Source organism: Saccoglossus kowalevskii, chromosome 5 (assembly GCF_978046115.1).
Source record: "Saccoglossus kowalevskii chromosome 5, keSacKowa6.1, whole genome shotgun sequence".
NCBI classification, from domain to species: Eukaryota; Metazoa; Hemichordata; class Enteropneusta; family Harrimaniidae; genus Saccoglossus; species Saccoglossus kowalevskii.
The window spans coordinates 2552400-2674637 of NC_140645.1; the positions used below are offsets into that span (position 1 = coordinate 2552400).

The 122238-nt window shown below is 36.2% G+C and overlaps 2 protein-coding genes across 2 annotated transcripts; both read right to left on the bottom strand.

The window, feature by feature from the left end:
• Positions 1 to 15683: 15683 nt before the first annotated feature.
• On the bottom strand, positions 15684 to 103296 carry LOC102804512 (transmembrane protein 145-like). Its single transcript, XM_085499047.1, has 14 exons — positions 103152 to 103296; positions 102904 to 102978; positions 50856 to 50930; positions 47381 to 47608; positions 44990 to 45071; positions 34828 to 34899; positions 33057 to 33125; positions 31542 to 31701; positions 31056 to 31149; positions 28529 to 28701; positions 25371 to 25491; positions 24676 to 24735; positions 22012 to 22197; positions 15684 to 21140 (listed from the first exon to the last, which is right to left on the bottom strand). The coding sequence occupies exons 1-14, from the start codon at positions 103266 to 103268 to the stop codon at positions 21039 to 21041; spliced, it is 1614 nt and encodes a 537-aa protein (XP_085355173.1). The 5' UTR covers positions 103269 to 103296; the 3' UTR covers positions 15684 to 21038.
• Positions 103297 to 108470: 5174 nt separating this feature from the next.
• LOC102805657 (uncharacterized) lies at positions 108471 to 112742 on the bottom strand. The gene is made up of 2 exons (XM_006818948.2): positions 112695 to 112742; positions 108471 to 111676 (listed from the first exon to the last, which is right to left on the bottom strand). The coding sequence occupies exon 2, from the start codon at positions 111659 to 111661 to the stop codon at positions 109628 to 109630; it is 2034 nt and encodes a 677-aa protein (XP_006819011.1). The 5' UTR covers positions 111662 to 111676; positions 112695 to 112742; the 3' UTR covers positions 108471 to 109627.
• Between the last annotated feature and the right edge of the window lie 9496 nt (positions 112743 to 122238).

Here is a 122238-nt window from a genome sequence, read left to right on the forward strand (position 1 = left end):
TCTAGGAATAGACCGTGTTACTGCTATATGTGTCAGTATGTCATGTAGATATGTGTCTGGCAATGGACCGTGTTACTGCTATATGTGTCAGTATGTCATGTAGATACGTGTCTGGGAATGGACCGTGTTACTGCTATATGTGTCAGTATGTCATGTAGATATGTGTCTGGGAATAGACCGTGTTACTTCTGTATGTGTCAGTATGTCATGTAGATACGTATCTAGGAATAGACCGTGTAACTGCTATATGTGTCAGTATGTCATGTAGATACGTGTCTAGGAACAGACCGTGTTACTGCTATATGTGTCAGTATGTCATGTAGATACGTGTCTAGGAATAGACCGTGTTACTGCTATATGTGTCAGTATGTCATGTAGGAATAGGTGTAGGAATAGACCGTGTTACTGCTATATGTGTCAGCATGTCATGTAGATACGTATCTAGGAATAAACCGTGTTACTGCTATATGTGTCAGTATGTCATGTAGATACGTGTCTAGGAATAGACCGTGTTACTGCTATATGTGTCAGCATGTCATGTAGATACGTGTCTAGGAATAAACCGTGTTACTGCTATATGTGTCAGTATGTCATGTAGATACGTGTCTAGGAATAGACCGTGTTTCTGCTATATGTGTCAGTATGTCATGTAGATATGTGTCTAGGAATAGACCATGTTACTGCCATATGTGTCAGTATGTCATGTAGATATGTGTCTAGGAATAGACCGTGTTACTGCTATATGTGTCAGTATGTCATGTAGATACGTGTCGAGGAATAGACCATGTTACTGCTATATGTGTCAGTATGTCATGTAGATACGTGTCTAGGAATAAACCGTGTTACTGTTATATGTGTCAGTATGTCATGTAGAGCATGTCGAGGAATAGACCGTGTTACTGCTATATGTGTCAGTATGTCATGTAGATAAGTGTCTAGGAATAGACCGTGTTACTGCTATATGTGTCAGTATGTCATGTAGGAATAGGTCTAGGAATAGACCGAGTTACTGCTATATGTGTCAGTATGTCATGTAGATACGTGTCTGGCAATGGACCGTGTTACTGCTATATGTGTCAGTATGTCATGTAGATACGTGTCTGGGAATGGGTTTGTTACTGCTACATGTGTTAGTATGTCATGTAGATATGTAACTGGGAATGGACTGCGTTACTGCTATATGTGTCAGTATGTCATGTAGATACGTGTCTGGGAATGGACCGTGTTACTGCTATATGTGTCAGTATGTCATGTAGATACGTGTCTAGGAATAGTCCAAGTTATTGCTATATGTGTCAGTATGTCATGTAGATATGTGTCTGGGAATGGACCGTGTTACTGCTATATGTGTCAGTATGTCATGTAGATATGTGTCTGGGAATAGACCGTGTTACTTCTGTATGTGTCAGTATGTCATGTAGATACGTGTCTAGGAATAGACCGTGTAACTGATATATGTGTCTGTATGTCATGTAGATACATGTCTAGGAACAGACCGTGTTACTGCTATATGTGTCAGTATGTCATGTAGATACGTGTCTAGGAATGGACCGTGTTACTGTTATATGTGTCAGTATGTCTTGTAGATACGTGTCTGGGAATGGACCCTGTTACTGCTATATGTGTCAGTATGTCATGTAGATACGTGTCTGGGAATGGACCGTGTTACTTCTATATGTGTGAGTATGTCTTGTAGATACGTGTCTGGGAATAGACCCTGTTACTGTTATATGTGTCAGTATGTCATGTAGATACGTGTCAAGGAATAGACCGTGCTGCTGCTATATGTGTCAGTATGTCATGTAGATACGTGTCTGGCAATGGACCGTGTTACTGCTATATGTGTCAGTATGTCATGTAGATACGTGTCAGGGAATGGATGTGTTACTGCTATATGTGTTAGTATGTCATGTAGATATGTAACCGGGAATGGACCGTGTTACTGCTATATGTGTCAGTATGTCATGTAGATACGTGTCTGGGAATGGACCGTGTTATTGCTATATGTGTCAGTATGTCATGTAGATACGTGTCTAGGAATAGACCGTGTTACTGCTATATGTGTCAGTATGTCATGTAGGAATAGGTCTAAAAATAGACCGTGTTACTGCTATATGTGTCAGCATGTCATGTAGATACGTGTCTAGGAATAGACCGTGTTACTGCTATATGTGTCAGTATGTCATGTAGGTACGTGTCTAAGAATAGACCGTGTTACTGCTATATGTGTCAGTATGTCATGTAGATATGTGTCTGGGAATAGACCGTGTTACTTCTGAATGTGTCAGTATGTCATGTAGATACGTGTCTAGGAATAGACCATGTAACTGCAGTATGTGTCAGTATGTCATGTAGATACGTGTCTAGGAACAGACCGTGTTACTGCTATATGTGTCAGTATGTCATGTAGATACGTGTCTAGGAAGAGACCGTGTTCCTGCTATATGTGTCAGTATGTCATGTAGGAATAGGTCTAGAAATAGACCGTGTTACTGCTATATGTGTCAGTATGTCATGTAGATACGTATCTGGGAATGGACCGTGTTACTGCTATATGTGTCAGTATGTCATGTAGATACGTGTCTAGGAATAGTCCAAGTTACTGCTATATGTGTCAGTATGTCATGTAGATATGTGTCTGGGAATAGACAGTGTTACTTCTGTATGTGTCAGTATGTCATGTAGATACGTGTCTAGGAATAGACCGTGTAACTGATATATGTGTCTGTATGTCATGTAGATACATGTCTAGGAACAGACCGTGTTACTGCTATATGTGTCAGTATGTCATGTAGATACGTGTCTAGGAATAGACCGTGTTACTGCTATATGTGTCAGTATGTCATGTAGGAATAGGTCTAGGAATAGACTGTGTTACTGCTATATGTGTCAGTATGTCATGTAGATACGTGTCTAGGAATGGACCGTGTTACTGTTATATGTGTCAGTATGTCATGTAGATACGTGTCTGGGAATGGACCGTGTTACTTCTATATGTGTGAGTATGTCATGTAGATATGTAACTGGGAATGGACCGTGTTACTGCTATATGTGTCAGTATGTCATGTAGATACGTGTATGGGAATGGACCGTGTTATTGCTATATGTGTCAGTATGTCATGTAGATACGTGTCTAGGAATAGACCGTGTTACTGCTATATGTGTCAGTATGTCATGTAGGAATAGGTCTAAAAATAGACCGTGTTACTGCTATATGTGTCAGTATGTCATGTAGATACGTGTCTTGGAATAGACCGTGTTACTGCTATATGTGTCAGTATGTCATGTAGGAATAGGTCTAGGAATAGACTGTGTTACTGCTATAAGTGTCAGTATGTATGTCCTCGGCACGTATCTACATGACATACTGAAACATATAGCAGTAACACTATTCCTAGACACGTATCTACATGACATACTGACACATATAGCAGTAACATGGTCTATTCCTAGACACGTATCTACATGACATACTGACACATATAGCAGTAACACAGTCCATTCCCAGACATATATCTACATAACATACTGACACATATAGCAGTAACACGGTCTATTCCTAGACACGTATCTACATGACATACTGACACATATAGCAGTAACACGGTCTATTCATAGACGTGTACCTACATGACATACTGACACATATAGCAGTAACACGGTCCATTCTCAGACACGTATCTACATGACATACTGACACATATAGCAGTAACACGATCTATTCCTAGAAAAGTATCTACATGACATACTGACACATATAGCAGTAACACGGTCTATTCCTAAACACGTATCTACATGAAAGACTGACACATATAGCAGTAACACGGTCTATTCATAGACACGTATCTACATGACGTACTGACACAAATAGCAGTAACACAGTCTATTCCTAGACATGTATCTACATGACATACTGACACATATAGCAGTAACACGATCTATTCCTAGAAAAGTATCTACATGACATACTGACACATATAGCAGTAACACGGTCTATTCCTAAACACGTATCTACATGAAAGACTGACACATATAGCAGTAACACTGTCTATTCATAGACACGTATCTACATGACGTACTGACACAAATAGCAGTAACACAGTCTATTCCTAGACATGTATATACATGACATACTGACACATGTAGCAGTAACACAGTCCATTCCCAGACACGTATATACATAACATACTGACACATATAGCAGTAACATGGTCTATTCCAAGACACGTATCTACATGACATACTGACACATATAGCAGCAGTACGGTCTATTCCTTGACACGTATCTACATGACATACTGACACATATAGCAGTAACAGGGTCTATTCCCAGACACGTATCTACAAGACATACTGACACATATAGAAGTAACACGGTCCATTCCCAGACACGTATCTACATGACATACTGACACATATAGCAGTAACAGGGTCCATTCCCAGACACGTATCTACAAGACATACTGACACATATAGCAGTAACACAGTCTATTCCTAGACATGCATCTACATGACATACTGACACATATAGAAGTAACACGGTCTATTCCTAGACACGTATCTACATGACATACTGACACTTATAGCAGTAACACAGTCTATTCCTAGACCTATTCCTACATGACATACTGACACATATAGCAGTAACACGGTCTATTCCTAGACACGTATCTACATGACATACTGACACATATAGCAGTAACACGGTCTGTTCTTTGACACGTATCTACATGACATACTGACACATATATCAGTTACACGGTCTATTCCTATACACGTATCTACATGACATACTGACACATACAGAAGTAACACTGTCTATTCCCAGACACATATCTACATGACATACTGACACATATAGCAGTAACTTGGACTATTCCTAGACACGTATCTACATGACATACTGACACATATAGCAGTAACACGGTCCATTCCCAGACACGTATCTACATGACATACTGACACATATAGCAGTAACACGGTCCATTCCCAGTTACATATCTACATGACATACTAACACATATAGCAATAACACGGTCCATTCCCAGACACGTATCTACATAACATACTGACACATATAGCAGTAACACGGTCCATTCCCAGTTACATATCTACAAGACATACTAACACATATAGCAGTAACACATCCATTCCCAGACACGTATCTACATGACATACTGACACATATAGCAGTAACACGGTCCATTGCCAGACACGTATCTACATGACATACTGACACATATAGCAGCAGCACGGTCTATTCCTTGACACGTATCTACATGACATACTGACACATATAGCAGTAACAGGGTCTATTCCCAGACACGTATCTACAAGACATACTGACACATATAGAAGTAACACGGTCCATTGCCAGACACGTATCTACATGACATACTGACACATATAGCAGTAACAGGGTCCATTCCCAGACACGTATCTACATGACATACTGACACATATAGCAGTAACAGGGTCCATTCCCAGACACGTATCTACAAGACATACTGACACATATAGCAGTAACACGGTCCATTCCCAGACACGTATCTACATGACATACTGACGCATATAGCAGTAACACTGTCTATTCATAGACACGTATCTACATGACGTACTGACACAAATAGCAGTAACACAGTCTATTCCTAGACATGTATCTACATGACATACTGACACATGTAGCAGTAACACAGTCCATTCCCAGACACGTATATACATAACATACTGACACATATAGCAGTAACATGGTCTATTCCTAGACACGTATATACATAACATACTGACACATATAGCAGTAACATGGCCTATTCCTAGACACGTATATACAAGATATACTGACACATATAGCAGTAACACGGTCTATTCCAAGACACGTATCTACATGACATACTGACACATATAGCAGCAGCACGGTCTATTCCTTGACACGTATCTACATGACATACTGACACATATAGCAGTAACAGGGTCTATTCCCAGACACGTATCTACAAGACATACTGACACATATAGAAGTAACACGGTCCATTCCCAGACACGTATCTACATGACATACTGACACATATAGCAGTAACAGGGTCCATTCCCAGACACGTATCTACAAGACATACTGACACATATAGCAGTAACACAGTCTATTCCTAGACATGCATCTACATGACATACTGACACATATAGAAGTAACACGGTCTATTCCTAGACACGTATCTACATGACATACTGACACTTATAGCAGTAACACAGTCTATTCCTAGACCTATTCCTACATGACATACTGACACATATAGCAGTAACACGGTCTATTCCTAGACACGTATCTACATGACATACTGACACATATAGCAGTAACACAGTCTATTCCTAGACATGCATCTACATGACATACTGACACATATAGAAGTAACACGGTCTATTCCTAGACACGTATCTACATGACATACTGACACTTATAGCAGTAACACAGTCTATTCCTAGACCTATTCCTACATGACATACTGACACATATAGCAGTAACACGGTCTATTCCTAGACACGTATCTACATGACATACTGACACATATAGCAGTAACACGGTCTGTTCCTTGACACGTATCTACATGACATACTGACACATATATCAGTTACACGGTCTATTCCTAGACACGTATCTACATGACATACTGACACATACAGAAGTAACACTGTCTATTCCCAGACACATATCTACATGACATACTGACACATATAGCAGTAACTTGGACTATTCCTAGACACGTATCTACATGACATACTGACACATATAGCAGTAACACGGTCCATTCCCAGACACGTATCTACATGACATACTGACACATATAGCAGTAACACGGTCCATTCCCAGTTACATATCTACATGACATACTAACACATATAGCAATAACACGGTCCATTCCCAGACACGTATCTACATAACATACTGACACATATAGCAGTAACACGGTCCATTCCCAGTTACATATCTACAAGACATACTAACACATATAGCAGTAACACATCCATTCCCAGACACGTATCTACATGACATACTGACACGTATAGCAGTAACACGGTTCATTGCCAGACACGTATCTACATGACATACTGACACATATAGCAGCAGCACGGTCTATTCCTTGACACGTATCTACATGACATACTGACACATATAGCAGTAACAGGGTCTATTCCCCGACACGTATCTACAAGACATACTGACACATATAGAAGTAACACGGTCCATTGCCAGACACGTATCTACATGACATACTGACACATATAGCAGTAACAGGGTCCATTCCCAGACACGTATCTACATGACATACTGACACATATAGCAGTAACAGGGTCCATTCCCAGACACGTATCTACAAGACATACTGACACATATAGCAGTAACACGGTCCATTCCCAGACACGTATCTACATGACATACTGACGCATATAGCAGTAACACTGTCTATTCATAGACACGTATCTACATGACGTACTGACACAAATAGCAGTAACACAGTCTATTCCTAGACATGTATCTACATGACATACTGACACATGTAGCAGTAACACAGTCCATTCCCAGACACGTATATACATAACATACTGACACATATAGCAGTAACATGGTCTATTCCTAGACACGTATATACATAACATACTGACACATATAGCAGTAACATGGCCTATTCCTAGACACGTATATACAAGATATACTGACACATATAGCAGTAACACGGTCTATTCCAAGACACGTATCTACATGACATACTGACACATATAGCAGCAGCACGGTCTATTCCTTGACACGTATCTACATGACATACTGACACATATAGCAGTAACAGGGTCTATTCCCAGACACGTATCTACAAGACATACTGACACATATAGAAGTAACACGGTCCATTCCCAGACACGTATCTACATGACATACTGACACATATAGCAGTAACAGGGTCCATTCCCAGACACGTATCTACAAGACATACTGACACATATAGCAGTAACACAGTCTATTCCTAGACATGCATCTACATGACATACTGACACATATAGAAGTAACACGGTCTATTCCTAGACACGTATCTACATGACATACTGACACTTATAGCAGTAACACAGTCTATTCCTAGACCTATTCCTACATGACATACTGACACATATAGCAGTAACACGGTCTATTCCTAGACACGTATCTACATGACATACTGACACATATAGCAGTAACACGGTCTGTTCCTTGACACGTATCTACATGACATACTGACACATATATCAGTTACACGGTCTATTCCTAGACACGTATCTACATGACATACTGACACATACAGAAGTAACACTGTCTATTCCCAGACACATATCTACATGACATACTGACACATATAGCAGTAACTTGGACTATTCCTAGACACGTATCTACATGACATACTGACACATATAGCAGTAACACGGTCCATTCCCAGACACGTATCTACATGACATACTGACACATATAGCAGTAACACGGTCCATTCCCAGTTACATATCTACATGACATACTAACACATATAGCAATAACACGGTCCATTCCCAGACACGTATCTACATAACATACTGACACATATAGCAGTAACACGGTCCATTCCCAGTTACATATCTACAAGACATACTAACACATATAGCAGTAACACATCCATTCCCAGACACGTATCTACATGACATACTGACACATATAGCAGTAACACGGTCCATTGCCAGACACGTATCTACATGACATACTGACACATATAGCAGCAGCACGGTCTATTCCTTGACACGTATCTACATGACATACTGACACATATAGCAGTAACAGGGTCTATTCCCAGACACGTATCTACAAGACATACTGACACATATAGAAGTAACACGGTCCATTGCCAGACACGTATCTACATGACATACTGACACATATAGCAGTAACAGGGTCCATTCCCAGACACGTATCTACAAGACATACTGACACATATAGCAGTAACACGGTCCATTCCCAGACACGTATCTACATGACATACTGACACATATAGCAGTAACAGGGTCCATTCCCAGACACGTATCTACAAGACATACTGACACATATAGCAGTAACACGGTCCATTCCTAGACACGTATCTACATGACATACTGACACATATAGCAGTATGTATGTCAGTCTTTCATGTAGATACGTGTTTAGGAATAGACCGTGTTACTGCTATATGTGTCAGTATGTCATGTAGATACTTTTCTAGGAATAGATCGTGTTACTGCTATATGTGTCAGTATGTCATGTAGATACGTGTCTGGGAATGGACCGTGTTACTGCTATATGTGTCAGTATGTCATGTAGGTACATGTCTAGGAATAGACCGTGTTACTGCTATATGTGTCAGTATGTCATGTAGATACGTGTCTAGGAATAGACCGTGTTATTGCTATATGTGTCAGTATGTTATGTAGATATGTGTCTGGGAATGGACTGTGTTACTGCTATATGTGTCAGTATGTCATGTAGATACGTGTCTAGGAATAGACCATGTTACTGCTATATGTGTCACTATGTCATGTAGATACGTGTCTAGGAATAGTGTTATTGCTATATGTTTCAGTATGTCATGTAGATATGTGTCGAGGAATAGACCGTGTTACTGCTATATGTGTCAGTATGTCATGTAGATACGTGTCTCGGAATAGACTGTGTTACTGCTATATGTGTCAGTATGTCATGTAGATACGTGTCCAGGAATAGACTGTGTTACTGCTATATCTGTCAGTATGTCATGTATATACGTGTCTAGGAATAGACCGTGTTACTGATATATGTATCAGTGTGTCATGTAGATACGTGTCTAGGAATAGACCATGTTACTGCTATATGTGTCAGTATGTCATGTAGATACGTGTCTAGGAATAGACTGTGTTACTGCTACATGTGTCAGTATGTCATGTAGATACTTTTCTAGGAATAGATCGTGTTACTGCTATATGTGTCAGTATGTCATGTAGATACGTGTCTGGGAATGGACCGTGTTACTGCTATATGTGTCAGTATGTCATGTAGGTACATGTCTAGGAATAGACCATGTTACTGCTATATGTGTCAGTATGTCATGTAGATACTGCTATATGTGTCAGTATGTCATGTAGATATGTGTCTAGGAATAGACCGTGTTACTGCTATCATTTTTTTCATCCCATTATCTTCTTTCTTTCCTTTTCCTCCACAACTTGTCTGATAGAAATATTGTATTTCTACGGATGCAATAAATTTAATATTATTATATCAATGGTTTAACTAAGATTTCTTCTATGGCAATAGAATTGTAGACCGATGTAGCGGGCGTTTGCATAGGGTACGGGGCGATGAAACGTGCTTAGCATGCCGCACAGGAAATAAAGCTTACTTCGATGTATATGTCCACTCCCTTTTTAATCTCGTGTGTTTGCTTCAATGTAGTCTAGTTACTTTTGTTTAATTAGATGCTTTGAAAATGATGATCGTACGTGGGAAACCTCTTTTGTTAAGTTCCGCGTGGCTGAATCAGTATTTACTCTTGGCACAACCAGTGTATTTCCTTCATCTTCATAAATATTTATACATTTGAATGCAGTCAGCCATCCAACGAGAATACTGCGCAACGTTTCAATGTAGCTATGAAGTGTTTTACAGTAATCATTCCGTCGATTTCGCTAACTTGAAAAAAGTGGGAACTTCTAATTGTGACCGCCCTCCCCTTGTGACACGGGGGGGACGCTGCCAAAATATACGCATACTCGCCCTGTTGGCGTTCACTGCCACGTCACAGTGTAAACAATTAACTAACGACATACTACGTCGTCCTTTATTTAATATTATGAACGCAGTGATGCGCGAATTACATCATTTGATGTGTTTAGGGAGGTATCAACATAATGGTATGACTCATGTGGATGGAACATTGGCATACCGTGCATATTGGTGCCTTGTACGGGAATAGACGTTAATATATGTGTAGGTATGATGTTGATTTCTACACGCTAACTGAAGCAGAGTAATACGAGACATAATCTGTGCAATCAGTCTTTGATTGGACACTGTAATAAAAAATCTGACCTTTGAAGAACAATATCAATACTATCTGTTGCTTATAATTTGAAAATGTCGAAATACATTATATCAATATTCTACATTCCTGCGTTGCATTCCCCGCATTATCATCTTCTGCATCATACGGGCTATGATGGATTCTGAACAGTTCACGAGAAATCTTACCCAACAGAAAACTAAAAACTAATTTAGAATGGTTAAATTGGCTAAGATTGGTTAAATTGGTTAAAGAATGGTTAAATTGGTTAAAATAATCTTTAGTGATTACAACCTTAAACCTTCAGCTAGCTTCAGCGCTCCAATATTTCATGGTTTGTAATCAAAACACGTGATTTTATCATTTTTAACGGTGATCACAATAATCAGTGAGGGTCGTTCTGCATATAAATAATAGGTCGTAAGGAATACAATTTTAACTGAAGTCAATTGCCCGTAGTAATTTCAGCAAATTTGTCTCTAGTCAACTGTCAAACTGAAATGGAGAGAAAGTGCAAATTGGCGGTATTTCACGCAAAAGACGTTTATCCTTGCGAAGTATAAAAATAATTGCTGAAATTATTGGACACGACATCGGAATTAGACGTTTAAGCAGCACATTCACCACAAAGCGACTCAAAGAATTCAGTAGGGTTGCTAGATATCGTCTCTGATCGCGAGACTTCTATTCCTGGTATACTCGGTACGGTTGGATTCCAGCCTATGTATACTGCAGTGTAATTACAAATGGTCGTTTTATACATCCCCATTATTAAAATAAATCGTTATATATTTATTTGAATGAACTGGAATGTAAGTATTCTTCAGTGACACTAACACTGTTGTAGCACAGTGTACACCAATTATGTTTCGACTTTAGTGTGATTTAAGTCATTCCGAAGTGGGCGGAGGCGAATTGAGACAAAATGGATAACATCAAATATTTTAAAATAAGTGTGATTTATAAAACTTAGTATCACGCTGCTAAACATGCCGTGAACGGTGTTGAGAAGCAGTTGGCATAGTGACGGGAGTGTGATTACGATCATGGATGGAGCGGATGTTAGTTGATTTAACAACCTGCTGTAGTAATTAAAACGCAAAGATGAACTTAAAGTGTTTTTCTATTTCTTCGAGTTTGAGTATGCCATATAAGCAAGGACGGTTTAACATTTTGACTATTTTGTACTCTCTCGTTCGTCGGGAATTCTTCTGACTAAACCCTGTTTCCTCACTAGATAAAAGTTTCAGAACCAGTTGGACGCAGACAGTGACCCCGCACACAAGATGGCGCATGTTTCAACTAATCTGACGACATCTCGAATACAACTGATATTACAAAATGTGTTCATGCATAATACTACGTAATTCATCCACAGCACATTAATCGATATCGATGCCAATAATCGATAATTGTTATTCAAAATGTTAATTATTCACCAATTCCAAATACAAGCTCTGGATTCGATGTAAATAAAGGATGGTGGTCGTCACATAGCGTGTTACAATTTCATATACGTTGTGTACATAGCACGGGAGGCATGGATCGAACACGACGACCAGTGCTTTTCAAGGTGTCAACATTTACTAATAACGAATATATGAGAAGACAATGCTAACATTGTTTCCAGTATAACTGCAGTATTACGCAACCTTAAAATCGGGCATTGCTTGTCGTACGATTCACGACACTGGGCTGTACTTCGTTATTTCAAACTGATTTAGAAAAATAAATAGTAGTAAAATTAGAAATATGAAATGAACGAACTATTCCAGTAATGGATGGTAAACTTTCTGAATCTTTTGGTGCAGTTTTATCACCGTCACAAAGACCATTAGTCAGGTGATCACACAAAAACATAGTAATATTATATAATAAATACAAAATCGTTAATTTCAACATCAATTGGTGGGTAGTACTGCTGGTTGGGCGAAGTCTCTGAGAGCAGTCTTTGAGTAGGTTTCCATGATGGCTGATTACGATAGAGGTCGCCTTGTACATGTTTATTTCCAATATGACAAAGGATATTACTAGTATATCTTTCTCAAATGTTAATTACGTCCACAACAACCATTCCATTGATAGCTATGCTCCACCACTATGGTAACGCTAACCATAATTTCTCGCGACGGTCGAACCTAGAAGGGACCATATTCGCTTTAGACGGTGGAGGGCGCATTCAGACGCATACACGACCGGATGTTAACGAAACTGTGGTTTTGATATATAAAAAAAACATTCTATCTATCGATATTAAAACATTTTGATCTTAAAACCATTTTAAAAATATCGCGGATCCTGTATACCCATAATCTAGATTCCACGCCATTACACTCCCACGTGATCAGTACTTTGCATAGTTGCCATCAACCATTTTAGGCCAGTACGCCGCTTACGGTCAACAACCAAATTATTTCTTGATTGAACATGGGGGTTATAGTTCGGAATTACTAATACGTTGGTGGGGAGGACACCCTCTCTGGTTGTTGCTGGATGGCGGCGGCGTATAATAAATGCTAAAGACATTAAGATACATTGTTAGCGCCTACTTGGTGGGATTTGAGTAGATTTACTGCAGATCATATCTGTTCATAATAATAACGCAGTTCAAATTACGAACCCGTTCATATCCTATACCACAATTAATTCGTTAACAATACAATGCTAATGAAATGTTTATACAAATACCCCCAAAATGTGACTGGTTTGTAACAAAGACTCAGATACTCGGAAGACATATCCGAGATTATTGGATCACACAAAATATAGTCAACGCTGGCCCAAGAGACGTATTTAACAGTGGTGTGTGTATATGGAAGGGGGATAAAAATAACGTGGTTACCAATCAGGAAATAACTGATCATTAATATCAGTGAGTTAATTCAACTAGACACTGATTGATTTATAACATCTATAAAACAGTTTATGCCACTCACTGTAATACTATTTTTTATTTGTGAATATAAGTTGTCTTTTGTCACTACTCAATTGTAGGTACAATTTCCAAAGATACATATTGTATATTTTATTCATTCCTCAGATCAACAGGTAAAGAAGCCAGTTGAGGATCTAGAAACTCCGGCATGAAAGGAATATCACCCCTGTGTGAAATCTCCAGTGTTTGATCACGTGGTCTAGGCAGAACGTACTATTTGTATACTGTTATATGAGCAGTCGACTGAAGAACCAACAATTCCTGATGTGAGGTAAACAGTGTACCTCCAAATGTCTGCTTCGCGGTCGATTATACACGTACACGTAAGCAAACAAATTCAATTTCACAAAATTAGAAGCATTTTTTCCAACTGTCATATGATAAAAACGAACCAACAATCTTTGGATTTTGATTTTCACAAGAAACTTTATTTTGGTGTTCGACATTTTGTGATTATATAGATGGTACGCCTTTCCTCGTCAAAACGCGTCGATATGTGATAACTACGTCTATTGGCTGGTGAGGGGGATGCATCATTTATGCAAATTTTAGTGTATTTCCGTATAATACCACTCGGATTTCAAGTTTATCGAACACCACCCACAGCAAACTTGGTGCTTCGAGGGGTGCGTTGGGCGTTAGGGGATATTTAGGTCACAGTAAACTGCTTTTCAGTTGTAGGGCAGTGGTCTACGAGATGTGTGGAATACAAAAATGACCACGCCCCTCTTTTAGAAACCACGCCCAAATTGTAACTCGATGTTCAATTAACAGTTTACGGGAAATATACAACGGTAATTTTCGTAACTTGAACAATTCAGCATCTCCCGCCATTTACATAAATGCAAGAAAGTCTGAACCTTGTTTAATTTCGATAGTTCTGGAAATGAGAAATGTGGCGGATAAAAAAGCTAGACTATTTATTTTGTTTGGTGCTGCTAACAAAATTATGTTATTCCAAAATTATATCCATTTATTCAAGACAAAAAATGTTTTGCTTTTAATCGCGTATCAATTTGAAACATTTTATCTCACATTTTGTTTGCAAACGGGTAAAGCACGCCACATACGGTAGAATGGGGGAATGTTTGTATTCTGGTTCAGAGGATGTTTTGTTGATCCAACTTTAATGCATGTATTCAAAAGAATTATTTTATGAATGTAAAATGAGATACCAGTAAATAGTCTAATTTATGCAAATTAGATAATATGCATAGATTTCAAGTCTAAAGTAATCAGGTCTTTTTATTATATGTACTTTTTTGACCTTGTGTTCAACACAAGTTTGAATGAAATCTGTCCATGTATGATTTATGATTTTGAAACGAGAGAAATGCATGGTTTTGAAGAACGTTTAACACTGAAATGACTGCACTTCAGGCATCTTGAATTGGATCATGAAACATATTTATGTGTGAAGTTTGAATGAAATTGGCCAATGCACGGAGATGAAATCCTCCAAATAAATTTGACGATGTTCTTGGAAAAAGGACACATTATTTTAAATGATGTTTATACAACATGTGCAAATATGTCTACTGGTATGAGGCCAGAGTGCTTGTTACCATAATCCAGGTATGTTTTCTGAAGACATTTAACACAACTACAAATGTTTGAATCGCTCAGAATTTCCAAATTGGAAATATTTTGAACCAAGATTAATTGCAATTAATTCTTAGATGGCTACAAAACACTTGCAGGAATAAAATCTTTATTGTATTTGTGTGATGACCATTACATATTGATAACAATGCCATCTATCAGGAATGAGAAGATTACAGGAAACAAACACACAATTACTTGTGATGCATAGTCCAGTACACACACACCAGAGATGGTTCCTATATCTTTACATTTTGGATCAGACTGGCAATATTTCACAAGTCAGGGTAGGGGTAAATAATTCATTAAAATCATTAACCTTTTCAGCACCAGTTCCCTCATTTCATCACAAATTCACAAAATAGTCCTGTTTGTAGTCTGCACTTTTCTTCAGAAATTCAGACAAAAATAGCCAAATTTATTAGTAAAAACTGAAAATTGACTCAAATTTTGTCTGTTGGCTCCAAAATTAGGGTTCATTTCCAGAAATATTGAAGAATACAAGAAACAAGCAGCCTATCGGCTGAGATAGCTCCGCTGTTAGCAATGCACATTTCAATTAAAGAACTGAAGACATCATTAGAAAATGAACAATATGTATAGTATCAAAGCAATCGGATTTGCAGTTTTTAACAAGAAGTCGAAAATATCACTCTCTACCAAAAATATTCACAAAAATTAGAGAATTGAAGATATCATCACAAAATGAACAAATCTGAGAGAGGTCCACATGTAGTACCTATATATGTAATATCAAAGCAATCAGACTTGCGGTTTTTAACAAGAAGTCGAAAATATTACTTTTTACCAAAAATGACAAAAATATTCACCAAAATTAGAGAATTTAAGATATGATCATGAAATGAACAAATCTGAGAGAGGTCTACCCAAGGTACATATACACCAAATATCAAAGCATTCAGGCTTGTAGTTTTCAAGAAGAAGTCGAAAAAGTAAAACATTGACACGGACGACGGACGCCGGACAATCACTCATATGATAAGCTCCGCTCGACAAAGTCGACAGCGGAGCTAAAAAGTGCAGAAAAATTGTGGCAAGAAAGTGTGGTGGTGAAAATGTTAAAGCAATACTTGTATTCTACAGTTCCCTGATTGGCCCTTTACCCGCATTGCATGATGGTTCAAAACATAAACTATGATAAAGCATCTAATTTTCACAATTGTATACTAGTTTGTCTAAAATATGCAACAGGTTTTCAGATCTCTACAAAATATCCACAACCAATATGTAAACATTCATTGTTATGTAAGCCCCCTCACGTCACGGTAAGTACAATTCTGATGACAGTTAGAAATAAATTGAATACAGTATTGATACATGTAAACTATGGAAGTGTGAATACATTCAAGTCATCCTAATTTTAGAAACAAAATATCATTTTTAAAGACACAAGGAAGGCACTTAATATTCATTTGTGATCGACCTGAAATACAACAACTAAGTTGCCATTATGAACACAATGAATTATTTTCCAAAAGTTGATAAATATACAATAGGAATACAAAACAGTGACTCATTGGCTGTTATTTCGATTAAACAATGGAATCCATTGCACAAGCCAATCAAATTACACTCTATATCCCAACTTAATCAGGTGTGACATTCATTCTAACAGTGATAATCTCATGTGACCAATGACAGCCAATCACACTCATTCTAACAGTGATAATGTCATGTGATCAATGACAGCGAATCACACTCATTCTAACAGTGATAATCTCATGTGATCAATGATAGCCAATCACACTCATTCTAACAATGATAATCTCATATGATCAATGACAGCCAATCACACTCATTCTAACAGTGATAATCTCATATGATCAATGACAGCCAATTACACTCATTCTAACAGTAATAATCTCATGTGATCAATGACAGCCAATCACACTCATTCTAACAGTGATAATCTCATATGATCAATGACAGCCAATCACACTCATTCTAACAGTGATAATCTCATATGATCAATGACAGTCAATCACACTCATTCTAACAGTGATAATCTCATGTGATCAATGACAGCCAATCACACTCATTCTAACAGTGATAATCTCATGTGATCAATGACAGCCAATCACACTCATTCTAACAGTGATAATCTCATATGATCAATGACAGCCAATCACACTCATTCTAACAGTAATAATCTCATGTGATCAATGACAGCCAATCACACTCATTCTAACAGTAATAAACTCATATGATCAATGACAGTCAATCACACTCATTCTAACAGTGATAATCTCATATGATCAATGACAGCCAATCACACTCATTCTAACAGTGATAATCTCATATGATCAATGACAGCCAATCACACTCATTCTAACAGTAATAATCTCATGTGATCAATGACAGCCAATCACACTCATTCTGACAGTAATAATCTCATATGATCAATGACAGCCAATCACACTCATTCTAACAGTAATAATCTCATGTGATCAATGACAGCCAATCACACTCATTCTAACAGTGATAATCTCATGTGATCAATGACAGCCAATCACACTCATTCTAACAGTGATAATCTCATGTGATCAATGACAGCCAATCACACTCATTCTAACAGTGATAATCTCATGTGATCAATGATAGCCAATCACACTCATTCTAACAGTGATAATCTCATATGATCAATGACAGCCAATCACACTCATTCTAACAGTGATAATCTCATGTGACCAATGACAGCCAATCACACTCATTCTAACAGTGATAATCTCATATGATCAATGACAGCCAATCACACTCATTCTAACAGTAATAATCTCATATGAACAATGACAGCCAATCACACTCATTCTAACAGTGATAATCTCATATGATCAATGACAGCCAATCACACTCATTCTAACAGTGATAATTTCATGTGATCAATGATAGCCAATCACACTCATTCTAACAGTAATAATCTCATATGATCAATGACAGCCAATCACACTCATTCTAACAGTGATAATCTCATATGATCAATGACAGCCAATCACACTCATTCTAACAGTGATAATTTCATGTGATCAATGATAGCCAATCACACTCATTCTAACAGTAATAATCTCATATGATCAATGACAGCCAATCACACTCATTCTAACAATGATAATTGTAACCATTTGATTAAAACGTAGCGTAACTATTACAATCTTGTCTATTGAGAACCTTGATTAAATAACAAATGTATGGATGGACAAACTAAAGATATATTTTTTTTTTTGCAAGACAAAATCGAGTATGAAAGTCCGGAAACAATGCAATAATATACCGGTAGTATCTAAGCATTATATACTGTATTAATCTCAATGCACCTTATTCAAAATAAAGCATGAATATAAGCAAAATATAATACAAGCCAGACTTGACAATACTCATAACAAATTAGACTTTTACATTTATCTAATTAACAGATCTTGGAGAGCATACATGTATTTACTAAAATCTGATAATTGCCATAATATGCAGTATAAATATGTTCATTCTGTCTACTTATTTCTATGTCTATTGCTCAAGTTATTGTAGCCACAAGAAAACAACAATTTTACTGGTAAGTGAAATTTCATGAATGTCTTTAAAAATTTACATTTCACCATCCCCAAATTTGGCTACGATCACAAACTGGTTAATATAATATCCAAGTCTGAAAGAAACTAGATAACAACTGTTATTGTAACCACAAGAAAAAGTTTTACAACAGAGTTAACAATGACAACGAAGAAATTTTCCCCTCGTATAAATTGCCTGATGATAAGGCCAATACAAAATTTTTCCATGTAATTGAAAACAAAACTGACAAAATAAAATTATTTACATATATTTACATTCTATTTAGATATACATTATTTTTAAAATATTTCTATCACATCAAAAAAAAAAACATTTGTGGAAAACATGTGTTGCCTAGCAACAAGATACCAAGTGATTGACATGTTGTCTATATGAAATAAAATCGTCAACAAAGTTGGCTTTTTTGCAATAAGTTTCATATTACAGATATAATCATCACACTACAAAATTTCAATCAGACTAATTCAAAATTTCTGACATGTTTGCCAAAATTACAAACTGTTGCATTAGGTATATCTTCAATAAAATATACAAAACAATACATTTTGAGAGGGAAAGCAAATAAGCAATACAGCAACCAATCACAGTTTGTATAATAATAATCTTGTCATATGATACATTTTATATATAAATATTTTAATTTGACTACTGAATTTTTGGACACAAAGGTTTTCTTATTATATATTGAAACTAGATATAAAAATATTTTTCAAGACACAAACTACTGATAAAATTGCTCACAATAAATGCAATTTTACAGAATTAAAAAAATACTACAGAATTAGACCCAAACACTAAAGTTTGCAACATTGTTCCAATAAAACTAAATTTAGTGAGATTTGCAACATTGTTCCAATAAAAATAAATATTCATGAGTAGTTCATGAATACTTAAAGCGACAATAGCTGTAACTATCAATCTCTGATTTTTAATTTTAATAAAACATTTCCGTGCCATTAATGTCAATTTGTAATTACCAAAATGTGGACACTGGTAACATATCATATATGCTATACTGACATTGTACATTAAATCACTTGCAAACAAGAAAAAAGATGGCTGTGGGGGTTGCATCCCAGTTTACAGAGGGCGCCATTTATTGAAATCCAATTTTGTGAATCAAACCTCAATGATTATGGTAAAAGACTTGTGCCAAATATCAAAGACTCACTGACAGTCTTCCAGTGATGATTTTATGTGTCATTTCCCATCACAGTGTATGATCCCCATCACATGAATGATTTAAAAAAAATAACGACAAGTCAAATCGCATTTTATGTGACACTAGCCTTGTGTACATAACTTTGCCAATGCAATTGTGTCTAAAACAATATTTTGGTAAGATTTGGCCCTCTTTAAACAAAAAAATGTTGAAAATCACAGCTATTGCCAGTTTAATATTTTGAATTTTATTTGCTGCAAGATGCTATCATACATCTCATGCCAGTAAATTTCTAAGTCACCAATCTCACCATCACAAAAAGCATATAGAATTTTATTATGTAAATATCAGTGTGTCTGCAATATTTTATAAAATCTACTTTAAAATTTGTTATTTATAAACATTTTTGGCAAATTAACCCTGCATAATTATGTGATAATGAACTACAATTTGAATAATTTACAAATGACAGATTTAAAACAGAGTAAAATAGACAATAACACTTACTGAACTAAAAATAGAAGCTAGATATGATGGATGGATGGATGGACTTCAACACATTTGGACCTTACACCCCTATACCATAAATGGTTCATCCCACATTTTGGGGTGATAGATCCAGTAATTGTAAATAAGAGGAAGATTCATTTTCTCACTTGTCCAGCAAGAAATTCGTCATTATTAAAAACATTAAAATTTAAGCATCGGAGTTGGCTGACGTTGTCATCGATGTGGTAAATATATTAGGGTCAGTTTGGCGCTCAAGACCCTCATTATTATTCTTTTTTACAACATCACCCTGCAAAATAAAGAATATGTTAATTAATAAATAAGAATTACAAGCTTTTGAAACTTTGTATAAAAGAATGTTGAGACCATGTCGACAAACCATAAAGTATCATACTGTGGAGTACTATATTTTCCCTTGGAGTCTATTTTCACTGAAGGGGGAGACGAGATGTTGTCTATTTTCGTGAGACTTTGAAAATCTACAAATAAGGACTCGGTCTGGGGGGTTGTAGGAGCTAGACAGCCAATCAGTGATGACACAGAATTCTGTGCTATCAACATATTCATATAGTGATTCACCAGGTCTTTCTTGATTGCACTGGGAAGGGCATTCTGAGTGGCTGGATTACAGGCTACTGAAAAGGTGATTCAGTGAAAATAAAATCCAGTGAAAAAAACATTTTTCCTACACTTTACATTTAACTCATCAAAATACGAACATACCAGAGTAACAACATATTTTTTGTGAAATATCATTCCTTGTACCAGATAAAGCCCCCCCCCCCAAAAAGAAAAACAATTTTGCTCATCAAACTAATACTTTTGAATAAAAGCATTAAAAATTGATTTGGAGCAACAAAACATCCTCTGGAAATGAAAACAAACATTTCCACATTTCACTTTATCAGTACACAAAATCGCGAAAACAATCAGATACAGGTTTCAAATGGACACATGCAATAATGAAAAACAAAACAATGATAAAATTAATTTATAATATATTGCCAAATTTAATTTTCAAAAACTTAGATTTATTCTAGTTTATATTGGATACATTAAAAATAAAACATCTTAAATTAATTACATATCTTTGACACTAACCATTGATTTCATCTATTAGAATATTCAAATTTAAACAAACTAAGATTGTGTTTACTTACTGAAGTTCCATTAGGTGTTGTTGTTGTTGTAGTTCCTCCATTCATTGTATTGCCACTGACGGTAAAGAGTTCTGTAAAGTTAGTGTTTGCATAAGAACCAATAAAATTATTTGCACCATATGCACTGTGTGAAAAAGCATCAATGTCTTCAGAGACAGTACCATTTGGTGTTTCTATAGCGCCAATCTGCAAAAAAAATAACATAATACAAGTGAACGAACTGCAAGTTTTACCACATGACCATGGTGCATATCATTCACTCTATGATATTTCACACTAAACATGGTGATATGCACGACTTACGTCATTTGATAGATAGATAGAAAATTTTACATTACTAAATTGGTGTTTAAAAAGTAATAAAGTTAATAATGAATAACTAAAAAGGAAGTAAGCGAAAGTTGAGTAAATGAAAAATAAAACAAGCCATGCATGGCACAGTCCCCGTTAGTTATCAAATTTGAGATATATAGTTATGTTTATAGTAATATAGCTGGAATATAACCATGTCAGGAATATGATTTTTTTAACATTAAAATGATTGACATTTGTATCTGATCGTCAAACAAGTACTTGTCCATATTGAGAGATATTGCTCTGGAACAGCATTCAAAATCAGCCATTTTGAATACATGTATATATATATATATAACATGATGTATAACGAAAATATAAAATTTGAATATAATCAGTCAAAGTATTTATTTAAGAGATATGGCTCTAGAAGCCCAATCATTAAAACAAAATGGCCGCCAGTCAGCTATTTTGAATCCAATCTGAAAATAAAATGACATGCATCAGGAACCTGTAATGTCTAACGTGTGTTATAAGTTTGAACAAAATCCATCCATAAATGCAAGAAATGCTTGATATTCGAGGATTTTTTTAGCACAAAAATAGCACACTTTGAAAAAGATCATCAAACCAATATATCCGTATATCTGTGACATGATGTATAATGAATATTAAAAATTTGAACATAATCAGACAAAACAAGTCAGACATATGGGTCTGGAAACCCATTCATTAAAACAAAATGGCCGCCAGACAGCCATTTTGAATCTGATCTGAAAAATAAAATGACGTGCATCAGGAACCCGTAATGTCTAACGTATGTACCAAGTTTGAACCAAATCCATCCATAAATGCCAGAAATGCTTGATAATTGATGATTTTTAGTACAAAAATGACAACCATTTGGCCATTTTGAATAGGATCATCAAACTAATATATCTATGACATGATGTATAATGAATATTTAAAATTTGAACATAATCAGTCAAAACAATATATTGGAGATATGGCACGAGAACCACATTGGTTAATACAAAATGGCCGCCAGTCGACCATTTTGAATGTTATCTGAAAAACAAAATTATTTGCATCAAGGTCCCATAATGTCTAATGTATATACCAAGTTTGAGCAAAATCCATCTGTAAACAGTCGAGAAATGGTTGCTTTTTATGATTTTTTAGCACAAAAATGGCCGCCATTCGGCCATCTTGAATCAGATCGTAAAACAAAATGATGTGCATCAAGGTCCTATAATTTCCAACGTATATACAAGGTTTGAACAAAATCCATCTGTTAACAACCGAGAAATGCTCGATTTTGATGATTTTTAGCACAAAAATGGCCGCCATTCGGCCATCTTGAATCAGATCATGAAACAAATTGACGTGCATATGTATGATGTCATGTATGATGCATGTGTGAAGTTTAATTGTGATTGGTCCAGGCATTTCTAAGATACAGGTCTGGACGCACGCACAGACGCACGCACGCACAGAGGTCAAAACATAAGTCCCCGTTTTCGGACTGCGTCCGAACGGGGACTATTAAGTGTGACTGAGTGTAATCTTTTATTTGCTTATTTATAGTTTAAGTTCATACAGAGGGCTAGAATAGTGTACTGGTAATAAGTGTTGATTGTAATATATATTTAAACTGTTTTTCATAAAAGACGACGTCAAAAGATCGATGTTGGATAAAAAACCTAATTCCTTAATTTTTTTTCAACCCCCCCCCCCCCCACCCATCCACTGAAACTTAATTGATGACTACATTCACCATTAAATACAAATTGATAATCGGACAGTAGTATTGCATAGCAGTTGGTTGTCGGGTGGGTGTAAAAAGACTTTACAAATGCACCTCATTTGACACACATATTTACATTCAAACCAAACTATTTTCTCGTCTTAGATGTGTGTTTTTTTCATTTTCTGTTATTTCTGTCCATGATTAGATAGAAAAAAATGAACTACAAATACTCCAAGATTTTTTTAATTTATTGAAAAATAAAAGCAAATATTATAATAAGTTTTTTATCCGACATCGATCTTTTGACGTTGTCCCTGAGCATGCTTGACAATAAGCAGAGATAACCAAATCATGTGATAGTAGCATTTTTATAGCTGCCATATTTGACTTTCGATTTGAAAAATATTGCTAAAATTTCTGTCGATAAGCATAAGGTTGTAACTGGAATGTGCATTCACCAACACTCATAAACATGCATATGATTTTATGATCTATCACCTGATATCACTTATTTGTGGAGCTGTTTGATACTTGTGGAGTCATAGGCTGATAATACAGTCCATAATGTTACTCATATCAACAAAAATTTTATTTCCAAACTTATTTCACCGACTACTCACCTGTGATGTTCTGACATGATATGGAAAATTCTGATTGGCTGCTGCGGGTCTTGTAAGAATCTGCAGAAATAAAGAGAATTAGATAGATTTAGTCATATCGAGCGACATGCAATGAATAAACAGTGAAGGTGACCTGCACAGTGACAGGGTAACACTGAGACGTGTAGTTTGACAAAATGAAATGAAGAAAGACACAGACACTGATCGAGACATGCATTGTGACACTATGAAATTGGTTACACAGACATTGAGAAGCACTGAATGGCGAGACACACGGCAAGACACACAGACGGCGAGACAGTGTGATATGGTGAAATGAAGGAACACACAGACTGAGACACACGGACAGTGAGACACACGGACAGTGAGACACACGGACAGTGAGACACACGGACAGTGAGACACACGGACAGTGAGACACACAGACAGTGAGACACACGGACAGTGAGACACACGGACAGTGAGACACACGGACAGTGAGACACACGGACAGTGAGACACACAGACAGTGAGACACACGGACAGTGAGACACGGACAGTGAGACACACGGACAGTGAGACACACGGACAGTGAGACACACGGACAGTGAGACACACGGACAGTGAGACACACGGACAGTGAGACACACGGACAGTGAGACACACGGACAGTGAGACACACGGACAGTGAGACACACAGACAGTATGATACTTACCAAGAAGAAGGACATTGCTAGGAATGCTATAGTATGATCAATTGCATTGACAACTTTTTCTCTCATCCATTCATCAATTAAATAAGTAGACACCAAAACAACAATAGGAATAGCAAGGAACCTGTCAAAATAATCAAAGTTAAATCTACTCATGTAAGAACACTTATAATGTGAAAACATGGAATGAGCATAATACAAGGTTATTACGAGAATACCTCAAAGTATGCACAAAGATAGTACAGCGGGAGTATTGACCAACATGCAGCGGAGGTTGATTCAACGGTGTACTGTCTGAGTGCATACTTTGAGATATCTTTTTAACAACATTATTATTATACATCTTTTCCTTCCAAGGATACATCATGAGAAAGCCGAAATCCCAAATGTTTAGAGCAGAATCAGTATGGAGTCCGGTCAAACCCTGGTGGCTGCCATGTTTGTATTTTTATTAGCATGTTTAAGCACGTAATCATTCCATATTTGTAATTTGCATTTCCTAATATGGTAGGATGAAAACCTAGTGCAATACCACAAAATTAAGGCATGCTGAAACTTATGGCATTACGGTGACAGATGTATAATAATAATGTACTGTATTTACTCTTGCATGTACCGGTAAATCAACCGTTGTATATATTAACATATACTGAATCAGTAAAATAATATGACAGAACCTCACTACCTCACCATGAATTTTGTGGCATATGGAAGTTATTTTTACAAGTGATGTGGTGTATGACATGGGGATCCTATTTAACAGTACATTGTACAAGACATGGGGATCCTATTTAATAGTACATTGTACAAGACATGGGGATCCTATTTAATAGTACATTGTACAAGACATGGGGATCCTATTTTACAGTACATTGTACAAGACATGGGGATCCTATTTAATAGTACATTGTACAAGACATGGGGATCCTATTTAATAGTACATTGTACAAGACATGGGGATCCTATTTAATAGTACATTGTACAAGACATGGGGATCCTATTTAATAGTACATTGTACAAGACATGGGGATCCTATTTAATAGTACATTGTACAAGACATGGGGATCCTATTTAATAGTACATTGTACAAGACATGGGGATCCTATTTAATAGTACATTGTACAAGACATGGGGATCCTATTTTACAGTACATTGTACAAGACATGGGGATCCTATTTAACAGTACATTGTACAAGACATGGGGATCCTATTTAACAGTACATTGTACAAGACATGGGGATCCTATTTAATAGTACATTGTACAAGACATGGGGATCCTATTTAATAGTACATTGTACAAGACATGGGGATCCTATTTAACAGTACATTGTACAAGACACGGGGATCCTATTTAACAGTACATTGTACAAGACATGGGTATCCTATTTAATAGTACATTGTACAAGACATGGGGATCCTATTTAATAGTACATTGTACAAGACATGGGGATCCTATTTAATAGTACATTGTACAAGACATGGGGATCCTATTTAATAGTACATTGTACAAGACATGGGGATCCTATTTAATAGTACATTGTACAAGACATGGGGATCCTATTTAATAGTACACTGTACAAGACATGGGGATCCTATTTAATAGTACATTGTACAAGACATGGGGATCCTATTTAATAGTACATTGTACAAGACATGGGGATCCTATTTAATAGTACATTGTACAAGACATGGGGATCCTATTTAATAGTACATTGTACAAGACATGGGGATCCTATTTAATAGTACATTGTACAAGACATGGGGATCCTATTTAATAGTACATTGTACAAGACACGGGGATCCTATTTAATAGTACATTGTACAAGACATGGGGATCCTATTTAATAGTACATTGTACAAGACATGGGGATCCTATTTAATAGTACATTGTACAAGACATGGGGATCCTATTTAATAGTACATTGTACAAGACATGGGGATCCTATTTAATAGTACATTGTACAAGACATGGGGATCCTATTTAATAGTACATTGTACAAGACATGGGAATCCTATTTAATAGTACATTGTACAAGACATGGGGATCCTATTTAATAGTACATTGTACAAGACATGGGGATCCTATTTAATAGTACATTGTACAAGACATGGGGATCCTATTTAATAGTACATTGTACAAGACATGGGGATCCTATTTAATAGTACATTGTACAAGACATGGGGATCCTATTTAATAGTACATTGTACAAGACATGGGGATCCTATTTAATAGTACATTGTACAAGACATGGGGATCCTATTTAATAGTACATTGTACAAGACATGGGGATCCTATTTAATAGTACATTGTACAAGACATGGGGATCCTATTTAATAGTACATTGTACAAGACATGGGGATCCTATTTAACAGTACATTGTACAAGACATGGGGATCCTATTTAATAGTACATTGTACAAGACATGGGGATCCTATTTAATAGTACATTGTACAAGACATGGGGATCCTATTTAATAGTACATTGTACAAGACATGGGGATCCTATTTAATAGTACATTGTACAAGACATGGGGATCCTATTTAATAGTACATTGTACAAGACATGGGGATCCTATTTAATAGTACATTGTACAAGACATGGGGATCCTATTTTACAGTACATTGTACAAGACATGGGGATCCTATTTAATGGTACATTGTACAAGACATGGGGATCCTATTTAATAGTACATTGTACAAGACATGGGGATCCTATTTAATAGTACATTGTACAAGACATGGGGATCCTATTTAATAGTACATTGTACAAGACATGGGGATCCTATTTAATAGTACATTGTACAAGACATGGGGATCCTATTTAATAGTACATTGTACAAGACATGGGGATCCTATTTAATAGTACATTGTATTTTAACATGAACATCAAAGACATTTTCAAATTTGTTTGCTCATTTGCATAATGGCAGCGGAAATACCAATCATATTTTTTAGATCGCAACAAAGTAAACTACAGTACAGTATGTAATAATAAAAATATCTTTTATTGCATCTCTTTTTTTATACCAATATGAATAAAAAATATGATTTATGATTCCTTCTTACCATTCATTGAGTTACAAGAGTCAAGTTAAAATTGTCTAACACTCAATCAAGTAACCCGAACCACCACAAAAATATGATAAATCTTTATAACTCACCAAAATGTATAAAAGATGAAGAATGGATAGTAGAAAGATCCTTTCTCTGGATAATGCTTCAATGTGAAGAAGATGGCGTATATAAACCAGAGCCAACCAATAATCTGGAGAGCTATGAGACCATAACCAGCTGGAGATTCATACACATACAGTACTAAACCAGGATCAAACAACTGTCAATAAATAAATATATGTGGACATGGTTTAAAGTTGTATTCCTGGAAATTTGTTAGCTATATCCACTGACCAATCATCTGTAGATTGGTATTTGAGAAATTAACTGAAGAATATGAATTTAGGTGAGCTTCTTAAATTAAGCTAGATTTACAAACAATATAAAGTTAGGGGGCTTTGTATGTACTTGAAGGTCAGTTATATTGTAGATATAATATTACATGTATATGGTATTTTTTACGCTTGTTCTGAAAGTCATTTTTCGTATCATTCAAAGTGGGAACACAATTTGATGCAGGTATAGGTGTTAATGACATTGTGTTGTCTCATCTAAAAAAATACTTATGTCATTGTTCAGATCAAACTGAAACAGCAAATCTTGTTACAGATAACTTTCTAGTAAGTTGCTTCCTAATTGGTTAACAATTCCCAGCAGAGAAAACATAATTTGCATATTCAGATGTAGTTAAAAATGTCGTATAATGGCAAGCATCATCTCTTCTATAAGCCGTTTTTTAATCTTATTGTGCATTATGAAATATGAAATAACATTAGGAAGTGACTTATGAATCTGCCATCACATCATGTAGCATAAACCAGACAATTCATTACCACCCCAGTGCTCTTTTTACGACCAAACTGTTCTGACACCGTCACAATCATTATCCTGACTACCACTGTGCCATTGCTGACTTTTTAAATCAAATTGATAAATTGCTGTAGACTTGTGTAGTTGTATCGCAATAAGAGTTTTTAAGTGAATTACCACAATTTCTATTATCAACAATTATGCAAATTAATTATATATATACTATATTCCTATATATGTTTACTTAGCCAAACATGGATAGACATGTTATATAAAAAAATCTTTATACAGTAATAAAATATAAATATAACATTACAACGTTTAAAAATATGGAGTACTGTAAAATCAGTATTAGAAGCCGTGGTTTCTATTAAAATGGTACAATGCAACAGAGGGGATGCGGTTTCTATTAGAGCATCTACACATACATGTATGAGAAATGGTGAATTTTTAGTTCTCAATTAGGCTACACCGATTTAATTTTATGGATGACATCCGCGCGCACATTAGTTTTCGCCTGTTCTCAAAAAAAAAAAAAAAAAAAAAAATCTCCGACGACGAGTCTCCATAGATCGGTTTTCTGTCCGGAACTTGCCGGCTCATATTGTCGCAAAGCGCCGACTTATCGCCAAACTCGTTTTGGACTACCTCAAAATCAAACTCCGCACAGTTAGATGCGCGTTACGTAAAGCGCAAAGACCTATGGGAAAGAGATTGCCTCAAAACATGCAAAGTTTGCCATAAATGATCCAACATGGCGACCACACCACCAAAATACATGAGCATAAAATTTCAGAGGTGAAACGGAGGAATTGTTGTAGACTGGTACGCAATTGACGTTGGCCAGGGAGACGTTTACACAGCTATACGAGAGGTCGGTAGCGGCAAGCGAGTTTCGCCCAGGCAACTTTGAGAACATATTGTCCAGAGTGGCTGTCCCGCGTTTCTTCTGCAATGATGAGAGAAATGGGAGAGGAGTGAAGGTGTATGGTGGCCTAAAAGACGGTCAGGCGACAAATCAGTTCGGTTGCTTTGTCCGCATTGAAGTCGACAAAACTGCAACGAAAGCAGCAGAAGCTCCTTGGCCGAAGTCCCCTTACAGGGTAACGTTGGTGTTGTTGTTTTTTCAATATCGAGCCTCTTATAATTTGTTACATAGTTGAAGTAGTTCTAGAGCATTTGTGTCTACACTTAGTCTATCTGAAGTGCTGTAGTTTGAATGTCAAAGAAGTTTATTTCCAGGTTGCTGTTGACAAACTTATTGTTCATTTTTAATTATTTTTTTTTTCAATACAACACAGTAAGTTTTTCTTTATTATTGAGTTGATGTGTATGCCTTTGGCAAAGCTAACATCTGCCTTATCCTCTTGCCTTTTCAAAATCAAAGGTGAAGATACCTGTGACAGTAATACAGTATGAAATGTGCACATCAACATGTGCCTCCTACAAATTAAGACTTGTTGTTTTTTTGATACACTGTGGTTAAATTCGTAATAATAGCTTCGTAATCCTGTGGTTTTAGCAGCATTTTTTTTTTTTTTGGCCGAATTTTTTTTTTCGCCCTCTCGCATTAGTTTTGGGGTCTTCAGAGGATGTCATCCATAAAATTAAATCAGTGTGGCCTTATTCAAAAAGAATGGGTGCAACTTATATTAGGGATGCAGCTTCTAATACAGATTTTACGTTAGCAGCCAGTCTTACCGGTACTCTTAATTTTAAACATTATGTCTAATTACAGAAGACTTTTTTGTATAGAACACTTACCACAGCTTCAGATATAAATAATCCAATATACACCATACAATATAATGTCATAAACACTGCAATCTTTACAGAACCAGAGTGACTAATACGTCCCCTAGAACACAAAAATAAAACAGTGTTATTACTGAATGATATGATACATCTGTAACCATATCATCATAGTTACAGTGCGTCAGTTTTACAGTACTGTACACATTATTGAAATGATTTTTCAGAAGGTTGCCAGAACTTTACAGGGCTATTATGTTGTGACTTTTTCTGGCAGTTGAATGCACCTAAATTAGGACCCAGGGAGTATTCAAACTGAATACAATAATGTATAGATTTCTTTATAAACCAAGTCAATATCTCTGCATTATCAAATCCACTAATATTAAACCCATAATATAATTAAAGTAGTTTACATTTGTGTAGAACCCCTATATTTCGACAAACAGAAGAGCCATCATACCATAGTGGTAGTGACAATTAACAAAATAGCCATACCTTGTAACAGTGTAACCTTTCGCCAACAATATTAACATAAGTAGAAATGTGAGTTGACTAAGAGAGTAGAATACTCTGCCAGTTATTTTTAATCCGGGTACACCAATACCAGTATGTCCGTAGTCACCGTAGTAAACACACAGGAAAAACAGACAAATCACTGCAATTAAACAAACAGTTATAGTCAATATGGACAAATATGGACCTCTAGTGGCCATAATTAATACATGTATCACAGATGTTTGTAAGAAGGGCATGGTTATTATAGCAGTTCTGAGAATTATTCGAAAATTCAGTCAGCAAAATGGCTTACAACTTTGCAAAACAATTGACTATTGCTTTGTTCTAGACTTGATTGTGTCATTTGACCAATAGTGTGCTGTGTGGGAATCACCATTTTACGGGGATTGTCAACATGGTGATTTACTAATCTAGTGTACGTATTCAGTACCTATCTTTCATTTCTTTAGTATCTACATTGTATGTGATTCAAAAAATATTAAAACAAATCAAAATAAATAATTTTATAAAAACATGCTTTTCTCTCCTCTAATATGATAATGGGATGATATAAACTGTGCATGTGTCAATGAGACGGTGCTGTCAAGTCAAGGTTAGACAAAAACAAAAAGTGTTTCACAAAGTTGTAATTCATCTTGCTAACTGACTGACTGACCTAATAATGCTCAGAGCAAAGTATGTTTAAGATAGAGTGCCCTCACATGATGGCTTTGATTTATTTATCAGTGATTAACATTTTATTGCACATGTGGCTATGGTTTTCACCAATTTGTTCAAAGTTAGACATAATGGCAGGCATGTTGATTTTATTTTTAAGTGTTTCATATTTTGTTCAATTTGTTCAAAGTTAGACATAATGGCAGGCATGTTGATTTTATTTTTAAGTGTTTCATATTTTGTTCAATTTGTTCAAAGTTAGACATAATGGCAGGCATGTTGATTTTATTTTTAAGTGTTTCATATTTTGTTCAATTTGTTCAAAGTTAGACATAATGGCAGGCATGTTGATTTTATTTTTAAGTGTTTCATATTTTGTTCAATTTTCTGTTTTCAATGAAATTTAACCAACTGGCAGCGTTTTTGCATATTTCTCTGACACATTGAACCAATTTTGTTTAAATTCTGCACAAAGGTAAGACATGTACATGCCAAATTCACTATTTCAATAAAATTTATTGATAGCATGTGATAAGTTATCATACCAACATAGCGGTATAAACCTAATACTATATTTGCTCCATTAGAACATGCCAGAGGTTTGTCTAATAATCCAGCATAAAATAAATGCAGTTTATCTATAATTATATTTGGAGATATGCTCCTAACAGAGCAATATAATATTGATACTTTTTTGAAATATCACAATTTCTTGATTAAAAAAGAAAAAAAAACAACAGTCAAATGTGATGTTGTTGCATGGAGCAATACAAGAGTGTCAAATTATATTTGCAATGCAGTGTGTATTTTAAAATGAATTGTTAAATAATCACTTACCATAGAAAATAACCGATGCCATGTACATCTTGTATGTTGTATGTAACAACTGACGGCTTTTTAAAACAGCTACAAATAGAGAACAAACTCATTATTAGTATTTTAAACATATGACACCTTTGTGTTACCTACAGGTCAATATTCAGTTTAAATAGCCCAAAGAGAAAGTTACTGACGGGAAGCCGAGGTCAATAAAACTGAATATTGATCTCCACTTCATAACTTTATATTTCTTATACCGAATAAACACAATTTTGTGTTTTTGAATACACTACAAATGCACAATAAAGAAAACATTAATTATTGACTCTGAGTCAAGAGTTGGATTTATTTACCACTGCAAGACATTGACATCTATGAGGTACAGCATTTGGTAATTTTGATATTGACCCACATTTTCCTCATACATTATTAGAAAATCAAAACTCCAAACAAAGAGTAAATAACCAGATGTTTCCAAAATGATCAATTGTGGGAAAGTTTCACCACTTTCCTCAGTCCTTTTATATTATGGCTATTACGAGAATAGAATTGATGGATATACAGCAGAGATTGATGCAGCCATACTCTGTAGTACCTTTGCAGTGCAATAATTTATTATTATTATTTGGATGTCAATGCAATGTCATTAAACGTACATGCAGAAATCTCCAGTTAAGCTACCACACTTGTCTAACTATGCCCCTTTGGGAAAAATAAAATTGCAAAAATAGTGACATTGTCATTGATTTTCACAACGTTTTTACAATCAAGAAACGGAAAAATACAGACATTTTATTACAATATTAAGTCAAAGTTGAAAGCTTCACTGTCAAATATATGCAAACTCTTGATGTAAAGCAATTTCCGCCATGTTTTTGATGTTTTCTTGCACAATTTGACCTACAACAATGTCTTTTGACCTGATAGGTCAAGTCTGTTATTAACCAATCAGAATGGTGTGTTTTACCAACACAATTCTTTGAGAATTCCTGAAAGCATTCTGATGAATCAATGATGTGAAAGCATATCTGTTGGAATTGATTGATTGTCATTGTTGAAGTGTACACATTCACATACTACTCACGGCAATATCTAAGTTGTATTATATAAATTTGGTTTTCAGAAAAGTCAGACCAAGTTTTATGACTAGGCAGTCAATAGAAAATAGAAATGTCCGAAAAGTGGGAGGTCGCGGTGCTTAGTCGAGCATCAGACAAGTATCATAGTGGTCCATCACCCTGGTTGAGGTCAATAGTGAACAGTAACAAATATTCATGCACTTGCATCATGCATACAATTAACATAATTCAGGTGACCATTTTGAATTTTATTGAATTTTGATCACTACAAAAAGTGGATATCATCAGAGGTACATTACTTGGGGTTTGCAACTACGGTGACATGATACCAAGATCCCGTTTCAATCTCGCTCTCGCATAAGCATTCCAACTCAGAAAAATGGAATACTGGAATGTCCAGGTGGACCAAAATAACTGCTCACGATATGACGGATTACGATAACTTTATTTTCTGTATATTTTCGATGTATTAATTTATTTCACTATGAATGTGGTAATACATGTTTTATTGATTATTACAAACTGCCTATGTCATGTCAGAAGGTCGTAGCATCAATCTCGCTATCTACGAGAAGAGACTTGAATGGGATCTTGACATGATGTCACCATACAGTACTATACACGTTGCAAACCCCAAGTATTGTACCTCTGATATCATCAAGAATATCCTCAAAATTCTCGTCACACAAATTAACACCTTGAATACTTACATGCTACATAGAATGTCAGGAGCATGATGATTGAAAATGCACAGATAAAGGCGATGTTTGTCTCTAATATATCTATAAATGGGAAAAATATTACATTCAATTTGAGCATGCAGTTACTATACTATACGAATGCTGTCTGTGCATGTGACCACCATGCAAGTAACATGTGACCACCATGCAAGTTACATGTGACCACCATGCAAGTTACATGTGACCACCATGCAAGTTACATGTGACCACCATGCAAGTTACATGTGACCACCATGCAAGTTACATGTGACCACCATGGGAGTTGCAATGTACTTGACAAGGTGGTTTCATGTGCTATGTTTTCACCATGCACAAGAGTTACATACTCACTGGCAGTATAAATACTCCAAGAAGAAAGAATCAGGAAACAAATGATATAGAAAATATCAACCTGAAGATTATCTAATAGATGATGAAATCAAAGATGAAATTAAAGCAGTTAAATACAATGAAACTATAATAAAAAAAGTAAAAACACAGCAAACGTAAAATTATAAAAGCGCAGCAAAAAAGTATGATTGAGTAAACTGAGCAATTAGGAAGGAAGCCCTCTTGTGGTACACTATTCAGATTATTTCATTTGAAAACATTTCGAGAGAATTTCTTTTCTACACACGATAAAATGGTTGTCATGACGCTGATATCTGCACCCTCTGACATTCTCTATCTGCATTTTAGTGTTTTGTTTACTGCAACAATTATGAATAATGTAATATTTGAAGAATTAAAGCATAAATGAAATAAATGCATCACTCAGATACAATGTATATCTTTAGATATAACATCATAAAATTTATCATAATAACATCAACATATTTACTAATTATGTATCTGAAGTATATCCCAGGTAGACTATGAAAACACTAATAAACACAGTAGATAATTGACTCTTATTGTTCTATTAGTGGATATTAAATACAATAGTTGACGAAATAAGTTATATTTTAATAGCCAAGTATACAATAAATACAACTCTCGGTTGATGTACACCTGTAATAGAATAGATACAATGATAAAAATGTTTTTTGTTTTTTTGTTACTTGCCAATTTCAAAATAAAAACCACAACCTTGCATCAATTTTTGAATTGTGATCAATTTTATAATTGGCAAATTAGTATTACCGTTATATAATGTTATGGCTGAACTAAAATGTCGATTTCTAGCAATATTGCAAAAAAAAAGATTACAAGATTTTTAAATGAATAGAAGGTGATTAGTAGAGCAGTAGAGAACTTACGAATCTGATCACAGGAAAAATGATAAGTCCAGTAAGAATCACCGTTAGTTAACAACATATTGTGTCGAAGTATGAGACCCTGTTTTGTTAAAGGATAAAAGTAAAGACAAAGAAAACAGAGACGGAAACCTTTGAGGTAACTGTTCTACTAGAGAGTCTTGATTATCCTAGGGAGTTTATGTTTATATTACATTGCCTAAAGGGTCCTATAAATCATCAATGTCCACTTTGACCGCCAAGATGTTGGTCTCAACCTAAAGGGTCCTATAAATCATCAATGTCCACTTTGACCGCCAAGATGTTGGTCTCAACCTAAAGGGTCCTATAAATCATCAATGTCCACTTTGACCGCCAAGATGTTGGTCTCAACCTAAAGGGTCCTATAAATCATCAATGTCCACTTTGACCGCCAAGATGTTGGTCTCAACCTAAAGGGTCCTATAATTTATCAATGTCCACTTTGACCGCCAAGATGTTAGTCTCAACCTAAAGGGTCCTATAAATCATCAATGTCCACTTTGACCGCCAAGATGTTGGTCTCAACCTAAAGGGTCCTATACATCATCAATGTCCACTTTGACCGCCAAGATGTTGGTCTCAACCTAAAGGGTCCTATAAATCATCAATGTCCACTTTGACCGCCAAGATGTTGGTCTCAACCTAAAGGGTCCTATAAATCATCAATGTCCACTTTGACCGCCAAGATGTTGGTCTCAACCTAAAGGGTCCTATAAATCATCAATGTCCACTTTGATCGCCAAGATGTTGGTCTCAACCTAAAGGGTCCTATAAATCATCAATGTCCACTTTGACCGCCAAGATGTTGGTCTCAACCTAAAGGGTCCTATAATTCATCAATGTCCACTTTGACCGCCAAGATGTTGGTCTCAACCTAAAGGGTCCTATAAATCATCAATGTCCACTTTGATCGCCAAGATGTTGGTCTCAACCTAAAGGGTCCTATAAATCATCAATGTCCACTTTGACCGCCAAGATGTTGGTCTCAACCTAAAGGGTCCTATAAATCATCAATGTCCACTTTGACCGCCAAGATGCTGGTCTCAACCTAAAGGGTCCTATAAATCATCAATGTCCACTTTGATCGCCAAGATGTTGGTCTCAACCTAAAGGGTCCTATAAATCATCAATGTCCACTTTGACCGCCAAGATGTTGGTCTCAACCTAAAGGGTCCTATAAATCATCAATGTCCACTTTGACCGCCAAGATGTTGGTCTCAACCTAAAGGGTCCTATACATCATCAATGTCCACTTTGACCGCCAAGATGTTGGTCTCAACCTAAAGGGTCCTATAAATCATTAATGTCCACTTTGACCGCCAAGATGTTAGTCTCAACCTAAAGGGTCTTATAAATCATCAATGTCCACTTTGACCGCCAAGATGTTGGTCTCAACCTAAAGGGTCCTATAAATCATTAATGTCCACTTTGACCGCCAAGATGTTAGTCTCAACCTAAAGGGTCTTATAAATCATCAATGTCCACTTTGACCGCCAAGATGTTGGTCTCAACCTAAAGGGTCCTATACATCATCAATGTCCACTTTGACCGCCAAGATGTTAGTCTCAACCTAAAGGGTCTTATAAATCATCAATGTCCACTTTGACCGCCAAGATGTTGGTCTCAACCTAAAGGGTCCTATAAATCATCAATGTCCACTTTGACCGCCAAGATGTTGGTCTCAACCTAAAGGGTCCTATAAATCATCAATGTCCACTTTGATCGCCAAGATGTTGGTCTCAACCTAAAGGGTCCTATAAATCATCAATGTCCACTTTGACCGCCAAGATGTTGGTCTCAACCTAAAGGGTCCTATAAATCATCAATGTCCACTTTGACCGCCAAGATGTTGGTCTCAACCTAAAGGGTCCTATAAATCATCAATGTCCACTTTGACCGCCAAGATGTTGGTCTCAACCTAAAGGGTCCTATAAATCACCAATGTCCACTTTGACCGCCAAGATGTTAGTCTCAACCTAAAGGGTCCTAATAAATCATCATTGTCCACTTTGACCGCCAAGATGTTGGTCTCAACCTAAAGGGTCCTATAAATCATCAATGTCCACTTTGACCGCCAAGATGTTGGTCTCAACCTAAAGGGTCCTATAAATCATCATTGTCCACTTTGACCGCCAAGATGTTGGTCTCAACCTAAAGGGTCCTATAAATCATCAATGTCCACTTTGACCGCCAAGATGTTGGTCTCAACCTAAAGGGTCCTATAAATCATCAATGTCCACTTTGACTGCCAAGATGTTGGTCTCAACCTAAAGGGTCCTATAAATCATCAATGTCCACTTTGACCGCCAAGATGTTGGTCTCAACCTAAAGGGTCCTATAAATCATCAATGTCCACTTTGACCGCCAAGATGTTGGTCTCAACCTAAAGGGTCCTATAAATCATCAATGTCCACTTTGACCGCCAAGATGTTGGTCTCAACCTAAAGGGTCCTAATAAATCATCATTGTCCACTTTGACCGCCAAGATGTTGGTCTCAACCTAAAGGGTCCTAATAAATCATCATTGTCCACTTTGACCGCCAAGATGTTGGTCTCAACCTAAAGGGTCCTATAAATCATCAATGTCCACTTTGACCGCCAAGATGCTGGTCTCAACCTAAATGGTCTTATAAATCATCAATGTCCACTTTGACCGCCAAGATGTTGGTCTCGACCTAAAGGGTCCTAATAAATCATCATTGTCCACTTTGACCGCCAAGATGTTGGTCTCAACCTAAAGGGTCCTATAAATCATCAATGTCCACTTTGACCGCCAAGATGTTGGTCTCAACCTAAAGGGTCCTATAAATCATCAATGTCCACTTTGACCGCCAAGATGTTGGTCTCAACCTAAAGGGTCCTATAAATCATCAATGTCCACTTTGACCGCCAAGATGTTGGTCTCAACCTAAAGGGTCCTATAATTCATCAATGTCCACTTTGACCGCCAAGATGTTGGTCTCAACCTAAAGGGTCCTATAATTCATCAATGTCCACTTTGACCGCCAAGATGCTGGTCTCAACCTAAATGGTCTTATAAATCATCAATGTCCACTTTGACCGCCAAGATGTTGGTCTCGACCTAAAGGGTCCTAATAAATCATCATTGTCCACTTTGACCGCCAAGATGTTGGTCTCAACCTAAAGGGTCCTATAAATCATCAATGTCCACTTTGACCGCCAAGATGTTGGTCTCAACCTAAAGGGTCCTATAAATCATCAATGTCCACTTTGACCGCCAAGATGCTGGTCTCAACCTAAATGGTCTTATAAATCATCAATGTCCACTTTGACCGCCAAGATGTTGGTCTCGACCTAAAGGGTCCTAATAAATCATCATTGTCCACTTTGACCGCCAAGATGTTGGTCTCAACCTAAAGGGTCCTATAATTCATCAATGTCCACTTTGACCGCCAAGATGCTGGTCTCAACCTAAATGGTCTTATAAATCATCAATGTCCACTTTGACCGCCAAGATGTTGGTCTCGACCTAAAGGGTCCTAATAAATCATCATTGTCCACTTTGACCGCCAAGATGTTGGTCTCAACCTAAAGGGTCCTATACATCATCAATGTCCACTTTGACCGCCAAGATGTTGGTCTCAACCTAAAGGGTCCTATAAATCATCAATGTCCACTTTGACCGCCAAGATGTTGGTCTCAACCTAAAGGGTCCTATAATTCATCAATGTCCACTTTGACTGCCAAGATGTTGGTCTCAACCTAAAGGGTCCTATACATCATCAATGTCCACTTTGACCGCCAAGATGCTGGTCTCAACCTAAATGGTCTTATAAATCATCAATGTCCACTTTGACCGCCAAGATGTTGGTCTCAACCTAAAGGGTCCTATACATCATCAATGTCCACTTTGACCGCCAAGATGTTGGTCTCAACCTAAAGGGTCCTATAAATCATCAATGTCCACTTTGACCGCCAAGATGTTGGTCTCAACCTAAAGGGTCCTATAATTCATCAATGTCCACTTTGACCGCCAAGATGCTGGTCTCAACCTAAATGGTCTTATAAATCATCAATGTCCACTTTGACCGCCAAGATGTTGGTCTCGACCTAAAGGGTCCTAATAAATCATCAATGTCCACTTTGACCGCCAAGATGTTGGTCTCAACCTAAAGGGTCCTATACATCATCAATGTCCACTTTGACCGCCAAGATGCTGGTCTCAACCTAAAGGGTCCTAATAAATCATCAATGTCCACTTTGACCGCCAAGATGTTGGTCTCAACCTAAAGGGTCCTATAATTCATCAATGTCCACTTTGACCGCCAAGATGCTGGTCTCAACCTAAAGGGTCCTATACATCATCAATGTCCAGTTTGACCGCCAAGATGCTGGTCTCAACCTAAAGGGTCCTATACATCATCAATGTCCACTTTGACCGCCAAGATGTTGGTCTCAACCTAAAGGGTCCTAATAAATCATCAATGTCCACTTTGACCGCCAAGATGTTGGTCTCAACCTAAAGGGTCCTATAATTCATCAATGTCCACTTTGACCGCCAAGATGCTGGTCTCAACCTAAAGGGTCCTATAAATCATCAATGTCCACTTTGACCGCCAAGATGTTGGTCTCAACCTAAAGGGTCCTATACATCATCAATGTCCACTTTGACCGCCAAGATGTTGGTCTCAACCTAAAGGGTCCTATAAATCACCAATGTCCACTTTGACCACCAAGATGTTAGTCTCAACCTAAAGGGTCCTATAATTCATCAATGTCCACTTTGACCGCCAAGATGTTGGTCTCAACCTAAAGGGTCCTATAAATCATCAATGTTCACTTTGACCGCCAAGATGTTGGTCTCAACCTAAAGGGTCCTATAAATCATCAATGTCCACTTTGACCGCCAAGATGTTGGTCTCAACCTAAAGGGTCCTATACATCATCAATGTCCACTTTGACCGCCAAGATGTTGGTCTCAACCTAAAGGGTCCTATAAATCACCAATGTCCACTTTGACCACCAAGATGTTAGTCTCAACCTAAAGGGTCCTATAATTCATCAATGTCCACTTTGACCGCCAAGATGTTGGTCTCAACCTAAAGGGTCCTATAAATCATCAATGTCCACTTTGACCGCCAAGATGTTAGTCTCAACCTAAAGGGTCCTATAATTCATCAATGTCCACTTTGACCGCCAAGATGTTGGTCTCAACCTAAAGGGTCCTATACATCATCAATGTTCACTTTGACCGCCAAGATGTTGGTCTCAACCTAAAGGGTCCTATAAATCATCAATGTCCACTTTGACCGCCAAGATGTTGGTCTCAACCTAAAGGGTCCTATACATCATCAATGTCCACTTTGACCGCCAAGATGTTGGTCTCAACCTAAAGGGTCCTATAAATCACCAATGTCCACTTTGACCACCAAGATGTTAGTCTCAACCTAAAGGGTCCTATAATTCATCAATGTCCACTTTGACCGCCAAGATGTTGGTCTCAACCTAAAGGGTCCTATAAATCATCAATGTCCACTTTGACCGCCAAGATGTTAGTCTCAACCTAAAGGGTCCTATAATTCATCAATGTCCACTTTGACCGCCAAGATGTTGGTCTCAACCTAAAGGGTCCTATAAATCATCAATGTCCACTTTGACCGCCAAGATGTTGGTCTCAACCTAAAGGGTCCTATAAATCATCAATGTCCACTTTGACTGCCAAGATGTTGGTCTCAACCTAAAGGGTCCTATAAATCATCAATGTCCACTTTGACCGCCAAGATGTTGGTCTCAACCTAAAGGGTCCTATAAATCATCAATGTCCACTTTGACTGCCAAGATGTTGGTCTCAACCTAAAGGGTCCTATAAATCATCAATGTCTACTTTGACTGCCAAGATGTTGGTCTCAACCTAAAGGGTCCTAATAAATCATCAATGTCCACTTTGACCGCCAAGATGTTGGTCTCAACCTAAAGGGTCCTAATAAATCATCATTGTCCACTTTGACCGCCAAGATGTTGGTCTCAACCTAAAGGGTCCTATAAATCATTAATGTCCACTTTGACCGCCAAGATGTTGGTCTCAACCTAAAGGGTCCTAATAAATCATCATTGTCCACTTTGACCGCCAAGATGTTGGTCTCAACCTAAAGGGTCCTAATAAATCATCATTGTCCACTTTGACCGCCAAGATGTTGGTCTCAACCTAAAGGGTCCTATAAATCATCAATGTCCACTTTGACCGCCAAGATGTTGGTCTCAACCTAAAGGGTCCTATAATTCATCAATGTCCACTTTGACCGCCAAGATGTTGGTCTCAACCTAAAGGGTCCTAATAAATCATCATTGTCCACTTTGACCGCCAAGATGTTGGTCTCAACCTAAAGGGTCCTATAAATCATCAATGTCCACTTTGACCGCCAAGATGTTGGTCTCAACCTAAAGGGTCCTATAATTTATCAATGTCCACTTTGACTGCCAAGATGTTGGTCTCAACCTAAAGGGTCCTAATAAATCATCATTGTCCACTTTGACCGCCAAGATGTTGGTCTCAACCTAAAGGGTCCTAATAAATCATCATTGTCCACTTTGACCGCCAAGATGTTGGTCTCAACCTAAAGGGTCCTATAAATCATCAATGTCCACTTTGACCGCCAAGATGTTGGTCTCAACCTAAAGGGTCCTATAAATCATCAATGTCCACTTTGACCGCCAAGATGTTGGTCTCAACCTAAAGGGTCCTAATAAATCATCATTGTCCACTTTGACCGCCAAGATGTTGGTCTCAACCTAAAGGGTCCTATAAATCATTAATGTCCACTTTGACCGCCAAGATGTTGGTCTCAACCTAAAGGGTCCTATAAATCATCAATGTCCACTTTGACCGCCAAGATGTTGGTCTCAACCTAAAGGGTCCTATAATTCATCAATGTCCACTTTGACCGCCAAGATGCTGGTCTCAACCTAAATGGTCTTATAAATCATCAATGTCCACTTTGACCGCCAAGATGTTGGTCTCAACCTAAAGGGTCCTATAAATCATCAATGTCCACTTTGACCGCCAAGATGTTGGTCTCAACCTAAAGGGTCCTATAATTCATCAATGTCCACTTTGACCGCCAAGATGTTGGTCTCAACCTAAAGGGTCCTATACATCATCAATGTCCACTTTGATCGCCAAGATGTTGGTCTCAACCTAAAGGGTCCTATAAATCATCAATGTCCACTTTGACCGCCAAGATGTTGGTCTCAACCTAAAGGGTCCTATAATTCATCAATGTCCACTTTGACCGCCAAGATGTTGGTCTCAACCTAAAGGGTCCTATACATCATCAATGTCCACTTTGACCGCCAAGATGTTGGTCTCAACCTAAAGGGTCCTATAAATCATCAATGTCCACTTTGACCGCCAAGATGTTGGTCTCAACCTAAAGGGTCCTATACATCATCAATGTCCACTTTGATCGCCAAGATGTTGGTCTCAACCTAAAGGGTCCTATAAATCATCAATGTCCACTTTGATCGCCAAGATGTTGGTCTCAACCTAAAGGGTCCTATAAATCATCAATGTCCACTTTGACCGCCAAGATGTTGGTCTCAACCTAAAGGGTCCTATAAATCATCAATGTCCACTTTGACCGCCAAGATGTTGGTCTCAACCTAAAGGGTCCTATAAATCATCAATGTCCACTTTGATCGCCAAGATGTTGGTCTCAACCTAAAGGGTCCTATAAATCATCAATGTCCACTTTGACCGCCAAGATGTTGGTCTCAACCTAAAGGGTCCTATAAATCATCAATGTCCACTTTGATCGCCAAGATGTTGGTCTCAACCTAAAGGGTCCTATAAATCATCAATGTCCACTTTGATCGCCAAGATGTTGGTCTCAACCTAAAGGGTCCTATAAATCATCAATGTCCACTTTGACCGCCAAGATGTTGGTCTCAACCTAAAGGGTCCTATAAATCATCAATGTCCACTTTGATCGCCAAGATGTTGGTCTCAACCTAAAGGGTCCTATAAATCATCAATGTCCACTTTGACCGCCAAGATGTTGGTCTCAACCTAAAGGGTCCTATAATTCATCAATGTCCACTTTGACCGCCAAGATGCTGGTCTCAACCTAAAGGGTCCTATACATCATCAATGTCCACTTTGACCGCCAAGATGTTGGTCTCAACCTAAAGGGTCCTATAAATCATCAATGTCCACTTTGACCGCCAAGATGCTGGTCTCAACCTAAAGGGTCCTATACATCATCAATGTCCACTTTGACCGCCAAGATGTTGGTCTCAACCTAAAGGGTCCTATAAATCATCAATGTCCACTTTGACCGCCAAGATGTTGGTCTCAACCTAAAGGGTCCTATACATCATCAATGTCCACTTTGACCGCCAAGATGCTGGTCTCAACCTAAAGGGTCCTATACATCATCAATGTCCAGTTTGACCGCCAAGATGTTGGTCTCAACCTAAAGGGTCCTATACATCATCAATGTCCACTTTGACCGCCAAGATGTTGGTCTCAACCTAAAGGGTCCTATAAATCATCAATGTCCACTTTGACCGCCAAGATGTTGGTCTCAACCTAAAGGGTCCTATACATCATCAATGTCCACTTTGACCGCCAAGATGCTGGTCTCAACCTAAAGGGTCCTATACATCATCAATGTCCACTTTGACCGCCAAGATGTTGGTCTCAAATTTTTTCCATTTTTATGCTTTTTTCTATAAACTTTTGGTTAGTTTTTAACCTTACAGACAAGTTTTGATTAGTTTTTTTGAAAAAATATGGGCAAATTGAGATGAAAGATGACTTTGGTGTTCAAAAGGTTAAGATATTTATGACACTGACACTGAAATTCAAGACTCCCTAGCAAACTATTAAAATTCATTTATCAGTAATAAAAACTTACAAAATGAATCTGCTGAGTAGTGTTTCTGCCAATATGAATCACCATTCGTTAAATTCAACTCGTATCTAATAATTAATTCTCGCTGTGAACGTAAAATGACATGATGAAATGAGACGAATATGGACATATTCTGTATATCGTGATTGATATATTCTGTATATCATGATGGGTATATTTTGTACATCATGATGGGTGTAATTTGAATATTGCAATGCGTATATTTTGAATATTGTGATGGGTATATTTTGAATATTGTGATGGTATATTTTGAATATTGTGATGCGTATATTTTGAATATTGTGATGCGTATATTTTGAATACTGTGATGCGTATATTTTGAATATTGTGATGCGTATATTTTGAATATCGTGATGGGTATATTTTGAATATCGTGATGGTATATTTTGAATATTGTAGTGCGTATATTTTGAATATTGTGATGCGTATATTTTGAATATCGTGATGGTATATTTTGAATATTGTGATGGTATATTTTGAATATTGTGATGGTATATTTTTAATATCGTGATGGTATATTTTGAATATTGTGATGGTATATTTTGAATATCGTGATGCGTATGTTTTGAATATTGTGATGCGTATATTTTGAATATCGTGATGGGTATATTTTGAATATCGTGATGGTATATTTTGAATATTGTGATGCGTATATTTTGAATATCGTGATGCGTATATTTTGAATATCGTGATGGTATATTTTGAATATTGTGATGGTATATTTTGAATATCGTAATGGTATATTTTGAATATCGTGATGGTATATTTTGCATATTGTGATGGTATATTTTGAATATTGTGATGGGTATATTTTGAATATTGTGATGGTATATTTCGAATATTGTGATGGGTATATTTTGAATATCGTGATGGTATATTTTGAATATCGTGATGGGTATATTTTGAATATCGTGATGGTATATTTTGAATATTGTAGTGCGTATATTTTGAATATTGTGATGCGTATATTTTGAATATCGTGATGGTATATTTTGAATATTGTGATGGTATATTTTGAATATTGTGATGGTATATTTTTAATATCGTGATGGTATATTTTGAATATTGTGATGGTATATTTTGAATATCGTGATGCGTATGTTTTGAATATTGTGATGCGTATATTTTGAATATCGTGATGGGTATATTTTGAATATCGTGATGGTATATTTTGAATATTGTGATGCGTATATTTTGAATATCGAGATGCGTATATTTTGAATATCGTGATGGTATATTTTGAATATTGTGATGGTATATTTTGAATATCGTAATGGTATATTTTGCATATTGTGATGGTATATTTTGAATATTGTGATGGGTATATTTTGAATATTGTGATGGTATATTTCGAATATTGTGATGGGTATATTTTGAATATCGTGATGGTATATTTTGAATATCATGATGGTATATTTTGAATATTGTGATGGTATATTTTGAATATCGTGATGGTATATTTTGAATATCGTGATGATATATTTTGAATATTGTGATGCGTATATTTTGAATATCGTGATGGTATATTTTGAATATCGTGATGGTATATTTTGAATATTGTGATGGTATATTTTGAATATTGTGATGGGTATATTTTGAATATTGTGATGGTATATTTTGAATATTGTGATGGGTATATTTTGAATATTGTGATGGTATATTTTGAATATCGTGATGGTATATTTTGAATATTGTGATTCGATATATTTTATATATGATGGGTATATTCTGTACATCATGACGGGTGTAATTTAAATATTGCATTGGGTATACTGTATATCATGACCTCCAGTTACATATGGACACATAGCGCTAATGCATATGGCAACAATGTACACATGAATTACCCCCAATGTTTATAAAGTTATAAAATTGCCTACTACACCCTGGATAAGGATTTATGCAAGACACAATCTTGTAAGTAGCCAATCAGACACAATCTTGTAAGTAGCCAATCAGACATAATCATGTAAGTAGCCAATCAGACATAATCATGTAAGTAGCCAATCAGACACGATCTTGTAAGTAGCCAATCAGACACAATCTTGTAAGTAGCCAATCAGACATAATCATGTAAGTAGCCAATCAGACACGATCTTGTAAGTAGCCAATCAGACATAATCATGTAAGTAGCCAATCAGACATAATCATGTAAGTAGCCAATCAGACACAATATTGTAAGTATCCAATCAGACACAATCTTGTTAGTAGCCAATCAGACACCTTCCCTCCCTTATTTTGGGTAAAAATTACCACTCTGGTGCAAAATAATTGTTATATTCAGATCACATTGTTCGCATATATTGTGACATACAAGTGTGAATAAATGAAAGCAGCAATGAATTCAATGCAGATAATAAATACAGAACATACCTTTTGTGAGTAACAATTACTAACAGCAATAAACCACCATCTTTCTCTAACTGATTTAAAACTACGACCACCCTTGCAATCATAAATTTCACCATCCTCTGTATATTCATATAAATCATCATCAGGGCCTATAGTCTTAGGAACGCACCCGGACCATGGATATTTATCTGTTAAATTAATCACTTGGTTGTTTTCTACTTTCAGCACAGACTCTTTCTCAAAACAATCCTGTGAGAAAGAATATTGGTGTCAAATTCACTGCAAATGTGTCAAGCATTATAGCAAATGTGTTCAGCAATAATGAGCCACCCAGGCTGTACCTAGGCCAAGCTTTCCAGGCCACACCCACCCAGGCCAAGCTTTCCAGGGCACACCCACCCAGGCCAAGCTTTCCAGGGCACACCCACCCAGGCCAAGCTTTCCAGGCCACACCCACCCAGGCCAAGCTTTCCAGGCCACACCCACCCAGGCCAAGCTTTCCAGGGCACACCCACCCAGGCCAAGCTTTCCAGGGCACACCCACCCAGGCCAAGCTTTCCAGGCCACACCCACCCAGGCCAAGCTTTCCAAGGCCACACCCACCCAGGCCAAGCTTTCCAGGCCACACCCACCCAGGCCAAGCTTTCCAGGGCACACCCACCCAGGCCTAGCTTTCCAGGCCACACCCACCCAGGCCAAGCTTTCCAGGGCACACCCACCCAGGCCAAGCTTTCCAGGGCACACCCACCCAGGCCAAGCTTTCCAGGGCACACCCACCCAGGCCAAGCTTTCCAGGCCACACCCACCCAGGCCAAGCTTTCCAGGCCACACCCACCCAGGCCAAGCTTTCCAGGCCACACCCACCCAGGCCAAGCTTTCCAGGCCACACCCACCCAGGCCAAGCTTTCCAGGCCACACCCACCCAGGCCAAGCTTTCCAGGCCACACCCACCCAGGCCAAGCTTTCCAGGGCACACCCACCCAGGCCAAGCTTTCCAGGCCACACCCACACAGGCCAAGCTTTCCAGGGCACACCCACCCAGGCCAAGCTTTCCAGGGCACACCCACCCAGGCCTAGCTTTCCAGGGCACACCCACCCAGGCCTAGCTTTCCAGGGCACACCCACCCAGGCCTAGCTTTCCAGGGCACACCCACCCAGGCCAAGCTTTCCAGGGCACACCCACCCAGGCCTAGCTTTCCAGGGCACACCCACCCAGGCCTAGCTTTCCAGGGCACACCCACCCAGGCCTAGCTTTCCAGGGCACACCCACCCAGGCCTAGCTTTCCAGGGCACACCCACCCAGGCCAAGCTTTCCAGGGCACACCCACCCAGGCCTAGCTTTCCAGGGCACACCCACCCAGGCCAAGCTTTCCAGGGCACACCCACCGAGGCCAAGCTTTCCAGGGCACACCCACCGAGGCCAAGCTTTCCAGGGCACACCCACCGAGGCCAAGCTTTCCAGGGCACACCCTACCAGGCCAAGCTTTCCAGGGCACACCCTACCAGGCCAAGCTTTCCAGGGCACACCCACCCAGGCCAAGCTTTCCAGGGCACACCCACCCAGGCCAAGCTTTCCAGGGCACACCCTACCAGGCCAAGCTTTCCAGGGCACACCCTACCAGGCCAAGCTTTCCAGGGCACACCCTACCAGGCCTAGCTTTCCAGGGCACACCCACCCAGGCCTAGCTTTCCAGGGCACACCCACCCAGGCCAAGCTTTCCAGGCCACACCCACCCAGGCCAAGCTTTCCAGGGCACACCCACCCAGGCCAAGCTTTCCAGGGCACATCCACCCAGGCCAAGCTTTCCAGGGCACACCCTACCAGGCCAAGCTTTCCAGGGCACACCCTACCAGGCCAAGCTTTCCAGGCCACACCCACCCAGGCCAAGCTTTCCAGGCCACACCCACCCAGGCCAAGCTTTCCAGGCCACACCCACCCAGGCCTAGCTTTCCAGGGCACACCCACCCAGGCCAAGCTTTCCAGGGCACACCCACCCAGGCCTAGCTTTCCAGGGCACACCCACCCAGGCCTAGTTTTCCAGGGCACACCCACCCAGGCCAAGCTTTCCAGGGCACACCCACCCAGGCCAAGCTTTCCAGGGCACACCCACCCAGGCCAAGCTTTCCAGGGCACACCCACCCAGGCCAAGCTTTCCAGGGCACACCCACCCAGGCCAAGCTTTCCAGGGCACACCCACCCAGGCCAAGCTTTCCAGGGCACACCCACCCAGGCCTAGCTTTCCAGGGCACACCCACCCAGGCCTAGCTTTCCAGGGCACACCCACCCAGGCCTAGCTTTCCAGGGCACACCCACCCAGGCCTAGCTTTCCAGGGCACACCCACCCAGGCCTAGCTTTCCAGGGCACACCCACCCAGGCCTAGCTTTCCAGGGCACACCCACCCAGGCCTAGCTTTCCAGGGCACACCCACCCAGGCCAAGCTTTCCAGGGCACACCCACCCAGGCCAAGCTTTCCAGGGCACACCCACCCAGGCCTAGCTTTCCAGGGCACACCCACCCAGGCCTAGCTTTCCAGGGCACACCCACCCAGGCCTAGCTTTCCAGGGCACACCCACCCAGGCCTAGCTTTCCAGGGCACACCCACCCAGGCCAAGCTTTCCAGGGCACACCCACCCAGGCCAAGCTTTCCAGGCCACACCCACCCAGGCCTAGCTTTCCAGGGCACACCCACCCAGGCCAAGCTTTCCAGGGCACACCCACCCAGGCCTAGCTTTCCAGGGCACACCCACCCAGGCCTAGCTTTCCAGGGCACACCCACCCAGGCCTAGCTTTCCAGGGCACACCCACCCAGGCCAAGCTTTCCAGGGCACACCCACCCAGGCCAAGCTTTCCAGGGCACACCCACCCAGGCCTAGCTTTCCAGGGCACACCCACCCAGGCCGAGCTTTCCAGGGCACACCCACCCAGGCCGAGCTTTCCAGGGCACACCCACCCAGGCCTAGCTTTCCAGGGCACACCCACCCAGGCCAAGCTTTCCAGGGCACACCCACCCAGGCCAAGCTTCCCAGGCCACACCCACCCAGGCCTAGCTTTCCAGGGCACACCCACCCAGGCCAAGCTTTCCAGGGCACACCCACCCAGGCCAAGCTTTCCAGGGCACACCCACACAGGCCATGCTTGCCTGGGCACACCCACACAGGCCATGCTTGCCTGGGCTACACCAGCTAGCTAGAGAGAGTGTGATACCCCACCCCATATGAGTAACTGGATCACTGTAATTTTTTAACTCTCACAATTTACAAAGTTAATATCATAAAGTATATAATAACATACAAATAGTACACTGCAGTGTCATGTATACACAATAGTGTTCTAACACAGAACAGTTACTATGCCATGACATTTTTTTCTGATTTTTTAAATACATGTTACCAAAACCAGTAGATCCACAATTAAATAAAGAAATGTGTTTTAACATAATTTAGGAGTGAAAATATCTGTCATTAAAATGTGTACATGTCTCCATATTTACTCACTGTATCTGTCTTGTACACTGCCTCCCACTGATCGTCTTCGTCATAATATAATAAAATATTTTCAACTTCATAAGACTGAAATATGAAAGAAAAATAATTGAGTATTGTGTACATATTTTTGTTTACTTTATTTTACCTGGAATTAATTTTTGCTGAAAAAAAAATAATTTGGCTGTTTTGAATAAAGTTGATTATCACCGATTTTTGATGAGTTGAATGTAAAATATAGGAAAAAAGTGTGTAATCATTTTGGCAACCCTAAAGATTTGTTCAGTTGCATTTCCATTGATTTTCAGAAACTTCTGGAATTTATTAAGAATGAATTAATGAAAATCAACATTCAACAATTTTAATTGTACAATGTATCAAAACTATGTTACATCTCACTTCCACTCAAATTTAACTCGGCAAAAACAATTTGCAATTACAGTTGAATATTCCATAACTTGTTATCACTAAACATCTATTTTTTATAATATAACCTAAAGTTATTAATATATGCATATCACCCACAGTAAATTATTAATAATCAGTTGCTGTCACAATGAGACGAGCAGGACCAGTAATCCACGGGGTACTAGTTGTATTATTTCAATTTGTTACATTGTATTCAATGATTTCACAGTGCAGTGTTTTCTTTAGAAGGCGACAGGTGGCTAAAGACAGCTGTTCATAACGTAAATGACATATACTTTTTCGAAAATATGTATAGTATACCGATTCGGCAATACAGAAATGTAATAATTATATTTTTGCTGCAATTAACCCAGAGGGAGTTTATTTAAAAAAAGTTTATTGTTATTTTTCTTTATATATGCCACAGCAGTCATATTCATGTTTGGAACTACATGACAGGGCTGTGTGGCCATCTCTCTGTCAAATGGCAATTTGTAATGCGCTATCCTGGCGTCAACCAGGCCCGGTCAAACACAAGCACCTGCGGACCTTAACCAAGGTTCCCCCAAAGTCGCATTCATTAATGAATGAATCTCGGCCAGTGGAATTGGCCTGCCCATTGAGTCTGTGGCACACTCACCCAGGGTAGGGGTCGACCCTTTAATGTTCAGCCTAAGGTAGGATTTGAACTTGGGTCTACCGATCATGAATCTGATGTGACAACCACTATGCTACCAGTGACCAGTACCGGTACTTTATTGTTGACGACTTTGAATTTAATTCTAGAATGCTCTTTTCATGGGATGTGATATAAAACATTCTTTCTCATCAGATTTGTGTAACATTTGATGGCATCATCTACCAAGTGTGATAAACTTAAACCACTTAAAGTAGCAACAGCTGTGATTTTGAACGTTTTTGTTTAAATGTAGAAATAATGTACACAAGCCATGCATGGCACAGTCCCCGTTAGTTATCAAATTTAAGATCTAGTTTTGTTTATAGTAATATAGCTGGAATATAACCATGTCAGAAATATGATTTTTTAACATTAAAATGATTGACATTTGTATCTGATCGTCAAACAAGTACTTGTCCATATTGAGAGATATTGCTCTGGAACAGCATTCAAAATCAACCATTTTGAATACATGTATATATATAACATGATTTATAACGAATATATAAAATTTGAACATAATCAGTCAAAGCATTTAAGAGACATGGCTCTAGAAGCCCAATCATTAAAACAAAATGGCCGCCAGTCAGCCATTTTGAATCCAATCTGACAAATAAAATGACGTGCATCAGGAACCAGTAATGTCTAATGTATGTACCAAGTTTGACTGAAATCTATCCATAAATGCCAGAAATGCTTGACATTTGATGATTTTTTAGCACACAAATGACCACCATTCGGCCAACTGAATTTGTGTGCATGTCGTCTCGGAGATTCTCACAAGACTCGTGTCCTTTGTCTAGTATCGCAATTGGTGAAGAATTGGTTAGTGCTTCGTCAAGTGCTAGAAACTTAGGTGTCTTGTTTGATTCGCAGCTGTCTATGGAAACACACATTTCTACTATTTGTAGATCTGGATATTCCCATCTAAGAAATATTAATCGTATTCGTAAATCATTATCCCAATCTGATACTGAAAAGTTGGTACATGCTTTCATATCTTCTCGCTTAGACAGCTGTAATTCACTATTGTCTGGTCTCCCTGTAACTAAGATAAAACCTCTTATTCGTGTATAAAATGCAGCAGCCCGCCTTGTCACTCGTGCTCGAAAATATGACCACATTACAGACATTTTTATTAAACTTCATTGGTTACCAGTTGTACAAAGAATCAATTTCAAATTACTTTTACTAGTGTATAAATCTTTGTATGGTTTTGCCCCAAATTATCTATGTGAATTAATCGAATTTTATGTACCGAGTCGTAGTTTAAGATCTGAATCGAAGTTTCTTATTAAAACTCGTCAGATGTGTAGTAAAAAGTCCAAGGTGTTATACAAAGACCGTGCTTTTGAAAATTTAGGTCCTAAACTTTTTAATGAATTACCTCTGTCTGTTCGTTCTAGTCCTTCAGTAGACATTTTTAAATCCAGACTGAAAACGCACTTATTTAAATGTGCTTTTAATATTTGACTGATTGTTTATTGTATCAGCGCCTTTGATCTTCATATGTTGGAATTGTTGCGCTTAATTAAATAGAGTTATTATTATTATTATTATTTTGAATATGATCGTCGAACCAATATATCTGTTTATCTATGACATGATGTATAATGAATATTTAAAACAAGTCAGAGATATGGCACAAGAACCACATTCATTAAAACAAAATGGCCTCCAGCCGGCCATTTTGAATCTTATCTGAAAAACAAAATTATTTGCATGAAGGGCCCATAATGTCTAATGTATATACAAAGTTTGAACAAAATCCATCTGTAAACAGCCGAGAAATGCTGGATTTTTAGGATTTTTCAGCACAAAAATGGACATCATTCGGCCATCTTAAATCAGATCGTAAAACAACATGTTGTGCATCAAGGTCCTATAATGTCCAACGTATATACAAGGTTTGAACAAAATCCATCTATAAACAGCTGGGAAATGCTTGATTTTGATGATTTTTAGCATAAAAATGGCCGCCATTCGGCCATCTTAAATCAGATTGTGAAACAAATTGACGTGCATATGTATAATATCATGTGTGATGTATGTGTGAAGTTTGATTGTGATTGGTCCAGGCATTTCTAAGATACAAAATGTACAGGTCCGGACGCACGCACAGACGCATGCACGCACGCACAGACACACGGAGGTCAAAACATAGGTCCCCATTTTCGGACTGCGTCCGAACGAGGACTAAAAATCTGCTCTGAATGACAGAGTAAATCAACAATAATCTTGCTTCAAGGAATGGTATATGAAAACTTATAAGTACCATATTAAAATTAAAACATGCACATGACAAACATAATCTCTTCATTTAGAAGGGGGCTCTACAGAGATTTAAATTACAAATGTACTACAAATATTGCACTCTATTTCTACTTTTGACATAACCAGTCATTGTTGGTTTTTACGAAAAATGGGAAGAATGAATATGAAATACACTCACGGAACTGTAAACCATTTAATTTTTACTTTAAGAAATTTTTGCAATTTCAGTCACTAACATCATGTTCTACGGTAAGAGAAAATTTCACTGCTACCAAATTTTGGGATTTTCACACTTACAACATTTCTCGCAAAATTAAAGTTTATAATAAATAACATTTCACACACCCCCACCCCCTAAATCACAATGCCATTCCCAGTTGATATTAACACAACTGATAACAGCAACAAATTGTTTTTTTTGAAACAATGTAGGAATGATTTGTTATGGAATGATTGGTAAAGGTCAGTGGTCATCGCACTGCACATGTGCGACATTTGTGCTGATAAACATTGATTTTTTCTTCCAATGTAAAATAAGTATGAGGTTTGACCTGGTTGCGACTTGCACTAATTACCGCCGGTGACTCCTTTGATACCTTCCAATCACCTAATCAAAGAAAGCTTAGAAAGAACTCCCATGTGCTGAGAGTATTGGAGACACATTAAATATAATTTGAAATTACTTAGCTGAAAACTAATTATTCAAAGCAGAAAATTAACATGAACAGATTTGATTGTAAAACTAATGAGGTCTGCGCAATGTAACAAAAACTCTATGTACCAAGTTTAATTGAAATGTGATTAGAACCAAAAAATTATGAATTATTATGCTAATTGGGGAAATAATATGAACAGAGTTTTACCCCAAACTAATTAAGTTTGTACATTGTCCTAGAGCATCTTTGTACTAAGTTTCATTAAAATGGAAATTAGTACTTTAGATATCAGTGTGAAAGCTTAAAATTGGTTAATTATGCAAATTGGATAATTAATATGTACAGATTTTAACCCACAATTATCCAGGTCTGTCTATTGTCCTGACAGCATCCATGTATAAACATTCATTGATATGTGATGATTACCGGTAGTACCTGAGATATCAGTGTGAAAGTTGGAAATTGGTTAATTATGCAAATTAGGTGATTAATATGCACAAATATTTACCAAAAACTAATTGGGTCTCTGCATAATTTTAGATTCATTGAAATGTGATGATTAGTACTTTAGATATCAGTAGAAAAGCTGAAAATTAATTATGCAAATTAGGTAATTAATATGCACAATTATTTACCCTGAAACTAATCAGGTCTCTGCATAGTCCTAAAGGATCTATGTACCAAGTTTCATTGAAATGCGATGATTAGCACTTGAGATACCGGTGGAAAAGCTGAAAATTAACTAATTATGCAAATTAGGTGATTAATATGCACAAATATTTATCCGAAACAATCAATCTCTGCATAGTCCTTGAGTATGTAAGTACCAAGTTTCATTGAAATGTAATGCTCACTACTTATATCAAAAGCTGAAAATTAATTAATTATGCAAATTAGGTAATTACATGTACTGATATTACCATAAAAACTATCAGGTCTGTGCAGTGTCATATGACATCTATGTACCAAGTTTCATTGAAATGTGATGATTAGTACTTGAGATATCAGTGGGAAAACCGAAAATTGACTAATCATTATGCAAATTAGGTAATTTGTATCCACAGATTATTACCAAAAACTAATCAAAACCTAGCATTAGTTCAGAAAATCTATGTACCAAGTTTCATCAAAATCCAATGAGTGGTTGTTTAGATATCAGTGGAACAGTCATGGAACCACTAAAAAATAGCTAATTATCATGCAAATTAGGTAATTAATATGCACGGATTTTTACCAAAAACTAATCAAATCTGCGCATATGTTCAGAGCATCTATGTACCAAGTTTCATCAAAATCCAATGAGTGGTTCTTTAGATATCAGTGGAACAGTCATAGAACAGCTAAAAATTAGCTAATTATCATGCAAATTAGGTAATTAACGAGCATGGATTTTAACCAAAACCTAATCAAAACCTAGCATTAGTTCAAAGCATCTATGTACCAAGTTTCATCAAAATCCAATGAGTGGTTCTTTAGATATCAGTGGAACAGTCATAGAACAGCTAAAAATTAGCTAATTATCATGCAAATTAGGTAATTAACGAGCATGGATTTTTACCAAAACCTAATCAAATCTGCGCATTGGCCCAGAGCATCTATGCACCAAGTTTCATCAAAAACCGATGTATGGTTCTTGAGATAGCAGTGGAACAGTCAGACACACATACACACACACACACACACACACACACACACACACATACAGGCACACTAACTGCAAAGACTCCCATTTTGTGCTTCGCACATGGGAGTCAAAAATAACCTAATTAAAGCCTAAGTTTAAACTCGTTGATTTGTGCAACAGTCAAAGTCGCCATCTTTGTTTATATGAGACCCATACATATATCTCACGCACACATGGCATAACAACTACCGCCAATATATGTCTTTAATGCGTTCACAAAACCAATTTATGCTTTTACGGTAAATCCTGTTTCCACATACATTTGTTGGCACATGCAAGCTTTTGTTTACAAGGAAAGGAAGAGTTTGTTCAACAAAGTGATTACATATGCTGTGAACATATTTTTAATTCTCCGCAACCACAAACACGGTCTTGCTTGGTCAATGAAGAAAAATGGACAGTATCTTTTCTGCAATCAGTTGTTGCTATGACACTGCTACCATGGTGACAGCTGAGGTGTGTATCAACTACATGGTGTTTTTGAATTAATTTTGTAAAAATTGACATTCCTTGAACAAAAGTTTGGTACATTAAATATTGATAACTCTCACAAATTCAAGAAAACAATCTTGTAATTGAGAATTGATATGACCAGTGAGAATTAAACATACACCAATATTATCTATGACTTTTAGGTGTCATTGTACAGACAATAGGTTTGCTATGGACATGCAATAAGCCTCCAAACATGTCACATAGTGAACACAATTTTGACATTTTCTGAAGGAGGTGCTCTGCTATCAAATGATGAGGACAATGGCAATTTTTTTGCCCATTTACCATAACTATTGTAACTGAAAATCATATGTAATTTTTAAGATGGTTGTTTGAAATTAATGGAGAAAATGTGACAAATATCAAATATTCTTTAACATGAATATGAATTTCAACATAAATACTTCCTAAAAAAAAGTCTGTTTTTGCATGTTCTCAAACTGTTTTTCTTCAAAAAAAAATTTAGTATTGGACTGGGAAAAAAATCAATTATTTATGACTATACAAACAATTATGTATACATTTTTGAAAAAAGCGATTATTTTATCTTACTTATTCAAAAGAATGAATGCCCTTGATGACCTTAATCACTTTGCAGAGTTTACCAATCAAATATTTCTTTGTACCTACAAGTATTGTTATATACTGCGAGGTCATGAGCTGTTGCTATTATTAAACAATAATAAAGACTACAACAAAGAAAACAAAGACATACCGGGGGTAGGTAGTACCTGTACTAAATAATGATTACCTTACTCCTAATACATGTTGAAACAAGTTTTCATTAACCATGTCTCTTATATTTTCACTCACCAGCGATTCTCAATTTTTAAAATTAATATAAAATAAATGTTTTACCATGTAGTATTGAAGTTGGACTAACACAAATAATTACACATTACAGGTACATATTAAACTATAGTAGACAATATATTATGTGAGGTTTATTGTTAAAGGTTGTACATGGACATTTAAACTGATAAATACAGGCAAAATATTATCACAATGTTCAGATGTGTCACAAAATTATTGTTATTATATCATCAACTTTTTTCCCAGTATGAAATTAATATTTGTTGAGAAAAAATGTCTAAAAAGATACAAAAATGGTCATTTTCAGAACAATTTTTATAGGAAGCCAAGCAAAAGCATTATTTCATAAAAATGAATATCAAAATGACCTTATCATTCTTGACAATACATACTCAAAATATATTTATTGTAATATTCACTAACCAAATGGTGAGATAGAAACCATAGAACAGTAAATAACCCAAAATCACTAATTTCATGTATGTTTGACCTGTGTTTTGTGTAAAAAGTAATATATTTTTATCTTGGTTTTGTGGACAAAGACATATAATAAAACTATACTTTAAAGGTCAAGAAAATCCAATCGTTTGTTTTAATGATAGACAACAAACATAAGTGGAAAGATTTAATACATTTTAAGAGTAAATATAAATTTATACAACAGGCATATATATATATATAAGGATTGTGGCATTAAAAGAAATTTGTTAGAGACAGAAAACTTCCATTGGTTTATAAAATCTTTGACATCAGTAACTTTTGTTGCCATGGTTACATCAGTTTGAATTTTAGTAATTCTGCCCCATTACCAATTCTATTCATGTTTGTATACTCACAGTGCATTATGGGTAACTCATGAAAACAATGTAGTATATGTGTCTAATGTGAATACTTCTCTAGAGACTGTCCCAGACAATAAGTCAACTTAAAGGACTATAATCACTGGTCCAAACTGAAGAGCATCTTATCATGGTTAGTTTGGTAATTGAGATGAACTTTCAGGGAGTCTGATTTCAGTCAATAACATATTGTTTGATGACATTGCCCTCATCTACTGTAAAATACTTCATTTTCACTTGGAATTAATTTTCGCTATTTTCGCTGAATGAATGATTCAGTAAAAATAAAATCCAGCGAATATATCTTTTTCCTATATTTTACATTCAATTACAGTCAAAAATAAAATACCCAAATTGTCTTTTCAGCAAAAATTAATTCCAGCTAAAATAAAGTATTTTACACTAAGCTAATAGTGAATCTCTTTTCTATTTCCAAGCTTTCCATACGCTACCAAAATGCTAACTATGTAAAAATTAACTACCATATTTACTCTATTAGAAGCACAAGTAAAGCATCAATTATATAATTGAATACTGAATCATTTAAATATTACTTATCTCTGTCATTTACCTGAATGTATACACTACTAATAGAGAAAATACAGTACTGTAAAAAATATTTGTTACCTTTAGCAAGTTTGATCTACATTTTTTTCGTAATGATTGTTGACATTATTTTTTGCGCCTTTTTCTGTAATTTTTTCAATCCAAATTATTTCTTTGAAATGCCACTGTCTCCAGCCCAGACTTTCTAAAAGAAAACTCTTTAATCCAGATAACTTTGGAAGAAAATAATTGATTCCATTGTTGAGTTGTTTAACAATACTGCCCTCTTAAGTTCACTAGAGGAAATTACAAATTATGACATGATTTCTTCAATCCAGAAAATAAAAAAAAAATTATCAAATACCAAAAAAAAAAATGACTAATTTTAAACAAAATAGAATGCATTTCCATGGTAACACATCCCCCCCCATAATGTAGTGTTTTTAGGTAGATGACCTAATAAAGAAACTTACATTTCTTCAAACCTTCATAACATGGACAAGTAGCCATAAAAAAGCTCTTTTTTTTGTTCACTTCAATAATTAATGATGTTAATTTAAGTCAGTAACATTTACAATACAGCATTTCTTTGTTTAAGAGCATACAAGTGATTTATACATCTTGTACATTCATAGACCTTAGAGAAGAGGTCAGAGGAATATCACATGACTTGTCAATATGAGACTATAAACATGACAATCTCACATACACTTTACCCAAGGGTCTGGTCTGTTGGTATGAGAACATTATTGATTCCTACCACTATGTTGGCCGGCATACATGTCATAAATTACTGTAATTTACTGTAAATTACTGTATGGATGAATCAGATAAAATGATAGTCCTGTTTCAAAACTGATTTTCACTTTGTGTTTTTTCGTATTTGAAACCTAAAAGGCTGGAGGAATATTATATATTCACATTATCATGACACTAGTAAAAACATGTATTTATAAACATTTTCCAGAATTGTTGTTTTCAGGTTATGATCACAAAGAATATGAAAGAAATCATGCACGTTTATTTTGTGAAAGGTAACAGTTGGCATCCAAAGGGTCAAAGGTCATGAGGTAACGATCGATTGATCAATATAGTTTCTCAAAACTGGGTGGGTTTGAAGTGGACATGCAGGATTTGTCACATGAGGAGACATTCTATTGTCTGTGTATCAGCACAGGGCAAACTACTGTTGTATCTTTAGAAATAGGTCTGTACCTGCCTCAAAAAAAAAAGTTCATGTCACATAGTTTCCATATCTTGAATTTAAAAAAATAACAAAGAAATTTTCTAATTGAGCATGTCTTAGACTAGAGTCTCATGCATTATGGTCAGTAATGACACTCTTATCTCAAAAATCCATTCCCCAATTCTTTTCCATATACTAATATACTGTAAAATTGGGTGTTTTGTATGGAATTTATTTTCACTGATTTTTGATGAGTTCAATGTAAAATATAGGGAAAAAAGTCTATTTGATTGATTTTACTTTCACTGAATCTTTCCTCTTAAAATAGCTAAAATTAGTTCCAAGCGAAAATAAAGTATTTTACACCTTTATAAAGCAATATGCAACCTAGCGGGTAGTATTCACATAATAAAAAACACAACTGTATTGTTCCATGTCATCGGTAATACCATACAAAAAATAAACAACCCATTTGGAAACAATAGGACTTGCAGTTTGAATCAAGTCAACAATTTTTGGAGACTATCAGAAATCACAAAGCTAACTATTTGATTATACTTGGGAAATTTTGACATGAGAATATTTAATAAAAGTAAAAATATTCATAGATTCATCATGAAATTATTCCTTTAATTAATACACTGATGAAACCCGCATAAGTTGGACTTAGAGATTTAAATTATGAACGATTTCAATTTTTTTTAAAAAACAAGCAATTTTAAAGAAAATTAGTAATCACTAATTTCACTAATAAATAAATAAACTTACAAGAGGATGAATAAAATGTTATACTAGTGACATGTAAACAGGAAATCTAATAACTGCTATCACAGTGTATAGGTAATAATAATAATTTTATTAGCCTTTGAAATGGCGTAAACAGTAACATACAAGTCAACAACAACAAGAAAAAAAGAAAAAACAATCTAATCAACCAACACTACATTCCAGGTATTAAAGTCGTATTGTGGATCACAACAATAACATTTAATCACAGACCCGGGATAGAGGGACTGTGATTTAATATCGCTTCCTGGCTAAGCAATAAGTTACATAGAGTAAATTACAGACTCTACTGAAATAAGTGCTTCTGTCCATGTTTCCATGAACACCGAAATTCTGTATCTCTAAGGCAGCCATCTTGAATGATAAAAAAAAAACTAGTATAATAGTATATACCTATATATATATTTTTACAAGAGACACAAGATTTCAAGGTCTAATTCACTTTGTTTTTAAGATTCAGAATATTATCCTTAAATACAAGCTCTGAAGTGGGATTATATGTGATGTTAATAAAATGTCAACAAGTTTAGCAAATTGTCTTATAGGTAATAATCACAGCTATTAGTGTTATTTCAAAAAATAATGACCTGGTTTGTGAAACCTGTATTATCAGAGAGATGTGCTTTTAATAGTGTTACCTAGTGACAGTTTGTCTGTTTGTTTGCTCACAAACAACTTGATTAAAGGTTGTTAGGTTTAAGACGATTGACATGCTTTCATTATTAATAAATAATTGTTATTCAGATAATTTTGTCAAAGTTTCTCACAACTAAAGTACACAAAAGGTTTGCTGTAATTTTGAAAGTTGAAAATTTTGTATAATTGCTAAAAAGAAATTAAAGCTTAACAAACGTTGAACTAAAGCTTAAAAAGTAATTAAAACAGTTTCAAGTTTGGTTGCATTGCATGAAAATGAATTATATCTAACAGCTTTCATGTAATACCTTAAACCTACATAAATGTGTCCATATTTGACCAAAATGTTGACAAGTATGAATTTGCGTAATTCAGTTCATTTGGTCAAAACTTAAAGAAATTAAATGTTATGCGCACAAAATGTTGCACCAAGATTTTTGTACCAAAATTATGGTTGGTTGTTACTATGGATTATCTGATTGCAAAAAGTGTAGCTTGACCTTGGCTTGGTCGTTTTTCTTTCTTTCCACACAACTCCATACAGCATATTTATAAAGCATTCTTTATGAGTATTGTAAAATACCAATGATATCAATCAACAAGACATTATTACTTTTTTAAAAGAAAAAAACTTATAATACAAAAGAAAATTAAAAACTCAACAGTATGAAAATAGGTATTATTTTAAACCTTTGAGTGCAAAAATTCTTCTCACCAAGATTTTCGAGTAACTTTTTGTCTGTTTTATGTATTTTTCTATGTTAGTATACTATAATCTTAGACATACTGGCTACAAGTCTTGATCTTAGACATACTGGTTACAAGTCTTGATCTTAGACATACTGGCTACAAGTCTTGATCTTAGGCAAGTTGTGACAAAAATTGACGAGGTCGATTTAATGGAATAAACCTTATCATTTAAAATGAATAACAAATTGGAATAAATGCAAAGATTTGTTTCATGAATTGTTCAAAACAATTAAATTTAAATAAGATTTGATTTGACTTGATCCTATTTACTGAGACTCTAATTTCTAAAAACTGACAATCTGGGTGATGATTGAATCCTACATGTAGTAAATATCGACACAAAATGCTACATTAATTAAATCTGAATTATTGATTGTTAGCTGCGCTTCAATGTTCTTAGTGCCCCTGTGGGAGGGGAAAGTATTGTCGGTGCGAAGCCTTGAGGGAGTGTTTTCATTAACTCAAATATATAAATACAAATAATAAATTATTTATTACAATAACCATTATACATTATTCAATATACCTAACAGCTCTGGTTAATCTAACTCAGCCGAAAAATAGTTTGATGTGCTTGAGTTATTTATAACTGGATTGCAATTAGGGAAATGTCAAAATCAATGAACACAGATAATATTGATCAGTATATTATTTGAAACAAATCAATAACAGACCTCTCTATAGTTGAAATGGTTATCAAGTGTATCAATGACAGGAACTATAGGGTAGTGTTGAAATGGTTACCAAGTGTATCAATGACAGGGACTACAGGGTAATGTTGAAATGGTTACCAAGTGTGCCAATGACAGGGACGACAGGATAGTGTTGAAATGGTTACCAAGTGTGTCAATGACAGGGACTACAGGGTAGTGTTGAAATGGTCAAGTATGTCAATGACTGGGACTACAGGGTAGTGTTGAAATGATTACCAAGTGTGTCAATGACAGGGACGACATGGTAGTGTTGAAATGGTTACTAAGTGTGCCAATGACAGGGACTACAGGGTAGTGTTGAAATGGTCAAGTATGTCAATGACTGGGACTACAGGGTAGTGTTGAAACGGTTACCAAGTGTGTCAATGACAGGGACGACAGGGTAGTGTTGAAATGGTTACCAAGTGTCAATGACAGGGACGACAGGGTAGTGTTGAAATGGTTACCAAGTGTCAATGACAGGGACAACAGGGTAGTGTTGAAATGGTTACCAAGTATGTCAATGACAGGGACTACAGGGTAGTGTTGAAATGATTACCAAGTGTGTCAATGACAGGGACGACAGGGCAGTGTTGAAATGATTACCAAGTGTGCCAATGACAGGGACTACAGGGTAGTGTTGAAATGATTACCAAGTGTGCCAATGACTGGGACTACAGGGTAGTGTTGAAATGGTCATCAAGTGTGTCAATGACAGGGACTACAGGGTAGTGTTAAAATGTTCATCAAGTGTATCAATGACTGGGACTACAGGGTGGTTTTGAAATGGTCATCAAGTATGTCAATGACAGGGACTACAGGGTAGTGTTAAAATGGTCATCAAGTATGTCAATGACAGGGACTACAGGGTAGTGTTGAAATGCTCATCAAGTGTGTCAATGACAGGGACTACATGGTAGTGTTGAAATGGTCATCAAGTGTATCAATGACTGGGACTACAGGGTAGTGTTAAAATGGTCATCAAGTATTCAATGACAGAGACTACGGGGTAGTGTTAAAATGGTCATCAAGTGTATCAATGACAGGGACTACAGGGTAGTCTTGAAATGGTCATCGAGTGTACCAATGACAGGGACTACAGGGTAGTGTTGAAATGGTCATCAAGTGTATCAATGACAGGGACTACAGGGTATTGTTAAAATGGTCATCAAGTATGTCAATGACAGGGACTACAGGGTAGTGTTAAAATGGTCATCAAGTGTATCAATGACTGGGACTACAGGGTAGTGTTAAAATGGTCATCAAGTGTGTCAATGACAGGGACTACAGGGTAGAGTTAAAATGATCACCAAGTGTGTCAATGACAGGGACTACAGGGTAGTGTTAAAATGGTCAAGTATGTCAATGACAGGGACTACAGGGTAGTGTTGAAATGGTCAATCAAGTGTATCAATGACAGGGACTACAGGGTAGTGTTAGAATGGTCACCAAGTGTGTCAATGACAGGGACTACAGGGTAGTATTAAAATGGTCACCAAGTGTGTCAATGACAGGGACTACAGGGTAGTGTTGAAATGGTCAATCAAGTGTATCAATGACAGGGACTACAGGGTAGTGTTAAAATGGTCGTCAAGTGTATCAATGACAGGGACTACAGGGTAGTGTTAAAATGGTCATCAAGTATGTCAATGACAGGGACTACATGGTAGTGATGAAATGGTCATCAAGTGTATCAGTGACTGGGACTACAGGGTAGTGTTATAATGGTCATCAAGTATGCCAATGACAGGGACTACAGGGTTGTGTTAAAATGGTCATCAAGTATGTCAATGAAAGGGACTACAGGGTAGTGTTAAAATGGTCATCAAGTATGTCAATGACAGGGACTACAGGGTAGTGTTAAAATGGTCACCAAGTGTGTCAATGACAGGGACTACAGGGTAGTGTTAAAATGGTCACCAAGTGTGTCAATGACAGGGACGACAGGGCAGTGTTGAAATGATTACCAAGTGTGCCAATGACAGGGACTACAGGGTAGTGTTGAAATGGTCAAGTATGTCAATGACTGGGACTACAGGGTAGTGTTGAAATGGTCATCAAGTGTGTCAATGACAGGGACTACAGGGTAGTGTTAAAATGGTCATCAAGTGTATCAATGACTGGGACAACAGGGTAGTGTTAAAATGGTCATCAAGTGTGTCAATGACAGGGACTACAGGGTAGAGTTAGAATGGTCACCAAGTGTGTCAATGACAGGGACTACAGGGTAGTGTTAAAATGGTCACCAAGTGTGTCAATGACAGGGACTACAGGGTAGTGTTGAAATGGTCAATCAAGTGTATCAATGACAGGGACTACAGGGTAGTGTTAAAATGGTCGTCAAGTGTATCAATGACAGGGACTACAGGGTAGTGTTAAAATGGTCATCAAGTGTGTCAATGACAGGGACTACATGGTAGTGTTGAAATGGTCATCAAGTGTATCAGTGACTGGGACTACAAAGTAGTGTTAAAATGGTCACCAAGTATGTCAATGGAAGGGACTACAGGGTAGTGTTAAAATGGTCACCAAGTGTGTCAATGACAGGGACTACAGGGTAGTGTTAAAATGGTCAAGTATGTCAATGACAGGGACTACAGGGTGGTGTTGAAATGGTCAATCAAGTGTATCAATGACAGGGACTACAGGGTAGTGTTAAAATGGTCATCAAGTGTGTCAATGACAGGGACTACAGGGTAGTGTTAGAATGGTCACCAAGTGTGTCAATGACATGGACTACAGGGTAGTATTAAAATGGTCACCAAGTGTGTCAATGACAGGGACTACAGGGTAGTGTTGAAATGGTCAATCAAGTGTATCAATGACAGGGACTACAGGGTAGTGTTAAAATGGTCGTCAAGTGTATCAATGACAGGGACTACAGGGTAGTGTTAAAATGGTCATCAAGTATGTCAATGACAGGGACTACATGGTAGTGTTGAAATGGTCATCAAGTGCATCAGTGACTGGGACTACAGGGTAGTGTTATAATGGTCATCAAGTATGCCAATGACAGGGACTACAGGGTTGTGTTAAAATGGTCATCAAGTATGTCAATGAAAGGGACTACAGGGTAGTGTTAAAATGGTCATCAAGTATGTCAATGACAGGGACTACAGGGTAGTGTTAAAATGGTCACCAAGTGTGTCAATGACAGGGACTACAGGGTAGTGTTAAAATGGTCACCAAGTGTGTCAATGACAGGGACTACAGGGTAGTGTTGAAATGGTCAATCAAGTGTATCAATGACAGGGACTACGGGGTAGTGTTAAAATGGTGGTCAAGTGTATCAATGACAGGGACTACAGGGTAGTGTTAAAATGGTCATCAAGTGTATCAATGGCTTGGACTACAGGGTAGTGTTGAAATGGTCATCAAGTGTGTCAATGACAGGGACTACAGGGTAGTGTTAAAATGGTCATCAAGTGTGTCAATGACTGGGACTACAGGGTGGTGTTGAAATGGTCATCAAGTATGTCAATGAAAGGGACTACAGGGTAGTGTTAAAATGGTCATCAAGTATGTCAATGACAGGGACTACAGGGTAGTGTTAAAATGGTCATCAAGTGTATCAATGACAGGGACTATCAGGTAGTGTTAAAATGGTCATCAAGTGTATCAATGACAGGGACTACAGGGTAGTGTTGAAATGGTCATCAAGTGTATCAATGACAGGGACTACAGGGTGGTGTTGAAATGGTCATCAAGTATGTCAATGACAGGGACTACAGGGTAGTATTGAAATGGTCATCAAGTATGTCAATGACAGGGACTACAGGGTAGTGTTGAAATGGTCATCAAGTATGTCAATGAAAGGGACTACAGGGTAGTGTTAAAATGGTCATCAAGTATGTCAATGACAGGGACTACAGGGTAGTGTTAAAATGGTCATCAAGTGTATCAATGACAGGGACTATCAGGTAGTGTTAAAATGGTCATCAAGTGTATCAATGACAGGGACTACAGGGTAGTGTTGAAATGGTCATCAAGTGTATCAATGACAGGGACTACAGGGTAGTGTTGAAATGGTCATCAAGTGTATCAATGACAGGGACTACAGGGTAGTGTTAAAATGGTCATCAAGTGTATCAATGACAGGGACTATCGGTTAATTTGGTAACAAACTTATGTTGAATTGGTCAATAAGTGTGTCACCATGTTTCAATAATTTCAGAAAAAGGATTCATGTTTCATTAAACGATACCTAGACATCAATGGAAATTCACTGAAGTCTGGACAGAGTTATTCTATTTTGAACTTTTTGTGTATTGACTATACAGAGATACACATTGTTCATTTTACTTTAATTTATAGCAAATTTTAAGAGTGAGGAGTTTTTTTAATTCCACTATATCTAACCATGTTATTTGCTTGAGGAAATCTTTTTTCAAGTGCCATATCAATATTTAAGTTTTATCAAGTTATTTATTATCATTCCACTGTACCCATGCAGCAAGCATACATGCATACAATCAAATCATATCACACATATTCAGAGAAGAGTAATTGGATTAAAATGTGTTCTCACATAACCGTATCACTGCCGAACACCTGATAGACCCTAACTTCCTAAAGCATATTGTCGAACATCTGACAGACCCTGGCTTCACAAAGGTATCATTGCCAAACACCTGACAGACCCTGGCTTCACAAAGGTATCATTGCCAAACACCTGACAGACCCTGGCTTCACAAACATATCATTGCCAAACACCTGACAGACCCTGGCTTCACAAACATATTATTGCCGATCACCTGACAGACCCTGGCTTCACAAACATATCATTGCCGAACACCTGACAGACCCTGGCTTCACAAAGGTATCATTGCCAAACACCTGACAGACCCTGGCTTCACAAACATATCATTGCCAAACACCTGACAGACCCTGGCTTCACAAACATATCATTGCCAAACACCTGACAGACCCTGGCTTCACAAACATATCATTGCCAAACACCTGACAGACCCTGGCTTCACAAAGGTATCATTGCCAAACACCTGACAGACCCTGGCTTCACAAAGGTATCATTGCCAAACACCTGACAGACCCTGGCTTCACAAACATATCATTGCCAAACACCTGACAGACCCTGGCTTCACAAACATATCATTGCCAAACACCTGACAGACCCTGGCTTCACAAACATATCATTGCCAAACACCTGACAGACCCTGGCTTCACAAACATATCATTGCCAAACACCTGACAGACCCTGGCTTCACAAACATATCATTGCCAAACACCTGACAGACCCTGGCTTCACAAACATATCATTGCCAAACACCTGACAGACCCTGGCTTCACAAACATATCATTGCCGAACACCTGACAGACCCTGGCTTCACAAACATATCATTGCCGAACACCTGACAGACCCTGGCTTCACAAAGGTATCATTGCCAAACACCTGACAGACCCTGGCTTCACAAACATATCATTGCCAAACACCTGACAGACCCTGGCTTCACAAACATATCATTGCCAAACACCTGACAGACCCTGGCTTCACAAACATATCATTGCCAAACACCTGACAGACCCTGGCTTCACAAACATATCATTGCCAAACACCTGACAGACCCTGGCTTCACAAACATATCATTGCCAAACACCTGACAGACCCTGGCTTCACAAACATATCATTGCCAAACACCTGACAGACCCTGGCTTCACAAACATATCATTGCCGAACACCTGACAGACCCTGGCTTCACAAACATATCATTGCCGAACACCTGACAGACCCTGGCTTCACAAAGGTATCATTGCCAAACACCTGACAGACCCTGGCTTCACAAACATATCATTGCCAAACACCTGACAGACCCTGGCTTCACAAACATATCATTGCCAAACATCTGACAGACCCTGGCTTCACAAAGGTATCATTGCCAAACACCTGACAGACCCTGGCTTCACAAACATATCATTGCCAAACACCTGACAGACCCTGGCTTCACAAAGGTATCATTGCCAAACACCTGACAGACCCTGGCTTCACAAACATATCATTGCCAAACACCTGACAGACCCTGGCTTCACAAACATATCATTGCCAAACACCTGACAGACCCTGGCTTCACAAACATATCATTGCCAAACACCTGACAGACCCTGGCTTCACAAAGGTATCATTGCCAAACACCTGACAGACCCTGGCTTCACAAACATATCATTGCCAAACACCTGACAGACCCTGGCTTCACAAAGGTATCATTGCCAAACACCTGACAGACCCTGGCTTCACAAACATATCATTGCCAAACACCTGACAGACCCTGGCTTCACAAACATACATGTATCATTGCCAAACACCTGACAGACCCTGGCTTCACAAACATATCATTGCCAAACACCTGACAGACCCTGGCTTCACAAAGGTATCATTGCCAAACACCTGACAGACCCTGGCTTCACAAACATATCATTGCCAAACACCTGACAGACCCTGGCTTCACAAACATATCATTGCCAAACACCTGACAGACCCTGGCTTCACAAAGGTATCATTGCCAAACACCTGACAGACCCTGGCTTCACAAACATATCATTGCCGAACACCTGACAGACCCTGGCTTCACAAACATATCATTGCCAAACACCTGACAGACCCTGGCTTCACAAACATATCATTGCCAAACACCTGACAGACCCTGGCTTCACAAAGGTATCATTGCCAAACACCTGACAGACCCTGGCTTCACAAAGGTATCATTGCCAAACACCTGACAGACCCTGGCTTCACAAAGATATCATTGCCAAACACCTGACAGACCCTGGCTTCACAAACATATCATTGCCAAACACCTGACAGACCCTGGCTTCACAAACATATCATTGCCAAACACCTGACAGACCCTGGCTTCACAAACATATCATTGCCAAACACCTGACAGACCCTGGCTTCACAAAGGTATCATTGCCAAACACCTGACAGACCCTGGCTTCACAAACATATCATTGCCAAACACCTGACAGACCCTGGCTTCACAAAGGTATCATTGCCAAACACCTGACAGACCCTGGCTTCACAAACATATCATTGCCAAACACCTGACAGACCCTGGCTTCACAAAGGTATCATTGCCAAACACCTGACAGACCCTGGCTTCACAAACATATCATTGCCAAACACCTGACAGACCCTGGCTTCACAAACATATCATTGCCAAACACCTGACAGACCCTGGCTTCACAAACATATCATTGCCAAACACCTGACAGACCCTGGCTTCACAAAGGTATCATTGCCAAACACCTGACAGACCCTGGCTTCACAAACATATCATTGCCAAACACCTGACAGACCCTGGCTTCACAAAGGTATCATTGCCAAACACCTGACAGACCCTGGCTTCACAAACATATCATTGCCAAACACCTGACAGACCCTGGCTTCACAAACATACATGTATCATTGCCAAACACCTGACAGACCCTGGCTTCACAAACATATCATTGCCAAACACCTGACAGACCCTGGCTTCACAAAGGTATCATTGCCAAACACCTGACAGACCCTGGCTTCACAAACATATCATTGCCAAACACCTGACAGACCCTGGCTTCACAAACATATCATTGCCAAACACCTGACAGACCCTGGCTTCACAAAGGTATCATTGCCAAACACCTGACAGACCCTGGCTTCACAAACATATCATTGCCAAACACCTGACAGACCCTGGCTTCACAAACATATCATTGCCAAACACCTGACAGACCCTGGCTTCACAAACATATCATTGCCAAACACCTGACAGACCCTGGCTTCACAAACATATCATTGCCAAACACCTGACAGACCCTGGCTTCACAAACATACATGTATCATTGCCAAACACCTGACAGACCCTGGCTTCACAAACATATCATTGCCAAACACCTGACAGACCCTGGCTTCACAAAGGTATCATTGCCAAACACCTGACAGACCCTGGCTTCACAAACATATCATTGCCAAACACCTGACAGACCCTGGCTTCACAAACATATCATTGCCAAACACCTGACAGACCCTGGCTTCACAAACATATCATTGCCAAACACCTGACAGACCCTGGCTTCACAAACATATCATTGCCAAACACCTGACAGACCCTGGCTTCACAAACATATCATTGCCAAACACCTGACAGACCCTGGCTTCACAAACATATCATTGCCAAACACCTGACAGACCCTGGCTTCACAAACATATCATTGCCAAACACCTGACAGACCCTGGCTTCACAAACATATCATTGCCAAACACCTGACAGACCCTGGCTTCACAAACATATCATTGCCAAACACCTGACAGACCCTGGCTTCACAAAGGTATCATTGCCAAACACCTGACAACCCCATAAAACAAAATTTTCAGTTTCAGGTGTTTGCTATTGTTATGCTAACAAAGATAAGTTATTTTCAAATCAAATTGTGCGAGAGAAATGAAAGTTAATAATCTAAAGAATTATTTATTTGTATATAATCCATTGAACGTAGTCATTTATACCACCAAATTTTAGTGTAATATTTTTGAATTTTTTTTATTTTTCAAAACTTTTTTTGTTAAATCACTATAATACATTTCACCCTCATCTGCATCCCCAGTGGGACATAGGGGCTGTAATCATAATAAATAATGTGTCAATATTCCGGGAGGTCTATATAATAATGAAAAAGAATATATTTTTCATACCACAATGAAACAAAATTCATCCAGCCATAAAATCAGACATACATATGGAACCTAAGTAATTACTGATCACTATTTTCAGAATTTGATTGAAAAATGCTATTACTGCTGACAGCACCTATATGGTGTTTTTCACAACATTGTATGTCACCTGCAGATATAACATAGAACAGACAGTTTGGCACATGACAGCTTTCTATGTCATTACTATGTTACACCATTAGGGGTTGACCATCAGAAAGTCAGGAAAAGATGTATTCAAATTTCATAAAAATAATCACAAGAAAATATATATAAACATTTATGAAAAATCCCATACAAATTTAAGGGAGGATTATGATGAAAAAGACATGCAGTTATATCTTGGTGAAGAATAAAATTACATATAGTTCTAACCCCTACCCCTCCCAAGAGTTTCTAGTAGATAACCACTTGTCTAACAATTATTTTTACTAACCAGCTAAAATGAATATTTCTTCTTCTATGACAGATGAAATACAGATTAAATAATCAAACCAAATGTAAACAAGCTGACAGCAACAAGTAGTTTCAACACATCTGTTATTCATGGAGACATTTTATTGTGACAAATGCAGGTTTTATATTTAAAATAATGTAAAGACTGCACTATTCATGACATGACCTTGGTCATGGACATGCAACTTTGAGTATTCTTTTCATGTACTGTAAACCAATTTAACTGATATTTAATTCCACAATTTTGATGTTTTAGGCATATTCACGGGGGTTAATATTCCAAATTTGCCAGAAAACAATTCATATATTTTACATGTTCACATGAATTCAAGCTAACGATTTTTACTCACAAATATAGCAAAATTAAAACCCAGTGAATAATTAACACATTTATAATAATCTTAGTTATAATACGCTACCTACGGGTAATTCACAATTTAGAGGGACTGATAACAATTTGAGCAATGTTAACACCAATATTACATCATGCAACTGAATATGATTACCAGAATCTAACCACACAAATGGGACAATATCATGTTAGAAAATAACTAGAATAATTACAGTTTATTACGGTAAAACCTAATTGCCAATATAAATACAGGTGAAACTAACAATACAGGTAGTAACAATTACAGCATTTGACACAACAATGTTTTCATTACATATCATAGCATGCATGCCCTAATCTTATAAATCCTTATATAGAATAAAGCAAGACACAATGTAAATATATATGATAATTAGAATAACCTCAATGTAGCAGTCACTATGATGACATCATTCCATGGCAACAGACAACTACTACAAGTAGAAGACTGTATATATATATAGAAATCAATGTAGCTTTAGAAAATACACAATGCAACAGAATTGAAAAAAAATTCACAAATTCTAAGACAGTATTTAAGACAAAGCGGACAGTTTTTTCACAATCTAAAAGTCTAACAGAGTGTTATCAAAAGATAGTGAAATTACAGAAATGATTAATATTGTGTTATTTTTCACTTGATTTCCTTGACTCAACAGAAAATAGGTTAAATAAAAGAAAACACTTTCCTTCCCATACAATTAACCCATCATTACTATAATGGTGTTTCCACAGTTAATGCCAAAGTTGATCATTATTCATTCAGTATGGTATCCAAAGCAGTTTAAAATGAATCTCTAGTGGATTTCAGATTTACAATGTCTAAAGGATGTTCTCCTTCAAAAAGTAGCTGTCAATTCCAGGGGCTGCACTAAACCAATGGGGGGGGGGGGTTCAAAATGCATTTACTGGGGGATATGGGTGAAAAACTTGTATTTATAGTAAATTGAATCGTCCATACTTGTGATTGCAGGTTACTGAATTAATAAGTAATAGCCCAATTAAGGTAGACTATTCTTGTTTAGAGATATCAATTTCCTGAATTATTTATACCTGTATGTTCATCAAACAAAAATTGTAGATGTACAATCCTGTTTGTGGATGGCTTTCAGTAAAAATTCACAAACTGATACTGCTGACACAGAAATTGACGACTCAACTAGTACGAAAGTGTGCGCATATGCACTGATAAGCATAAATAAAAAGGTGATGTAAACACTGAGTAATGAAACATTTTGATCTTTTCTCAAAATTGTCTCAACTTAAAACTATTATTTTGTGGTTAGTGCACATGTTAGTTCAAAAGGGACAAAATGCTGTAATAATGAAGAGGAAAAATATGTCGTCACAATATTTTTTTTAACATTTCAGAATCAAAAACAAAATTCAACTTTTACCACTACTATGTTGATATCAGTTTTTTTTTTGAAAATGTGATTATTTGTGATGACACATCTATAAATGAATAACATACTGAAAAATGACTAATTTTCACTGGGTTTAAATTTTGCTGATTTATCGTTTCATGCATATTCAGTGGGTTTTAAATTCACGGTTTTATCATTTAGATAATGTGTTCTATGCTAAATTTTACATATTCACTGGGTTTTAATTTAGCGCATTTTCCAGTGAGCAAAATTAAAACCCAGTGAATAATTAACGCTTTTACAGTACTTATGATGCACATGGTATTGGAATGGTCAGTAAGTATATGCAGATTTAGAGGTAAATATGTAAGGATTGTTAATATGTTCTAATGTTGATGTGGAAAAAAACACTGTTTATTAACAGTCGTATTGGTTTAGATTAACCTGGCATTAAATACCACAAGAGATATTTCACAAAAGTGTCAGACTTTTTAATTCCAGATAGCTTAAACATTTTTTAAATAGGCACTCATCCTGTCATGCCTTAGTTTTGACAATTTTAACAATTTTTACAAAAACCAGGTTTAACCAAGTCAAAGCATATATACAAGGTAGGATTTGATACATCAAAAACACCTGTTAAAAAATTAGCTTCTCTCTGATTGGTCTGACTATCTGACTATCGCAATACTATGAGAAGCAGGAAATGCACCCCACATGTACCTATATAGTTGATAAGCATCATGCCATTCTTGATCTGAGAAGCAATATATCCTAGAACAGACAACAACCGGTAAAGTAACGAATCATTAAATAAATAACTGTCAGTTTCCATCACAAATATTTTTCACGATTTGATAAATTCTTACTTAAAAAAAAAAAAAAATTGCTAAAGTTTTTTCACTTCAATCAAATGCTGCAAAACTAGCAAAAATGTATCTGATTAGAAATTATAATTTGACAACTATTTTATTGTGTGTGTGTTCTCAGCAGGTGCTTGGATCAATCCAAACTGAAACCACCTATAAGTGCTAGTATTAGTAAGTCAAAAGTTCAGACACTCTCCAATTTCAATAATTCTCCATCAAGTGAAATCTCGGTGAAATTTCTATCAATCAATGTTTTGTTGAGACTCTAAATCCTGAAACATCCATTAGGGAGATGGTGCATTTGTTGTACTCATAGAAAAAGTCAAATGTCTTCGACAGCTGTATAATTACTTTGGTATCTGGAAAAATGTAGATTTTGATTTTACTTGACAATTGTCTTGTATAGGTCATGACATGTGTTTATGACAAACTGTAAATATATGATCACTAATGCATACATAGTGTCTTTAATTAATACTACAGTGGTATAAGGTTATTTGCCATCTGGTGATGAAGTACTTTGTGTATTTCTATTCTCATTGTTAGATGAACTGCACAGTGAATTCAGCAAAGCTGTATTTTTGAAGATTGCAGGTTTCTGCCTGAATATGCAATTGCTCTGGGTGATTGATTTGAAATATACAAAGCTATGACAGGAATAATAGTTCAGTTTTCCACATACTTTTCCTACACTGTAATATGTCATACTGTGGCAAAGTATAAATCCTCTCCATTGTTAACCTTTTTATAAACCACCAGACATCCTTACCCCAAATTTGTCTGTACATTTTTTTCTTATATTCTTCAATATTTCTGGAAATGAACCCCATTTTTGGAGCCAACAGACAAAATTTGTCCCAATTTGTAGATTTTACTCAAAAGATTTGGTTATTTTTGTCCCAATTTGTAGATTTTACTCAAAACATTTGGTTATTTTTGTCCCAATTTTCTGAGTAAAGTGAAGACTATAAACAGGACTTTGTGAATTTGAGATGAAGAGGGAACTGTTGGTGAAAAGAATAAACTCATCTGTCCCCAGCTAGATGAGATGATAGGAGATGTTCACATTATGTACATTCTAAAAAAACACAAATCAGTCAAACTTATTGGACTCTTCATTAACATATTTGGGAATTAGGAAAGACAATTTTTTCAAGTAAGAATTCATGAACTCATGCAAACTTCTAAAATAATCTTCTTATGTATGTATAAAAGAAATGGAACTTCTACCAAGTGTGATATTGTAAACCACATAATTTTCACTACTACCGGTACACATTTTTGTGATTTAGCAGTTGTGAAGAAATGTCACTAATAAAATGAGCAAAAAATGGTCTCCCAAAAAATAAAAGTGGTTTTAAGAATTCTGATTTGTTTATTAAATGTGATATTCTTCCCATTTTTGTGTTCAAAAATGATATACTATAAAATACTTTATTTTCACTATTTAATGAAAAGAAAATCCAGCAAATATACCTTCTTTTTTATATTTTACATTCAACTCATCAAAAATCAGTGAATATAAAATCCAGCGAATGCACTCAAAAAGTATTTTCAGCAAAAATTAATTCCAGCTAAAATAAAGTATTTTACAGTATATGTTGGATACACAGCGTAACTTTAACAAATTCAAACATGACACTAGATACCTATAGAAAAACTAGTAGGATTTCATGAGTTTGTGGATGGTTCTTATACACATCTTTAAAATTAATTTAAAATACATGCAACATCAATGTGTAATTTGTAGGTATGAAAAGAACCAGCTTTCTGTAATTTATTTGTCTTCATGCAGACTGCTGATATATTTACTCATATAAGTGTACGTCTATTGTCAAGCTACTGATTTAAAAGTGTTGCAACAAATAAATAGAATAAAATAAAACACAGGTTGGGATTTCATCATTATTCTATCACTATATCTCATCTTAGTGAATCTTTACTGTATAAAATTAGTATTTATATAAATTACTATTTGCAGATACAAAAATATTAATTTAAAAAAAAAAATAATGAACCCATTTCGACCAAAAAATCCTTAGCTGAACCATTATAAAAATTTAATGTGTCAATCATGATTGTTCTAGATAGTTGTCAAGATTTGAAATACAATCCATTATTCTAAGTAGCAGGTAACGTGATAACTACATGTGCATCACACAATATGTGCTTATTGTGTAGCTACAGCTGAAGGCAGATACACGGTAAACTGAAAGATCATTTCGTTTGAAAGCATAGATCGATTTCAAAATGAACTGTAAGAGCATCAAAAAAACTAAGCTGCATGCATATATAAATGCATAAATGTCCTATCTATACGACTTGGCCCAAGGAGAAAGTTTCAGTGTTGAAATATTATGCAAGTATCCAGAGACAAAATTAGTGCCTTTTCAAAGAATTTGTAAGAATTAATCTGAAAAGTAATTGTGAGGTTGGTTTACAATGAAGTCAACAAAGCTATATATGTTATAAATGGCAGTTAGATAGAGCGTACGTGCGATTAACAACATCTCGTCTTTTTCTCTTTCATTTTGGCTATCCATGGAGTTTTTTAGCAGACGATAGACGCAGGCAATCTGTTTCACCAATACAATACCGAATAAAAACAGTTTAGTTTATAAATATTTTTGTTGTTAAGTTGTTAAACTTTGATAAAATCTAGTTGTGTGAATAAAGTACAATGACGTGAAAATTCACAAGACCAATAAATAAATACCGGTAGTCACATTTTATATTTTTATGTCCAAACAAACTGATGTGTTCATAAGAAAGGCTGTTTACAGACATCATGGTTTTCTCTCATCATATGTACGCTGTGCGCCGATTAGTGACGTTATGATCACTTTCGTTCTAGGTCAATTCATTACATAATTACAAGTGTTCTCTCAGGAGATTGTTTCTTGTCAGTATGTTTATACAGTTGTAGAACAATACAGGTACTCTTGACCGGGAGTTTTTTTGTTGGTTTCAATTAATGTGTAAATCAGGTAATTATGATTTAATAGAGGGACTGTGACCGACTTAAAGTGACTACGTTGTTGCAATGTTGCCAGCATAATTTTTGTGTACACACAATGTTTTGTATATGGCACATGGTAATCAGAATAAACAGGATGCTAGCAATGGTGCAATCAATACACCATTTATTGTCCACTGGAAGATCACGCATTATACGTGAAATCAAAGGTGAAAACAGGACAAACAAAGGCATCCCAACATCGCATGGGATTCGTCGAGCGTGAAAGTATTTTTGCATTATTTCTGTACTGAACTTTTTTTTTATTTTTTTACTTATTGACTCTTACACAATCCCCGGAGGGAAAGAAAATGGTCACAAAGTAAAAAGAGAAAAATATCTATAAAAAACAAAACAAAAACACAATATACTAAATAACAAATACAATCACTAAATTACTAAATAATACAAAAACTCTAAAATACTAACTAATACAAAATTACTAAATTGACAGCAGGCATTAATATGTCAAGTAAGACCCTGCTTCCTGACTTTAAAGCTTTTACTTATGAACTGTGCTACTGGTATAATAACGTTTTCATTCTGTAACAATTCCATGAATTTTTTCTCTGCAGGTATATTTTCAAATGCTGGGATCATATCCTTAGCTTTATTGAACAGTTTGTTACGCAACTCATTATATTTGTTGCATTCCAGCAGAAAATGCATTTCATCCTCAATTAGACCTATGTTACACATGTCACAAACCATGTTGTTTAATGGGATTTTTTTATGACAACGCATTTCAATTTTGAGACTATGGTCACTAAGACAAAATTTGGTAAGCACACTACGCAGTTTAAAGTTTTTTAGCTTGACTAAATATGGCTCAAGTTTTAAATCTGATTTGATTAGCCGATATGTTCTCAGTTTGTTTTTCTCATTTGCTTTGGTGCGGTTATCATTATGGACCTCACCTTTCCATCTTGTTAGGAATAAATCCTTGATACCCAAATCAATTTGTTTCATTTGTGCCGAGGTTAATTTATCACAGTTGTTAACTGAATGATATTGTTGGATATTGTTTAATAATGATGTTATTTCTAGATACGATTTACTTTTAATGTTTTGGTTAACCACAAAAGCTTCCTTGAGTAACGCATTATTAGAATTCATGGCCCGACTGTAATATTTAATTATTTGTTTTTTTATAAATACGTCTAGGGGGTATCTGCCTAACTCGCTATACATGGCCATAATTGGTGTGTGTTGTGACACCCCTTAGTAGACACCGACAATAACTTAATTGAACGTCTTCACAGGGTGATTTATATAGTGGAGAACTCATCACCCCAAACATGACAACCATAAATGAGGATAGGTCTGATGAGTTGGTCAAAACAATATGCTATACATATTGCTGATTGTCAATATTGTTGAAGGAATGATATCTCAAGGACATATTCTATACATATTGCTGATTGTCAATATTGTTGAAGGAATGATATCTCAAGGACATATTGCTGATTGTCAATATTGTTGAAGGAATGATATCTCAAGGACATATTGCTGATTGTCAATATTGTTGAAGGAATGATATCTCAAGGACATATTGCTGATTGTCAATATTGTTGAAGGAATGATATCTCAAGGACATATTGCTGATTGTCAATATTGTTGAAGGAATGATATCTCAAGGACATATTGCTGATTGTCAATATTGTTGAAGGAATGATATCTCAAGGACATATTGCTGATTGTCAATATTGTTGAAGGAATGATATCTCAAGGACATATTGCTGATTGTCAATATTGTTGAAGGAATGATATCTCAAGGACATATTGCTGATTGTCAATATTGTTGAAGGAATGATATCTCAAGGACATATTGCTGATTGTCAATATTGTTGAAGGAATGATATCTCAAGGACATATTGCTGATTGTCAATATTGTTGAAGGAATGATATCTCAAGGACATATTGCTGATTGTCAATATTGTTGAAGGAATGATATCTCAAGGACATATTGCTGATTGTCAATATTGTTGAAGGAATGATATCTCAAGGACATATTGCTGATTGTCAATATTGTTGAAGGAATGATATCTCAAGGACATATTGCTGATTGTCAATATTGTTGAAGGAATGATATCTCAAGGACATATTGCTGATTGTCAATATTGTTGAAGGAATGATATCTCAAGGACATATTGCTGATTGTCAATATTGTTGAAGGAATGATATCTCAAGGACATATTGCTGATTGTCAATATTGTTGAAGGAATGATATCTCAAGGACATATTGCTGATTGTCAATATTGTTGAAGGAATGATATCTCAAGGACATATTGCTGATTGTCAATATTGTTGAAGGAATGATATCTCAAGGACATATTGCTGATTGTCAATATTGTTGAAGGAATGATATCTCAAGGACATATTGCTGATTGTCAATATTGTTGAAGGAATGATATCTCAAGGACATATTGCTGATTGTCAATATTGTTGAAGGAATGATATCTCAAGGACATATTGCTGATTGTCAATATTGTTGAAGGAATGATATCTCAAGGACATATTGCTGATTGTCAATATTGTTGAAGGAATGATATCTCAAGGACACATTGCTGATTGTCAATATTGTTGAAGGAATGATATCTCAAGGACATATTGCTGATTGTCAATATTGTTGAAGGAATGATATCTCAAGGACATATTGCTGATTGTCAATATTGTTGAAGGAATGATATCTCAAGGACACATTGCTGATTGTCAATATTGTTGAAGGAATGATATCTCAAGGACATATTGCTGATTGTCAATATTGTTGAAGGAATGATATCTCAAGGACATATTGCTGATTGTCAATATTGTTGAAGGAATGATATCTCAAGGACATATTGCTGATTGTCAATATTGTTGAAGGAATGATATCTCAAGGACATATTGCTGATTGTCAATATTGTTGAAGGAATGATATCTCAAGGACATATTGCTGATTGTCAATATTGTTGAAGGAATGATATCTCAAGGACATATTGCTGATTGTCAATATTGTTGAAGGAATGATATCTCAAGGACATATTGCTGATTGTCAATATTGTTGAAGGAATGATATCTCAAGGACATATTGCTGATTGTCAATATTGTTGAAGGAATGATATCTCAAGGACATATTGCTGATTGTCAATATTGTTGAAGGAATGATATCTCAAGGACATATTGCTGATTGTCAATATTGTTGAAGGAATGATATCTCAAGGACACATTGCTGATTGTCAATATTGTTGAAGGAATGATATCTCAATGACATATTGCTGATTGTCAATATTGTTGAAGGAATGATATCTCAAGGACATATTGCTGATTGTCAATATTGTTGAAGGAATGATATCTCAAGGACATATTGCTGATTGTCAATATTGTTGAAGGAATGATATCTCAAGGACATATTGCTGATTGTCAATATTGTTGAAGGAATGATATCTCAAGGACATATTGCTGATTGTCAATATTGTTGAAGGAATGATATCTCAAGGACATATTGCTGATTGTCAATATTGTTGAAGGAATGATATCTCAAGGACATATTGCTGATTGTCAATATTGTTGAAGGAATGATATCTCAAGGACATATTGCTGATTGTCAATATTGTTGAAGGAATGATATCTCAAGGACATATTGCTGATTGTCAATATTGTTGAAGGAATGATATCTCAAGGACATATTGCTGATTGTCAATATTGTTGAAGGAATGATATCTCAAGGACATATTGCTGATTGTCAATATTGTTGAAGGAATGATATCTCAAGGACATATTGCTGATTGTCAATATTGTTGAAGGAATGATATCTCAAGGACATATTGCTGATTGTCAATATTGTTGAAGGAATGATATCTCAAGGACATATTGCTGATTGTCAATATTGTTGAAGGAATGATATCTCAAGGACATATTGCTGATTGTCAATATTGTTGAAGGAATGATATCTCAAGGACATATTGCTGATTGTCAATATTGTTGAAGGAATGATATCTCAAGGACATATTGCTGATTGTCAATATTGTTGAAGGAATGATATCTCAAGGACATATTGCTGATTGTCAATATTGTTGAAGGAATGATATCTCAAGGACATATTGCTGATTGTCAATATTGTTGAAGGAATGATATCTCAAGGACATATTGCTGATTGTCAATATTGTTGAAGGAATGATATCTCAAGGACATATTGCTGATTGTCAATATTGTTGAAGGAATGATATCTCAAGGACATATTGCTGATTGTCAATATTGTTGAAGGAATGATATCTCAAGGACATATTGCTGATTGTCAATATTGTTGAAGGAATGATATCTCAAGGACATATTGCTGATTGTCAATATTGTTGAAGGAATGATATCTCAAGGACATATTGCTGATTGTCAATATTGTTGAAGGAATGATATCTCAAGGACATATTGCTGATTGTCAATATTGTTGAAGGAATGATATCTCAAGGACATATTGCTGATTGTCAATATTGTTGAAGGAATGATATCTCAAGGACATATTGCTGATTGTCAATATTGTTGAAGGAATGATATCTCAAGGACATATTGCTGATTGTCAATATTGTTGAAGGAATGATATCTCAAGGACATATTGCTGATTGTCAATATTGTTGAAGGAATGATATCTCAAGGACATATTGCTGATTGTCAATATTGTTGAAGGAATGATATCTCAAGGACATATTGCTGATTGTCAATATTGTTGAAGGAATGATATCTCAAGGACATATTGCTGATTGTCAATATTGTTGAAGGAATGATATCTCAAGGACATATTGCTGATTGTCAATATTGTTGAAGGAATGATATCTCAAGGACATATTGCTGATTGTCAATATTGTTGAAGGAATGATCTCAAGGACATATTGCTGATTGTCAATATTGTTGAAGGAATGATATCTCAAGGACATATTGCTGATTGTCAATATTGTTGAAGGAATGATATCTCAAGGACATATTGCTGATTGTCAATATTGTTGAAGGAATGATATCTCAAGGACATATTGCTGATTGTCAATATTGTTGAAGGAATGATATCTCAAGGACATATTGCTGATTGTCAATATTGTTGAAGGAATGATATCTCAAGGACATATTGCTGATTGTCAATATTGTTGAAGGAATGATATCTCAAGGACATATTGCTGATTGTCAATATTGTTGAAGGAATGATATCTCAAGGACATATTGCTGATTGTCAATATTGTTGAAGGAATGATATCTCAAGGACATATTGCTGATTGTCAATATTGTTGAAGGAATGATATCTCAAGGACATATTGCTGATTGTCAATATTGTTGAAGGAATGATATCTCAAGGACATATTGCTGATTGTCAATATTGTTGAAGGAATGATATCTCAAGGACATATTGCTGATTGTCAATATTGTTGAAGGAATGATATCTCAAGGACATATTGCTGATTGTCAATATTGTTGAAGGAATGATATCTCAAGGACATATTGCTGATTGTCAATATTGTTGAAGGAATGATATCTCAAGGACATATTGCTGATTGTCAATATTGTTGAAGGAATGATATCTCAAGGACATATTGCTGATTGTCAATATTGTTGAAGGAATGATATCTCAAGGACATATTGCTGATTGTCAATATTGTTGAAGGAATGATATCTCAAGGACATATTGCTGATTGTCAATATTGTTGAAGGAATGATATCTCAAGGACATATTGCTGATTGTCAATATTGTTGAAGGAATGATATCTCAAGGACATATTGCTGATTGTCAATATTGTTGAAGGAATGATATCTCAAGGACATATTGCTGATTGTCAATATTGTTGAAGGAATGATATCTCAAGGACATATTGCTGATTGTCAATATTGTTGAAGGAATGATATCTCAAGGACATATTGCTGATTGTCAATATTGTTGAAGGAATGATATCTCAAGGACATATTGCTGATTGTCAATATTGTTGAAGGAATGATATCTCAAGGACATATTGCTGATTGTCAATATTGTTGAAGGAATGATATCTCAAGGACATATTGCTGATTGTCAATATTGTTGAAGGAATGATATCTCAAGGACATATTGCTGATTGTCAATATTGTTGAAGGAATGATATCTCAAGGACATATTGCTGATTGTCAATATTGTTGAAGGAATGATATCTCAAGGACATATTGCTGATTGTCAATATTGTTGAAGGAATGATATCTCAAGGACATATTGCTGATTGTCAATATTGTTGAAGGAATGATATCTCAAGGACATATTGCTGATTGTCAATATTGTTGAAGGAATGATATCTCAAGGACATATTGCTGATTGTCAATATTGTTGAAGGAATGATATCTCAAGGACATATTGCTGATTGTCAATATTGTTGAAGGAATGATATCTCAAGGACATATTGCTGATTGTCAATATTGTTGAAGGAATGATATCTCAAGGACATATTGCTGATTGTCAATATTGTTGAAGGAATGATATCTCAAGGACATATTGCTGATTGTCAATATTGTTGAAGGAATGATATCTCAAGGACATATTGCTGATTGTCAATATTGTTGAAGGAATGATATCTCAAGGACATATTGCTGATTGTCAATATTGTTGAAGGAATGATATCTCAAGGACATATTGCTGATTGTCAATATTGTTGAAGGAATGATATCTCAAGGACATATTGCTGATTGTCAATATTGTTGAAGGAATGATATCTCAAGGACATATTGCTGATTGTCAATATTGTTGAAGGAATGATATCTCAAGGACATATTGCTGATTGTCAATATTGTTGAAGGAATGATATCTCAAGGACATATTGCTGATTGTCAATATTGTTGAAGGAATGATATCTCAAGGACATATTGCTGATTGTCAATATTGTTGAAGGAATGATATCTCAAGGACATATTGCTGATTGTCAATATTGTTGAAGGAATGATATCTCAAGGACACATTGCTGATTGTCAATATTGTTGAAGGAATGATATCTCAAGGACACATTGCTGATTGTCAATATTGTTGAAGGAATGATATCTCAAGGACATATTGCTGATTGTCAATATTGTTGAAGGAATGATATCTCAAGGACACATTGCTGATTGTCAATATTGTTGAAGGAATGATATCTCAAGGACACATTGCTGATTGTCAATATTGTTGAAGGAATGATATCTCAAGGACACATTGCTGATTGTCAATATTGTTGAAGGAATGATATCTCAAGGACATATTGCTGATTGTCAATATTGTTGAAGGAATGATATCTCAAGGACATATTGCTGATTGTCAATATTGTTGAAGGAATGATATCTCAAGGACATATTGCTGATTGTCAATATTGTTGAAGGAATGATATCTCAAGGACATATTGCTGATTGTCAATATTGTTGAAGGAATGATATCTCAAGGACATATTGCTGATTGTCAATATTGTTGAAGGAATGATATCTCAAGGACATATTGCTGATTGTCAATATTGTTGAAGGAATGATATCTCAAGGACATATTGCTGATTGTCAATATTGTTGAAGGAATGATATCTCAAGGACACATTGCTGATTGTCAATATTGTTGAAGGAATGATATCTCAAGGACATATTGCTGATTGTCAATATTGTTGAAGGAATGATATCTCAAGGACATATTGCTGATTGTCAATATTGTTGAAGGAATGATATCTCAAGGACACATTGCTGATTGTCAATATTGTTGAAGGAATGATATCTCAAGGACATATTGCTGATTGTCAATATTGTTGAAGGAATGATATCTCAAGGACATATTGCTGATTGTCAATATTGTTGAAGGAATGATATCTCAAGGACATATTGCTGATTGTCAATATTGTTGAAGGAATGATATCTCAAGGACATATTGCTGATTGTCAATATTGTTGAAGGAATGATATCTCAAGGACATATTGCTGATTGTCAATATTGTTGAAGGAATGATATCTCAAGGACATATTGCTGATTGTCAATATTGTTGAAGGAATGATATCTCAAGGACATATTGCTGATTGTCAATATTGTTGAAGGAATGATATCTCAAGGACATATTGCTGATTGTCAATATTGTTGAAGGAATGATATCTCAAGGACATATTGCTGATTGTCAATATTGTTGAAGGAATGATATCTCAAGGACATATTGCTGATTGTCAATATTGTTGAAGGAATGATATCTCAAGGACATATTGCTGATTGTCAATATTGTTGAAGGAATGATATCTCAAGGACATATTGCTGATTGTCAATATTGTTGAAGGAATGATATCTCAAGGACATATTGCTGATTGTCAATATTGTTGAAGGAATGATATCTCAAGGACATATTGCTGATTGTCAATATTGTTGAAGGAATGATATCTCAAGGACATATTGCTGATTGTCAATATTGTTGAAGGAATGATATCTCAAGGACATATTGCTGATTGTCAATATTGTTGAAGGAATGATATCTCAAGGACATATTGCTGATTGTCAATATTGTTGAAGGAATGATATCTCAAGGACATATTGCTGATTGTCAATATTGTTGAAGGAATGATATCTCAAGGACATATTGCTGATTGTCAATATTGTTGAAGGAATGATATCTCAAGGACATATTGCTGATTGTCAATATTGTTGAAGGAATGATATCTCAAGGACATATTGCTGATTGTCAATATTGTTGAAGGAATGATATCTCAAGGACATATTGCTGATTGTCAATATTGTTGAAGGAATGATATCTCAAGGACATATTGCTGATTGTCAATATTGTTGAAGGAATGATATCTCAAGGACATATTGCTGATTGTCAATATTGTTGAAGGAATGATATCTCAAGGACATATTGCTGATTGTCAATATTGTTGAAGGAATGATATCTCAAGGACATATTGCTGATTGTCAATATTGTTGAAGGAATGATATCTCAAGGACATATTGCTGATTGTCAATATTGTTGAAGGAATGATATCTCAAGGACATATTGCTGATTGTCAATATTGTTGAAGGAATGATATCTCAAGGACATATTGCTGATTGTCAATATTGTTGAAGGAATGATATCTCAAGGACATATTGCTGATTGTCAATATTGTTGAAGGAATGATATCTCAAGGACATATTGCTGATTGTCAATATTGTTGAAGGAATGATATCTCAAGGACATATTGCTGATTGTCAATATTGTTGAAGGAATGATATCTCAAGGACATATTGCTGATTGTCAATATTGTTGAAGGAATGATATCTCAAGGACATATTGCTGATTGTCAATATTGTTGAAGGAATGATATCTCAAGGACATATTGCTGATTGTCAATATTGTTGAAGGAATGATATCTCAAGGACATATTGCTGATTGTCAATATTGTTGAAGGAATGATATCTCAAGGACATATTGCTGATTGTCAATATTGTTGAAGGAATGATATCTCAAGGACATATTGCTGATTGTCAATATTGTTGAAGGAATGATATCTCAAGGACATATTGCTGATTGTCAATATTGTTGAAGGAATGATATCTCAAGGACATATTGCTGATTGTCAATATTGTTGAAGGAATGATATCTCAAGGACATATTGCTGATTGTCAATATTGTTGAAGGAATGATATCTCAAGGACATATTGCTGATTGTCAATATTGTTGAAGGAATGATATCTCAAGGACATATTGCTGATTGTCAATATTGTTGAAGGAATGATATCTCAAGGACATATTGCTGATTGTCAATATTGTTGAAGGAATGATATCTCAAGGACATATTGCTGATTGTCAATATTGTTGAAGGAATGATATCTCAAGGACATATTGCTGATTGTCAATATTGTTGAAGGAATGATATCTCAAGGACATATTGCTGATTGTCAATATTGTTGAAGGAATGATATCTCAAGGACATATTGCTGATTGTCAATATTGTTGAAGGAATGATATCTCAAGGACATATTGCTGATTGTCAATATTGTTGAAGGAATGATATCTCAAGGACATATTGCTGATTGTCAATATTGTTGAAGGAATGATATCTCAAGGACATATTGCTGATTGTCAATATTGTTGAAGGAATGATATCTCAAGGACATATTGCTGATTGTCAATATTGTTGAAGGAATGATATCTCAAGGACATATTGCTGATTGTCAATATTGTTGAAGGAATGATATCTCAAGGACATATTGCTGATTGTCAATATTGTTGAAGGAATGATATCTCAAGGACATATTGCTGATTGTCAATATTGTTGAAGGAATGATATCTCAAGGACATATTGCTGATTGTCAATATTGTTGAAGGAATGATATCTCAAGGACATATTGCTGATTGTCAATATTGTTGAAGGAATGATATCTCAAGGACATATTGCTGATTGTCAATATTGTTGAAGGAATGATATCTCAAGGACATATTGCTGATTGTCAATATTGTTGAAGGAATGATATCTCAAGGACATATTGCTGATTGTACCTTTCACACAGTGAGATCTTGCGGGAACAGAAAATAATAAAAATTGTAATCACAGCAAAAGGCCTTATAACACATACTCTTGGTGCAACAAAGGCATTCCTTTTATATTTATAAATATCAATGGTTACTGAGTTGAATCAGCCAATCAAGAGCACAGTGCACAACAATGTTATTTGAAAACATTCCAATGTTATTCAATCAACCAATTGAAACCTCTTGTCGCAGTTTGAAGTGTGAAATTTGCAAACAGTTGTCATGATGAATGGAATGCCTTTGTTGCACTGAGAGTACTTCGTTTGGTTTTTAATTATTTCTCATTAAACTCTAATCATGAACACTTGTAATACTAATATGTTTAATGCAAGTAAACACACAGAGTCCACATAAATACCAAATAGATGTGAGGTATCTGCTACTGAAATGAACAATACTAATATTTCAAGCATCTGTAAATAATTAGTTGTGACCCTCTAGATATTCCTTATCTCGGCAAACCTTTGACAAGTATTCAACGTAATGTTTACATGACATGATTCAAAAACACAAAATTAACAAAATTTATCGGTAGAGTTGATAGGTAATATTGGGTAATCAATCAGGTTTGATAGGAACCGTATGAACAAACAAAATGTTACACTGCTTAATGTGTGTACAATACCCAAAGCTTTTAACTTATACATTACATACAGAAAGCCTACAAAATAAAAAAAAAGAAAAGAAAAGGTGAAAATCAATTAATGTATTGTTGTGCTATATTTTCAGTGTGATTTAGTTGTTGTTTATTTATAGTTTATTAATGTATTGTTGTGCTATATTTTCAGTGTGATTTAGTTGTTGTTTATTTATAGTTTATTAATGTATTGTTGTGCTATATTTTCAGTGTGATTTAGTTGTTGTTTATTTGTAGTTTATTATTGTATTGTATGTGTAGTTTAATTGTAGTTTATTTTTAAAAAGTTTTAATACAGCAATTACCAAAACTGATTAAGGATGTAATAAAGCATTATTCTATTTTATTCTATTCTGTTCTATACTTTTAATATCAAAACAAAGTGGAATTTTTTCTTTGTGAATGTCTAGTATTTGAGTTGACCAACAACATTTGAAAAAGATAGTTCTAAGAATAAGACAAGAATTGATGTTCTGTATATGGCTTGGACTACTGTTAATTTTGGGTCTCGCTGTGATTCATAATGAACCTTTAATATGTTGTATGAACAAGTCAAATGATATTTCTACCTGTCAATTAGAGAAAACAATTGTATTTCTAACAAAGCAAATCAAATATAAAATTGACTACTGTAAATATTCTAATCAAAGCATCATTAATGTTTTCTGTAGTGACTGATGACTATTCACGAAAACAGTGTTTATTATAAGTACTGTTGAAGCAGCAGCTTCTATTAAAATGGTACAATGCAACAGAGAGGATGGAGTTTCTATTAGAGCATCTACACATATGAGAAATGGTGAATATTTGGGTTTCAATTATTCAAAAATAATGTGTGCAACTTCTATTACGAATGCGGCTTCTAATACAGATTTAACGGTAGTGTGAATGTGAGCATTTTTATTTCACCAGTGAATTCAATGTCCTTTTACACTGGAATTGCTTCACAGGTAAATCCACGAGTTTAAAATGCAGTAAATATATTCACAATGTAAACCTACATATTGCATCATATACCTGTGGTGTATAAATGCAGTAAATATATTCACAATGAAACAATTCAATACCGAATTCTAAAACAATTCAGTACCTCCCAAAAATAATTACTAGTTCATGGTATAAATAGTGGTAAACTGGACAAATTAAAACATAGACAGAAAATATCTTTGAAGTATTATTTCCCAGAAAATTATGAAAATAATTGAGAAAAAAAAAATCATTAATCAATGCATTGGTGCCAAAATCAATTCATGTAAAAAAAATAGCAGTACCAACAGCTGTTAAACAAATTGCACTCAATGAAAATCATGAAATTACGTATAGTAGAATCAACTATATTTGGTAATTAATTATACTATATATCATAGTTATTGGTCTGAGTAGAGTTTATGTATTTACAAAATTATGTAACAGAGTCGGTGACTTTCTCATAATTTTTGCTTCACAAATGCCATAAAATCAAGATTTGAAAAATTTTGGTAAAATTTTGCTTAGCTACAATAAAATAGGTAGCAAGTTTTAGAGTTTTAATAACTAACAAAAATAAACAAAAACAATAGGGAGAGGAATTTTTGCAAGATATAAAGTCAAAATATGTCATATTTTAAAGATCCAGTTTCTAATAGAATAAATATGGTCACTGTTATAAATAATGATAGAGTGTGCATCTTTGAATATTATGGGTAGGTAAATGTACGGCTTCCACTTAACTTCAAGTCTTGGATAACAATCTAATACTGTAAAACTGGAATTTAATTTCACCATTTTGATGTTATGAGCAATTTCACTGGGTTTTAACCTTTTTGAATTTTGGAGCCAACATACAAAATTTGAGTCTATTTTCAGTTTTTATTCAAAAAATATTTTTGTCCTAGTCTTCTGAAGGAAAGTGCAGACTATAAACGGGACTATTTTGTGAATTTGTGATGACAGGGGTCGAAATACTCTGGTGCACACTGCACTATGCACATAGATTATTAGCTAGTGCAAGTAAACTCAAAATATAATGTGCACACTGCACTATGCACATAGATTATTAGCTAGTGCAAGTAAACTCAAAATATAATGTGCACACTGTGCATGTAGAAATTAACACGACATTTTCTCATTATATTCACTAAGCCTAAATTAAGTTCAACTAACATTGTAAGACAACTGAAAAAAAAGCAAATTCGTTTGTGATTGCGTCAATCGAGAATCCGTAAATTTTATTTAAACTTTAAAAGTGGTGCATTTCACAACAAGTTAGTGCAGGTAAATTTCAAATTCAACATGCACACTGTGCATGCAGAAAAAAAATTATATTTCAATCCCTGGATGACAAGAAAAACTGGTGGTGAAAAGGTTAAAAATTCACAAACGTTGGAAGGAAAAAAATGAGCATTACAGATATTTTACATATTCATTAAGATGTAATTTGGCAGATTTTATTAATCATCAAAAAAAATTTAGGCATTTCCATTATGGCCCCAGATATCAGGCAAATGTCAATATCCTCCAAAAGAACTAGAATATCAAGAATTCATTACAGTGTATACAGGTATATGTATTTGAGTATGATGTCATAAATTTAAATTACTTGGATACACTGTATCCTTCCTAATGCAAGATGCAGTTAGTTTAAGTGTATAGTCTTTGTACAGTTTCGTATTCGATATAGGATCCATATTAGCGTTGCATACAACATGTGTAAAATATTAGCGTTGCATACAACATGTGTAAAATATTAGCGTTGCATACAACATGTGTAAAATATTAGCGTTGCATACAACATGTGTAAAATATTAGCGTTGCATACAACATGTGTAAAATATTAGCGTTGCATACAACATGTGTAAAATATTAGCGTTGCATACAACATGTGTAAAATATTAGCGTTGCATACAACATGTGTAAAATATTAGCGTTGCATACAACATGTGTAAAATATTAGCGTTGCATACAACATGTGTAAAATATTAGCGTTGCATACAACATGTGTAAAATATTAGCGTTGCATACAACATGTGTAAAATATTAGCGTTGCATACAACATGTGTAAAATATTAGCGTTGCATACAACATGTGTAAAATATTAGCGTTGCATACAACATGTGTAAAATATTAGCGTTGCATACAACATGTGTAAAATATTAGCGTTGCATACAACATGTGTAAAATACTAGCGTTGCATACAACATGTGTAAAATATTAGCGTTGCATACAACATGTGTAAAATATTAGCGTTGCATACAACATGTGTAAAATATTAGCGTTGCATACAACATGTGTAAAATATTAGCGTTGCATACAACATGTGTAAAATATTAGCGTTGCATACAACATGTGTAAAATATTAGCGTTGCATACAACATGTGTAAAATATTAGCGTTGCATACAACATGTGTAAAATACTAGCGTTGCATACAACATGTGTAAAATATTAGCGTTGCATACAACATGTGTAAAATATTAGCGTTGCATACAACATGTGTAAAATATTAGCGTTGCATACAACATGTGTAAAATATTAGCGTTGCATACAACATGTGTAAAATATTAGCGTTGCATACAACATGTGTAAAATACTAGCGTTGCATACAACATGTGTAAAATATTAGCGTTGCATACAACATGTGTAAAATATTAGCGTTGCATACAACATGTGTAAAATATTAGCGTTGCATACAACATGTGTAAAATACTAGCGTTGCATACAACATGTGTAAAATATTAGCGTTGCATACAACATGTGTAAAATATTAGCGTTGCATACAACATGTGTAAAATATTAGCGTTGCATACAACATGTGTAAAATATTAGCGTTGCATACAACATGTGTAAAATATTAGCGTTGCATACAACATGTGTAAAATATTAGCGTTGCATACAACATGTGTAAAATATTAGCGTTGCATACAACATGTGTAAAATATTAGCGTTGCATACAACATGTGTAAAATATTAGCGTTGCATACAACATGTGTAAAATATTAGCGTTGCATACAACATGTGTAAAATACTAGCGTTGCATACAACATGTGTAAAATATTAGCGTTGCATACAACATGTGTAAAATATTAGCGTTGCATACAACATGTGTAAAATATTAGCGTTGCATACAACATGTGTAAAATATTAGCGTTGCATACAACATGTGTAAAATATTAGCGTTGCATACAACATGTGTAAAATATTAGCGTTGCATACAACATGTGTAAAATATTAGCGTTGCATACAACATGTGTAAAATATTAGCGTTGCATACAACATGTGTAAAATATTAGCGTTGCATACAACATGTGTAAAATATTAGCGTTGCATACAACATGTTTAAAATATTAGCGTTGCATACAACATGTGTAAAATATTAGCGTTGCATACAACATGTGTAAAATATTAGCGTTGCATACAACATGTGTAAAATATTAGCGTTGCATACAACATGTGTAAAATACTAGCGTTGCATACAACATGTGTAAAATATTAGCGTTGCATACAACATGTGTAAAATATTAGCGTTGCATACAACATGTGTAAAATACTAGCGTTGCATACAACATGTGTAAAATATTAGCGTTGCATACAACATGTGTAAAATATTAGCGTTGCATACAACATGTGTAAAATATTAGCGTTGCATACAACATGTGTAAAATATTAGCGTTGCATACAACATGTGTAAAATATTAGCGTTGCATACAACATGTGTAAAATATTAGCGTTGCATACAACATGTGTAAAATACTAGCGTTGCATACAACATGTGTAAAATATTAGCGTTGCATACAACATGTGTAAAATATTAGCGTTGCATACAACATGTGTAAAATATTAGCGTTGCATACAACATGTGTAAAATATTAGCGTTGCATACAACATGTGTAAAATATTAGCGTTGCATACAACATGTGTAAAATATTAGCGTTGCATACAACATATGTAAAATATTAGCGTTGCATACAACATGTGTAAAATACTAGCGTTGCATACAACATGTGTAAAATATTAGCGTTGCATACAACATGTGTAAAATATTAGCGTTGCATACAACATGTGTAAAATATTAGCGTTGCATACAACATATGTAAAATATTAGCGTTGCATACAACATGTGTAAAATACTAGCGTTGCATACAACATGTGTAAAATATTAGCGTTGCATACAACATGTGTAAAATACTAGCGTTGCATACAACATGTGTAAAATATTAGCGTTGCATACAACATGTGTAAAATACTAGCGTTGCATACAACATGTGTAAAATATTAGCGTTGCATACAACATGTGTAAAATATTAGCGTTGCATACAACATGTGTAAAATATTAGCGTTGCATACAACATGTGTAAAATATTAGCGTTGCATACAACATGTGTAAAATATTAGCGTTGCATACAACATGTGTAAAATATTAGCGTTGCATACAACATGTGTAAAATATTAGCGTTGCATACAACATGTGTAAAATATTAGCGTTGCATACAACATGTGTAAAATATTAGCGTTGCATACAACATGTGTAAAATATTAGCGTTGCATACAACATGTGTAAAATATTAGCGTTGCATACAACATGTGTAAAATATTAGCGTTGCATACAACATGTGTAAAATATTAGCGTTGCATACAACATGTGTAAAATATTAGCGTTGCATACAACATGTGTAAAATATTAGCGTTGCATACAACATGTGTAAAATATTAGCGTTGCATACAACATGTGTAAAATATTAGCGTTGCATACAACATGTGTAAAATATTAGCGTTGCATACAACATGTGTAAAATATTAGCGTTGCATACAACATGTGTAAAATATTAGCGTTGCATACAACATGTGTAAAATATTAGCGTTGCATACAACATGTGTAAAATATTAGCGTTGCATACAACATGTGTAAAATATTAGCGTTGCATACAACATGTGTAAAATATTAGCGTTGCATACAACATGTGTAAAATACTAGCGTTGCATACAACATGTGTAAAATATTAGCGTTGCATACAACATGTGTAAAATATTAGCGTTGCATACAACATGTGTAAAATATTAGCGTTGCATACAACATGTGTAAAATATTAGCGTTGCATACAACATGTGTAAAATATTAGCGTTGCATACAACATGTGTAAAATATTAGCGTTGCATACAACATGTGTAAAATATTAGCGTTGCATACAACATGTGTAAAATATTAGCGTTGCATACAACATGTGTAAAATATTAGCGTTGCATACAACATGTGTAAAATATTAGCGTTGCATACAACATGTGTAAAATATTAGCGTTGCATACAACATGTGTAAAATATTAGCGTTGCATACAACATGTGTAAAATATTAGCGTTGCATACAACATGTGTAAAATATTAGCGTTGCATACAACATGTGTAAAATATTAGCGTTGCATACAACATGTGTAAAATATTAGCGTTGCATACAACATGTGTAAAATATTAGCGTTGCATACAACATGTGTAAAATACTAGCGTTGCATACAACATGTGTAAAATATTAGCGTTGCATACAACATGTGTAAAATATTAGCGTTGCATACAACATGTGTAAAATACTAGCGTTGCATACAACATGTGTAAAATATTAGCGTTGCATACAACATGTGTAAAATATTAGCGTTGCATACAACATGTGTAAAATATTAGCGTTGCATACAACATGTGTAAAATATTAGCGTTGCATACAACATGTGTAAAATATTAGCGTTGCATACAACATGTGTAAAATATTAGCGTTGCATACAACATGTGTAAAATATTAGCGTTGCATACAACATGTGTAAAATATTAGCGTTGCATACAACATGTGTAAAATATTAGCGTTGCATACAACATGTGTAAAATATTAGCGTTGCATACAACATGTGTAAAATATTAGCGTTGCATACAACATGTGTAAAATATTAGCGTTGCATACAACATGTGTAAAATATTAGCGTTGCATACAACATGTGTAAAATATTAGCGTTGCATACAACATGTGTAAAATATTAGCGTTGCATACAACATGTGTAAAATATTAGCGTTGCATACAACATGTGTAAAATACTAGCGTTGCATACAACATGTGTAAAATATTAGCGTTGCATACAACATGTGTAAAATATTAGCGTTGCATACAACATGTGTAAAATATTAGCGTTGCATACAACATGTGTAAAATATTAGCGTTGCATACAACATGTGTAAAATATTAGCGTTGCATACAACATGTGTAAAATATTAGCGTTGCATACAACATGTGTAAAATATTAGCGTTGCATACAACATGTGTAAAATATTAGCGTTGCATACAACATGTGTAAAATATTAGCGTTGCATACAACATGTGTAAAATATTAGCGTTGCATACAACATGTGTAAAATATTAGCGTTGCATACAACATGTGTAAAATATTAGCGTTGCATACAACATGTGTAAAATATTAGCGTTGCATACAACATGTGTAAAATATTAGCGTTGCATACAACATGTGTAAAATATTAGCGTTGCATACAACATGTGTAAAATATTAGCGTTGCATACAACATGTGTAAAATATTAGCGTTGCATACAACATGTGTAAAATATTAGCGTTGCATACAACATGTGTAAAATACAATTCAAACAACAATTCAAACAACAAATATGCGATGACTACGGTATAGTATTTTAAATGAAATATCATATTTTTCCAACAATATATAAGCACTAACCAACCCTTCAAATTCAGCAAGTATGATGTACATACACATGTAGATCCAGAACTATTTAACTTCAAAAATATATATTTATTATACTCGATAATATTTCAATTTCAAAAGGAAGCCATTTTATTATAACGACAATAACATTGTGGATACTAGACTATACTAGAAGAGCTTTAAATTGATATCACTTGTTCATATGCAGAGAATTCTACAAACCAAAGAAGAATTGTAATTTGCTTATGGTTTATACATGCAGATGCTGACTGAATCACAGGATATGACATTATCTTACATTCACATTTATGACCTGTGGAACACATATGTTGTCTGCGATCAGAGGAAGTTGTACATGTACATTATGTTTTCACAGGTACAATTTAGACCATAATCCTTCTTAGTGTCCTAGTGGTGCATTTCCAGATTGGTTATTTCATTTTTTCACGGACAAAATATTGACATTTTTATTATAATAACTGTGGCATAAGATCATCATCTCCAATTAGGGTCATGTGACCTATAAAAAAAACAATCCAATTAGGGTCATGTGACCTATAAACAAACAATTTGACTAGAACTTGATGGAAGCTGTTTACATGAATTAGACTTGAAAGGAACTGATCTCCATTGTTAGGGTCCATTATAAACCCAACACACACTTTTAAACCCATTTTCGGAATAAGTATATACCGGTAATAGACAAGAACAATGGTGATCATAATCTCGCTAGTCAGTATACACTGTACAACGACTTTAACAAGAAATACAGAAAACCTGCATATTTCACTGTTAGGAGATCAGAAACACAGCTTTTTATGACAATTTACAACTATGAATATCATAACACTGATTACATGCCAATTACTTGCATACATGTCAAGATTTCCTTGATTGCCGGTACCTAGTCAAATTTGAAGACAGAAGAAAAAAGAGGTGTCTTGTGAATAAGCCTTTGTCAATCATACTTAAGGAACAGCAATGATGACTAAACTACTCTTTGTTATCTGACACACCTCCGTATTTCTGCTCTTAGCACTTTGTGAAGGTCTTCAAATCTAGCTTACATCAAAACCTCCACTGTATTTGCTCTATTAGTAGTACATGCAATTAAGATAAATGACAGGTATATGTCTATGCTCAAAATTAATTATTAATTATTAATTCTAATAGAACAAATGTGGTATGTAAATTTGCACAGTAATCTGCTGAAATGCCTCTCATATCAGTAACATAAGTAAATACTACAAATAAAATGAATTATTGATGACAATTATACAGCAACAATTCAGCTAGTAAATAAATAATTAACATTTTCTTCTATGCTATTGTTAGAAACATATAGCTATTTTGAATAGTTACAATAATTACCAAATATGATCTACCAGAGTTTAGCTGATAGCCAGCCTATATTATCTAATACAGTGTAGCTGATAACTAGCCTATATTATCTACTACAGTGTAGCTGATAACCAGCCTATATTATCTACTACAGTGTAGCTGATAACCAGCCTATATCATCTACTACAGTGTAGCTGATAACCAGCCTATATTATCTACTACAGTGTAGCTGATAACCAGCCTATATTATCTACTACAGTGTAGCTGATAACCAGCCTATATTATCTACTACAGTGTAGCTGATAACCAGCCTATATTATCTACTACAGTGTAGCTGACAGCCAGCCTATATTATCTACTACAGTGTAGCTGATAGCCAGTGTCTGTTATATGATTTATATTATTTATTTTTTATTGTCATGTAATTGAAATCATAACAAGAATACAAGTTCAATAAAAACAAGTCATTGAAAATGACACAGTCCCCGTTAATTTGTTGAAAGTTCTCTTTGTGCTCATCATATTAAAGCGGAGGGGTTGTCGCGAGCATGTCCTTGAAACTTGAGTTCCAAGTGGCGTATACAACAGATTGCTTATTTACATCAAAACATGTGTTTCGTGTAGTAGTAATATGGCCAAAATTAAAACAGTCGTTATTCGGCCATCCTTGATCTGGTTATGAAACACACTGATATGTATGATGTATGTGTCAAATACGAATGAAAATGGTAAATAAATTGTGGAAATATAGTAGTAAGGCCAAAATGTCAAATGGCTGTCAATTGGCCATTCTTGATCAGATTTTGAAACAAATTGTCATGGACATGCATGTATAAACATGTATAAAGTACATATATGTGCCAAATTTGAATGAAAACTGACAGAGCACGTCCAAGATACCGCATAAAAAAAAAAAAGTTGCTTGCCAGTTGACCATCTTTGATCCAATTTCGAAATAAATCGTCATGGACATGTATAATCTATGTACCAAGTTTGAATGACAACTGACAAAGCATGTCCAAATTACAACATTTTCAAAAAACAAGATGGCTGCCAGTCGGCCATTTTGAATCGAATCGCTAAACCACTGCATGTGCACATGTCCCACATAAGGTACTAGGCACATGCAAAGAATGAACGGAATCGGTCTACAGGATTCTGAAATATGACTCTGGACAGACTGACGCACGGACGGACAGACTCAGGAACTCGCGGATGGTCGGGACATCTATCCTGGCGGACGCACAGACGCACAGACCAAATTTCAAGTCCCCGTTTTCGGACTTTGTCCGAATGGGGACTAATAATTATTATTATTCATCTGATACCAAGCAATAAAATGTACCCGTACAGTGATCTCCACAATCCAAATTAGCTGGTGGGCGGCCTAATTAGCATAAATTTGCATATCATTTACATACAGAATTCCCGCATTTATGACATGAACTGCAATACACACTAAGTTATTTACTATTCTCTTTTTAATTTAATTTAATCGGAACATGTTACAATTTTTTGAAATACAAACAGATTGATCACTATCAATATTTACGAAATGCAAAAAGTTTGAAATCAGTGATTTATGCGTTCGCAAATTATTCTGCGTTCATGAAATGCAATTCGAGTAACCAAGAGCAAGTACAAAACATAATTGAGTTATAATGTAGAAAATATACGAGATGATTTGCCCACGAAGCCAAAACGGACAATTTGTCAAAACAAAATCCATAACATTTTTATTTGTGGCATCAGTACTCACCCGTGCCGACGGACGGTAAGATGCATTTACGCATGTACGGCCACGATACGTTGTGTTTTCACATTGTTTTGAAATTCAAGAAAAAAATGCTAGCAATCGGCAAAATAAAAGAATCTGATATGTTCTCGAAAGATTAGACATAAAAAATAGATAAATTGAAAAAAGTACGTGGAAAAGATAACTAAAATATTATTCAATTACAAATACTCGCGGTAAACTAATCCAGCAGCCATGTTTGATGATATATTGAAGATAATATTTGGTAATCGTAGTCCTAAATAACTATTAAAAATAGCTAGACGTTTCGAGCAATGGCTCTTTATCGATAGCATAGAAGCAAGTTTATTACCGCTTTCCGAATTCAGTACACGAACACCCAGAATGCGCTGTTCCCCTATGCAACTTAGATACTAAATCGTTACAGCGCCAACAGTGGTGGGTAGCAGACGGTCGTTGAATGGGGTAGGCCAAAAGGTCATCAGTTTGCCTTCTCCATGCTGTTTTCACAATGAAAATCTAGCGAACGTTGTAAATACGGCTAGAATTTAATTTTTTGTTCGAGTTTACATGCAATCTGCTAAGATATTTGTTTATTTTCTGTGCATATACATTTCGTTCGTATTTACTTCTTTCTTTCGTGATCGGAAGACGATTATTAAAAATACAGCTGTAAATTGAAACCACTGTAGTTGCGTGTCGGGGGCATTAAGTGGCAACAATGTCGGGCGACAATGAATTCAAGCGATTGACACATTGCCATGAATACACTTGATAATTGCTTGCAGACTTCCAATGGACATTGTTTATGTTTGGACTCTTGAAACAATAGAAAAATAAAGGGTTGGGCAACTACTCTTTTGTTTAGGCTTGGGAAGAACAATGCAAGCTTTTTACAAATAATTTCAGCTGGATGTACGTTGGTGGGCAGGTGTTGAGTTACTGGGCGGCCGTAAAACTTGATGGGCGGGCCGCCCGCCTAAAACCCCTTGTGGAGAACACTGCCGTAAAACGTTGTATGAACATGCTCAAAGTGTTATGTTTGAATATCTTCCTTATTTTGAAATTATGTGTCACGTTAAGTTACATATGAACACTTTGTTTACCTCAAACAAAGAAGTACTATCAACCCACGATGGAGATAAAAGCCTGTCTCTGAACAGAATAGAATGCTTGTTGTTATTTTAGGATGATTAAATTATTACTACAAGCAAAAAAAACATGTAGGCATCAAGCTTCGGTCAATATGATCACCATACTGCTTTCATACTTATACACACTCTTCTCATTTGACAATCTAATTACTACTATAATATGACCATGTTTTTTTTTAACACAAAGTTTTACTGAACACCATAACTAACTCTTTATCACACATTTTATGTACTATGACAGCTACAAGACACACTCACAGTTTGAGAAAATATTTTTACATGAATCAATTTATTTTAAGAAAGTCTGAGAAGTTAACATCCTGAAGATGTTAATTCAGCGTTTGATTGTTTTTCACTAGGTGGCTAGGTATGTCTCAAAACCAGTTAACACAAGTTTAGACATTTTAATTAGAAATACTGCAGTTTGAATTTTACAGTTTGGATAACTATTTTAGTTATCTAGCTCATGGAAGCTAAAAAAAAAAGAGCCCAATGTCTAGGTATAATTTGGGACAAAGTCACATATAAAAATAAATTGAGAATAATTTTCAGATCATTTAAGTTTAAATTGGTTGGGGTTATTATGCTAGACAGATTATGCAAGGCAGTGATTACAGTACAAGAAGATTATAATCGTGGTGGAATCGAAACATTTCATATTATCTGTGTGTATTTTACTTAATATTCTGTTCCTATGAAGTACTGTAGTGTGCATTCAATTAAAATCTCATATTCCATTAGTTCCGTAGAATGAGTCCAGTTAGGCATATCCTCGGGAGCAGAGCTACGTCACAAGACGTTCCACGTTGCTACGACGCGCACCACTGTACATGCATTTCTATGGGCTCTGTGCGCGTTGCTGTGGAACGCCGGTCGAGCCGGTGAAAATTCGAGAAAACAACACAAACTCAACTTTGAAGTAATCCCGAACAGCCAAATTTATATATGTTACACACATAGGGCTAATCTTGTTACACTGTTCAGAGGAGTCCCAAAGTACAGTTTTCTGCGAGTTTGGGGCCTTTGTTTTCACCGCCGCAGGTTGCCAGGCGGTGAAAATGCCCGGATGTCCGCCCCCGAGGATAAAAACATTTCAATTCACACAGAGATCTTAATTATTATTTATCATACAAATGCTGCTTTTAATCATAGACCTTAGATCTATGAAGTATCGGGGCAGCAAGTTGGTAAACTTACTCACTAATTCGTCATCTAATACAGATGACCTACAATAAAATCTAGTCATCTCAAAAACAATATTTTAAATAAATTTGAGGTTTTATAGGATGCATAGTTTACAAAGATGTTTATATTTGTCAAAACCAAAGTTATCAGCTAACTAGGGAGCAAGTCTGCTGCCCCAGTACTTCGGAGATTCGTTATAATCCTGATTTTTTTTGTTTAATTGTTTCTCAAAAACCGTCTTACAGAGTTATATTTTTTTTAAACCATTCACTTATTGTCCAGACTATTTATTTTGTTTTATGTGTACCTCAAACGGATTTCACTACGTCATACTATTGGTGAGAGTAAGCGTATGATTAGTTTCCTTCTACCCGATTACCAGACTATGATTTGACAAGTGTGGAGCTAAAATAGAAACGTTGTGTATTAAAATACTTGGGTTTATGTGAGTGCAAAGAACAAGTCTGCAACATTGATCCCGGAGTTTTATTTTGACGTGTGTGCGTGACCCGGAGCTAGGACGGTTTAGATCCGGATATACAATAGTTGGCGAGCGTTGACTCAAAATGGAAAGTCTAGTAAAAATAAAATAGTATAGTACATACCACCGGATATTCGAAATGGAACCTGAGTCGCCCAATGTCAGATAAAAAGCAGAACCTTGCAAGAAACTCCCAGTTCTAAAAAGAACAGTAAAATATTATAACGTGATGCGAAGACGTACACAAGCTGTTAAAGGAATTCGCATACGTACAAACGCAGGCGAAGCCCCGTACGGCGGACTGCAACCGCGTGAATACCACAACAATACATGGTTATGAACGAACATAGTTATATTAATACAGAAACTCACTGTTTGCGTGTGGAGGTTACCCTTAACGACCATACTGTAGCAATTTTGGACGGATAAAATAAGTAAAACTGCCGAAAGACACGTTCGTACGATGATCTTCATCTTGACAAACGCCATTTTTCACAACTGGGGTTATAACTGCTCGTTCTCATTTGCATACAAGATTGGGCATGTATACGTCACGTGACGCGTTGCTTAGTAACTACAAATAAATATCTGACATTCACGACGCGACGTACGACGTGTTTTCACAGAGAAATACATGTTTTATTTCAACACAAACGCCCTCTCGTTTCTTGGTACGCTCGTTATTAAAGTATTGATTTAAAGTATATGTGTATGTGATTCTTCATTTAGCTTACAGCATAGTTGTCATACACAAGCTTTGATTATTATTTATTTATTTATTTATTTATTTATTTTGTGGTACTTGTAAACTGTCTACTTATCTAAAGGGGATAATCAGTAGATTTGTAACGAGGTTATCCTACACACAGTGTTTTGTACCTGTTCGTACCTCTCTCCACGAATATGCGGAGATAGAAAGCTGGCACATCATACTTTGACATGGCCGATCTTTGCCAAAATCTCCGTGGTTGCTGAGGGCGCAATACACTTTCACGATACGTGACGGCGAACAGCAATCTCCCCAGGCAGAGTTCTATTACGAATATACTTTTGGTGATCTAACCGCAAGGAGCTCTGGGAAGGAGAATGGGCGAACAGGTGGACGCTGGTTTCATCCTCGGGGCGGAGCTACGTCACAAGACGTTCCACGTTGCTAAGACGCGCACCACTGTACCATGCATTTCTATGGGCTCTGTGTGCGCTGCTGTGGAACGCCGGTCGAGCCGGTGAAAATTCGAAAAAACAACACAAACTCAACTTTGAAGTAATGCTGAACAACCAAATTTATATATGTTACACACGTAGGGCTAATTTTGTTACACTGTGTGAAGTTTTAGATTGGCGTCAGGAAGTTCTGGATTGGTGTCAAGAAGTTTTGGATTGTCAGGAAGTTTTGGATTGGTGTCAGGAAGTTTTGGATTGTCAGGAAGTTTTAGATTGGCGCCAGGAAGTTCTGGATTGGTGTCAGGAAGTTTTGGATTGTCAGGAAGTTTTGGATTGGTGTCAGGAAGTTTTGGATTGTCAGGAAGTTTTGGATTGGTGTCAGGAAGTTCTGGATTGGCGTCAGGAAGTTTTGGATTGGTGTCAGGAAGTTTTGGATTGGTGTCAGGAAGTTTTGGATTGGTGTCAGGAAGTTTTGGATTGGTGTCAGGAAGTTCTGGATTGGCGTCAGGAAGTTTTGGATTGGTGTCAGGAAGTTTTGGATTGGCGCCAGGAAGTTTTGGATTGGTGTCAGGAAGTTTTGGATTGGTGTCAGGAAGTTCTGGATTGGCGTCAGGAAGTTCTTGATTGGCGTCAGGAAGTTCTGGATTGGCGTCAGGAAGTTTTGGATTGGTGTCAGAAAGTTCTGGATTGGCGTTAGGAAGTTTTGGATTGGTGTCAGGAAGTTTTGGATTGGTGTCAGAAAGTTCTGGATTGGCGTCAGGAAGTTTTGGATTGGTGTCAGGAAGTTTTGGATTGGCGTCAGGAAGTTCTGGATTGGCGTCAGGAAGTTCTTGATTGGCGTCAGGAAGTTCTGGATTGGTGTCAAGAAGTTTTGGATTGTCAGGAAGTTTTGGATTGGTGTCAGGAAGTTTTGGATTGTCAGGAAGTTTTAGATTGGCGCCAGGAAGTTCTGGATTGGTGTCAGGAAGTTTTGGATTGTCAGGAAGTTTTGGATTGGTGTCAGGAAGTTTTGGATTGTCAGGAAGTTTTGGATTGGTGTCAGGAAGTTCTGGATTGGCGTCAGGAAGTTTTGGATTGGTGTCAGGAAGTTTTGGATTGGTGTCAGGAAGTTTTGGATTGGTGTCAGGAAGTTTTGGATTGGTGTCAGGAAGTTCTGGATTGGCGTCAGGAAGTTTTGGATTGGTGTCAGGAAGTTTTGGATTGGCGCCAGGAAGTTTTGGATTGGTGTCAGGAAGTTTTGGATTGGTGTCAGGAAGTTCTGGATTGGCGTCAGGAAGTTCTTGATTGGCGTCAGGAAGTTCTGGATTGGCGTCAGGAAGTTTTGGATTGGTGTCAGAAAGTTCTGGATTGGCGTTAGGAAGTTTTGGATTGGTGTCAGGAAGTTTTGGATTGGTGTCAGAAAGTTCTGGATTGGCGTCAGGAAGTTTTGGATTGGTGTCAGGAAGTTTTGGATTGGTGTCAGGAAGTTTTGGATTGGCGTCAGGAAGTTCTGGATTGGCGTCAGGAAGTTCTTGATTGGCGTCAGGAAGTTCTGGATTGGCGTCAGGAAGTTTTGGATTGGTGTCAGAAAGTTCTGGATTGGCGTTAGGAAGTTTTGGATTGGTGTCAGGAAGTTTTGGATTGGTGTCAGGAAGTTCTGGATTGGCATCAGGAAGTTTTGGATTGGTGTCAGGAAGTTTTGGATTGGTGTCAGGAAGTTTTGGATTGGCGTCAGGAAGTTCTGGATTGGCGTCAGGAAGTTCTGGATTGGCGTCAGGAAGTACTAGATTGGCGTCAGGAAGTTCTTGATTGGCGTCAGGAAGTTCTGGATTGGCGTCAGGAAGTTTTGGATTGGTGTCAGTAAGTTTTGGATTGGCGTCAGGAAGTTTTAGATTGGTGTCAGGAAGTTTTGGATTTGTGTCAGGAAGTTCTGGATTGGTGTCAGGAAGTTTTGGATTGGTGTCAGGAAGTTTTGGATTGGTGTCAGGAAGTTTTGGATTGGCGTCAGGAAGTTTTAGATTGGTGTCAGGAAGTTTTGGATTGGTGTCAGCAAGTTCTGGATTGGTGTCAGGAAGTTTTGGATTGGTGTCAGGAAGTTTTGGATTGGTGTCAGTAAGTTTTGGATTGGCGTCAGGAAGTTTTAGATTGGTGTCAGGAAGTTCTGGATTGGTGTCAGGAAGTTCTGGATTGGTGTCAGGAAGTTCTGGATTGGTGTCAGGAAGTTTTGAATTGGTGTCAGGAAGTTTTGGATTGGTGTCAGTAAGTTTTGGATTGGCGTCAGGAAGTTTTAGATTGGTGTCAGGAAGTTTTGGATTGGTGTCGGGAAGTTCTGGATTGGCGTCAGAAAGTTTTGGATTGGTGTCAGGAAGTTTTGGATTGGTGTCAGGAAGTTTTGGATTGGCGTCTGGAAGTTCTGGATTGGCGTCAGGAAGTTCTAGATTGGCGTCAGGAAGTTCTTGATTGGCGTCAGGAAGTTCTGGATTGGCGTCAGGAATAATTTGTCCCTATGATGACTGTAAGCTGGACATTTCATTACAAAATGTTGCTCATCCTCAATTATATGTTGGCTACACATATCACATGTTCTTTTATCCAGTGGCACATTATTATGTCTGCCTTTTTAAGATCATGGTTGCTTGTCCTGAATTTTGCAATTAACCTACTAAGACCATGGTATTGCATATTAATTAGGTAATTTTCAATTTTTAAATCTTGTTTAAAAAGTCTGTATGTTCTTAGTTTGTTTTTAGCCAAGGTTTGTTTTCTATTATCATTATGCATGGTTCTCAAATGATTTTTTTTTATTTTTTTTATGAATAAAGTCTAAATTTTTCTTATTTATTATTTCACTTGAGTTTACAATAGTGACAACATCAATATATTGGCGGCAGGAAGTTCTGGATTGGTGTCAGGAAGTTCTGGATTGGCGTCAGGAAGTTCTGGATTGGTGTCAGGAAGTTCTGGATTGGTGTTAGGAAGTTCTGGATTGGTGTTAGGAAGTTCAGGATTGGCGTCAGGAAGTTCTGACTTGGTGTTAGGAAGTTCTGGATTGGTGTCAGGAAGTTCTGGATTGGTGTCAGGAAGTTCTGGATTGGTGTTAGGAAGTTCTGGGTTGGCATCAGGAAATAATTTCTCGATATGGATTATCTTTCCTTTTTTAATTACATATTTTACTTACATTGGAAGCCAAGTGGCAACTTGTGGAGGGACTGTGATGTAAACACAGTGTGGAGGACTGTGATGTAAACACAGTGTGGATGGACTGTGATGTAGACAGTGTGTATGGACTGTGATGTAAATATAGTGTGGAGGGACTGTGGTGTAAACACCGTGTGAAGGGACGTCATGTAAACACAGTGGGGAGGGAACGTGATGTGAACACAGTGTGGAGGGACTGTGATGTAAACACAGTGTGGATGGACTGTGATGTAAACACAGTGTAGATGGACTGTGATGTAAACACAGTGTGGTAGGACTGTGATGTAAACACAGTGTGGAGGGACTGTGATGTAAACACAGTGTGGATTGACTGTGATTTAAACACTGTGGAGGGACAGTGATGTAAACACAGTGTGGATGGACTGTAATGTAAACACATTCTGGAGGGACTGTGATGTAAACACAGTGTGGATGGACTGTGATGTAAACACAGTGTGAAGGAACTGTGATGTAAACATAGTGTGGAGGGACTGTGATGTAAACACCGTGTGAAGGGACTGTCATGTAAACACAGTGGGGAGGGAACGTGATGTGAACACAGTGTGGAGGGACTGTGATGTAAACACAGTGTGGAGGGACTGTGATGTAAACACAGTGTAGATGGACTGTGATGTAAACACAGTGTGGAGGGACTGTGATATAAACACTGTGGATGGACTGATGTAAACACAGTGTGGATGGACTGTGATGTAGACACAGTGTGGAGGGACTGTGGTGTAAACACAGTGTGGAAGGGCTGTGATGTAAACACAGTGTGAAGGGACTGTGATGTAAACACAGTGTGGAAGGACTGTGATGTAAACACAGTGTGGAGGGACTGTGATGTAAACAGTGTGGAGGGACTGTGATGTAAACACAGCGTGGAGGGACTGATGTAAACACAGTGTGGAGGGACTGTGATGTAAATACAGTGTGGAGGGGCTGATGTAAACACAGTGTGGAGGGACTGTGATGTAAACACAGTGTGGAGGGACTGCGATGTAAACACAGTGTGGAGGGACTGCGATGTAAACACTGTGGATGGACTGTGATGTAAACACAGTGTGGAAGGACTGTGATGTAAACACAGTGTGGAGGTACTGTGATGTAAACACAGTGTAGAGGGACTGTGATGTAAACACAGTGTGGAGGTACTGTGATGTGAACACAGTGTGGAGGTACTGTGATGTGAACACAGTGTGGATGGACTGTGATGTAAACACAGTGTAGAGGGACTGTGATGTAAACACAGTGTGGAGGTACTGTGATGTAAACACAGTGTGGAGGGACTGTGATGTAAACACAGTGTGGAGCTACTGTGATGTGAACACAGTGTGGATGGACTAATAATAATAATAATAATAATAACTTTATTGCCTCCGTGTAAAAAGATTTACATAGGATAAGTACAGCAAAAAAGAGTTTTAAAATAATAACGAGATATATGTAAGAATTGTACAAAAAACAAAACAAAAAAACTTAACTAGTATTTAAATGTTAAATCAAACTTTTGGTTGTGTAAATATAATTGGCAAGTTCTATAATTATGCCAGGATCTTTGATTGAGAGTATATATGTGAACTGTGCATTTTTAGATGTATTCTGTTTTAAATTTAGCATATGTTCTCAGTTTGCTATTTTCTTTGAAAATCATTTCTTTCCAGAAACTGGTATATTTATTGAGAAATATTGCTCTGGAACAGCATTAATTAAAACAAAATGGCCAACAGTTGGCCATTTTGAATATCTATAACATGATGTAAAACAAATATATAAATTTGAACATAGTCAGTCAAAACATATCAGAGATATGGCTCTAGAAGTGCATTCATTAAAACATAATGGTTGCCAGTCGGCCATTTTAAATTGGATCTGAAAATAAAATGATGTGCATCAAGGTCATAATGTTCAACAGATGTACCAAGTTTAAACAAAATGCATCCATAAATGCATGATTTTGATGATTTTTTAGCACAAAAATGGCCGCCATTTGGCCATCTTTAATCAAACTGATATGCATCAATGTAGATTATTATGTATGATGTATGTGTGAAGTTTGAGATTGTGATTGGTCCAGGCATGTCTGAGATACAGGTCTGCACGCATGGATGCACAAAGGTCAAAACATAGGTCCCTGTTTTCAGACTGTGAAAAAAAAACTAGTTTGCATAGTTATCTCCTTCAAAATTTACAATGTTCTATTAATGAGTGGAAAAATCGAATTGAAAGTTATGATTTTGAAAAAAGGCGTTAAGATAAACTGTATCTCTTCTACACACTTATTCTTTGTCAACTAATTATCAGTCCTTCATATCGGGAGAGTTGTCACTTTCTTCATTTTTGAAAAATAGGTACACATGAGTTAGTAATGAAACTTAAAATGTAAAAAAAAAAACTTTGTAAATATGAAATACAAAAGTAAATGGGGTTAGTAATGAACGACAACAATTCAATTAAATGAATTTCTCCGTCACATTCATGGAGAGTTTTCAGGTTGGTGGAATGAGTCATTGTTCTTCTTGGTAGATGACAATTTGTCCATTCTTGTCATGATCCTCAACGATGACAATAACCTTGTAAGGATGTCGTCTTGTGACACACACAGCAACAGGATGGAATAGCTTGTCACGAGATCTATCAACTCGACAAAGGTATCTTCCCGTTGGTGAGAACATCTTGACACATCCTTTGCTGCATACAAACACATTATCGTCCATGTCCGTAGACACACCGAGTGGATTCGTAAGCTGCTTTTCTGACCCAAATGTAAACTCCAAGCATTTCTTCCTACTGTTGAACACTTTCACAATCCCATGACTGCTGTCTGTGATCAGTATCTGTTCTTTGTTGTTTACAGCAATGAACCTGCCGATACCATCGCATTTCAAGTGTTGACTGTCTTTTCTTGCTCCTAGTTCCCAGTAACAGATGCTGGTCTGGTTCATACATTCAGACGATGATGGTGTTACCCATTCGACATCATTAGTACAGATTGATTCTTCCTTCGTGATTGATCTTGCAACCACGTACATTTTGGTTTGTTCCAGGTTGGTGGTGACACCTAGAACCTGACTGCTATCATCTATGCCTTCACTGCAGTACTTAACACCAGAGTCACTATATCGAGTCAAAGAATGCCCATCTGTAATGTAAATAGTACCTTCCAGAGAAGACAAAGTTTTAGTTGTTGCAACATCACATGGGTTCTGAAAATATATCTGTGACTCAAATCCACCATTTATCGAGTATTTTAGCACCTGATCGTTCCCCATTGCAGCAACCAAGAACATTTCATCACCCATCAACGTAACCCCTCTTGGTTGTCTCAGTCGCTTACGGTCATAGATTGGCCCATATGAATCGATCGTTTTAACTTTGTTGAACTTCCTATGCCTACCAATGGTTGCAGGTAATGCATTGACGCCTGTCAAACTGGTTACTTCTGATCCAATGAAAGCCAAGCTACCTATGCATGACGTCAAACAAGATTCACTGATACCGTCACCACTCTGGAAAGTGATTGGTTGAATGGTGGGTGGCGTTATTTTTGTGTTTGTAGCGATTATCTCTCGCAATTGGCCGCCATGTTGTTTCTCTAAAAAGAAGACCCAAGAATCCGTAGAGCTCCAAAGCATTTCTTCCCCAAGGGATGTGATCTTTTCACCTTGTTGAATAGTTTCATCTAATTGAGAAATATTATTCTCAATGTTCCCCATCACTCCTTCATAATGACTATGGACCTGCTCTAATAAAGCATGTTCACAGCACTTAATTGTATTAATAATTTCTGAAGTTTTTGTAGAGATTTCTTTATAGAGTTGCGTTCGCTCAATTGACAACTTATCATGTTTATGATTGAGACTTTCGCGTATTTTCTTCATTTCTGGGACCTTTTTGTTAACTTGTTCCAGTAATTTTACAACTTTTGCTCGTTTCTTCTCAGCAGCCGTTGCCAAGGCAACATGCTTGTGGTCATCTCCTTGGTGGAATGTCCGAATGCATTGAAGACACACTGGCACATCACAGCTCTGACAGAACAACTCTACTTGGTGTCCCTCGTGTAGCGAACAATTTCTAGGTTGAAGCAAATTCGAGGGCGTAGAACGAAACTCGTCAATTGAGAGCATTTTGTGATGTTTTGTGACAGTGATGTTTTGGTGTTTTTCACTACAGTCACTGCATTGTAACTGGTCACACACAGTGCAGTAGGACTCGGCAGATGACTCCTTACAAACACTGCAGACTTCACCAATTACTGCTTTAGACTTTTTCTGTACTTTCACAAATTCTTTCAAAGAATTTATAATATAACTATCTGGAAGTGCGTTGACCCCTCCACGGGGAATCAGGGATGTGCTGTCAATTCGACATAGTGGACATTTTAAGCGGCCATAGTTTCTAGATATGATACTCGTCAAACAACCAACACAGATGGTGTGGCCACATCTTGGTAATGTTTTAGGGGTGTCAAACTGGTCCATACAGACAGGACATTGTAGAAACTGATCGTCGATTTCCTGGCTTATTTTAGCTGTCGCCATGTTATTGAGTTATTACTGAAAAAAATACAATTATATATGCATAAAGTAAGTAACCAAAACATCAAATTCGTTTTATTTTACATAATTGGCTGCATCACTATTACCCAATGCCTATCATCTGCTCTATCATAATTCACTGATTATTAGTTCATCCACTAATCTATTTAAAGGGCGGCGGTTGTTGTACCACGTCCTGTTCGATATGGGTTTCATAGCGATGTACACGTCTAAAATACATTGTTCGAATACGTGCTGCACGATGACCACCGCCATTTAAATAGACTGTCAGTTCACAAATGAGACCCGAGTACGACATAATTACAATATGGACCCCTCATTTATATTGCATGACCTTTCAACCTAATACAATGAACACAAACATGCCATGACATTAATGCCATAGAATTAAAGGGCGGTAGTCGTTGCGCCACGCATGAGTGAGATATATGGGTCTCATATAAACAAAGATGGTGACTTTGATTGTTGCGCAGATCAACGAGTGCAAACTGAGACGTTACCAAGCTTTAATTAGGTATTTCAGGTGATTGGAAGACATCGAAGGAGTCAACGGCGGTAATTAGTGTAAGTCGTCATGCCCAGATTAAACCTCATACTTGCGCTTACCATTAGAAGAGCGCATTGGATTGTGGGAAAATCAATATTATCAACACAAATGTTGCACATGTGCAGCGTGACGACCACCACCCTTTAATATCAGAGGCACATAATAGCTAACAAGGTCGCGTGAGTTGTGCCCTCTGCAGTGCTCCAAGTTTGTGGGGTCTCATGCCTTCTGGTCGGCGAGGGCGCCTCACCCTCCTACATGTCAGTCTAAAGTACTGTGTGAGTTTACAGTTCAAAGTATCACATCACGGAACACATTCAACAAACTATTCATCGCATAGCTACAAGAATTAAGCAAGCATTTTGTGGGGGGCTGAGCTGTAACACACATGCAGTTAAAAGCAGTCGTCAGCTTACTAACATGCATTCGGTAGTCTTTAAACAACAACAACGGAAGTGTGTGCCTTACCTTTGCCACGATTTTAACAGCCGTCAACTTTTGCCGGATACCAAATCCTAAAGGTATGTGGACACGGATACATTTCCGTGTATGACGTATTCCGTGACCCAAGAACCTCAAACAGCGCCACAAGTGTTCATTCGAAAACGACTACTGGGACGTGTTTGTTACAACATCTGTTCAGCTTGTAAAAAACTCCTCTCAAAATAATTATTGTACGAATTTTCTCAAACAAAATGAATTCCACGTTCTCAACAAGCTTCTTCATCACACAGAGACAATTTTACACGAACACATGTGAAAAATAAAATTTCTCAAAATATTAGAAACATTCTCCTTCAACAAAACTACACGAGTCAACAAATGGTATTATGTAAAATTAAACAAATATTAACTAGTAATGACTGTTCTGTGAGTTGACGCACGTAGTTATCAATAATCTCGGTCACGAATCACCAGATAAAATTACTGAATTATGACATTAAATAACATATGATTCAATTTAAAAAAAAGTACATCTTAAAAAACATCTTAATACAAAAATAATAGAAAATAATATGAATACCAACGAATCTCAAAAGTTGAAATCAAAACAAATCCAACTATTGGTAACTGAAAACAACAAGTTAGTGTCTGTATAAAGACACATCGTGTAATGGAATATTGTGAAACCATTTATATTTCTATTTTGTAATGTTCTGAGCCTAGTTATTTAACATATTCGTGTAGATTTAATTTAGCGGATCTTACTTATCAGTGAAAATAACGAAATTAAAACTTAGTGAATAATTAACGCATTTACAGTATACGCGCAGCATATACGAATATCCAGACTTGTAATGACGTCACGGCGCTGTAATAGACCCCTTTATTAATAGTCAATAAAAAATAAATTGAAGAGGAGCGTGCACAAGAAAAATATCAGAAAATTTCACAATTCCCTCTAGAAAATATATAGTGCGTACCTTACCTTCCCCACGTTTTGCACGACGGTAAACCTTTGCTTTCGGCGAATGTGACGATACCAAATCATTAAAGGGCGGTGGTCGTCGCGCAGCGCGTGTTCGAATTTCATGTAAATAAACAATGTATTTTACACGCGTTGTATACGTCGCTATGAGTCCCATATCGAACAGAACGCGGCGCGACGACCACCGTCCTTTAAATGTTATGTGGACAAAGATACATTTCCGTGTATGACATATCCGAGTGACCCCAGAAACCCCAAACAGCGCCACAGGGGTTCACTAGGGACATGTTTGGTAACTAAACCTGTTAAACTTGTAACACACTCGTCACTCTTGTCAAATATATGGATAACAAACACATTCAATAGTTTTCTGGCATTTGGGGTTTCTGCTTAAAATTTCGTGTAAAAGCGATATGTACAATAAAAACACGTACAATGCATTGTTTGCTCGTACGGTTTGCTAGAATGTAATGTAAATAACAACTTTTTGAGGGTATGCGAACATTTAGACGCAATCGTAATCAAAGTAGTATAATGCAATCTCTATCGAAGTAGTTATCGATAGTTGACACTTGGTGGCGGTATTTACAAATCTGACAAAAGTCTTAACACGTCCAGACAAGTTTATATAATTATTGATAATAACAAATTATTGATTTGGAATCAAGTTGTTTTTCAAAAGATTATTCATTTTGGGGTAAATTTCGTAGTCAGAAACTGGGACAAACCCAAATATTTCGAACACAGATTGGTTTAATTATTTTGAGCGTTTGAGTAAAGCACGAGTGTCCGAGACAGTGGGCTCTGAAATTCCCACTCATGATAATACACGACAAGATTATATTGATACTGTACAACTTGATATGGAGATTAGTACGGAGGAAGTGATAGCTGCAATAAAGAAATGAAAAATGAAAAAACAACCCGGGTTTGATGGCTTTAGAAATGAGTTATTCAAAAATAGTAATCAAGATCTTATCAAGTGTTATACAAAGCTCTTTAATTTGATTTTGAATAGTGGGCATTTCCCAGAGACTTGGTCAAAGTCACTGATTTGTCCAATTTTAAAGAAAGGTAACATACACGACCCCACTAATTACCGTGGCATTTTCCTATTGAGTTGTTTTGGTAAGATTTTTACAATTATTATTAACTAAAGAATAGTCAAATGGCTTGATACAAATAATATTCTCAGTGATAATCAGGCAGGCTTCCGGGAAAATCACAGCACTGAGGATAATATTTTTATCCTGTCAACGCTAATTGAGAAATATAGAGCCACTAGAAAGAGATTTTACGTTTGTTTTGTAGACTATAAAAAGCGTTTGACTATGTTGACCGAGCTAGTTTATTTTTAAAGCTTGTTAGAGTAGGCTTTAGTTGTAAAATAGTCAATCTTTTGCAGAGTATGTACTGTGTGGTTAAATATTGTGTAAAATTACCGCATGGTTACACAAAAACATTTACATCTGAGATTGGGGTACAACAAGGGGGCATATTAAGCCCAATTTTATTTGCATTTTTTCTAAACGAATTAGAAATGGCTTTGAATAAAGCACCATTTAATGGGATTGAATTGGATGATTATCCACTAACATGTCTTATGTATGCCGACGACACCGTTATTGTATCTGATAGTGCTTCGGGTTTACAGTTGTTACTTGCCAGATTCCAATTTTATTGTTATACGTGGAAAATGTTTGTAAACACCACTAAAACTGAAATTATTATTTCCAATAAGGATATTGTTGACTTTGATGACGATAACTTGGATTTTAAACTATTTGTAAATCAAATTGATATTGTTGTAAATTATACATATCTAGGCGTTGTCTTTGCCGAAAATGGTTCATTTAAGTTGGCATGTGCAATTTTGGCCGGAAATGCTTCAAAGGCAGCGTACGCGGTCAGGAAAGGAATTGGTAACAAGATTTCACCAAAATTATTTCAAAAAATATTTGACTCGAAAATTAAACCAATTTTAAACTATGGAGCGGCAGTTATAGGAAATCGGTATTGTAAACCAATATAAGATGTTCAGTTAAAGTGGTGTAAATATATATTAGGTGGGGGGGCAAAATACAACCAACAATGCAGTTATGGTGAACTCGGACGATATCCACTTAGTATCGGCAGAAATCTAATCCGTATTAAATTTTGGAAACGTATTCTGAAAATGTCATCTAATCGACTCATTTACAAAGCCTATAGAGAGTCTGAAGAAATGGCACAGATAGGAAAGCCATGTTTTGCTTTAGCTATTAAGAAATTATTAATTAAACACAATATGCATACTGTTTGGGAGAATAGGTTTATCTCCCAAATTATAGATGAAACAACGTTGTTAATTGGAAAGAAAGAGAGAGATTGTTATTTCAAAAGTTGGAAAGATGCTTTATTTGACGATGTTCGTAGATCCCCAAACAGTAGAAATAAGTTACGAACGTTTCGCCAATTTAAAACAAATATTTTTTATGAGAATTATTAGGATATCGTTCGTGTTCCCCTGTACAAACAATCTTTAACTAAACTCCGGTGCTCTAATAATAAGTTACACATTGAGACCGGTAGATATTATGGAACTCCAGTGGAAAATAGAACCTGCCAAATATGTATAGATGCTGTTGAAGATGAAACTCATTTTCTGGTAGTTTGTCCAGCATATAACCATATTCGAAAACCGCTTTTTGATCGAATTAACCGCATTGAACCACAAATCGAGTTCCTTTCGCCTATCCGTAAACTTACATATATTTGTTCTCAGGATAACCATGAAATCATCCAAAGTATTGCAAGATTTGTATACACAGCTTTTCAGATTAGATATAATTTGCTTGAGTTCTCCAATAGATGAGTTGTATATGTGTGTGTATGTGTATATATATATATATATATAATACTTTATTTTATTGAGGCGATTAAAGTCACGCCTGTAACTTTCGCATTGTAACCTGTTCCCCCGGGTTAGTGGGGTATATTTTTTTAGAGAAATGGAAATAAAATATTTTGCATCTTTTATTACTTTGATACTTGTCTCGGTAAGTCATGCAAAAAAAAAAGTTTCTGTCAAATTGTTTTGTTTTTTTCAAAAATGAAACGATGATGCGAGTTTTATTTTTCTTATCTATTTATTAATTTGTTTTGCTAAAATATTTGACCGGCATACAATTCGCAGGTTTAATAAATGTGTCAACAGAAGGCGCTGTGAAATACTAGTAAGTCATAGTTGCTCCATATTTTGTGGTCACGTTTAATTTTTAGTATGATAGTCAGTCATTGCATCGTATATACTGTAAAACATGTTGATAAAGCGACACACTATTTAAACGTAATAGCGAAATGTTGATTTAGCGAATCTCTATTGTCTTTGTTGATTTCCTGTTTTCACGATTCTTGTCTGCCTCCTACCAAAACAAACGCGCAGTTATAACCTCCATAAAAACTGTCAAGTGTAATAAGGAAGCGCTCCAGGTTATTACGTTTTCTGTGTTGTTTACAAATTGTGTGTGTGGATTTAAAGACGTTGTTTGGGTGTGGATTTAAAAGACGTTGTTTGGCCGCCATTTTGAATTTATAATGAAGTCATTAGCGACATTTTAAATTAGCGAATTAGTTCTCTCGCTAAATTCGCTACAAATAGCATGCTATTTACAGTATTTATTTTTGTCAGTTTTGTGCAAAATTTCGCATACATAAATGTAGCTGCTATATTAATTTTATATATGTCTTCAGACAAATTCATTGTCCGAGTTGCTAGTCTTAATAATAATAATAATAACTTTATTGCATCCTTAGAAATACAATGTTTCTATCAGTTAATAGCGATAAAGATTAGTTGTGATAACTACTACTACAAAAAGAAAGTTAGTTGTTAATAGGATAAAGCAAGTGTTACATATCAAATGGCATTTTCATTCCTTGATTGAAATGCGTTATGAATATAATTGCCAATCTTTTTTATTATTACATCATCTTTTGAAGTCATCAAGAACTTAAATTTCTGGAGATCATCCTGTGTTTCTTCTGGAAATGTAATGTCTTGAATGATTTGTTGGCGTTATTACTTTATATTGTGGACATATCATGACAAAGTGCAGTTCATCTTCTATTTTATTCTGTGTACATTGTTTGCAAATTCTATTTTCAGTAGGTATTTTTGGTTGCATATGCCTCCCTTTTTCTATTGCTAGATTGTGATTACTAGTTCGAAATTTTGTCATTGAAATTCTTTGCTTCAAATTCAACATATCCAAGTATTATTCAAAATTATAAGAGTCTTTGAATTTTTCATAAGTTCTCAGTTTTGTTTTTTCGGTTATATTTTTTGTCCAGAAATTTATGTATTTTTGTTTGACAACTTTGCCAATTTGCTGTATATGTTTTGTTAACAAATCATTCTGTTGTTCTCGTGAAAAATTCATGTTGTTCATAATTTTTTGTATTGAAGAATACCATTGTAAATTTGATTTCCTTTGTTCAAGGTATGCTTGTTTTGTGATATTATTGTCTGGTAATTTACTGATACAAGTCCAGTATTTTATTAAATTGATCTGAATATCTACTAAGAGTGGGAATTCTCCTACTTCAGCTCTGCATGCAATGTTTGTCACAAATTTGTTCAATCCTAGTAGTTGTTTGTAAAAATTCAATTGTGTTTTTTCTGTTATTGTTTTGTCCCATTTGTTGTAATCTTGAATTTCATGACCCCAGATTTCAGACCCGTACAATAATATTGGTTGAATACACCTTTTAAAAAGATGGATGAAAGTTCTACAATTTGTTTCTGGTGGTAGGAACTGTTTCAATGCATACATTGCTCTGGCTGCTTTATCTGCTAAATTTTGTTTGGCTTCAGTGTAGCAGCCATTTGACTTTATGTTTATACCCAGGTAGTTGTACATGTCTACACAGGTAATATTTTGTTCATTATAATAGAATTTTTCTGTCTTTTTTAGTGTTCCTCGTCTGAAAATAACAACTTTTGTTTTTGTCAGATTTACCTGGAGTTTCCATTTATGACAATAAACCTCTAAACTATTTAGTGCATTTTGTAGACCATTTTTTGTTTCAGATATTAACACTAGATCATCTGCATAGAGTAGGGAACTAATTTTACAGTTATTCAATGTAACCGGATCCAATGATTCATCTTCTAGTGAATTATTTAAGTCATTAACAAACAAATTAAAAAGCATTGGGCTAATGACACAACCCTGCCTAACACCCTTGGTCGTTTCAAATATGGGTGTAATTTTATTTTTGAAACGAATGCATGATTTTGTATTTAGATACATATTTTAATGATGTTATAGATTTTCCCATTTATACCATTATTAAGTAATTTATAGAAAAGCCCCTGTCTCCAGATTTTATCAAATGCTTTTCGAAAGTCTATGAAACATGAATACAATTTTCCCTTTGATTTCAAGTATTTGTTGACAATAGTTTTCAATACAAATATCTGATCTGTACGATATCCCCTACGAAATCCTGCCTGGTTATTATTTATAATGTTATTATCTTCAGTATATTGACTAATTCTAGTGTTAATTATACTACAGAAAGTTTTACCTACACAACTAGATACAGCTATTCCTCTATAATTATCTGGGTCAGTTTTGTCTCCTTTCTTGAAAATATGAGAGATAATACTAATATTCCAAAGATCTGGATAAATACCTGAGTCCAGGATTATATTAAATAGTTTATGTAGTGGCTGAATTAGGAAGTCTGAACTGTATTTAAGTAATTCTGGGCAATAACCATCATATCCTGATGATTTTTTACTCTTTAGTTTTTTAATGGCCAGCCTAATTTCTTTTTCAGATATCTCATTATTTAAATTATAATTTTTAAAATGTTCTTTTTCTTCCATAGCTGAGATGTTACAGATTATCTGTTTTTGAAAAACAGTATTATTATAATCAATAGCATTATTATTTAATTGTCCATAGAATTCTTTCCATTTTGGTGGAATTGGATTAGATTGATTTTGAAAGTCATTCATATTGTCATTGCTGTTTAACTTTTTATAATAATCAACCCATTTCTCTGGTGAGATTGGATTATCCTGATCCTTATTTGAGTCTCTTAAATTGTTAATGATTTTCCAGAATTCTATAGGGTTGTTATTGTTAAGTTGTTTTAATTTGTTAACGATTATATTTTCCTCTTTTTTTCTTTTGTATTTAATCATTTTTTTGAATTTCTTTTTCTTGCCAAAAAATGCTTCTCTTAGTTTAGTGTCATAAGGGAATTTATTAAGTAGTTTGGCTGTTTCAGATACATCTTTTTTGAGAATTTTACACTCCTTATCAAACCATCTTTTGTTATTCCTTGGTTTAAATTTTTTATTGTTATTTTTATTATTTTTCCTACGAAATACCTGATTAGCTGAACTGGTGACTATTGAGTTAAAATCATCCACTGCTTTATTTATGTCTTTATCTTCATTGTAATTATTATTTAGGAAAGTTTTGATTTTATCTTGAATAGCTTTAGAGGCTAGGGTATCTTGATAATTAAACACTGATAGTTTATCCCATATATAACTATTTGGCAGATTATTTAGAGTATTTGTATTTGTACTAATTCTATCTAGTTTAATGTTTTTAACAAGTCTAAGAAGGCAGGAAATCTGGCAGTGGTCTGACATATAAGTAAAATTATGTACTTTAAAGTACAGAAATTCCTCAATGAGTTTAGATCCAGCTATTGCATAATCTACCATGCTAGCCCCGTTGTAATGATAACATGTGAAGTTCCCACTACAATCACCTGGTATTCTGCCATTCAGAATTCTAACATCACAAGTTTTACATAGGTCTGTCAAAGTTTTACATAGGTCTGTCAAAGTTTTACATAGGTCTGTCAAAGTATTGGTTATAACATCTGTTATTTCGGAATGTATCAGTGATATCATTTTGAAAATAACGTGGCAAGGATGTGAATTCATCACTATTGTCTATAAAGTCAACAAGTCTCCCTGACCTACTATTAAAATCTTCTAGTATAATAGTGTTTCCATGTTGAGAATAGTTTGCAATATTATTTTCTAGTCTAGTGAAGAAATCTGGCATGCAGTGTTTTGAATTCATTGGTGGGTGATACACATAGCACAAATAGATATCCTCTTCTAAGTTGAAAAAGTCTTTTTTCAACTTGCACCAAAGCATGTCTTCAGAGTCTACATCTTCAATTTTGATACCTTTCTTGGTTTGTTCGTTTATTAGTATTGATAGTCCTCCACCTGGCTGTTTACTTTTTATTATTGAGTGACTGTAGTATCCTGGTATGTTGAGTGTATTCAGAGAGTCCTTGTTCAGCCAGGTTTCCCCAAGACCTATTATATCATGGTTTTCTATGCATTTTATGAAGTCATTATCTTCTATTTTTTGTCTTATACTCTGTACATTCCAATATGATATGGAGAGTCCTCGTTTTCCAATCTGTTTATGGTGTTTTGGTTTTCTTGTGTAACACATCTTAAGTTCTGAAATGTGATCTTTGATCATATGCTCTTAACCGATTTGTGTAGGTATAATGATTATCGGCATGGAAGGATGGGCCTCGAGTGAACACTGTTTGATTGGATGTTGATGGTGGTCTTTGATAGATCTGATTTGTTCTCTGGTCATTGTGGTATCTTGTGTTGGGTTCATTGTTGTATCTAGAATTTAGTCTGTCATATCTCCTGGCATGTCGATTCACACCAATCAGAGGTGCAATGGTGCTTTTCATGTTTCTTACCAAGATTGCAGTTCCATGATTGTTAAGATGTACATCATCACTTAAGTGAAGCTGAGGTTGGATATTATTGTTATCTATGTAGATTATATCTTCTTTTGTTATCATCTTCATCTTGTCATTCAGGATGTCTATCTTCTTGTTCAATGTATCTGCATTGTCACCTCTTCTATGGGTTATTGAAGAGATACATATCTTTGCTGATGGGTGTTTCTTCTTTATGTTGTTGATCATGGTGGTGAAGTCTTCAACACAGGAATCCACTGTATCATTATCTGCTATATTGTTTGTGCCTGCATGTATGACAACATTTTGTAGCTCATCTTCAGTTGTTTCCTGGATGTATGCATCAATGTCTCTTATTTTCAGTCCTCGTAAAGTTTTCACAAATGTATTTCTGTACACTCCCTTTACATCAATGTTCTTAAGCATGGAGTCACCAACGATGAGTGTTTGCATGTTTTTTCTTGGTCTTGTGGCTTTCTTATGAGTCACTGTTTTGTATTCCGTTTCAGCATCATCTTGTTTGAATGGGTTGGCAATGGTGTTACTCTTCGCTGTTGTAAGAATATCAAAAGGGTTGTATGACTGGATGTCTTGTACCTGATTTGGTTTCAGCTGTGTTATCTTTTGATGTAATTTATGGTTTTCACATTGTAGAATATCTATTTCTTCTTCTTTCTTTTTCAGCTGGTGATGGACAAATGTGCTCTCTTGTTGCATCTTTGAATTTCATTTGTCTCTTGACTTATATACCACACGTGAAACTAAATTTATATTTGAAATGGCTACAGTAATTTTAAACGCGGATTATTTGTCAAAAACATGAAATATTGG

What these genes read in the sequence shown, in the direction of transcription:
- LOC102804512 (XM_085499047.1), bottom strand. Translation starts at nt 103,268, where the DNA reads ATGGCGTTTGTCAAGATGAAGATCATCGTACGAACGTGTCTTTCGGCA. An exon ending in TCCATTTCGAATATCCGGTG is followed by an intron (nt 50,931 to 102,903) that starts GTATGTACTATA and finishes TTCATATTTCAG; the next exon opens with TCTTATGAAGTTGAAAATAT. An exon ending in GTAATTGTTACTCACAAAAG is followed by an intron (nt 45,072 to 47,380) that starts GTATGTTCTGTA and finishes TTACGTTCACAG; the next exon opens with CGAGAATTAATTATTAGATA.
- LOC102805657 (XM_006818948.2), bottom strand. Translation starts at nt 111,661, where the DNA reads ATGGCGACAGCTAAAATAAGCCAGGAAATCGACGATCAGTTTCTACAA.